Here is a 129,682-nt window from a genome sequence, read left to right as displayed (position 1 = left end):
AGTAAAATCTATTTTCTTCAGTAAATGGCTCCAATATGTAAATTCTGAGAACCACAGATACTGTTAGCATTCCATCTGGCTTCTGAATCTACAGAAGTTCTCCTTACTGACTTTTGGCCTTGGGCATAATATTCTTTCATTTCCACAGGAAATAGAATGTTACAGCTGGAAGAGACTTCAGTGAACACCATGATTTGGCCAATGAGAAAACTGAGAAACAGATTTACGCAGCTAGTTAGTGCCACAGCCAAGAGTAGATAGAGCCTGATGGTTTGTTGAGCGTATGTTGCCTGTCACCAAAAGCAGAAGTCTGAACACTTCTGCCCACTACATCTTGGTGTTATAGTCGCATTGGTCCCCCATGGCCAGCAGGTCCCCTCCCAGCTGCTAACACAGGGCAGTTGGCCTTCATGCACCCCTCTTGTGCTGCAGTAGAAGGACCCCGTCTCTTCCCTGCAGGGGACAGACACAGTAGTGGGGCTGGCCAGGTGCCATATGATGCGTACACTCAGAGCAAGGGAGCACACATTGAGTCTGAAACAGGGAAAGATATTTCCACACAAGGCGACAAGTCCAGCACAGGCTGTAGGACTCGCTTATCTTTTAGTAAGGAAGTGTTCCAGGCCCAAGGCCCATTCCTATGCAGCTGAGAGAGGACTGCCTGCATGACACTGCCTTTCCCAACACTCCCAGCCCTGCCCCCTCTTCACAGGAGTTATGTGAGTCAGTGGGTGATTTTAGGAGATGTAGTGATAAAGTAATGTGACTGGGTTTTCTTCATAAAGATATATTTTTTTGTTTTTAATCTGAATGAACCTTGTCTCCTTTGAAGAATTCCTTTTGGGAGACTGTCACATAACTCCCTACCTGTGGTGAAACCCTAACCCCCAGCCCAAAATAATAGGGCTTCCCTCATGTGCTAAAAAAGTGTTGTCTTAGGCCCACCTTGCTAGTGTTTGTGGCATTTATCATATGGTCTTTCTTACCTCATGTATTCAAGCTACCTGGGCCTCAGACATAGAAGCAGACAGCTGATTTCTTGTCCCTACCCCTCCTCCTCCTAGTCATCTTCCTTTCTCTGCTGGTATCTCTACTCCATGCCATCTTGTCCAGGGCACAGCCGGGAAAACTCATTTTCTATGATACCGCACAATCTCTTAAAACTGCAGTTATAAACTCAGGAATAAATACTAAGTTGGTATACATTTTTGTTCCCTACCTTTTTTTGGTGATTCTTTTGGATGACTTCATAAGAATCCAAAACTGGGATGGCATCAATGTTTTAGGCTAACATGTCTTGTCCTCACAGTTCTTTGTTAATAAAAATAAAACGAGTGGGAGATATAATAATAACTCATGTATAAGGGGACTTTCTCTCTTCTGAGGGATAATTTATGGGTGCGGGGAGCCGTCATATTTGGGCATAAGTAGTTAATTCATAGTTTCCCCTCTCTCCTCAGACCTCTATTTTTTTCAGCCTCTCTGCAACTTTTGACAGTTTTCCACTCCTCCTTGCTCCCCCTGAGCCACTCTTCCCCTGTCTTCTTTAATTTCTTCTCCTCCAACTGAGGTTTAGATGTTAGAGTCCCTCAATACTTGTTCTCTCCTTGGGTGACATAAGCGACTTCCAGGTCACATCCTTAAAAAATGAAATTGCTTGCCCTCCACTTGCTCTTTTTGCTTCTCACTGGCTGGAAATGGTGACAACTGGAGCAGCTACCTTGGGCCCAGAGACAGAAGCCAGACGTTAAGGCATAACTGCCTGCCAGACTTGACTCTCAGCTCTTGCTTGTTATGTGAAAGAAAGTACACTTCCACTATATTTTTGGGTCTCTTTCTTAAAACAGTTTAGCTTGTTCCCTAACCTATAATTTTTCCCTCCTAAGGAGGTTTCTTAAGCAGTGTTCCCTATATTGGAAATCTACCAGTTATTTAAGCTAAAAATCATAGTCATTCTTGATTCCTCTCTTTCCTTCATTCCTATATCCAGGTGACTAGCAAGTTCTGTTGATTGTATTACCCACAATTATCTTGAATTTCCTGTTTTCTGACCTCTGCACTATTATCACCTTATTCTAAGCCACAGTCATTTCTTACCTAGCTAACTCTTTTTTTTTTTTTTTTAAAGATTTTATTTATTTATTTTTCCCCCCAAAGCCCCAGTAGATAGTTGTGTGTCACAGCTGCACATCCTTCTAGTTGCTGCATGTGGGACGCGGCCTCAGCATGGCCGGAGAAGCAGCGCGTCGGTGCGAGCCCGGGATCCGAACCCGGGTCGCCAGCAGTGGAGCGCGCTCACCCAACCACCAAGCCACGGGGTCGGCCCCCTAGCTAACTCTTAACAGCCTTGGAGCTAGCCTCTCCACTTTCATTCTTCCCCTCACAATGCATTCTCCCATTGAGCTGGAAAAGTGATCTTGACATTGAAATGTAAGTCATGTCCTGTCACCGCCCTCATTAACACCTTTCAGTGGCTTTTCTTCACACTTAAAAACTAAATTTACTGTGGCCTACAGGGCCCCACCTTTCTCTCTGATCTCATCGTTCACCCCTCTCCTACACTCCCATCAGAATGGTCTTTCTGTCTTTGACTACTTAAAGTTCTTTCCCACCTCAGAATCTTTGCACATATTGTTGCCTTAAGACAAACTTGGATCTCTGAAGAATTTTTTTTCTTGAGTGTCTTTGTTACTACAGCCTCAGAAAAACAGATGAGGATGGGCATCCAATATGTGGATTATTGGCATGTCTGAAAGAAAATTCCAGAACAAATAGAAGAAAAGCATTATTTAGAGAATAGAACAAAGTGGTGTTGAGCTGAAGAAAAATGTTGATCTTCAGATAAAAAGGCCCTGTTGTGGTTAAAGCAAAATTAATAAAAATTGTTCAATTCCTGGATGACATTTTGAATTTCAAAGATAATGTATGCACAGGTTTTCAGGAAGAAAAAGAAAAGATTGCTCACAAAGATACAAAATCAGGTTTCTGACTGTCACAGAGTACTAGGATATACTGGACAGCGTATATAATATGTTGAAGAAAAAAGGCTATGTGTGCTCAATAATTTTATGTCAACCATGTGTGAAAGCCACAGATATAATTCTCATATATGGGCTCTGAAGATTCCACCCATTCTAAAAAAATTCACTTGCTAGAAATACTATAGATGACTGAAAGATTAATCAAAATAAAAACTTTTGAAGTAGAAGTGCATGGTAGAAGTCATGATGGTAATTGTGGAAATCAATTAAATATAGGAAGTAAATGTGAATAATATGGCTATAAAGCACCACAAACGTTAAAAATAATTCAAATTTTAACCTATTTTGTTAAAGCACCTTTTTCATAAAAATAATTTGGTTTAATAATATAATTATGGTATCATAAGCAGGAAGTGGCTATGGGAAGAATAAGAAAAAACATGAGAGGAAGGAATCAATAGCTGTAGTTTTGTGATAATAAATAGCTGTGTAAGTGTTTTTAAATGTAAAAGTAGCTAGTAGAATTAAAAATAGAATGGTCACTTTTCGTATTAGCCAAAAACAAAGCATGACCCCTAATGCAAAAGATAGAAAACAATGGAAATGGCAATGAAATAAAAGCCAAAAGTTTAGAATAAAACAATTCAGGTAGGAATAAATACCGACCATGACAATACACAAAAATGTGTTAAATTTATTAATAGATAAAGAATCTCAGATTAAATGTTTTAAAACCTAGTTATCTAAAGGAACTAGGAAAAGAATAATAAAATAAACCCAAAGTTTGAAGTAGGAAGGAAATAATAAAGATTAGAGCAGATATAAATGAAATAGAGTCAGGAAAACAATAGAAAAGATTAACAAAACTAAAAGTTGATTCTTTGAAGAGATAAACAAAACTGACAAATCCTTAGCTAGACCAGCAAAAAAAAAAAAAGAGGACCCAAATCAATTAAATTATAAATGAAAGGGGACATTACAATGGATACCACAGAAATAGGATCATGAGAAACTACTATGAACAACTATATGCCAACAAACTGAACAATCTAGAAAAACAGGATAAATCCCTAGAAACATACAACCTATAAAAACTGAATCAAGATGAAATAGAAAATCTGAACAGACCAATAACAAGTAAGGAGATTGATTCAGTAATCAAAAACCTCCCAAGAAAGAAAAGCCCATGACCAGATGGCTTCACTGGTGAATTTTATAAGACATCTAAAGAATTAATGCCACTACTTCTCAAACTCTTCCAAAAAAATCAAAGAGAGAAAACTCTTGAACCCATCTTATAAGGCTAGCATTATCTTGAAACCAAAGCTAGATAGGGACACTACAAGAAAAGAAAACTACAGGCCAATATCCCTGATGAATACAGATGCAAATTCTAAACAAAATACTAGCAAACTGAATTTAGCAGCCCATTAAAGAAATACACCATTATTAGGTGGGATTCATCCCTGGGATGCAAGGATGGTTCAACATATGCAAATCAATACATCTGATACATCACATTAATAGAATAAAGGATAAAAACCCATATGATCATCTAAATAGATGTAGTAAAAGCATTTGACAAAATTCAACATCCATTCATGATAAAAACTCTCAACAAATTAGGTATAGAAAGAATGTAACAACATAATAAAAACCATGGATGACAAGCCCACAGCCAACATCATACTCAATGGTAAAAAGTTGAAAGCTTTTCCTCTAAGATCAGGAACAAGACAAGGCTGTCCACTTTCACCATTCATATTCAACATAGGACTGGAAGTCCTAGCCAGAGCAATAAAGCAAGAAAAAGAAATAAAGGGCATCAGAATTGGAAAGGAAGAAGTAAAATTGTCTTTATTTGCAGATAACATGATCTTATACATAAAAAACCCTAAAGACTCCACCAAAAAACTGTTAGATCTAATGAACAAATTCAGTAAAGTTCAGGATAAAAAATCAACATACAAAAATCATTAGCGTTTCTCAAAGAATACTAACATTCATATGGGGCAACCAAAGACCCCGAATAGCTAAAGCAATCCTGAGAAAGAACAACGCTGGAGGCATCACAATCCCTGACTTCAAAACATACTACAAAGTGACAGTAATTAAAATAGCATGGTACTGGTACAAAAACAGACACAGATCAATGGAACAGATTGAAAGTCCAGAAATAAAACCTCACATCTATGGGCAGCTAATCTTTGACAAAGGAGCTAAGGACATACAGTGGAGAAAGGAAGGTCTCTTCAATAAATGGTGCTGGGAAAACTGGACAGCCACATGCAAAAGAATGAAAATAGACCATCTTTTTTCGCCATACACAAAAATTAACTCAAAATGGATCAAAGACCTGAAGGTGAGACCTGAAACTATAAAATTCCTGGAGGAAAATATAGGTAGTACACTACTCGTCATCAGCCATAAAGGGATCTTTTTGAATTCCATGTCTACTCAGACAAGGGAAACAAAAGAAAAGACAAACAAGTGGGACTTCATCAGATTAAAGAGCTTCTACAAGGCAAATGAAACCAGGATCAAAATGAATAGGGAACCCACCAGCTGGGGAAAAATATTTTCAAAACATATATCCAACAAGGGATTAATCTCCATAATATATAAAGAACTCAGACAACTGAACAACAGAAAAACAAACAACCTGATCAAAAAATGGGCAGAGGAAATGAACAGACACTTCTCCAAAGAAGATATACAGATGGCCAGTAGGCACATTATATGGTGACTAACAAAGAATAATGTACAACAAAAATTTCACAATTAAAAAAATAAAATACGAAAAAAAATCAGCGTTTCTATACACTAACAAATTACCTGAAAAAGAAATAAAGAAAATCTCATTTACAATAGCCTCAAAAACAATGAAATACTTAGGAATAAATTTAACCAAGGAGGTGAAAGATTTCTATAATGAAAACTATAACGCATCGATGAAGGAAATTGAAGACACAAAAAATGGAAAGATATCCTGTGTTGATGGATTGGAGAATTAATATTGTTAAACTGGTCACACTACTCAAAACCATCTGTAGATTGAATCCATCCTTATCAATTTTCCGATGGCACTTTTTTTTACAGAAATAGAAAAAAACAATCCTAAAATTTGTATGGAACCACAAAAGACCTTGAATAGCCAAAGCAATCCACAGACACATTGACCGATGGAATAGAATTGAGATCTCAGAGATAAACCCATGCATATGGTCAGCTAATATTTGACAAGGGAGCCAAGAATACTCACTGGAGAAAAGATAGTCTCTTCAATAAATGGTGCTGGGAAAACTGGATATTCACATGCAAAAGAATGAAACTAGACCCTTTATCTTACATCGCTCACAAAAATTAACTCAAAACGGATTAAAGACTTAAAGGTAACGTCTAAAACCATAAAACTCCTAGAAGAAAACACAGAGAAAAAGCTTACTGACGTGAGTCTTGGCAATAATTTTTTGGATATGACATCTAAAGCACAAGCAACAAAATAAAAAATAAGTGGTACTACGTCAAACTAAAAAGCTTCTGCACAGCAAAAGAAACAATCAACAAAATGAAAAGGCAATCTATGGAATGGGAGAAAATTTTGTAAAACACAGGTCTGACAAGAAGTTAATATCCAAAATATATAAGGAACTCATACAACTCAGTAGCAAAAAAGAAACTAAAACAAAAAAATCCAATTTAAAAATGGGCAAAGGACCCACACAGACATTTTTCTGAGGAAGATATTCAGATGGCCAACAGGCACATGAAAAAGTGCTCAACATCACTAATTATTAGGAAAATGCAAATTAAAACCACAATGAGCTATCACCTCATACCTGTTAGAATGGTTATCATCAAAACGACAAAGGAGAGCAAGTGTTGGCGAAGATGTGGAGAAGAGGGAACACTTACGCAATGTTGGTGGGAATGTAAATTGATACAGCACCATGGAAAACAGTATGGAGGTTCCTCAAAAAATTAAAAACAGAACTACTATATGATACAGCAATCCCATTTCTGGGTATATATCCAAAGGAAACAAAATCACTATCCCAAAGGGATGTCTGCACCCCCATATTCACTGAAGGATTATTTACAATAGCCAAGACATGGAAACAACCTAAGTGTCCATTGATGGATGAATGGATAAGGAAAATGTGACACATATATATGTGTATATACAATTATGCACCGCATAATAATGTTTCCATCAACGATGGACTGCAAATAACGACAGTGGTCCCATCCAATTAGTAGCATATAGCCTAGCTGTGTAGTGGGCTATACCATCTAGGTTTGTATAAGTACACTCCATGATGTTCACACAACTATGAAATCGCCTAATGATGCATTTTTCAGAATATATCCCTGTCATTAAGTGACACATGACTGTGTGTGTGTATGTGTATATGTATATGTATATGTATATATATATTATATATATACATATGTATATAATGAAATACTATTCGGCCATAAAAAAGAAAGGATTTCTGCGACTTTTGACAACATGGAGGGACCTTGAGAGCATTATGCTAAGTGAAATAAGTCAGACAGAGAAAGATAAATACTGTATGATCTCACTTATATGTGGAATCTAAGAAAACCAAACTCACAGAAACAGAGATCAGATTTGTGGCTGCCAGACACGGGTGGTGGGTGGTCAAAAGGTATAAACTTCCAGTTATGACATAAATAAGTGTAACTTATTTATATGTTATATGAGATAAATAAGTGTAACTTATTTATATGTTATATGAGATAAATAAGTGTAACTTATTTATATGTTATATGAGATAAATAAGTGTAACTTATTTATATGTTATATGAGATAAATAAGTGTAACTTATTTATATGTTATATGAGATAAATAAGTGTAACTTATTTATATGTTATATGAGATAAATAAGTGTAACTTATTTATATGTTATATGAGATAAATAAGTGTAGGGGTGTAACTACATCGTGATGACTATAGTTAACAATACTGTATTGTATATTTGAAAGTTGCTAAAAGAGTTGATCTTAAAAGTTCTCATCACGAGGAAAAAAATTTGTAGCTATATGAGATGATGGATGTTAACTTACTATGGTAATCATTTAGCGATATATGCATATATCAAATCATTATGTTATACACTTTAAACTTATACAGTGTTATACATCAATTATATCTCAATAAAACTGGAAAAAAATTAAACCTGACTACAAGTTGTTTAAAAACAATTCTGCAGGACGGCTAAAAATAAAAAGAGGGAAAGAGAAAGGAGGAGGAGATTAGAGAGTGTTAACCACATGAAGTAGAATTCAACATAGAAAGCAACAAATGGGACGAAGGTTAGGTTTAGTTTGATAATGTATAGTTCAAAATGAAGATATGAGACTCTTCTTGCAATGAATAACACAACCTTGAGCTGTGAAAAACACATCAGAAACAAAGATAATCTGACAGTTGTATAATATTGGTGGGAACCATGAGCAAGGCTTTTTCTGATGGACAGACCAAGTCCATGAAAGACATCTGAGGTGTCTGGGAAAAACCCAAAGGCAGGCACTTTTTGGTTGAATCCCATAATTGTATGTCCATTCTCTTTCAGTTGTTACAAAATGTATAAGAAACAAGACTAAAAAAGTTATTTTCTTAAACAAGCAGCTGACAAATGATCAAGCCAGCTTTTGGGCCAAACTGTTTTTTTTTTTTTTTTTGTAAAAACGATGAGAATATTTTAAAACTGAGGAAGTGCTGATGCCTTTTAGAATTGATGACTTCAAGGTAAGATGGGAGAGGAGGGATCTGGACGGAGGGAAGGGAGACTGTCCTCCTGGGCCCGTCCTTAAGAATTATGCCAGCTCTGGAAAACTTAGCTCAGCTCCTCTCTGCTACCTCCCACCCCCACCACAAGCACACTGATGGGAGAGACTGGTCTGACACAACTGGAGGTCTTGCTGTCTTAGACTCCCCCCTCCTGCCATTCCTAATGCTTTGTCTTCTCTCCCTTTCTCCCTTCTCTTGGGGGCTTGAAGGTCCTTTGGGGTGTGGAGCAAAAAAATAAAAAACAGATCACTCTCCACCCAGGCCCTTTGTAGAACTAGAATATCATTCCTGTGATGGGACAGACTTCAATAACGTAACATCACCTGCTTGTGCCTGCAAGAGCCAGTCTGCTCATGACGGCTTTGGGTTGCTTGTTGTGCCATGAGCTAGCCATGTTTGTGACTGACAGTATTAAACCTTCTTGCATTCCTGGAATAAGCCTTATAGCCTAACTTGGCCATGGCTTAATTTTTTTTTATTTGTCCTGGGTTTTACTTGGTAGCATTTTATTTGGGATTTCAGCACCTATGTTGATAAGTGAAATTAGTCTGTAGTTCTTTGTGTTATCTTTGTCAGGTTTTAGTATTAGGTTTTAACTGCCTTATAAAAATGCATTGGGAATCTTCATCTTTTTATGATGTGGAGTAATTTCTTTTTTATTGATGTATAATTGACATATAACATTATATTAGTCTCAGGTGTACAATATAGAGATTCAACATTTGTATATATTTTGAAATGATCACCACAATCACTCTAGTTAACATCCATCACCATACATAGTTACAAATTTTTTTTTCTTATGATGAGAACTTTTAAGATCTCTCATAGCAACTTTCAAATATGCAGTATGGTATTATTAACTATAGTCACCATGCTGTACATTACATTCCCATGACTTATTTATTTAGGAGTAATTTCTTAAAAAATGCTTCCCACTAGCTGGGGCGGGGAGGGAGGGAGACAGGTTACAGGTACAGATACTGATCCTTTCAGCCTCAAGGGGCCTACACGGCTAGAGCCCCAGGGGAGTGAGCTCCCATTACAGCAGTCTTGACTCTTCATCCCAGTGTGGTGTATAAATATTTCCATTTTCTATGATCCATGTAGTGAAAAAGTTAGGGCAACACTGTATTGTAGCATGGGTTCTAGTCAAAAGAAAAAATGTCGACCCCACACTAAGAATTGGGAGAAGGCTCTGTTCATCTTCTCTGGGGCTTGGGAATTTTCTCTGGCACTTCCCATTTAAATCAGATCTGGTCGTTTCCCATCTTTTTGACAAGGTCTGGAGTCTTCAGGGGAGATGGCCCTGCCAGGTACCTCCACTGGGGGTGAGACCAGGTTAGCCCAATTTAGCAACAGGTGAACATATACCCAGCAGCTGTGTTCGCCTGCCTGGAAGTCAGCACACTTCTCTCCAACTCTCCTGCCCGACACTTTAAGCACATGATGTTTGACCTTATTAAGTCAAACTCACTTTTAAAACTGGATGCTCATGTGAGCCTTGTTTCCCAAATGTATAACCCCATAATTGCCATGCTCTCTCTAAAATGTGGCAATCTTTTGCCATCTTGTTGGTTCCTTTATTACCAAGTGAACACATTTTGACATGGGCTTAAATTTTTTTGTCTCAATTGAAATATTAAAGAATTCATCTGTAAAACCACCTCAGCCCAGCATCTTCTTTTAGCTGTGGTTCCTGTGATTTTTAAGGAATATTCTTCTACTTTTTTCTTGTTTGTTGGCTTATTCGGCTGTTGGAGAGAGATTCCTGAGATGTAATAAAAGGTAGCCGGCCCTGAGTGGTTCTTGGGTGTCCTTTGTTTCACGTAGAGTAACCTCATCTAATTCTGAGAACCACTCAGTGAGTCCCAATTTCCAGGTGGGAAAACAGGCTTCCAAGTATTCGAAGAGAACCCTACGGTGCTGCAACAACAAAAAATACACGTCCGGGCCAGGACCTGGCCCCCGAGGCCGCAGTCTGCGAGCTTTTGTGGTGACAAGAATGCCCGTGACAGGGACCTAGAGGGCCCTGGCCTGCCAGTTGAGGGCCAGGTGGGAGGAGAGCCGAGACCGGAAGCCTTTACCGCAGGTGGAGGTCGGGGGAATGCTGCCAGGAGGCCACGGAGACCGGCATCAGTGGCTAGGGAGACCCTTCCTCACCCCCAAGGCCGCGAGGTGGAGGCCGGCTAAGCGGGAGAAAAGGGCAGGGGCCGGCACGCAGCCACTCTGCACCGCGGGACGAGTAAGACGGTGGACAGGCGCCTCCCTGGGCCCCCGGCGTCGCGTGAGCCGGGCGCAGAGCGCGCCCCGTGACGCCTGCGCCCGCAGCTCCTCCCCCGCGCCCCTGTCTGCCCCGCCCCCCGGCTCCCGGGCGCTCGGCGCGGGGCGGCCGGCCGTTGTCCGGGCCGTTGGCGCCCACGAGGTTTCTGGAAGCCTCGAGGCGGGCGCGGGCGGGGAGCGGGCGGCGGGGCGCCGTGCCGTCCAGGCTGGAGGACGGAGCGCGTCGCCTGGGGTGCGTGGCGGGCCGGGCCTGTCTGCGGCGCTGAACCGGGCAGGAGGCCCGCACTCTAGGAAACTCCGTTTTTGCGCCAAAAGTTTACTCTGAGTGAGTAGCGACGGGAAGAGCGGCGAGGGGCGCGGCCGCGACGGTGCGCGTCTCTCCAGGGCAGCGCGCCCGCCGGCGCTGAGGCGCCGGGAAGATGCTCGAGGTCCTGGTGCTGAAGGTGAGCCAGCGCGAAGCCCCCGGGCCGACGTGGACCTCTCCCCGTGCGCGCTCCGCCCCGGCTGGGGGCGCCGGATACGATCCCGACTCTTAATTTCAGATAACTACGTGAAATTTTAGCTCAGGTGTGGCAAGCCACTAATTGGGACGTACTTAGAGTAAAAAGTTATTCTTTCTTTCTCCGAAATTCAGATTTAACCGGGTGTCCTGTATCTAACCCACTCTGGAACCTTAGAGGAGGGCCGGACGGTAACCCCTTCTCCCACGCGCCCCGTCCCGGATAGGCTTTGGGTGAGGGCCCCCTCGTGCCCCTGGTCCGTGGGCACGGGGACCCTGACGTGTTCCTCCCCCCACGCTGGTCCTCTCCGGTGGGTCCCCACCCTGTGGCCCCTCGAGGCTCCGCCCGGGATAGGGGTAGGGGTGTCACACCCCCCGCGCCCCGGCTTCACTCGCGGGGAGCCCTGCCCACTCGCGCCGGGGGACTCCGGCGGACCCCCTCCCCACGCAGGCGCTCCGGGCTCTGATCCTCGGAGTGGGGGGTGGCGGCGGGGGTCGCCCCGTGGGCCTGGGAAGCGCGCCGCACAGCTGCAGTGTCGTCTTTGAGTCGGCTGAGTGCTTCTTGGTGATGCAGGAGACTCTGAAGGCCTGGTGTGTTCACTGTGTTACTCGGAGGAAGGAGCTTACGAAGCAGAGCAAAGGGGTGGGTTTCCGTTACTGGGAAAAGGAAATATAAATCACTTGAAAAAAATCATATTTTAGTGGACAGGGGAGAGGGACGTAGCAAATGATGGGGTTTTTAAAAACCATCAGCTTTCCTGTTTTACGATTTATGTAATTTATATGAACAGAGATTCACAGATGTTTGAAGTAGCTGACTCTTAGGATTAGCTCTGAGACCTTTAGGGATTTCAGATCCAACTGGCAAGCTCTTCTCCACCATCAGTCTTAAATATGCTAGTCCGATTTCTCCTTTAGGAAAAGACAGGGCATTCCGGGGATCCGGACCCTGCCACGTGCAAATCCACTGGGGCAGAACTTTGGCGGAAGGAGCTGGACTCGCACTTCCTGGAGCTTGGGAACCCCCCTCTTCCCAGGTGGACCGAAGAACCCTTTTCTCTGTCGGGTCAGCTCTGGCCTGCCCCTACTTCCGGTTCTTACTCTGCTCGCGCTGAGCACAGTTTCTATCCAATATAGGAGTATTTCCCCAGTTGTCGCACAGGCACTATTTGTAGTTCTCCGGCTTAATTTAACTTTTACATGGATAAAAAATTTGCCCCCAAGTGTCCATCAACAGATGAATGGATGAACAAAATGTAATATATGCTTGTGATGGGATATTATTCAGCCTTAAAAAGGAAGGAAATTCTGACACATGCTACATACAACGTGGGTGAACCTTGAGGACGCTGTGTTAAGTGAAATAAGCCAGATTCAAAAGGACAAATACTGTATGAGTCCACCTATATGAGGTGCCTAGAGTAGTCAGATTCATAGAGACAGACAGTAGAATGGTGTTTGCCAGGGCCTGAGGAGAGGGGCAAATGAATAGGGAGTTACTGTATAGTGGGTACAGTTTGTTTTGCAAGATGAAAAGAGTTCTGGAGATGGATGGTGATGAAGGTAGCACAACAATGTGAATGTAGCTAATGCCACTGCATATGGGGTTAAGATGGTAAATTTTGTGTGTAGTTTACAATTAAAAATAACCATTAAAAATTTTTTATGTATTTGTTGTAATATATTTAGAAGTAAAAACATAACTAGCATTACACATCTGTTAGGATGAGGCTAATGAAGACAAAAGTGTTGATTAAAAATGTATATTGAGAAAACAGCCCAGGCAACATGCAGTTGTGTCAGAAGTTAGTAAGGCAGAGTGCGGTGAGACTTGAGTGGGGGTGGTGGGCATGTGGGCTTGTTCTCCCAGAAGGGCTGCAAGAGAAAAGGATTAGCAGTGTTGTCCTTGATCAGAAAGGGGACAGCACCGGGAAGTCCCAGGGCCATTGGTCTTACAGTTGAGCTGTGTTAGTCGACAGGACCACTTAACATTTTAGGACAGCTAGGCATGCGCCCTTCAAGTGGACAGCTTGTGCTGGGAGGGAGCGAAACAAGCTCTTACAAACACGGGTGAAATTCTGAAAGCTGCAGGCTGTGACCTCCCTAATGTGCTCAGAACCAGCTATTCTGCTGGCTGCCATAAATGATGCACTACTGTCCATGAAATCTGCCAACAGTATTTCAGGAGTATTCCTGCTGGAGCTGCTTACCAGGTTGCTGGTTTGTGCAGAGGAGGCGGTGCTGAGACTGCAGCAGCAGCTGACCAAGGACCTCTCAGGACAGCAGGTCTATAAGTGGGCCAAGTGTTATTTAGTCTGGAATTTTCATGTGTTAAAATTAACATCTTAATTTTTACAATTGACGTTGGAAAGTGTAAGTTTAACTAAAATATCTGAAGTTACTATGGAAATACCATGTACTAAGGGGAATTTAACACGAATTGAAGATTAGATGATGTTATAAATCAGTTTATATATACATATGTCAGTTACTGATGTTATAAATTACACTTATACACACTCTTTACTGAATGTGGAAAAAGACACTCATTACATAGCTACTCAGATAAATAAAAGTAAAGGGAAATAACATGTAGGAAAGATGAGTTACTGTTCCTGGGAAATATTTTCAATTAAATCCAATTAATTTAATGATGTGAGGTATTTAGTTATCACGCCAGATATATGAATCTGCTTTTACTTGAGTAAAACTTAAGTATTCAAGTTTGAATGGTAGAGCTAAAGGAGAAGAAAGTGGACCAAAATGTTATATAGAGAATATTTTTTTAATGGAAATAAAATAGACATGCAGAAAAAAGAAAAGAAATGTGTGAGGCTAATGACTGCAATGTGAGCGGCATAGCTTTATAACACCCGTGGGGGCCACAGGCCGGTGCTTGGTGCAGGAGGTGGAGGCCGGAGGAGGTGTGAGCCCATCCCCTCCGGATAAAGCACGTGGAAGAAACTGCAACTGTGAACCATTTGTTCTCCTGGCTGGTAAAACTGAGCCCAGCCTGTCTGTGCTAGGTTTTAGAAGCAGATTTTTAAATAATGAAACATGCTAGCAACTTCAAAGGGTCTATGGTACCTTAAAAAAATTTTTTTTAAACATTTTTCCCCAACTCAATATTTTTGAAGATTTTCAAACATAAAAACAAGTTAAAAAACAATGTTGAGAATAATCATATACCCAACACCTAGACTCAACAATTGATAACATTTGGTCACATTTACGTATTTGTTTGTAAATGTACATATATAAAATTTTGTTTTTTGCTGAACCATCTGAGAACTAGTTGAGAACTCGAGTTACTCAGGTATTTCCCAAGAACAAAGACTTTTCTCATACATAACCACAATGTAATTATCACACTTGAGAAATTTGACAGTGATTCAGTACTATTGCCTCATATATAGTCCGTACACAAATTTATCCAGTTGTTCCAATTATGTCTTGTGCAACTTGTTGTCTCTGATCCAGGATCCAATTAAAGATTATGTGTTGTATTTAGTGGTCATGGCGTTTTTAGTCTCCTAAAATTTAAGTCAGTTGCCTGGCTTTCTTATATCTTTGTTGTCATTGACATTTATGTAGAGCAAGGGCAGTTGCTTTGCAAAATATCCCTCAATTTGGATTTGTCCGTCTGTTTCCTAATGATGTGTTTAGGTTTAGTAAAAATACTGCATAGATGATGTCACATCAGAGGACAAGCTTTTTTAAAATATCATTACTTTTGATTAAAGATAATTTAAAAATCTAACTTTTTATTAGGAAATATTCTCGACATACAAAAAAGTATAGAAAATATCATAAACACCTGGACATTCACCACCTAGCTTTGTTACATTTTAACATTTTGCCATATTTGCTTTACATCTTTTTTCTTTTACCTGTAAACTATTTTGTAAATTGAGGTATAATTTATATATAGTAAAATTCATTATTTTTAATGAGAATTCTGTGATATTTTGAAAAATGCATACAATCATGTAATCACCACCACAATTAAAATACAAAACAGTTCCATCATCCCCCCAAATTACCTTGTGCTCCTTTGTAGTCATTTCTTTCCCCCATCCCTAGTACTTGGCAACCACTGATCTCTTTTCTTCCCTATTAGTTTTGCCTTTTCCAGAGTGTCATAAAAATGGAATTGTGCATATGGAATCATTAAGTAGTATGTAGCCTTTGAGTCTGGCTTCTTTCACTTAATATAATGTATTTGAGACTAATTTATCTTGTTGTGTATATCAGTAGTGTCTTCCTTTTTATTGCTAAGTAGTATTCCATTGTATAGATATGTGACAATTTGTTTGTACAATCACCGGCTGAAGGCCATTTGAGTTGTTTCCAGTTCTGGGAGATTATAAATAAAGCTGCTGTAAACTTTGCATACAGGCTTTTGCATGAACACAAGTTTTCATTTCATGGGTAAATAACTAGGCTTGGGTTATCTGTGTATTTAACTTTATGAGAAACTTTTCCAAAGTAAGTGTCCCGTTTTGCATTCCCATCGGCAGTGTGTGAGAGTTCTAGTTGCTCTGCATCCTCACCAGCACTTGATATTGTCAGTGTTATATATATTAGCCATTCTAGTAGGTGTTTAATGGTGTCTCATTGTGGTTTTAATTGGCATTTCCCTAACGACAAATGGGGTGTTAATCATCTTTTCATGTACCTGTTTGCCATCCTTCCATCTTTTTTGGTCAAGTGTCTGTTTTGTTTTCTTATTATTTTTAGAATTCTTTATATATTCTGGTTAAAGTTCTTTGTTCGGTATGTGATTTGCAAATATTTTCTCCCAGTTTGTGGCTTATGTTTTCTTTCTCTTAACAATGTCTTTCAAAGAGCAGAAGTTTTTAATTTGGAATAAGTCTAATTTATCAATTTTTGCTTATACAAATTATACTTTTGGTGTTATATCTAATAAATCTTTGCCTAATCCACAGCCACAAGGATTTCTTTCTGTGTGTTCTTTTAGAAATTTTATAGTTTTTTAAAAACTTTTAAAAATTTTTCACTTTTTTTTCATTGATATCATAATAGTTTATAACATTGTGAACTTTTAGTTGTACGGTATTGTCAGTCACCATATAAATGCGTTCCTTCACCCCTTGTGCCCATCGCCCAACCTGCTTCCCCCTGGTAACCACCAAACTGTTCTCTTGGTCTGTGTGTTAGTTTATCATCCACATATGAGTGAAATCATTCAGTGTTCGTCTTTCTCTGTCTGGCTTATTTCACTTAACATAATACCCTCCAGGTCCATCCATGTTGTTGCAAATGGGATGATTTTGTCTTTTTTATGGCTGAGTAGTATTCCATTGTGTATCGGTATATCACATCTTCTTTATCCACTCACCAGTCAAGGGACACTTGGGTTGCTTCCACTTCCTGATTAGAGTAAAGAATGCTGCAATGAACATAGGGGTGCATAAGCCTCTGGATTGTTGATTTCAGGTTCATTGGATAAATACCCAGTAGTGGGATAGCTGGATCATAGGTATTTCTATTTTTATTTTTTTAGGAATCTCCATACTGTTTTCCACAGAGGCTGCACCAGTTTGCATCCCCACTAGCAGTGAATTAGGGTTCCCGTTTCTCTACAACCTCTCCAACATTTGTTATTTTTTGTCTTGGTGATTATAGCCGTTCTAATGGGTGTAAGGTGATATCCTAGAGTGGTTTTGATTTGCATTTCCCTGATGATTAGTGATGTTGAACATCTTTTCATGTGCCTGTTGGCCATTTGTATATCTTCCTTGGAAAAATGTCTGTTCATATCCTTGGCCCATTTTTTGATCGGGTTATTTGTTTTTTTGTTGTTCATTTGTGTGAGTTCTTTGTGTATTATGGAGATTAACCCCTTGTCGGATGTATGATTTTGCAAATATTTTCTCCGAGATGGTGGGTTGTCTTTTCATTTTGATCCTGGTTTCATTTGCCTTGCAGGAGCTCTTTAGTCTGATGAAGTCCCACTTGTTTATTTTTTTTGTTTGCCTTGTCCGAGTAGACATGGAATTTGAAAAGATCTCTTTATGACCGATGTCAAAGAGTGTACTGCCTATGTTTTCTTTCAGGAGTTTTATAGTTTCAGGTTTTACCTTCAAGTCTTTGATCCATTATGAGTTAATTTTTGTGTATGATGGAAGAAAATGGTCTACTTTCATTCTTTTGCACGTGGCTGTCCAGTTTTCTGAGCACCATTTATTGAAGAGCCTTTCCTTTCTCCATTGTATGTTCTTAGCTCCTTTGTTGAAGATTAGCTGTCCATAGATGTGTGGTTTTATTTCTGGCCTTTCAGTTCTGTTCCATTGGTCTGTGTGTCTGTTTTTGTACCAGTACCATGCTGTTTTAATTATTATAGCTTTGTAGTATATTTTGAAGTCAGGGATTGTGATGCCTCCAGTGTTGTTCTTTTTTCTCAGGATTCCTTTAACTATTCAGGGTCTTTTGTTGCCGTATATGAATTTTAGTATTCTTTGTTCTGTTTCCATGAAGAATGTCATTGGGATTCTGATTGAGATGGCGTTGCATCTGTAGATTGCTTTAGGTAGTATGGACATTTTAACTATGTTCTTACAATCCATGTGCATGGGATATCTTTCCATTTCTTTATGTCATCATCAATTTCTTTGAACAATGTCTTATAGTTTTCATTGTATAGGTCTTTCACCTCCTTGGTTAAATAAAATAAGAATCTTTTATTCTTTTTCTTGCAATTGTAAATGGGATTGTCTTCTTGAGTTCTCTTTCTGTTAGTTCGTTATTATTATTAGAGTATAGAAATGCAACTGATTTTTGTAAGTTGATTTTGTGCTCTGCAACTTTGCTGTAGTTGTTGATTATTTCTAATAGTTTTCCAATGGATTCTTTAGGGCTTTCTATATACAAAATCATGTGGTCTGCAAACAGCGAGGGTTTCATTTCTGCATTGCCTATTTGGATTCCTTTTATTCCTTTTTCTTGCCTAATTGCTCTGGCCAAAACCTCCAGTACCTTGTTGAATAGGAGTGGTGAGAGTGGACACCCTTGTCTTGTTCCTGTTTTCAGAGGAATGGCTTTCAGTTTTTCCCCAGTGAGTATGATTTTGGCTGTGGGTTTTTCATATATGGCCTTTATTATGTTGAGGTACTTTTCTTCTGTACCCATTTTGTTGAGAGTTTTTATCATAAATGGATGTTGAATCTTGTCACATGCTTTCTCTGCGTCTATTGGATGATCATGTCATTTTTATTCTTCATTTTGTTAATGTAGTGTATCACATTGATTTGCGGATGTTGAACCATCCCTGTGTCCCTGGTATAAATCCCACTTGATCATGGCACATGATCTTTTTAATGTATTGTTGTATTCGGTTTGCCAGTATTTTGTTGAGGATTCTTGCATCTATGTTCATCAGCAACATTGGCCTCTAATTTTCCTTCTTTGCATTGTCCTTGTCTGGCTTTGGTGTCAGGGTAATGTTGGTCTTGGAGAATGTGTTGGAAAGTATTCCATCTTCCTTTATTTTTTGGAATAGTTTGAGAAGGATAGGTATTAAATCTTCTTTGAATGTTTGGTAAAATTCTCCAGAGAAGCCATCTGGTCCTGGACTTTTGTTTTTTGGGAGGTTTTTGATTATTGTTTCAATCTCTTGACTTGTGATTGGTCTATTCAGATTCTCTATTTCTTCTTGATTCAGTTTTGGGAGGTTGTATGAGTCTAAGAATTTATCCATTTCTTCTAGATTGTCCAATTTGTTGGCATATAGTTTTTCATAGTATTCTTTTATAATCTCTTGTATTTCTGTGGTATCCGTTGTAAAGAAATTTTATAGTTTATGATCCGTCTGAGTTAATTTTTGTATAAGGTACGAGGAGTGGATCAAAGTTCATTTTTTTTGCATATGGATATCTAATTGTTATGGCATCATTTGTTGAAAAAACTAAGTTTTCTCCATTGAATTGCCTTGTGCCTTTATTGAAAATCAATTAACCATGTATGTGTGGGTCTGTTTCTGTTCTATTGATTTATGTATCTATGCTTTCTTCAGTTACCACAGTGTTCTGATTACTGTAGCTTTATAGTAAGTCTTGAAATCAGATAATGTGTGTCTTCCAACTATGTTGTTGTTCTTCAGGTTTATTTGAGCTATTCTAGTTCCTTTGCCTTTCTAATAAGAATTTCATAATTAGCTTGTTGATTTCTCAATTCCTGCTGGAATTGAATTGTATTTGTAGATCATTTGGGGAAAAATCAGCATCTTAACAATCCATAAACACAGTGTATCTACATTAAAGTTCTTCTTTGATTTCTTTCATCAGTGTTTTTGTAACCGAACTCAGTGGGTCCATCTCTTGGTGACTGCGGAGCTTAAAAGCACAACCAAGGCTGAAGTCGGTGAAGAAAAAAAGGTTTATTGCTTGCATAAGCAATGGAGAACACCAGGGATAGTTCCCAAAGCAGTGCCCACCTCACCCCCAGCTCAGTGCCAGAGGAGACTTTATACACCAGAGTGCAGAGGATATGTTACAACTGTGTAACAAGTGGGCCTAATCAGGGTGCATGTGCGGGCCATTGCATAATGAGTTCGGTGCAACATGCCATTACATAACAGGTCCCAGGTAACTTTTGGACTCTTAGAGCTGGAGCAGTTTGCAGGGGTCCTGCTGCAGCCGTGTAAGTTTCACTGTAGGATGGCAACCTCTGCAAAAATGGGGACATCGACTTCTGGAAAACAGCACATTTAGTTTTCTGCTTGTTTGGAAAACATTTGACAGACTATATTTAGTTATGGGTCAGATTTTCATTAACCCTTTCCTTGCCTGGTTTCTGGTCATATTTTGTACTTTTTGACATACAAATTTTGCACTTATTTTGTTAGATTTATTCCTAAGAAATGCCAGTTTTTTGGTGCTGTTGCAAATGGTACTGGTTTTTTAATTTAACTTTCGAATTTTCATTGCTGAAATATAGACATACAATTAAATTTATGTGACCTTCTACCCTGGAACCTTGCTAAAGTCACTTATTAGTGCTAGTCTATATTTTGTAGACTTTTTAGGATTTTCTGTGTAGATATTCTCATTTGTGAATAGAGACAGTTTTCTTTCTTCTTTTCCAATCTTCCTGACAGTCTTTTTCTTGTCTTATTGTACTGACTAGGACTTCCTATACGGTGCTGAATAGGAGTGGTCAGCATACCACTAGTAAAGTTTTTATTTTGTATGTTCCACTTTTTAGTTCTGTAATTAACTTTTTCCAAAGGTTATTTTTTTATAGTTTCTATTTCTTATGTGAGATTCTTTTTTTTAAAAAGACAAACTCATTGTAAGCATCTTATCCTTAATTTTTTGGATATATATGTAATAAAAGCTGCTTTTAAGTCCTTGCCTGTTCATTTCAATATCTGGGTAGTCTTGGGTTCACTTTCTATTGACTGTTTTTTTTCCTTGGCCATGTATCACATTTTCATTTCTTTACATGTCTGGTCACTGGTTATGTTACACTGGATACTGTGGTTATGGTGAATGGTGCTGACTTGCAGTTTAGTCCCTGACTCTCAGTCTGCGCTTAGGGAGGCATGTTCTATACTGTTCACTCACCTATTTGGTTTTGCCCTTATTGATAGAGCACATTCTCTTTGTCCTGCAACATGGCCTTTACTTCTCAGGTGTAGGGGAAGAAGACAATTCCTCTACCTTCTAGGGCCTTCTGGCTGGTCTAAGAATTAAATTGACATAAGACAGAATAACAGGAGAAAATCAAAGTTTAATAGCATGTATACAGGGGAGAAACCCAGGAAAACCGAGTAACTCACCGGAATGGCCGAAGTTACCACCTTAAATACCACCTTCAGCTAAAGACAAAGGAGGATGTTGGGGGTAGTGGTCTAGGTCTTCAAAGGGAGGAAGACAATTTACATGGAGGTGGAAAAACAAATGTCTGATGAACAAGTGTTTGCTGGGCCATCTACAGACAGTGGGACCTGAAAGAGATCTTTTGATAAAATGGCCCTTGCTGGATGCCTTCCTGTCTGCCACACCTGGAATTATCTATGGTGATAGCTCCTTCCTAGGATGGGCCTTCTATCTTAAATTCTTTTAGGCAGTTAGGAGGAAGTTCACAGTTTCTTCCAGAGCCTTTTGTCCTTAAAAATAATCAAGGCAAAGAGCCACATTTTGGGGGTGGCCAGTTCTGACCCCCACACAGGCGTGACACTTCAGGCGTTTCTGTGGAGCGCATGAAGTGCTTATTACTAAGATTCTTCAGCTCGGCGGGACTCCTGCCCCAAACTGCCTTTTCCTGTGATGGATGTCAGAGATAAACAGAGCCAGACGTGAGTTAAAGCAGTGAGGACACTTCATTCACTAACTGCTGGCAGTACGGAAGGAGCTGAGCCCTGTTCCGATTTGTGCAGAGGGGCCTGGCATTTTAAAGGGAGAATGGGGGGGTGGCGCTCCAGTGAAAAATGGCAAAGGGTTGGTCTGTGTCCGTGTGATTAGGCCAGCTGCCGTTGCTAGCTGTGGCAGTCAGGGTTCTGGCTTCCCCCGAGACTGGGAGATGGAGGCCCCAGCCTTCCTGATGATTCAGAGGAATGGCTTTCAGGTCTTTGAGAAAGACTCCTGAGGAGGAGGAGATACGTATACATCTCGGAGGGACAGGAAGCCTTCACCACTGTACATGTCCATTTTTAGTGAATGCTCTAAGAACGGGAGGTCAGGGGCCTGTGTCAGGTGTGGGTTAGAACAAACAGTAAATTCTCCTGGTAGCCTTGAGCTTTCTCAGGCAGGCGTTTTAGAGGGGCTGGGGCATCCCTGGGACTTATGCTGCTGGAAGCCATGCCCGAGTTGCATAGCCTCTTCCTGCAGAGGTCTGAGGTTCCATGCTAAGAGTTCTGCAGTTGTGGGCAGCAGCTAAAACTCTGTATGTCTGTCAGCCTTGCAGCTGTTGCTTTTCTCTGGCCTCCTTGGAGGCCATTCAGGGTCTGCCCAGGATTTGAGGGGGTTTGTATGCAGACTTCAGGGTTCTGCCCTCTGTGCTCTCTTTTAGAATTTCTCCCCTCAATTTACAGCAACTCTGGCAGCCCCAGCTCTGTTCTCTGGTTCCTCAAGCCACAAACACTGTGGCTTTCTGCTTAAGTTGTAGCCCCCTGCACCACCTGGACTGGGGTGTGTTCTCTGGGAAGCTGTGTGTAAACATGGGTCTCACCCAGAGACAGTCTTCCTTTCAAGAACTGAATCCTCTCCGGTTTCTGCCTGCTTTGGGCAGCTCTTCAAGCCCTTCAAGTCATTATTTTGTGTTTTCTCCGGGTTTATCATTGTTACTTGCAGGTGGGTTAGTCCATATAAACTAGTCTGCCAGCACTGGAACCAGAATGGCTAGCTGTTCATTTTTCCAACTGTTTATAATAAAAATGTTCAAATATTCAGAAAAATAGAATACTAATGCTAGAATACTAGCATCCAAATCTTGGGATGTCATTGCTTTTAGGCCCTTTCAGTAGGCAGCGTTAGGTAATAAATACATTTGAAAAATTGTGAGTTCCTATTAATATCTTCAATTCAGATTTAACTTGTCATTTTATATTCTTATCTTTTCTCTAACAGTGAAAATCTCGGTTTCTGATAGCATTAATAGATAACAAGATACATTCAGAGAAGTCTGACTTTATCCCTGTCCCCTCTGCCCCATTCCTGGCTTCCTCTGTAGGTAATAGTTTGTATTTGTTTTGGTTTATCTGCCATCATTTCTTTCTTTTACTATGAACAGAAAGACACAGAATACTAAACACATTGCTCTGAATGTTGCTTTTGTATTTTATTATGGATGTTTTCAAAATACAGGAGATCGAGGGCATTGATCTCTGTTTGCTTTTTGAGTCACAACACAGAATTAAAAATTACTTGCATATTATTGGTTATGTGTTTGAAATTTTACATTTGAGTCTTTCATTTTTGTCTAGCTTTATTGAAATATATTGACATATAACATTGTGTAAGTTGAAAGTGTACCATGTGATGATTTCATGTACATTGAGGGTCTTGTTTTTTTTTGGTGAGGGAGATCAGCCCTGAGCTAACATCCCTGCTAATCCTTCTCTTTTTGCTGAGGAAGACCGGCTCTGAGCTAACATCTATTGCCAATCCTCCTCCTTTTTTTTGTTTTCCCCGCAAAGCCCCAGTAGATAGTTGTACGTCGTAGTTGCACATCATTCTAGTTGCTGTATGTGGGACGCGGCCTCAGTATGGCCGGAGAAGCAGTGTGTCGGTGTGCGCCCAGGATCCGAACCCTGGGCCGCCAGTAGTGGAGCGTGCGCACTTAACCACTAAGCCACCAGGCTGGCCCCTATTGAGGGTCTTTTATCTGTGGTCTGACCATTTAAGATAGAGGTACTGGTCAAGAATTTGTTACATCACTTAAATTAGAAACAGTTATCGTGATTCTAAGGTTTATTATTTTATGATTCTACTTTTAAATTGTTTTGTTTGTCTTTTTAAAATTTTACAGGTTGAAGATCCAGGTTGCTTCTGGGTTATTATAAAAGGATGTAGTCCCTTTTTAGATCATGAAGTTGACTATCAAAAACTAAATAGTGCCATGAATGACTTCTATAATGGCATGTGTCAAAATATAGAAATAAAACCGTTAATGTTGGAAGAAGGGCAGGTATGTATCTGAATGTGCTTTAAGAACTGTCTTGAAATGCTACTCAAAATGTAGACTATTTTGGCAACTAATATGATACAAGCTTTTAGAGAATTTTAATTGCGTATAATCATTGCCTTGTGTTAGGTTCTTTGGGTTGCACAAGATTCAGACTAGTCATGGAAAGTGGTGGTGGTTGTATAAGTGTAACTGAACTCAGTGGGTCTGTCTCTTGGTGACTGCGGAGCCAAAAAGCACAACCAAGCTGAAGTGGGTGAAGAAGAAAGGTTTATTGCTTGCACAAGCAGTGGAGAACACTGGGAATAGCTCCCAAAGCAGTGCCCTACCCCTGTCCCCGCAGCTTAGTGCAGTTAGAACCTTTACAGACCAGAGTGCAGAGGATATGTTACAACTGTGTAACAACTGGGCCTAATCAGGGCACATGTGCAGGCCATTACATAACAAGTTCAATGCCATTATATAAGGCGCTCAGTGCAACATTCCATTATATAACAAGTCCAAGGTAACTTTTGGACACTTGGAGCCGCAGCACTTTGGAGGGGGGGAGTGTCTTGCTGCAGCCATAGAAGTTGCACTGTAGAATGGCAACATCTGCAAAAACAATGAGGTCAACTTCTGAAAAACAGCACATTTAGTTTTCTCCTTGTCTGGAAAACATTTGAGGGACTATGTTCAGTTATGGATCAGATTTCATTAACTCTTTCCTTGCCTGGTTTCTGGTCACATAAGGTTCCAGTGGGGCAGCAGGAGATGGAATGTCGTGTAAATTCAGGCATTGAGGCCATCCTCCTGGGGCTGGGAACCAGAGGATTATTCTAGATCATCACGGATTTAGGGACCTTGGCAAAGAGAACATGGGGCTTTTCCATCTAGGGCCGATGGCTCCCTTTTGGTTGCTCATGACCTTGGCCAACTCATGCTTCTTTACTTTCTTTACTCCACATCATGCTTCTCCTTCCTTTCTTATAGCCTCACCTCTCATGCCCATTGTCCGATTCTCTCCACAGGTCAGTCATTTCTCAGAAGAGTTTGAATTTTTATAATAGCGTGATAGGAGAAGATTTAGAAACTCTTTATGAGGAAAATTAGAAATAATTTTAATTCCTTCTTCTACCAAAAATCATCATTAATAACATTTATTATTTTTTTCTATACCATTGACTTGTTGAAGAAAGGAAACCAAGTCAATTTTCCTTTTGAAATATTCCACATTTTGGATAGCCTGATTGCTTCTTTATGGTGGTGGTGAACTTTCCCTCTATCCCCTGTATTTTCTGTGGACTGATAGTTAAATATAAAGCTTCCATTAGATTTAGGGCCACTTTTTTCTCCCCGAAGAATGATTGGTGCTGTGAGCTTCATCTTGTACTGAATTGGGAGATAATAGCACTTCTGGTGATGCTAAGATTGACCAGTGGACTCAGATGGAGGCAGCCTGAGCCCCGCCGTGTGCTGGTGCCCGTCAACTTGCCATGTGATGGTTGCACCTTCCAGTGACCTCCACTGCCCACATCAGTTCTTTCATTTAAGCTTGCAGAATGGTCATTTTCACATTCCTTTTGCATTCATGAGCTGGAATTTTTCTGCAGAGAACTTTCCCTCGTCTGTTAGGACCTTTTGGCTATCCTGAAATAACACAGTCCATACTGGGAAGGTAGAAAATTGCATGGTCCTTTCCCTTATCAATTTTCAGCATAGTGATTTGTGTCTGGTTATCTATCTTGGTGTCCAGAGGTTTGTTATGTTTTTCTCTCTCTTCATTTTTTAAGTACTATATTGAATATCAAGAACTATATTGAACTCATGGCTTTTAATATATTCATCAGTTAGTTCTTGATGCTTGAATCATCCCATTTTTGGCCAGTGGAATCCTGAGTATGCCACCATTTCAAAGTTGACTGGCTGTGTGAATTATTAACTATTCACACCATTCCAAAGTTGCTTTGATTTAAGTGTTAAACAGAAGTACCCTCCATTCTTTGGCAGAATTTCTCGAGTTTTTTGGGTTGAATTATGTGAGGCTTTCAAGAACCCATCCCTTGCAGAATGGCTGCACTGTATTTTCTGACTTCAGTTCCCGAGGGCAGGAATCCCCATTAGCCCACTTCTTCCCTGTTGGGCACAGCTCTCCCCCCTGGGCCACTTTATAAGCCTGTGGTCAGCATATGGTTGCCTGTCTGTGGATTGCGGTCGAGTTGGCTGTGGCTTGGCAGTCCTGTGGGACAGTCAGGATGCCACACGCTGTCACTTCAGCAGAGTAGTGTCCCTAAAAGGGGGCTGCAGGAATTTATTTATTCAGTCATTCAACAAATAGTTTTTGAAGACTTAGTACATGCCAAGCACTGTTCTAGGTGCTGGGAATATGGCAGTAAACAAAACAGATGAAAATCCGCATCGCTGCAGAGCTGACGTCCCGTTGAGGCAGATGGTCAACAAGTGTTAGAGGGCAGGAGAAGGCCCGGGAAGGAGAATGCGGAAGACAAGGCTGGGGTTACAATTTCATGTTGGTCTGTGAATGAATGATAGTCATTTGTAAGCTTTGTTTTCTGATTTAAGAGGGTAAAGAGATGCATGTTCCTTATTTTACTTTATAAAAATGTCCTTAAAGAGTCAAAACGATTGTAGTAAGAAAAACAATGCAGTAGAATTCAGGGGCTCTGTGTTCTTACTTACCAAGGCTCTTTTACGGACAAGCAGCATTTCCCTTGGGCAGGTCCAGCCTCCTCGCATCTCCTTCCTCTTCTGTAAGGTAGAATGTAGGCCAAGATGATTTGGGGAGTGCCCTTCAGTTCTCTCATTATATGACTAGAGATTTTAACACTCAAGTTTTCTTCTCATTTTGTAGGTTTGTGTGGTTTATTGTCAGGAACTAAAGTGCTGGTGCAGGGCTGTTATTAAGTCCATTGTGTCTTCAGCAGACCATTACCTGGCAGAATGTTTTCTCGTGGATTTTGCCAAGTACATTCCAGTGAAATCTAAAAAGTACGTACATATTTATTTTGCCTTATGCTCTTTAAGGAGATAAATGTCAGGTTTAAAGGAGAGTGTCAGTTATCTGAGTAAGGGGATAGAGGTCTTAAACGGGAATTTTTTTAGCTTCAAGGAGGGCAGACTTGCAGGTTCCAATTCTGCGTGCAGTGAATGTAAGAGCAAGTGGTCAGAATGGAGACTCGGCGGGTGGCTCCGGCCCTCCTTCCACCTTCTTGCCTGGAAAGGGCAGGTGCTCGCCCATCCTGGCCTCTCAGTATGTTCAGGTGATGGAGTAGGTCCTTTAGGGGGCTTGGCTGCAAGAGAGATGCTACCAGGAGGCAGAGAGAGACTCTTCTTGTCTCCACAGAAGGGACAGTTTGCTGGTACAACCTCAGGTTGCACTGAGCAGAGCGTGTATTCACGTGTGTGTTCCTGATTGTCCTACTTAACAAAGTGTGGACATGACCATCACATAAAGTGAGGAGACAGTTCAGAAGGAGCCTTCACTGATTCCAGGACCACACGTCACAGTTCGTTAGAAAACACTATCAACAAGTCAGTCTTAGTGTTTCTGATAATTTTTTCATAGTTTTCTGTCCCAGAGTAAGAAGATATCTGTTTAATAAATAAATTTGAGGACCCTTCTTCCAAAAGAGCAATAGCAAATAGACTTCAGTGGCAATAAGGTTTATCTTGAATAGAAGAATTTCATGGTAGATGGTTTATCAGACATTGGGAATTTGCAGATATTTAAGGAAAAATAGATGCCTTTCTAGCTTGTGATTTTGCACCTTTATATCCGTAATTGTTATATAAATAACTATTGTGTTTAACTCTTTGGGGAGATTTCCTTTTAATATTTGTGTTTTGAGTTTAGTTTGTTTTGGGCAAGAGAATTATATGACTAAGTAGAGTGCAAGGAGGCCTTGAGGGGCGGTGAGTGCAGCCCCCTTCTCCTGCACTGTCCGAGACGAGGATGGCTGGGCTGCCCACGTGGCGTCATGGCCACCACTTTATGTCCAAATCGTATGTTTAAAGGGTCTGTCATTTGAAGAAAAATGGAAATAAAATGCTGAACAACTTACTGTTCAAATCTCAGTCCTCTCAGCTCTTTTGTGCAAAGTTGACAAACACTTAATTATTAAAACACCTGCTCATTTACAGAAGCTTGAAGGTAATTCTGGTCATACGTTAAAATTGATATTTAAAAATTTTAAATAGAATTTGCTTCCCAGGCTTGTTCATTATTACGCAGTGTTTCTTGATCTAAGGAGCCTCATTGGACATTATTTTTCTAATACCTCCCACCCCCATGCCGTGAAATTTTAACACCAGAGATATACTGAATATCTATTTATGTACTATATGTGTTTCTGTGCTTTACATATAAAAAGAGTAAGATTTTTTTCACCCCCCAAGAACCAATTTTTGCACCCTTGGGCAAATGTCTCCAAGTCCTTCCTGCTGTTGATGGCTATATTAGAAACAGAAAGAATGAGTTTTTATGTGTCTGGTTTTATGTTAAGTATAATTATTATATTGGTGTACTTCAAAGAATATGTCATATGTAATTTTTCTTTATAATGGAACCATTTCTGTTTCACTGTTAAGCATCCGAGTAGCAGTAGAAACTTTTATGCAGCTTCCCTACAGAGCGAAAAAATTCAGACTGTACTGCACAAAACCTGTGACATTACACGTTGACCTCTGCGAAGACAGCACTGAAATCGTGTAAGTACAGCTTCTAGCGTGTGCTGTCATTGGTAAAAGTCTCAAACCGAGTGTGTGACGTTTATATGAAATCACTTCCTCTAGAGAAGTGCTAAGTGATAAGAAAGGGCTCTTGGTTCTTCAGGAGGTGTCTTCTGAGTCAGTGTGTGTCAAAGCCAGCCGCGCAGCAGAATTCCCCGGGCAGCGCCATCTCCAGAGGCTGCAGTTGAGGGGCTGTAGAGTGGAGCCCCAGCTCTGTGCTTTTCAGTGTTGTGTTGTGTTTTTTTTTTTAACTTACAAAAAGTAATAAATTAACTGTAAAGAGAAAGGATACGTAGAATCGTGGAGCATTAAAAAAAAAAGTCCATTGCATTCTTCTCCATCCCTGCTTCCTTCCTCCTGGGAGGCCTCTGTGACCTGTTCAGGCTCTGAACTTGCAGACCTTTTTCAGTGCTTTTATACATATTCACATGCATGGAGCTTTTATGAAAATTAGAACGTACTATCTTATTTGCAAATATAACTTAAGAATGTGTGTTGAAGCTCTTTGCCAATACGTGGACTCCCTTCTGCTGTCATCCTTTTCTCTGGGTGAATATAATTAGCATCCTTGCTGCACTTGACTATTCCTCTCTTGATATCCAGCGAGATTGTTTCCAAACCGTTTTGCACTGGACATTCCCATAAGAATCCAGATAAATCCACATAAAACATATAGATGTAGAGATGTATAGACACGCATGTGCATGCGCACACGTGCAGACACACGCACGCACGTCATACAGACACAACCTCCGTCTTTGCTGCTGCTTCCTAATATTTGGCCCCATTGCCAGTATTTGTCCAGGACGGGTCCCTGCACTGGGCAGCACTGTGTCAGGGGGTATGGCTGCGGTCTTTGCTGTCGTGAATGAGCACTACCTGGGCAGCCCCATCCTCCCACCTGCTACTCCTCCTTCCCTCCCCCTCCAGCAGCATGGCATTGTGGGGAAGATAGCTATAGGAAGCAGCACAGTTCTGACTTAGCTTGCTCAACTGGCACATCCTGGTGATGTTGCACTGTGTTCTCTGAGCTTGGAAGCTGCCTCTCTTGTGGATGCATTTGTGGGGTCTGTGGAGACCCTCCCCTCCCCACTTCCCTCAACCCCCATCACCTGCAGTTCCCTCGAGATGGTGAATGCATCGTTCTTGTGGCTGGCCTCAGAAACCACATTAATAAGATGCTAAGCCAGCTTCTCTCTGCCCAGGCCACTGTGCTCCACCAGGCTGCCCAGCAACCCCTGACGCCTCCCCTGCCCTCTTTCAGAGTAGCCAGCTGCGTACCCTCCTGGGGTGGCTTGGGTACCAGCCTGTCCACGCCCAGCTCTCTCTGAGAGGCAACCTGTTTCCCTGTCTTCCTCACTCCCCCCGTGCACGAGACCCTTCCCAGACCACCATGCTCCTCAGGGACGTTCCCACCTTTGGACACGCCCAAGCCTGGGAGACCCTCAGTGTAGGCCAAGGGCTTAAAGTAAGTGATCTGATTGGGTTTTGATCACAGTCTTTGACCTGGTGCCTTTGTGTTTGTACTTCTTCTAGAATGTCTGTCTCAGTATGTGTATTACAGTTTTTGTGGATTTTGTCAAGTTTCCCTCCAAAAGGACTAGCAATTTATAGTCCCTCATTGGGGTATACAAAGTACTGCTTTTCCCATATGGCATTGAATATCATCAGGCTTTTTAATTTTTGCTTGTTTGCCAGGTGAAAATGGTATTTTGTTTTAATTTGTATTTTTCTGACTTGTAAAAGTGGGTATCTTTCCATGTGGTTATTCTGTGTGTGTGTGTGCGCGCGTGTGTGTGAGAGAGAGACAGGCAGACGGACACACGGACTGATTGATTTTCCTGTGAGAGAGGTTGATCCATTTGCCTGTTCATGGTCTAGATTGATTTTCCTCTTGAGCCTTTTTCTTATTAGGATTCTACTACTTTTTTTTTTTAAAGCTCAGGTTTTTTTTGCAGGGGAGGATTCACCCTAAGCTGGCATCTGTTACCAATGTTTCTCTTCTCCTTTTAACCCCCCAAAGGCCTAGTACGTAGTTGTGTGTAGTAAGTTCTTCTGGTTCTTCTCTGTGAGCTGCCACCACAGCATGGCTACTGACAGATGAGTGGTGTGGTTCCTTGCATGGGAACGAACCAGGGCCACCAAAGCAGAGTGCACTGAACTTGAACCACTAGGCCATCAGGGCTGGCTCCATTTTGTTTTTTTAAAACAAGCTTGTTAGGTAATTTTTTGTGTGTAGCAAGGTTTTAGAATCACTGTCTTTATCTATTTTTTTATTGTAGAAACATTGGTTTATAACATTATATAAATTTCACGTGTACATCATTATATTTTGATTTCTGTGTAGATTACATCGTGTTCACCACCCAAAGACTAATTACCATCCATCACACACACACATGCCTAATCACCCATTTCACCCTCCTCCCTTCCCGTCTCCTCTGGTTACCACCAATCCAGTCTCTATCTCTGTGTGTTTGTTTGTTATTGTTTTTATCTTCTATTTATGAGTGAGATCATAGAACCACTATCCTTATTTTTTTTGCTGCCTTTTAGAAACCCTTTATAATTCTCTTGAAGTAATGTGTTTAATATCTTTCTTAGTAAAAATAAAAATAACTAATATTTCTGACCAGGCACTGGGACAAGTGCTTTATGTACATGACCTAATTTGATCTTTTTTTTTTTTTTTTCCCTGAGGAAGATTTGCCATGAGCTAACATCTGTGCCAGTCTTCCTCTGTTTTGTATGTGGGTTGCTGCCACAGCATGGTCGCTGACAAGTGGTGTAGGTCCACGCCCAGGAACCGAACCCAGGCCACCAAAGCAGAGTGTGCCAAACTTAACCACTAGGCCCTGGGGCTGGCCCCTCATTTGATCTTTAAAACAACCCTTGGAGTATGGTAGTGGATAAATAAAGCCAGTGGAGGTGCAGAAAACATTTTACTCTAACCTTTCTTATTTTATTTTTGTTCCTTGCTTCCAAATATTAGTTTCTCCTGATCTTCCACTGCCTACAGCTTTTCCTGCGATTTTCTTTCCAAAGCATAGGAAAGGGCAAGATGATACAGATGAAATGGAAGCCAGTAAAAAGGCATCAGCAGCATGAGGATTACCATGAGACAGTGGCTGCTCTCCCACAGCCATGCTGAGAATGTGGGTGTAACCAGCATGTACGGAGCCCTCGCTCTGTGCTAGCCCATGCTGAACACTGCGCACTCAGGATCCCTGCCCCACAGAGCTTCTGTTCTGGTTGGGGAGACAGATGTGTCCCAAGTACCTGGGGACGATGGTGTTGGGACAGATGATGCTGGGGTGGTGGGCATGGGCCACTCAGGAAACCCCCGGAAGGGGCCCGTTCAGCAAGTCTCTGCACTGGTGTGGGCAGCAGTAGTGAGAGGAGCCTGTTGCAGGTGCCACTGGGGTCATCACCCAGAGCAGAGCCGGAGTCAGTCTCCCTGGTACCTGCAGCATATGTTCAACACGTAATATCAGAAACATCCTGCATACGGTTTACAGAATGACATTAGTGTACTAGCCTCAGATTTTTATTTAATGAAGTTGCATCTGTTCACTGTTCCAGACCCGCCAGGAAGTGGGACAGTGCAGCTATTCAGTACTTTCAGAACATTCTAAAAGGTAAGGCAAGGCGTGATGATCACTGCAGCCTGCTTCAACCTTCTGGTGGTGAGGGGTTTGAGATTGAGTCCCTAGCTGTCAGACCCTCCTCGTGTGTTCATGAGTTACTGGAGCCTCTTCCATCCCAAGTGTGGCAGTGACTCTGGAATTGTGGGAGTGGATGTGGACGTCAGTAATTGCCAGGTGAAATTAGAAAGGGGATGTTTGGCAGAGGGACCCTTACATGATGCCTGTCTCTTAGTTTGCATAGAAGCTGCAGCACTGTAAAATACATGTATGTGCATTTTATTGAACCAATGATTGATGAAAAACCTAACTTTTTTTAGTGAGCAAGGGATAGTAGATGGACACCTACTGTGTAAATAATCATCGTTGCTAATTTAAGATGTATGGAATGTCTCAGAGCACCTGCCTAGTGTGCTCTCCTTATAATGTTGGCTGTGGAATAGAGTCTTATTTGTGGCGTCTGTCCTAACGCTGACAGTCAAGAGCAGGTAACTGTGTCTGCCTCTTAGGGCTGTTCTGAGGAGCAGAGGGTGTGAAGTGCCTGGGGTTCTGAGGAGCAGAGGGTGTGAAGTGCCTGGGGTTTTGAGGAGCAGAGATTGTGAAGTGCCTGGGGTTCTGAGGAGCAGTGGGTGTGAAGTGCCTGGGGTGCTGCCTGGTACCTTCTGGGGTCCTGGCCCCTCCCCTCCGCTGCCCACCACACTGTCTGGGTAAAGGAACAGCCAGATGCTTTGACCTGGGAGAAATGGAAGGTTGGGAGGGTCTCTGGTTTTGGAGCTTGGGCCCTTGTGAGCCCGTTGGGGGATGCTGGGAGATACAGATTTGCGGGAGGCAGAGTGTCTGGGTTTGAATACCGCCCTCCTGCCTCTGTGTAGCCCTCTCTGACCTGGTCTCCTCACCTGTAAAATGACAATAACAGTACTTACCTCAAGGGATTGTGGTAAGAGTAAATGAAATACGTTTATAAAGGACTTAGCGTACTGCCTGGTAGGTACCATACGTGGAGCTGCTGTTTTGGTGATGAAGTCCATGGGGCATTTGGGGCGGTAGAATGGACTCAGATGAAAGACTGTGACTGGACGTGTGGGTTTGCGAGTCACTGGAAGGGAAGAGAGGGCCAAGCACTGTCCTTGAGGAGGCGTCACAGGGTGGCAGGAGGAGGGAGCTCTGGGTGGGGACAGAGGATACATGACTGACCCCATGCCAGGAGAGCGTCCATCTTGACTTCAGCTCCTCCCCCCTGCCCCACCCCGACCTTTTCTGCTCTAAGGCTGGTCCTGCACGAGGAAGCCGCTGGACATTGTGGCGCTGGGTAATCGTAAGTGGTTAGCAGAAATTAATAGATGAGAAATGGTCATAATTGTCTCAAGTATACTTTTAATATCAGCTAACTTGTTTTCGTTTATGCTATTTAGCAACTACCCAGGTGGAAGCCAAGTTATGTGCTGTGGAAGAAGATACTTTTGAGGTTTACCTTTATGTAACTATAAAAAACGAAAAGGTAAGTGAAAGAATTGTATTTTTAAAAGACCTTATCATTACTTACAATTTTTATTTTAATAAAACAAAGAATAAACACCAAGGAAAGTAACGTTATTCACAGAGCATAGAAATTTTCTTAATCTTTCAAGGTCTGGCTTGATCAGAAGTTAAGCCAGGACTGTGTTTTCTTCTTTTATTTAGACAACATTTAGTTTTCTCTTTGTATGTGATATGTGCTCATTGTGAAGAATTCAGATAACGTAAGTAGAAAGAAAGAGGGCGTCACTAGCTGTTAACGTTTGGCCAGCCAGCCAGCCTTTATGAAGGGAGGCACGAGGGTATGGCTCTGCGCCTGTGTGGGGGTGGATGGAGGTGCAGATCTGGGGCTGCTCGGGCCCACAGAGGGTGTCCAAACCAGGGTTCATTTAAAAACTTTATTTTGAAATAATTTTCCCCTTCCAGAAGAGATGTCAAAATAGTACAGAGACTTTTGTGAGTGCTTCACCTGGGTTCCCCTCATGTTAACCATACAGACCAATAGCACAGTGATTAAGACCAGAAAATTAACACTGATAAAATACTGTTTAAAGAAACCTACAGACCTTATTTGAATTTTGCCAGTTTTCCCACTAATTTCCGTTCTCTGGTCTGGGATCTGATCCAGGACCCCACATTGCATCTGATTGTCATGTCTCCTTAGTCTCCTCCAATCTCTGAGTTCCTCAGTCTCCTCGTCTTTTAGGACCTTGATGCTTCTAAAAAGTACTGGCCAGTTATCTTGTAGACTTCGCTCAGGTTGGGTTTGTCTGATGTTTTCTCACGGTTAGACTGAAGTTGTACATTTCTGGCAAGAATGCTATAGGTGATATTGTGCCCTTCCCAGTGCGTCACAGTGGGGCTTCATGCTGTGGAGCTGTTTTATTGCTTGTCGTGTTCAGCTGGGTCACCTGCTTCAGGTGGTGCCTGCCAGGTGTTTCCTCTACAGAGTTACTATTTTCTCCTTTTGAAATTAAGTGTCTTATGGGAGATACTTTGAGATTGTGTAAATACCCATCAATGATTCTTGCCTGCACAACTTATTTCTGTGGTGCTTGCCCATTTCCATCATACCTTCTACATTCTTAGTTGAAATTCTACTATAAGGAAGAACTGCCCCTTTTCCCGCATTTATTAATTGATTCAGTAACTTACCTGAGTATGGACTCCTGGATATTTATTTCACTCTGGGGGATATAATCCATTACTATTATTATTTTTTCTTTTTGCTCAAATTGTCTCATATTTGGCCATTAGGAGCTTCTTCAGAGTGGCTTGTGTGTCCTTTCCATCATTGTTCCATCATTGTTGAAAACTCTCTACTTTCTGATACCACAAGATGTTCCTGGCTAATTTGGTCATTTTCCAGTCCAGCTCTAGAATCACCCACTTCTCCAAGTGTTGTATTGAAGAATGGTATTCATTTTTGAAGAGTGGTGTGCAGATAGCAAGATCAAGGTGCTAGGTGTTCTCGTGGCTGCTGGGGTGTCATTGATTGTGGGTCCTCTCAGCAGACAGTGAGGAATACATGTGTATGCTACCCCTGCACACACCCACACATGTGTTCCTAGGTCTGTCCCTCCGTACGTGTATTAGGAGCTCTGGTACCTCTGATTCCAGTCCAGCACCACAGGGTTGGTGCTTGCCCTCCCCTTTCCTTACCTCGACACTTGTCTCTGACAGCGAGAAACCTGCTCTTGTTAGCTGCAGTATACTTATTTGATCAGTCCTATAATTCATGTAATTTCAGGATTGCTAACCCACATTCCTGTGGAAAAGAAATTTGTCTTTAGCCTTAGAGCGTGCAGCCAAGACACTGTTTCCAAGTTACTAGGTTAGTTCTTTTCTTCCCTACCCTCTTCAGTGTGATTATGTTGTTCATTTGTAATAAGGGTCATTTGTCACTGATTGTGTAGCGTTTTGGGTTCCCCCATGTCCTTGTTGATTTTCCCTGTGACTTTTCATTCCTCATTTTACAACTTGTTAAAAATGCCAGGATGTTGGCTGTATGACTAGTCTTGTGAAACGTCTTTTAAGCAAGTTCTCTGCTGACTTGCTGCTTCTTGCTGCTCAAGAGTGAGTCTGTCTGTCTGTGCATGGTTGTTTGCGGATGGTAACATGCTCTTACTTCAGGTGGTGAAGTGCAGAAGGCATGCTTAGCAGAGAGAACTTATGGTGGGTGCATGAGATCATAATTGCCAGAAAAAGAAAAATAGGGCCAGCGGTCCTTTGTCAGCTCCCAAAGGAAGCACAAGGATGTGTCCCAGGGGTTCTCGTTTTTGGCTCGGCTTCTTTTACTCAGCAAAATTATTTTAAGGTACATCCACATTGTTCCTTTCATTATCAACTCTTTCGTTTACAACTCTTCCTTTGTCAGGGTATATACTACAGTGTGTTTATCCATTCACTTGTTGTAGGACATTTGAGTTGTGGCCATTTTGGGGGCTAATACAAATAAAACTGCTGTGAATATTCCTGTACAAATCTTCCTGTGAACCCGTGCTTTCATTTCTCTTGGGTAAATACCATTTCTCTTGGCCAAACTTGTGGATGGTATCGTAGGTGTTAAGAGACTGCCAAATTGTTTTCCAGAGTGGCTGACCATTTTGTGATCCCATTAGAATGTATGAGAGTTCCAGTTCCTCCGCGTCCTCCTCAACACTTGTATGGTCATTCTCATGGGTGTGTAGTGGTATCTCATTGTGGTTTAAATTTGCATTTCCCTAATGACTTACGAAGTTTAGTATCTTTTCATATGCTATTTGTATTCTGTATATCTTCTTTGATGAAGTATTCATTGAGATCTTTGCCTATTTTTAAATTGGGTTGTTTTGTTTTCTTTTTATTGAAGTTTTAGAGTTGTTTATATATTCTGGATACATGTCCATCCAGATATATGATTTAAAAAATATTTTCCAGGGCTGGCCCCGTGGCTTAGTGGTTAAGTGCGCGCGCTCCGCTGCTGGCGGCCCGGGTTTGGATCCCGGGTGTGCACCGACGCGCCGCTTCTCCGGCCATGCTGAGGCCGCGTCCCACATACAGCAACTAGAAGGCTGTGCGGCTATGACATACAACTATCTACTGGGGCTTTGGGGGAAAAAAATAAAGAAATAAAAATTAAAAAAAAATTTTTTTTTCTTCCTATCTGTGGATTGCCTTTCATCTCTTTTTTGTGTGTGTGTGAGGAAGATGAGCTCTGAGCTAACATCTGCCAATCTTCCTCTTTTTTTGCTGAGGAAGACTGGCCCTGGGCTAACGTCCGTGCCCATCTTCCTCCACTTTATATGTGACGCCGTCACAGCATGGCTTGCCAAGCGGTGCGTCTGTGTGTGCCCGGGATCCGAACTGGCGAACCCCGGGCTGCCACAGTGGAGCGCACGCACTTAACCGCCTGCGCCACCGGGCAGCCCCGCCTTTCATCTCTTAACAGTGTCTTTTGAAGAGCAAATTTTTAAATTTTGATAAGTTCTAATTTATCAGTTTTTCGTTTTATGATTTGTGTTTTGTCTTTAGACTCCCCCCAGATCTTTGCCTGGTGAAGTCGTGTTGCTCTCCTGTGCTTTCAAGAAGATGTTTCTTATATTTTGTATGGTTTATTCCCCATTTTCTTTTCAGGAGGGTTGGTCAGAAGTTTTTAGTTCAGCATTACCAGAGCAGAAGTCAATTTCTATCAAATTATGTTCTATAAAATAGTTTTTCTGAAGATTGAAATTTGGGGTTAAGTTTGGGATATTTTCTGAACAGTCACTTAACTATATTTGTCTTATTATTCTTGAAATGTTTAAAATTGTACAGGTTTGTGTTAATGATGATCTGGTTGCAAAGAACTTCGCTTGCTTTATATCACCCATGGAGAGTAAAAACCTTGATTCTTTAGAGAAACCAAGAGTGAATATGAAGTCAACGTCCTTTTCTAATAAACTCCATCCGGCACTTACTCTTTGGCCAATGTTTTTGCAAGGAAAAGATTCTCAAGAAATGAAAAGTGAGTGGATTCTTACCAATATATGTTTCCTTTAAACTGAAAGTCTTATTTGTAGGAGTCTTAGTGTATTGATGTAACTTGTCATACAAACTTTTCCCCACGTGGAGGCTTGGGGAGACAGATGTGGACTCTGAACTTGATATTTTAATTTTAATCTTAGTGTGGGACAGGTTTTGAGGTCCTAAAGCTGCTGCAGTTTGTTTTTATGAGACCAGGAAAAAACTGTTCTCAGTTTCTTATTAACATGAGAGAGTCAGTCAGGGACGATGGAAGCCACTTGAAGTGTTGCTGTCTGCACTCAGCTTGCTTTAGTCCCTCCACATTGCTCCCCTGCCCCGAGTTGCATCTCCCGTACCCTTACAGCAAAAGTCAGAGCAGGAGGAGTAGACCAAAGAATTCACATTTGTATTTCGGGTTTTATTTCATACTTTAATCCTGAAATATCTTCTTTCTATCAGATTCACATGGTTTAACTTTTCTGGCACAGTCTCACCAGCATCCGTGGCCCAAGGGTGTTGTTGGTGACCTGGCGCCAACCGCTGCAATCCTGGGTAAGTTCTGCTGGCTTGCTGTATCTCCTAGGCAGTGTAAAAGAACACTCTTAACTGTCTAAAGATCATAAGGGTTGTTTAGAAGGGCTGCGGTAATTCCGTCTCTTTTTTTTTTTTTTTTCCCCTTAATTGAATAGAACCAATTTATGACGTAGATGCTGACAGATAATTTGCCTTGCAGTCCATACTTAGAGGGTTTTACTATAATGTAAAGAACACGACAGGCACTTGTTCATGTGGAGGACTGATTTATTCCAGCCCAGCCAGAGACTGAGCTGTAATAATCCATAATGATTATCTGTCCTCAAAGTATTGTTGTTAATGCCGTCAAGTTGTTTCCGACTCCTAGCAACCCCGTGTACAAGCAGAGTGGAACCCTGCCCGGTCTTTTTTGTGCCATCCTCTCACCTTCTGGTGCTATAGCGGACAGTGCTCCACTGCTAGTCACAGGGTTTTCATGGCCAGTTTTTTTGGCAGTGGGTGGCCAGGTCTTTCTTCCTAGTCTGTCTTAGTCTGGAAGCTCTGCTGAAACTTGTGTGTTGGCATTTGAGATGCCAGTGGCATAGCTTTCAGCATCACAGCAACATTCAGCCACCACAGTACGACAACCAACAGACGGGTGGTGTGGTTCCCTGACTGGGAAACAAACGGGGGTTGCTGTGGTGAGAGCGCCGAATCTTAACCACTAGACCACTAGGGCTGGCTCCTCACAGTACACATATGGATTTATGATTGATTTTTATTTTAATCAGTAGGATGCATAAAAATAAGAGGCATTTATGAGGGTAGAAATACTTAGTCTTTAAATCTCTATCTCCAAGACACTTAATGAATTGACATTGTTGGATGAGGGTGAAATCTGCCGGCCTCTCTGATACTTGGCTTGCCCTCTGAGGTCATTCCTCCACGATTTCACTCTTATGCTGGGTGTATGTGTACCTATGGGTGTGATATTTTGTATGTATCCATAGTAAACCCCAACTAAACTAAAGCTTTAGTCAACTAAGTTATTCCCTACACTGAAAATTATTTTTAGTTACTTCGATGTTGTTTATCATAGAAAAATACAGATAATCAAAATTTTAAAGATATCATCTTTAATACCTACTTATTAAAATTTTAGAGTTTTTCTTTACAGAGTTTTCCAGATGTGAGAGTGTGTATAAAATTTTCATTTTACAGATACAGGGATCTTACTATACATATCTCTCTGTAGTGTTTTTCATTTAATATATGGGTGGACTTCTTTCTAGGTTGGATGTGTCCAGTGCACATGGATTTAAGGATGTGGGGTCTGGTGTGAGACTGTTGGGATGTCGGTCCCGCTCCTTCCTCTGTGAACTGGGGAGGCCTTGTTCCCGTGCCGTCGAGTTGGTTAGACGGGCCTTCCGTGTAGATTCTGCGTGGCACAGCGCCTGGTCCATGGCAGACTTTGGTGCATGTGGCCCTAACCCCATATTGTGATATGCCTCCTGCAGGGGTCCCAGATGAGAATTCCTGCTGAAAGCAGCCCCTGTTACTGATGGGAATGTATTATTTCTGTTAGCATTTCTTCTGTTTCCATTGTAGCAGGAAAAGTACCAGGCATTTGCGTTGTGTTTAATCATTACACAGCTTTCCATTGTATGAATATATCATTATTCTTTTAGGTAGCCCCATCATTGTTTCCTGCTTTTCCTTATTACAGTCAATGTTGGAATGAACTGTGTATCTTTTAAAAGGAAAAGGTTGATGGTAAACAAAAGATTGTCATATAAAAAACAAAATTATTAGATGTTACTTATCCAAGCAAAGATTTCCTTTTCCTGGTAATTATTGTGAGAAGTTGTTTCAACTATAGTCTAATTAATTTTTGCTACTTCTCTTTGAAATTGCCTTCTATTTTTTAAATCAAAGTATAATCCTTGGTTAAACAATCAGCTAGTCCAAAAGGGCTATAATGAGAAGTAATTTTCTGTTGTCCATCCTCTTCTTACCCCAGGCTGTTCCCTCTAGGGGACAGTAAATCTTTTTTTTTTTTCCCTTAGCTATTTATTTTGGCGGTTATCTCCAAATTTTAAAATAATGATTGTTTTACTATTTCTAGGCTTATCCATTCTAGACATTACCTTGACCCCTGTGACAGATTAGGTCTCATGCCCCTAATCCACATATATTTGTTGATTAGATATTCATGAAGTACCTACTATGTGTCAGACACTGTTCTAGGGATTCATAGGGAAGGAAATGGAGTCTCTGCTTTCATGGAGTTTACTTTCACTTTCTCAATAAGATTTTTTATTTTAGAATAATCACAAACTTCCAGAAAAGTTAGCATTACAAAGAACTTTTTTCCTAAACTGTTTGAGAATAAGTTACTGACTGGAATGCCCTATCTTTCCCCAGTACCTGAGTGTGTTTTTCCTATAAACAAGAATATTCTCAAGAATATTCACAATACAGCCATCAAAATCAGGAAATTAACATTGATACATTGTGATCATTTAACCCTCAGACACCATTCTGTTTTGCCGCTTGTCCCAACAATTCGTTTAGGGCAGAAAGATGCAGCTCGGCGTCCCGTGTTGCGTTTAGCGGTCATGTCTCTTTAGTTTCCCTTAGTCTGGAACGTTCCTCAGTCTTCCCTTGACTTGCATGACCTAGACACTTTTGAAGATTATAGACCAATTAGTTTGTAGAATGTCTCTCAGCTGTAGCAGATGTTTTTCTCATGATAAGATTCAGCTTATGCATCCTTGAAAGGGGTACCTTAAAAAGAGATGCTGTGTTCTCATTCCACCTTATCAGGTGACACAAAATTTCAGTTTGTCCCATTACTGATGAAATTCACTTTGGTCGCTTAATTAAGGTGGTGTTTACCAGGCTTCTCTGCTGAAAGTTACTCTTTTCCCCTTGTAAATATTTTGTAGGCTGCTACTATGAAATTTAAACATCTCATTCCTTTTTATTTGCTAATTAATTCTATTTGAAACCCTGAAATGACTGATTTCTCCAAGTTGCCCTGGCTCCCTTTAATGGAGAATGGCATTTTGAAGCCAAGATCTGGGAGCCAGGTGTGTTCATTTCTTTTGGGGTGTTGTTGCTCCCAAGCCCTTTGAGTGGACGTGTATGTGCACATGTCTATACGTAATTTACGTCTGTATCTATTTTACATCCATGATCTACGTATTGAGAAACCAGGAGTTCACACCTGTACTTCCAATTGCGCTCTTGCTGCTGGATTTACTCTAGTTTTCTACCTTTCCAAGTGTGTAACTCCCTTCTGTGACTGGGAGTCCTGCCTCCCATTATCCTTACTGGAATTACTATTGGGTTGGTCCCGCTATGTAAGTAACTACTCTTTTTGGCTTTGTAAGTAACCAGTCTTTCATGGCCATTCCTCTCCCTTCTGTGCGGATGCGCTCCTCACACCTCTCATGCTCTGACACCACCCCCACCCTGTCACGCCCCCAGTTCAGGCAGATACCTCCCCCCCACACACACAACCACCTTGTGGGGGCTTCCTCCTTTCAGTTAGGCTCAGACTTGCCCCCTCGTGGTCCTATAATCCCGTGTTGGGTAGCCTCCCACTGCAGCCCTCACAAAGGTGCCCTCTCGTCCTGCTTGGCTCTGCCATCTGCTGCAGGCCTCTCCCCTCCTCCTCTGCCATGTGCTCACCTCACTGCTTGGGCTGTCAGGCACCAGGGTTCCTTCCCCCACCAGAGCAGATCTGAGGCCCTTTGCTCTGCCCACCCAGCAGTGTTCGGGCGAGTTGTGGGGAAGGGGACGAGCTTCCACTATAATTTTATAACTCTTTAGTTCTACTGATCACCTTTAAAATGAGGGTATGAACAGCACAATTTTTCCTCTTCCTCCTCCCATCCTCTGTCATCAGTACCTTTATATTGTTTGCATTCTATTCTGCACCCATAATTAATATTCTCTGTTCTTGCCTATAGACTGAGTTTTTTTTTAAATAGACTTTATTTTTTAGAGCAGTTGTGGGTACATAGCAAAATTGAGCAGAAAGTACAGAGATTTCCCATATACCCCTTGCCCCCACACCTGCATGACCTCCCTTGTTATCAATATCTTCCACCAGGTGAAATGTTTGGAACAACTGATGAACCTACGTTGACACATGCTTATCACTGGGAGTCCATAGTTCACACTAGGGTTCACTCTTGGTGTTGTACATTCTATGGGTTGTGTAGTGACCTGTATCCACCATTACGGAATCATACAGAGTAGATTCTGTAAGCGCTCTAAAAATTCACTGCTCTAAAATTTTTCTGTGTTCTGCCTATTCATCCCTCCTTCACCCCTACTCCCTGACAAGCACTGATCTTTTTACTGTCTCCAAGTTGTACCTTTTCCAGAATGTCATATAGTTGGAATCATACAGTATGTAGCCTTTTCAGATTGGTTTCTTTCACTTAGTAGTATACATTTAAGATTCCTCCATGTCTTTTCATGGCTTGATAGCTCATTTCTTTTTAGCACTGAATAATGTTCCGTTGTTTGGATGTACCCCAGTTTGTTTATCCATTCTGAAGGATATCTTAGTTGCTTTCAAGTTTTGGCAACTATGAATGAAGCTGCTGTAAACATTCATGTGCAGGTTTTTGTGTGGACATATGTTTTCACCATATTTGGGTAAGTACCGAGGAGTGTAATTCCTGGATCATATGGTAAGAGTATGTTCACCAGCAGTAACTGAGAGCTGCTGTTGCTCCACATCCTCACTAGCATCTGGTGTTGTCAGTATTCTTTATTTTGACCATCCTAATAGGTGTGTAGTGGTATGTCATTGTTGTTTTAATTTGCATTGCCCTGGTGATATATGATGTAGGGCATCTTTTCATGTGCTTATTTGCCATCTGTATGTCTGTTTTGGTGAGGTGTCTGACTTTTTGCCTAATTTTTTAGTTGGGTTGTTTGTTTTCTTATTGTTGAGTTTTGAGTGTTCTTTGTATACTTTGGTTGACAGTTCTTTATCAGATACGAGTTTTGCAAAAATTTTCTCCCAGTCTTTGTCTCTCCATGGCTTGTCTTCTCATTCCCTTGACAGTGTCTTTCATAGAACAGTTTTTAATGTTAGTGAAGTCCATCTCATCAGTTTTTTCTTTCATGGATCATGCCTTTGGTGTTGTATCTAAAAAGTCATCACCACACCCAAGATAATCTATATCTTCTCCCATGTTATTCTCTAGGTGTTTTATAAATTTTTATTTTACATTTAGGTCTGTGATCCATTGTGAGTTAATTTTTCTGAAGAATCGAAGGTCTATGTCTAGATTGATTTTTTTTTTTTTTTGCATGTGGGTGTCTAGTTGTTCCAGCACCATTTGTTAAAAAGACTATGTTTTCTCCATTGTATTGCCTTTTAACCTTTGTCAAAGATCAGCTGACTATATTTATGTGGGTTTATTTCTGGACTTCGTTTTCTGTTTCATTGATCTATTTGTCTATTCTTTTGCCAAAACCACACTGTCTTGATTACTGGAGCTTTATACTAAGTCCTAAAGTTGGGTAGTATCAGTCCTCCAACTTTGTTCTTCTCTTTCAATATTGTGTTGGTTATTCTGGATCTTTTGCCTCTCCTTATAAACTTTAAAATCAGGTTGTCAGTACCCACAAAATAACGTGCTGGGATTTTGATTAGAATTGCATTGAATCTATAGATCAAATTGGGAAGAACTAACATGTTGACAATATTGAGTCTTCCTAACCATGAACATGGAATATCTCTCCATATATTTAGTTCTTCTTTGATTTTGTTCATCAGAGTTTTGTAGTTTTCTTCATATTTTGTTAAATTTATACTCCAGTATTTCATCTCGGAGAGTGCTAACGTAAATGACGTTGTGTTTTTCATTTCAAATTCCACTTGTTCATTGCTGTTGTCTAGGAAAGCAATTGATTTTGTATATTAACCTTGTATCCAGCTACCTTGATATAATTGCTTATTAGTTTCAGGAGTGTTTTGTCAGCTCTTTTCAGACTTTCTACTTCAATGATCATGTCATCTGCGAACAAAGACAGTTTTATTTCTTCCTTCCCAATCTGTACCTTTTCTTTCCTTTTCTTGTCTTATTGCATTCCTAGGATTTCCAGTACAGTGTTGAAAAGGAGTGATGAGAGGAGACATCTTTGCCTTGTACCTGATCTTAGCAGGAAAGCTTCCAGTTTCTCATCATTAAGTGTGATTTTAGCTGTAGATTTTTGTAGATATACTTTATCCATTTGAGGAAATTTTCCTGTGTTCCTAGCTGGTTGAGTGTTTTTATCATGAATGGTTGTTGGATTTTGTCAGATGCTTTTTTTATATCTATTGATATGATCATGTGATTTTTTTTTCTTTAAATTATTAATGTGATGAATTACATTTATTGACTTTCTAATGTTGAACCAGCCTTGCATACCTGGGATAAATCCCACTTGTTCATGATTTACAGTTCTTTTTATACATTTTTGGATTCAGTTTGCTAATATTTTGTTGAGGATTTCTGCATCTGTGTTCATGAGAGATATCGGTCGTAGTTTTCTTTTCTTGTAATGTTTTTCTCTTGTTTTGGTATTACAGTAATACTGGCCTCATAGAATGAGTTAGAAAGTATTTCTTCTACTTCCGTCTTCTGGAAGAGATTGTAGAGAATTGGTATGGTTTCTTCCTTAAATGTTTGGTAGAATTCACCAACAGGCTTGATGCTTTATGTTTTTGAAGATTATTATTGATTCAATTTCTTTAATAGATATAGGCCTATTCTGATTGTCTGTTTCTTCTTGTGTGAGTTTTGGCAGTTTGTGTCTTTCATAGAATTGGTCCATTTCATCTAGGTTGTAAAATTTGTGGGGATAGAGTTGTTCATAGTGTTCCTTTATTATCCTTTTAATGTTTATGTGATCTGTAGTTACGTCTCTCCTTTTATTTCTGTTATTAGTAATTTGTGTCACCTTTGTTTTTCTTAGTTAGCCTGGCTAGAGGCTTACTGCTTTTACTGATCTTTTCAAAGAACCATGCTATGTGTGCCCCCCAAATTCATATGTCGAAGCCCTAACCACCAGTGTGACTGTATTTGGAGATAGAGTCTTAAGAGCTAATTAGGTTAAATGAGGTCATAAATGAGGTCCACCATCCAATAGGGCTGGTGGAAAAGATACCAGAGCGCTCTCTCTGCCATGTGAGGATATGCAAGAAGGTAGCTATCTGCAGCCAGGGAGATAGCTCTCACCAGGAACTAAATAAGCTGGCACCTTGATCTGGGAGTTCCCAGCCTCCAGAACTGTGAGAAAATAAATTTCTGTTGTTTAAGCCACCAGGTTATAGTATTTTGTTATGGCAGCACGAGCAGACAACCAGCTTTTGCTTTTATTGATTTTCTTGATTGTTCTTCTGTTTTCAATTTCATTGATTTTTGCTCTAATTTTTATTGTTTCTTTTCTTCTGTTTGGTTTAGATTTAATTACTCTTCTTTTTCTAGTTTTCTAAGGTGGAAGCTATATTATTGATTTTAGATCTTTCTTTTCTAATTTGCCCATTTAATGGTATAAATTGCTCTATAAGCACTGCTTTCACTGCAGTCCACAAATTTTGATGTTTTATTTTTATTTTCGTTTAATTCAAAATACTTAAAAATTTCTCTTGAGATTTATTCTTGATCCATGTATTACTTAGAAGTGTGTTGTTTAGTCTCCAAGTATTTTGGGATTTTCCAGCTATCTTTTTGTTATTGACTTAGTTTAATTCCATTGCAGTCTGAGAGCATGCATTGTATAATTTCTGTTCTTTTAAATTTGTTAAGGTGTGTTTTATGGTCCAGAATGTGGTCTGTCTTTGAGTATGTTCCATTTGAGTTTGAGAACAAGGTGTATTCTGATGCTGGATGAAGTAATCTGTAGATATCAATCATATTCAGTTGGTTGATGGTGCTGTTGAATTCAGCTATATTCTTATTAATTTTCGGCCTGGTGCATCTGTTCCTTTGTTATGGAGGGAAGTTGAAGTCTCCAACTATAATAGAGGACTTAGCTATTTCTCCTTGCAGCTCTGTCACTTTTTGCCTCACATATTTTGATGCTCTCTTGTTAGGCATATGCACATTGAGAACTGTAATGTTTTCTTGGAGAGTTGACTCCTTTATCATTATGTAATGCCTCTATCCTTGTTCTGAATTTCCCTTGTTCTGGAGTCGGCTGTGTCTGAAATTAATATAGCTACTTCAGCTTTCTTTGATTAGTGTTAGCATGGTATATCTTGCTCCATTTTCTTTTAATCTATATGTGTCTTTATCTTTAAAGTGGGTTTCTTTTAGACAGTATATAGTTGGGTCTTGTTTTTTATCCACTCTGACGACCTCTGTCTTTTATTTGGCGTATTTAGACCATTGCCATTTAAAGTGATTATTGATATAGTTGGATTAATATTTGTCATATTTGTTACTGTCCTATTCATTGCTCTTGTTTTTTGTTCTCATTTTTGTCTTTCACTCTTTGTCTGTCATTTGTGGTTTTAGTTGAGCATGTTATATAATTCTGTTTTCTTTCCTTTCTTAACATATCAGTTATACTTTTTTCACTTTTTTAATAGTTGCCTTATAGTTTGCAATATGCATTTAAAACCAATCCAAGTCCACTTTCAAATAGCATTATACCACTTCACAGGTAGCGCAAATACCTTATAATAACAAAATATTCCTAATTCCTCCTTCCTGTCCCTTGTATCATTGTTGTCATTCATTTCACTTATACATGAGCATAGGTAGGCATATGTACGTACACACACATGCGCACACACACACATAAGGGTAAAAATCAAATATGTTGTTGCTATTATTTTGAACAGACTGTTACTGTTAGATCAGTTTAAAAAAAGAAAAAGTTTTAATTTACCTTCACATATTCCTTCTCTAATGCACGTATCCTCAAGCTCAGAGCCTCTTACCACAGCTGAGTGCAGTCTACTGCTAAGCCCATTAAGACATTCTTCATTTCTGTTATAGTGTTTTTGATCTCTAGCATTTCTTCTTGTTTCTTTCTTAGAATTTCCATCTCTCTGCTTATGTGACCCATCTGTTCTTGCATTTTGTTTACTTTTTCCATTAGAGCCGTTAGCATATTAATCGTAGTTGTTTTAAATTCCTGGTCTGGTAATTCCAGCATCCCTGCATATCTCAGACTGGTTCTGATGCTTCCCTTGTCTCTTCAAACTGTGTCTTTTCCCTTTACATATGCCTTGTAATTTTTTTCTTGAAAGCCCGGCATGAAATACTGAGTGAAAGGAACTCTGGTAAGTAGGCTTTTAGTGATATGGTGGTAAACTATAGGGGGAGCGGTGGGGTTCTACAGTGCTGTGATTAATCTCAGTCTTTTCCTGAGCCTGTGCCCCTGGGCTGTGACCTTCACGTGTGCTTTTCAGTCCTCCACTTCTCCTCCCTTAGGTGGGACAAGATGGCTAGAGGGAGTAGAGTTGGGTATTTCCCTTCCCCCAGGGTAGTTAGTTTTTGATAAAACCTCAGTAGTTTAGGCTCTGGTTTGTTTGTCCTGAAGGCAGGCCTTATGAAGAACAGATGTCCTGGCATATTTCAGATGGTTATTTTTCCTCTCCCCCTGCTAGAAGCCTAAGGGAATTTTTATATGATCTTCACTGTGAAACCCTGGTGGAGTTCCAGGAGGTAAAATTCACAAAAGTTGGGGGTGGGGGGGGCTGCAGTTTTTAACTCACTTTTCGGCACTGAGCCTCCAGCCATCTGTCAGTTACAGTTCAGATGCTCCTGCTCCAGTTCTGGTTCCCATGGAGCTTTCTGCTCAGGTCACTTGTGATTCTCTGTGTCTGCCTGTCTGTCTCTCCAATTCTGGGAGAAGTGGTTTGCCTTGTGACCTCATTTTTCTGTCAGATCTAAGAAAGGTTGTTGATTTTCCATTTGATTGGCTTTTTACTTGTTACAATAGAGTGGTGAATTCCAACCTCCTTACGTGCCAGAACCAAAACTGGAAGTTAAGTTGAGTTTTTAAATGTAAGATTGGAAATAGAAGATTACAGCATTTATTTCTTCTTGGAAAATTCCAGTTGCTTTTCTTTTTTCTACGTATGTTGTCTGTCTTGATTGACTCCTTTAATTGTTGCAGATTCTCAGTTTGGTATCCTATATCTGTATGATCTGACTCTTTTAAAATTTATTGAGACTTGTATTATGACCCAGAATATGGTCTCTCTTGGAAAATGTTCTGTGTGTACTTGGGAAGAATATGTGTTCTGCTGTTGTTGGGTAGAGTATCTTATAAATGTCATTTAGGTCACATTGGTTGATAGATTCATTCATGTCTTCTCTGTCTTTATTGGCTTTCTGTCAAGTGTTCTATCAACTATTGAGAGAGGTGTTAAAATCTCCAACCATGTAATTGTTTTATTTCTCCTTTCAGTTCTGTCAGTTTTTGCTTCATGTATTTTGAAGCTCTGTTATTTAGATACATAGTTACAATTTTTATATCCTCTTGATGAATTGATCTCTGTGTCATTAAGTGACCCGCTTTATCTCAGGTGTTATTCTTTGATCTAAAGTCTACTTTGTCTGATTTTAGTGTAGCCACTGCAGATTTCTTTTGATTAATGTTAGTATACTATGTCCTTTTCTGTCCTTTTACTTTTAACCTATTTGTCTCTTTATATTTCAAGGGGCTTTCTTGTAGGCAGTGTACATTGGGTCTTGCACTTTTAGTCTAGTCTGTCAATCTCTGCATTTTAATTGGATTGTTTAAGTAATTTATATTTAATGTAACTTATTGATGTTGTTGGGTTTAAAAATACCATCTTACTATTAGTTTTCTATTTGTCCCAACTGTTCTTTGTTCCCTTTTCCCTATTTTTCTGACTTCTTTTGGATTAAGTACCTTTTATGCTTCTATCTTATGTCCCTCGTTAGCTTATTAGCTATAACATTTTGTTTTGTACTCTTAGTGGTTGCTCTAGGGTTTATAGTATACATCTTTACTCATCATATTCGCCTTTAAGTAATGTCAGGCCACATCATGCATAATGTCAGAACTTTTACAACAGTGTCCTTCCATTTTCTCTCTCCCCACCTTTGTTCTCTTGTTGTCATATGTTTTAATTCTACATGTTATAAATCCCACAATATATCATCATTTTGGATTAAACAGTTAATTCTCTCTCTCTCTGTCTTTTCCTCTCTCCCTCCCCACTCCTCTTTTTGAAACAAGGAAGAAGTTTAATTCTCCAACATGTCCTAAAAGTGCAGGTAGGTCCTCAGGGGTCCAGGCCCTTTCTGTCTTGTTGGTACTGCCATCCTTACGGTTTTGCTGCCATACTCATGTTCCACAATGATTTATCACTTTGTCTCCAGTCTGTCCAGTGAGTTGAGGGAAAGAAAAAGGGGAGGCCTGATGCAGAGGTTACACACAATGCTTCTGCTCCCATTTCTTTGACCAGAACTTCCTCATGTACCCATGCTAGTGGGAGAGGAAGGTCTGGGAGATGTTGCCCTTGTTTTGGATTGCTAGATGCCCAGCTAATAATTAGGGGTTCTATTATCTGAGACTAGGAGTTAGTAAACTATAGCCTGTGGGCCAAATCTGACCTGTCACCTGTTTTTGTAGAACCCGTAAGCTAAAGATGTTTTTTCCATTTCTAAATGGTTAAAAAAAATCAAAAGAGTAATATTTTGTGACATATAAAAATTATATGAAATTCAAATTTCATTGTCCACAAAGGTTTATTGAACACACCCATGCTAATTTGTCTACATCTTGTCTGTGGCTGCTTTCATGCTACAATGACAGAGTGGAGTAGTTGCAACAGAGACCATCTGGCCCACAAAGCAAACAGGATTCTGTCTGACCCTGTGTAGAGGTAGTTTGCTGCCCGCTGCTGTAGAGGTTGGACTGAATGGACATTAGAACTGCACTGTAGATCTCCAGAACTCACTCGCCTTGCTGCTCTTTCCTCTTTTGGGTTCTAGCCACCTTGGCCTTTTTGGACTCCCATGTCTGTGTCCTTGATTCTGGGGGACTGCCGGGCTCTGTCTGGGTCCCCGCTCCCTGCATCCTGGAAGCTCTGTCCAGGTGGTAAGCTGGGGCAATCATAGTACTCATCTAAGTTCTTCCCCATTTCTTAGGGACCATTGTCCTGCACTGTCTGATAGCCAATATCTGAAACGCGTTGTTTCATGTATTTTGTCTGTTTTTCTACTTGTTTCAGTTTCAGAGGATGTTTTCAGTCCCTGTGACTTCATCTTGGCTGAGAGCAGAAGCATCTGTGGTACCATGTCTCTAACATTCCCCTTTATTCTTTTTTCTTGGTACGTCCTTCTGTCGGACGTATGTCCTTACAGACATGGTTTGTAAACTACACGATTCTGACTTCACGAGTCAGCGTGAGAAGCAGCAGGTCAGCAGTGTCCAGACGCCGTCCTCAGTGGGCCAGCTCTGTTTCTGATGCTCAATCCAGGGTCTTCCCCACCTTCCCCCAGCCCTTCCCCTCAAGTGCTTCTGCATCTAATGAGTGTTTACTTGCCTTGCATGTGCTCTTTTTCTCACTCTGCAGTGGGATGTTAACAGTTCAGCCCTGGTTGGAGTCTTTGCTCTCCTTGATTAAATGCTGGCTCTGCCTTGGCTGTCTTTACTTTGGTGGTGTTAAGGACAGAAACATTTTTCCCTACCCTTATTTCATTTATTTCTCCAAAAGTTATGGGTGACTTGGGTTCAATACTCAAGATTTTCTGAGCTTCACACAGTCTGGTGTGTGTGCCATCTAACCGTGATACTGTCCGATCTTCCTACAACAGAAGCTGCTTCTTGTCATTCTTTCCCTTTCTTTTTTTTTGTGAGGAGATCAGCCCTGGGCTAACATCTGCCAATCCTCCTCTTTTTTTGCTGAGGAAGACTGGCCCTGGGCTAACATCCGTGCCCATCTTCCTCTGCTTTATATGGGACGCCGCCACAGCATGGCTTGCCAAGCAGTGCATCGGTGCGCGCCCAGGATCCGAACCGGCGAACCCCGGGCCGCCGCAGCAGAGCATGCACACTTAACTGCTTGCGCCACCGGGCCAGCCCCATTCTTTCCCTTTCAACGCTGGGGTTTCTCTTCACTGCTCTATTGAGCTGCAGCCTGCGTGCTGGATCCCCTGATGGCATCTTCCTTGTTTACTTGTTTGGCTAGAGCACACCCTCAAGTTACTTCTCAAGGAAAGGGCATGTGGGAGGTAAATTTTCTCAGTGTGTATGCCTGAAAATGCCTCTGGAGTGTTCTACCCTGTGATACTCTCGGGGGCATTGGCAAGGATCGACTTCTGGATTGAAAATCTTTTTCCTAATTACTTATGATGTTTCACATGTTTTCCTGTGCTTATTGACAGTTTGTTTTCTTTCCTGTTCAGATATTTGCCATTTTTTAAAAATTGGATTTTGTTGTTATTATAAGCTTTGAGAGTTTTTAAATATGTCCTGGATACAAGTTATTTGTCACATATTTGTATCATGAATGACTTTTCTCCCAGTCTGTGGCTTGTCTTTCATTTTCTTAATGGTATATTTCTAAGAGCAAATGCTTTTAATTTTGATTAAATCCAGGTTATCAATTTTTTTCTTTTATGATTTTGTGTCCAGTCTAAGAAATGTTTGCTTTCCGTATGTTTTCTACTTTTGATTTTTACATTTTGTTCTATGATCCATTTCAAATTATTGATGTGAGGTAATAGTCAAGATTTCTTTTCTCTCATGTCAGTATATGTGGAAATATACAGTATATATTATTTTGTATTTGTGGTGATCCGTCTCCTAGATAGAGTCCTGGAAAAAGGATTTCTGGATCGAAGGCTGATTTTATTATACATTGCCAGGTTCCTGTCCGTAGGTGCCGTATCATTCTTAGTCCCACCAGAAATCTAGGAGACTGTGTTGATTTGCCCACAGCCTCACCAGCAGAGAGTATTCCAAGTTTTTAGATTTTTTTCAGTCTGCATGTGAGAAATAGTATCTTAGAGTAGTTTCCATTTCTCTTATTATAAGTGCCACCTCTGATTTGTTAACAAGTCACGCACATTTATTGTGATTAAATATGAGTTTGGACTTATTTTCATCATCTCATTTTGTGTTTCAGTTGACCATGATTTTTCTTTGCCTTTTTTGCTTGTTCTCTGCATCCTTTTGAATTGATCATATTTTCCTTTCTTCCCCCTTTACTATTTTATATATCATATTTCATTTCTCTTAGCCTTAAAATTTTTTTATATACTTTGGTTTTTCTAGCGAAGTTTAAAGATAATCAGTATTTATCCTTCTCACATCAAGAACCTTACCTTTTCTTTTCTAAACTCCCCTTCCATTTCGATTCTCAGTATTATCTAGAATTGTAGCTTTAACTTGTTATTGTTCATATGTATTTCACATTCAATTTTTAAGTTCTCTGGGGCTGAACTGCTTGGGTTTGAATTCCACATCTGCTCTTTATTAGCTGAATAAACGTAGGTAAGTCATTTCACCTCTCCGTCCCTCGTTTTCCTCATCTGAAAAGGGAGGAAGTAATTGTACCATATAGGATTCAATAAAGTAATTCCATGATACCTATCACACAGAATTCAATTAGTTAATTCATATAAAGCATTTAGAATAGTTCTTGATGCATAATAAGCAGTAAGTAAATGTTGGTTATTAATATTATTAGGATTATTATTGCACTACTGGTTTATTTTTCTTCTTCCTCAAGTGCATATTTTAGTAGTTCTTTCAGTAGGGGTTATGGGTAGTATATGTTAAAATATGGAAATAGTTAAACTGGATTCAGTATCTAGATTCTTAGTTATTTTCCTTCAGTGTTGAAAATTGTACTTCATTTTCTTCTAATCTGTCAATCTGTTGGTTATTCTTTTGTAAGTAATTGGTATGTTCTGTCAATTGACTTTTTAGATTTTCTCTTTATCCTTGATATTCTGCAGTTTCTTTACAATGTGTGTGGTTGGTTCAAAATTTATTCTATTAACACTTGGAATTTTTCACTTACAGAATTCATGTCTAACTTGAGTTTCTGAAAAGTACAGGCACAGCTCGGAGATATTGTAAGTTTGGTTCCAGACCACTACAATAAAACGAACATCACAATAAAGCGACTTACATGAATTTTTTTGGTTTCCCAGTAAACATAAAAAGTTATGTTTATACTTACTTTATATACTGTACTGTAGTCTTTTAAGTGTGCAATAGCCTGTCTAAAAAAAATTTACATACCTTAATTAAAAAATTCTTTTTTGCTTAAAAATGCTAACCATCATCTGAGCCTTCAGTGAGTTGTGTTCTTCTTGCTGGTGGAGGGTCTTGTAAAAGATGCAGTATCTGAGAAGTGCAATAAAATGAAGTGTGCCTGTATTAGATGGTAATGTTTTCAAAGATTTTTTTCCTCCCTCCTCCTGATCTGTTAGACATAGATTAGTGTTTCTTCGTCTATCATCCATTTGTCTTAGCTTTTTTTTTTGTATTTTTTTTATTTCTCTGAACTGATTTCTGAGAGGTTTTCTTAATTTAATTCTTTAAATTACCATCTTTCTCTTTGATTCTAGCCCAGTATTTACTCCATCTTTTGGGTTTTCAATTTAATGACTGTTTCTTGTTGCTTAGAGTTTTGACTGGTTCTTTTTTATGTCTGCCTATCTTTTCATATCCACCTGTTTTGTTTCGTGAATACTATTCGTTTTTTTATCTCTTGGATATTTTAAATAGATTTATTTTAGGTCCTTTTTAGACTGCTGTTTTATCTCCATTTTGTCAGGTGTGAATCTCCACCTCCTCACAAAACTTTGTGGTTTTTTTTTTTTTTTTTTTAACATTGATGGCATTGAACTACTTTGTGGACTTTGTGATTTTGTTTGAAAGCTCATACTGTATGAACATTTTCTTTTGGCACATTTCATCTGCCACCTGCACTCCTGGCTCCAGATCAGTGTGTAGTTTTGGCTGTCACACCGTGAAGAGAGAACGTAATTCCAGACCCCGACATCACATGACATGGACTCCAACTTACTTTAAAGAAGAATTAGACCAGTTTACAATATCATGTCACATTTCCAGTGTTAGCTATTTATTTCAGTGATTTGTGTTATTTAATAGGTGAAAAGTGTACCTCATCATTTCAGTTTGTGTTTCTCTTATTGATACTTAGGGTGAACACTTTTCCAGAATTGCCTCTGTAGTTCCTTAATAAATGATTGCTGGATTGAATTTCTTCTTCTTTTTTTAAAGTTTCTTCACTCAGTTTTTTTTTCTTTCTTTCTGTCTTTATTTTTTGTGAGGAAGATTAGCCCTGAGCTAACATCCAATGCCAGTCCTCCTCTTTTTTCTGAGGAAGATTGGCCCTGGGCTAACATCCGTGCCCATCTTCCTCCACTTTATATGGGACGCCGCCACAGCATGGCTTGACAAGCGGTGTGTCGATGTGCGCCTGGGATCCAAACCTGCGACCCCCAGGCTGCCAATGCGGGTTGTGCGCACTTAATCGCTAGGACACCGGGCCAGCCCCTGGATTGAATTTCTTTTGTTTTCTTTTCTTTGAAGTCACCCCTCAGTTTTCACCCAAGTGTAATTACCCAGCTTGATTATCGATATTATTCACTAAATAACTTCTGTCACTTTTCAGAAGTCTTATTTAGGCCTAGAGGATAAAGATATTTGGAAGACTCTGCTGTAGATTTTTCTTCCCTCTGGTGATTCAAATTCAGCTGTTTTCTAATATCTTCTATATCCACTGTGCTGTGAAGAAGTAAGATGCACAACTGTGATCCTGAACCGTTTCCTGAAACTGAGTTATAATTGGTATTCTGGTTATTACTGCTGTGTAACAAATATCTTATAGTATTTAGTGGTGTAAAACAACCATTTTGTAATGCTCACGGATTCTGTGGTCAGAATTCAGAATGGACACAGCAGGAAGGGGTTTGTCTCTGCTCCACAGACTCTGGGGCCTCAGCTGGGCAGACTTGAAGGCCTGTGGTGACTAAACAGTTGGATTCATTAGAAGACTTATTCAGTCACATGTCTGGCATGTCTCCCAGTTTGGGCTGGGACCTCAGCTGGCCCTGTCATCTGAAATGCCTCTCGTGGCCTTTCCGCGTGGTTGGTTGGGCTTCCTCACAGCATGGTGGCTGGGCTTCAGAACCGAGCGTCCAAGAGAGCAGGTCATAAGTACATGGCACTTCTGCAGTCTAGCTTTAGAAGTCACCTAACACCACTTCTGTGTTGTTTATAAGCCCACCCAGGCTCATGGAAAAGCCATATGGAGCTCCCCTCTCAATGGGAGAAGTGCCTGTCACATAGTGAGAAAAGCCCGTGTGTTGCCAGACATGTTGTGGCCCTCTGGAAAATATAGTCTGCCCAGTTGGGAAAGTAAATTATGTTTAATTCTTAGTAAGCCAGTAAAGGAATTTTTAAAACATATTTTAATGTATAATAAGAGTTGAAATAAGATTTTTAAATTTAATCCCCTCAAGTGAGGTTTAATACAAAGCTCTATTCCATAATGATTTTATGTATTAAGATTTTGTGATAATACTTTTTAAATTATAATCTTTTTATCCTATTTTCTATTAATAACACTTCCTAAGATAGCTTTTTATCACTGTTTTTATTTTGCAGGTAAAACTATAAGATGTAATATGGATTCACAGAGAGATTCACCTAAAAACAAATCTGAAAAGAAACAACAGTGCCTCCCTTTAAAAGATGTAAATAAGGTTGTATTTTTAAATGGTTATTAGATATAAAGTTTGTATAATGTTAATTTTAGAATATTCTCCTTTAAAATCTACCAGGAACAAAAAATATGTTTTCTATTAAAAAATCCTTGGCTATGATAGTTTCGTTCATGAAAAAATATAGTTTGCATGTTTGCTCTGTTTCAAAAGAACAAGATAACTCCAGCTCCCCTCTTGACGAGCCCTCGTTCTTGACGAGCCCTCGTTCTTGGCCTAGTGGCTTCTCTACACAATTGGGTATTTATTTTCATTTTAACCAGGGTGTGAAAATCTGGGATTAAGGGACACTCTAATAGATAAGATAAAGCCTAACCTGTCCCTCCAGTCCCTTTGACCTGACAGGTGAAAGTAATTACAGGACAGTTTAAATACTGGTTATCTGAAATTCCAGCTGCCTACAATTTAGACACTTCCATCTAGTGGTTATAGCAATGGCGTAGTCACCCAACTTTCCAGTTCTTTGTCTCTCCATATCTGTGTTGTCTGAAAATTATCTGAGATGGTTGTTTGTGAGAATAATTCCCATGGAAATTTGGTTCCTCAAGAATATATATCTTGCTGGCATACATATTCTTTCTGAAAAACATTTTTTTTTGCAGTGTGTTGAATCTTCAGTTTACTGGCCAACAAAAAGAGGTATAACCATATATGCTGACCCAGATATACCAGCAGCAAGGTATGATTTGAAAATTCAGTGTAATTGACTAGCACTTGAGTATAATACCATCTTATACTTTGTTCTATACCATTGATGATAGGAAAATATTTAATTAAAAAAATGAATGGCCCTGGAAATTTTAATTCAATATATATTAATTTAAAAGAAAAACGTTGTGACAACTGGTTAGCCACACGATTGACCAAAAACTGGTAGTGGCTATAGAGTTCCCTTGTTACCTTGTCAGGAAAGTTGTTTTGGTAAGGCAGGTTCAACAAAGTTGTCCTGATGTAAAGGATGGGTACATGTGGGCCAGATGGCAGTACAAGCTGGTAGAAAGCAAAGAATGGTTTGTTGAAGATGAGTATCAAAGGCTTTGACTGGCACTGTGTCCTTATCAAGATGCATATCAGGGATGTTAATGAAATCACAGAAAGGGTGGGATATTATACCACTTCACATATAGTGTAAGATCTTAAAATAGTATGTCTCCATTTCTCCCTGCTCCTGGACCTTGTGCTAGTGTGGTCATGCATTTTATTTGCACGTTTGTTATAAATGCTACAATCTATTATCATCTGTATTTAAACAGTCAGTTATCTTTTAGAGAGATTTAAATAAATAATAAGAAAAATATCTTATATATTTGCCTCTCTGTAGTTACCATCAGTGAAGAGCCATCCAGATTTCCATCTGGTATCACTTTCCTTCTACCTGAAGGACTTCCTTTACTATTGTGTTGTGGGTCTGCTGGTGATGAATTATTTCAGCTTTTGTATATATGAAAAATCATTTCAGCTTCATTTTTTTAAAAAAACATTTTTTCTAGGTACAGAATACTAGGTTGACAATTCTTTTTTCCCTATATTTTAAAGATACTGCTCCACTATCTGCTTACTTGCATTGTTCCCAATGTAAAATCTGCTGTCATCTTTTTCTTTGTGCCTCTGTTTGCAACATGTTTTTTTCCTCTGACTGCTTTTAAAATTTTCTGTTTATTACTGGTTTGAGCAGTTTAATTACTGCGTGCCTTACTGTAGTTTCTCTCATGTTTCTTATGCTTTGGGATTCATTAAGGTTCTTCATTTGTAGGTTTCTGTCTTTCATCAAATTTGGGATGTATTCAGCTGTTATTCTACAGATATTTTTTCTGCACTCATCTCTTTCTCCTCTCCTTTTGAGACTGATGAGACGAATGTCAAACCTTTTGATATTGTCCAAAAGGTCCAAGGCTCTGTTCATTTTTTCAACGTTTTTTCCTTGCTCTTCTTGAGATTAATAATTCTACTGATCTATCTTTAACTTAACTGACTATTCTGTCATCTCCATTTGCTATTGAATGGGTCCAGTGAATTGTTTATTTGATGTATTATATTTTTCAGTTTTAAAATTATTTGATTTTTTTAATAGTTTATATTTCTTTGAGAACTCTTTTTTCTTTATTGTGAAATTTATGTTGTACATTATTGTTTGTCAGTCACTGTATAAATGCATGCCTTCACCCCTTGTGGCTACCCCCTCACCCCCCTTGCCCCTGGTAAAATAGTTCTCTCTGTCCATGTGTTAGTTTATCTTCCACATATGAGTGAAATCATGTGGTGTTTGTCTTTCTCTTTCTGGCTTATTTCCCTTAACACTATTGTGTTAAGGTCCATCCGGGTCCATCCATGTTGTTGCAAATGGGACGATTTTGTGTTTTCTATGGCTGAGTAGTATTCCATTGTGTGTGTGTGTGTGTGTGTGTGTGTGTGTATATATATATACACACACACACGACATCTTCTTTATCCACTCATCAATCGAGGGATGCTTGGGTTGCTTCCACATCTTGGCCAAAGTGAATAATGCTGCAATGAGCATAGGGGTGCATAAGCCTCTTTGGATTGTTGATTTCAGGTTCATTGGGTAGATACCCAGTAGTGGGATAGCTGGATCATAAGGTATTTCTATTTTTAATTTTTTGAGGAATCTCCATACTGTTTTCCATAGAGGCTGCACCAGTTTGTATTCCCACTAACAGTGAATTAGGGTTCCCATTTCTCCACAACCTCTCCAACATTTGTTATTTTTTGTCTTGGTGATTATAGCCATTCTAATGGGTATAAGATGATATCTTAGTGGAGTTTTAATTTGCATTTTCCTGATGATTAGTGATGTTGCACATCTTTTGACGTGCCTATTGGCCATCTATATATCTTCTTTGAAGAAGTGTCTGTTCATTTCCTCTGTCCGTTTTTTGATCAACTTGTTTGTTTTTTTATTGTTCATTTGTGTGAGTTCTTTATATATTATGGAGATTAATCCCTTGTCAAATATATGGTTTCCAAATATTTTTTCCCAGCTGGTGGGTTGCCTGTTCATTTTGAACCTGGTGTCATTTGCCTTGTAGAAGCTCTTTAACCTCATGAAGTCCCACTTGTTTATTTTTTTTCTTTTGTTTCCCTTGTCTGAGTAGACGTGGAATTCGAAAAGATCCCTTTATGACTGGTGATGAATAGTGTGCTACCTATATTTTCCTCCAGGAGTTTTATAGTTTCAGGTCTCACCTTCACGTCTTTGATCCATTTTGAGTTAATTTTTGTGTATGGCGAAAGATGGTCTACTTTCATTCTTTTGCAAGTGGCTGTCCAGTTTTCCCAGCACCATTTGTTGAAGAGACTTTCCTTTCTCCATTGTATGTTCTTAACTCCTTTGTCGAAGATTGGCTGTCTTTAGATGTGTGGTTTTATTTCTGGGCTTTCAATTGTGTTCCATTGATCTGTGTGTCTGTTTTTGTACCAGTACCGTGCTGTTTTTATTATCATAGCTTTGTGTAGTATATTTTGAAGTAAGGGATTGTGATGCCTCCAACTTTGTTCTTTTTTCTCAGGATTCCTTTAGCTATTTGGGGTCTTTTTTTGCCCCATATGAATTTTAGTATTCTTTCTTCTATTTCCATGAAGAATGTCCTTGGGATTCTGATTAGGATTACATAGACTCCATAGATTGCTTTAGGTAATATGGACATTTTAACTATGTTTATTCTTCCAATCCACGTGGATGGAATATTTTTCCATTTGTTTATGTCATTATTGATTTCACTCAATAATGTCTTATAATTTTCATGGTATAGATCTTTCACCTCCTTGGTTGAATTTATTCTTAGATATTTTGTTCTTTTTGTTGTGATTGTAAATGCGATTGTCTTCTTGAGTTCTCTTTCTGTTAGTTCATTATTGGCATATAGAAATGCAACTGATTTCTGTAAGTTGATTTTGTACCCTGTAACTTTGCTGTAATTGTTGATTTTGTCTAATAGATTTCCAGTGGATTCTTTAAGGTTTCCTATATATAAGATCATGTCATCTGCAAACAGCGAGAATTTCACTTCTTCGTTGCCTATTTGGATTCCTTTTATTCCTTTTTCTTGCCTAATTGCTCTGGCCAGAACATCCAGTACTATGTTGAATAAGAGTGGTGAGAGTGGGCACCTTGGTCTTGTTCCTGTTTTCAGAGGAATGGCTTTCAGTTTTTCCTCATTGAGTATGACGTTTCTGTGGCTTTGTCATATATGGCCTTTATTATATTAAAGTACTTTCCTTCTGTAACCATTTTGTTGTGAGTTTTTTTCATAAATGGATGTTGGATCTTGTCAAATGCCTTCTCTGCATCTATTGAGATGATCATGTGGTTTTTATTCCTCATATTCTTAATGTAGTGTATTGCATTGATTGATGCAAATGTTGAACCGTCCCTGTGTCCCTGGTATAAATCCCACTTGATCATGGTGTATGATCTTTGTAATGTATTGCTGTATTTGGTTTGACAATATTTTGTTGAGGACTTTTGCATCTATATTCATCAAGAATATTGGTCTTTAGTTTTCCTTCTTAGTATTGTCCTTGTCTGGCTTTGGTATCAGGGTGATGTTGGCAGCATAGAATGTGTTGGGAAGTGTTCCCTCTTCCTCTATTTTTTGGAATAGTTTGAGAAGGATAGATATTAAATCTTCTTTGAATGTTTTGTAAAATTCTTCAGACAAGCCATCTGGTCCTGGACTTTATTTTTTGGGAGGTTTTTGATTACTGTTTTAGTCTCTTGTGACTGGTCTATTCAGATTCTCTATTTTTTCTTGATTCAGTTTTGGGAGGTTGTATGAGTCGAAGAATTTTTCCATTTCTTCTAGATTGTCCAATTTGTTGGCATATAGTTTTTCATAGTATTCTCTTATAATCCTTTGTATTTCTGTGGTATCGGTTGTAATTTCTCCTGTTTCATTTTTAATTTTATTTATTTGAGCCTTCTCTCTTTTTTTTCTTGGTGAGTCTGGCTAAGGGTTTGTCAATTTTGTGTATCTTCTCAAAGAACCAGCTCTTTGTTTCATTGATCCTTTCTACTGTTTTTTTTTCATTTTGATTTCATTTATTTCTGCTTTGATTTTTGGTATTTCCCTCCTTCTGCTGACTTTGGGCTTTGTTTGTTCTTTTTCTAATTCTGTTAGGTGTAGTTTGAGGTTGCTTATTTGGGCTTTTTCTTGTTTGTTAAGGTGGGCATGTATTGCTATGAGTTTCCCTCTTGGGACTACTTTTGCTGCACCCCATATGAGTTGGTATGGTATATTTTCATTTTCATTTGTCTCCAGATATGTTTTGATTTCTCCTTTAATTTCATCCATGATCCATTGCTTGTTAAGTAGCATGTTGTTGAGTCTCCACAGCTTTGTCACTTTCCCAGTTTTTTTCTTGTAGCTGATTTCTAGTTTCATGGCATTATGGTCTGAAAAGATGCTTGTTATGATTTCAATCTTCTTAAGTTTATAGAGACGTGCCTTGTTTCCCAGCATGCGGTCTGTCCTTGAGAATGTTCCATGCATGCTTGAGAAGAATGTGTAATCTGTTGTGTTTGTGTGGAGTGCTCTATGTATATCTATTAAGTCCATCTCATCAAGTTTTCCATTGTTTCCTTGTTGACTTTCTGTCTGGAGATCTATCCATTGAGGTAAGTGAGGTGTTAAGATCCCCTACTATTATTGTGTTGTTGTTAATATCTCCTTTTAGGTTTGTTAATAGTTGTTTTATGTACTTTGGTTCTCCTGTGTTGGGTGCATATATATTTATATGTGATACGTCTTCTTGATGGAGTGCCCTTTTTATCATTATATTTTGCCCCCCTCTTTGTCTCTCATTACCTGTTTTATCTTGGAGACAACTTTGTCTGATATAAGTATGGCAACACCTGCTTTCTTTTGTTTGCCGTTAGCTTGGAGTATTGTCTTCCATCCTTTCACTCTGAGCTTGTGTTTGTCTTTAGAGCTGAGATTTGTTTCCTGGAGGCAGCGTATTGTTGGGTCTTGTTTTTTAATCCATCCCACCACTCTGTGTCTTTTGGTTGGAGAGTTCAGTCCATTTACATTTAGGGTAATTATTGATATATGAGGGCTTAATGTTGCTATTTTTATCGCTCATTTTCCAGTTCTTTTGTTTCTTGTCCCATGTGTTTCAGACTACCAATTCAGTTTGGTAGTTCTGTATGGTGATTCTCTTAGTTTTCTCTTTATTTTTCGTGTGTGACTCTGTTCTGATTATTTGTTTAGTGGTTACCATGAGGTTTGTATAAAAAATCTCATGGGTGTGATAGTCCATTTTCTGATGGCCTCTTATTTCCTTAGACTAAGTTGATTCCCTCCCTCTCCTCTTCCCCTTCTAAGTTATTGTTGTCACTACTTAGTCCATCCTGTCTTGTGAGTTTTTGTTTAAAGTGCTGAAGTTATATTTATTTTTGGTGTTTTCCTTCCCTTGATCTTTTGTTTTATAATTAAGTGTTTGCTAATCTATTGTGATAGAGACCTGTAATTTTTCTGGTTTTGTCTACCTATTTTTCTCCTTGTACAAAACTTTGTATCCCCTTTCTCTTTTTTTTCCTCAGGCGTGAGGGCCTTCTTGAGAAATTCTTGTAGTGGGGATGTTGTGGCAATGAACTCCCTTAGCTTTTGTTCTTCAGGGATAGTTATGATTTCTCCATCATATCTGAAGGATATTTCTACTGAGTATTCTTGGCTGAAAGTATTTGTCATTCAGATTTTGAAAATATCGTTTTGCTCTCTCCTAGCCTATAAAGTTTCTGTCAAGAAATTCGCTGTGGGCCGGCCCTGAGGCTTAGTGGTTAAGTGCGCGTGCTCCGCTGCTGGCGGCCCGGGTTTGGATCCCGGGTGCACACCGATGCACTGCTTCTTCGGCCATGCTGAGGCTGCATCCCACATACAGCAACTAGAAGGATGTGCAGCTATGACGTACAACTATATACTGGGGCTTTGGGGGAAAAATAAATAAATAAATAAAATTATTAAAAAAAAAGAAATTGACTGAGAGCCTGATAGGAATTCTTTTGTACTTTTTTTTTTTTTTTTTTTTTTTTTGTCTAGCTGCCCTTGATATTTTTTCTTTGTCATTGACTTTTGTCAGATTTACTACTATATGCCTTGGAGAGGATCTTTTCATGTTGATATAGCTAGGAGATCTATTGATTTCATTCACTGATAGTTCCAGCTCCTTTCCCAGGTTTGGGCAGTTCTCAGCTATTATTTCTTTGAACAGTTTCTCTGCTCCTTTTTCCTTCTCTTCTTCCTCTAGAATACCTATAATCCTTATGTTGGATTTCCTAATTGAGTCGGATATTTCTCAGAGAGTTTCTTTATTTCTTTTTAGTCTTAGTTCTCTTTCCTCCTCCATCTGGAGCATTTCTGCATTGCTGTCCTCAATATTGCTAATTCTTTTCTCCATATTGTCAGCTCTAATGCTTAAGGCTTCCAGATTTGTCTTTATCTCCTCCATTATGTTTTTCATCTCTAAGATTTCTGATTGGTTTTTCTTTTTTTTTTTTTTTTGGTGAGGAGATCAGCCCTGTGCTAACATCTTTCAATCCTCCTCTTTTTTTGCTGAGGAAGATTGGCCCTGGGCTAACATCTGTGCCCATCTTCCTCCACGTTGTATGGGATGCTGCCACAGCGTGGCTTGCCAAGCAGTGCATTGGTGCGTGCCCGGGATCCAAACCAGCGAACCCCGGGCCACCACAGCGGAGTGGACACGCTTAACTGCTTGTGCCACCGGGCCGGCCTCTGGTTTTTCTTTATAGTTTCAATATCTTTTGTGAAGAAATTCTTGATTTCATTGAATTGTCTATCTATATTTTCTTGTATTTTGTTGAGCTTTTGATGATAGCTAATTTGAATTCTCCGTCATTAACGTTATACATTTCTGTGCTTTCAGGGTTGATTTCTGGGTGCTTGTCATTCTCCTTCTGGTCTGGAGATTTAGTGTATTTTTGCATAGTGCCTGTCAGCATTGGCTTATTTTTCCTCATACTGAGAATATCTGGTCGCAGTTTCCCCCTGCCACCTTTGGGTGGGGGTCAAGAGCTGTGTATTGTGTGCCTGCCTCGATCCACAGGCGCTCTGCCTGTCCCACAGCTGAGCTGAAGCGTGGCTGAGCTGAAGCATGGCTGAGCAGAGGCTGGCAGGGCTGGAGTGGGGGAACAGCTAGAGCTGGAGTGCAGGAACATCTGGGACTGGAATGCAGCTAGGATGAAGCAGCTGGAGCTCGGGCACTGGTGAGCCGAAGAAGCCAGAGCTGGAGTGTGGCCAAGCCTCAGTGTGGCTGAGTGGAAGCAGCTGGAGCTGGAGCGTGGGAACCGCTGGAGCTGGAGCGCAGCTGGGTTGAAGGAGCTGTAGTTGGAGCATGGCTGGGCCAAACAAGCTAGAGCTGAAGCTAGAGCACAGCTGGGCTGGAGAAGCTGGAGCTGGAGCGTGGCTGGGCTGAAGTAGCTGGTCCCAAAGCAGCTGGAGCCTGAGCTCAGTCGAGCTGATGCAGCTGGGGCTGGGCCACTGGGCCTGGGGCGTGGCACACGCTGCTGGGGCCGGGGTGCCAGGGAGCTGCAGCCGCTGGGGCCAGGGCACGGGCACGCCGCCGCCACTGGCACTGGGGCCAGCACTGAGCTGAAGCACCGCTGAGCTGAGGCTACAGGGCTGCTGTGCTAAAGTGCCGGGTGGGCGGATGGGGAGAGGCTCTTAACTTTTGCCTCCCCGATCCCAGGGGTTTCTCGCTTCACTCTTACTCTTTGGTCTCCTGAAGTGCTAGCTTGTCGAAGGTAACCCCCAAACAGTTCTGCTCCCTCTGTAGGGGAGTTTTCCCTGGGCTGTGAGGGATCTTGGAGAGTGCTGGTTTTCCTGCAAAGAGCCACCCCTCCCCCCGCCCGAGAGCCATGTGGTCTCAGTCTCAAGGTCGCAGTCCTTGGGGAAGGAAGGGATCTCCTCTTACCTCCTTCCACTTTCTCTGGGGATTCCAGCACCTCAGTCCTCAGGTGTATGGCTGCATGGGTCCCTCAGACATCCCTTGTGTTGTTTGATTAACTTCTCTTGGAATGTGAATGTCCTTTTTGTTGTGTCTTAGAGGGGGAGAATTCAGTGGGGGAAGCTCACTCTGCTGTGATGCTGACGTCACCCCCCTTTGCTGAGAACTTATATTGTTCCATTCAAGAGTGCTCACCTTTCCTTTCCCTATGGAACAGGGTTGTAATAGCTGCTTTAAAGTGTTTGACAATTCCCACGTCTGAGCCATCTTGGGGTTGGCATCTATGGATTATCTTTTCCCTGGACAATTGATCTGATTTTCCTGGTTCTTTGTATGTCGAGTAATTTTGGATCGTATTCTAGATATTTTGAACATTGTGGTGAGAGACTGGTTTCTGTTAAAATCCCCTGGAGAAAGTTGATTTTGTTGTTTTTGTTATTTGTTTCAGCAGACCTCAGATTCTGTCTCACTCTCTGCAAGTGTTGATTGCAGTGTGAGCTCAGTTTCCGGGTCTTTGGCGTGCTGCTGCTTTGGGTCTGTTCTGAATACACTCAACTTGGGGCGAGCCTGGGACTTGTGTTGTATCATAACAGAAATAAGGGGTCCTCTTCTCCTCCGGTCTTGCTCCCTTTTTTTTCCAGGATTTTCCTGACGTTCACTATTCTCTGATGCTCCCTCTCCTTGCTCCTCTGGCCAGGAAGATGGTTTATCTTGGAGAGACTGCCAGGCAGTTCTATGTGATTGGGGCTGTTTGTGGAGCAACACAACAATAGAAATAAGAGAGAAAAAAAGATGGAGGTTTTCCCCACACAGTGTTTAGACCACGGGGTCCCCATTTCCCAGTACCCCTCGAGGGAGGGAGCGGTTTTCTCTCAGGGTTTAGGTGACTGCGCTGCCGTTGCCGTTGCAGCATACAGCTTCGTGGTCAGAGCTGGCCTTGGGGCAGGGCCAGGACAGAAAAAGAGGAAAAAATCGTTTGGGATTCCCCGCACTCTCTGGTTTAAGGCTCGTCTTCTCGGTTCTCTGGCTTGAAATAGAGGGTTTCTTTCAGAGGTTTTGATGTCTACATCCGCTGTACACTTCAAGTCTCAGGCCACCTTTGGGTCAACACCAAGAGGTAGAGGAAGGTGAAAGCCTGGGAAATTCTCCCTGATTCTGGTTGTTTTTGACATTTTGGTTCCTCTCCCCTATATTTTTGTACTTTATTCAGAGTTTCTATTCAGTAGGAGAGAGAGGCTTTGGGGGCTTTCTCCCTCGTGGTGAGCACCAGAACTGTCACAACGGTTTTCACATTTAAAGGGCTCGGCTTCAGTTCTCACTGAACTTACTTATGTAGACCAGCTCATCCCTCAGTGGTACTTCTTAGTTTTACCCCAGAAAATAAAGATATTTTCAGGATTTGGGTGAATACGTTCAGAAATTTTAATAAATGTTTTTGATTTCTAGAGCTTCCTGTCAGAAATCAAATGAGAAATCACTTAGATTGGCTGAGAAGAAAGAATACAACGAGAAGAATGGTTGTGTGAAGTATGAACTTTTTCTTGGCCTAAATTTTTTATTGAAATAATTGTAATAAAATTATAAGCAGGAAGAATTTACATATGATTTTATTATTTTCAAACCTGCATTCCCATTAAAAAATAGATACACGTGGTGTCTTCTGTGGGCTCTCAAGTTCATTTTTTTCTTTTCCCTTTACTAGTGAAGATTTTTCTGTTTAAAGCTTCATTCCACTGTAAATAGTCATTTCCTACCTCCCCTTCCTGATTCTCTTGGTGAAGTGAACAATTCTATGAAACAAATAAGATATAGTTGATCTTTTGGGGCTGTTGATTTTATGTGGGTTGGTGTTTGCTTTCTTCCCAGTTTTCTGATGGTAGATAGGCCTACGACCTGCTGGAGAAACTTTAATTATTTGCAGCATTGAACTTGGGGATTTTTTTGTTCTGCCAGACTCACAGAGTATTCACTTACAAGTTGTTAACAATGGAGTAAAACACTCTTACATTCCAAGTAACTATGGCTGCTCTGAAGCCACCAGAGTGACAGAGTTTGACGGTTCAGAAGTGGGTAGGTCGTGCTGTATCCACTAATTGGCCTGGGATGATTCGGGGGAGGGTGCTGATGTGCAGCAGTTTGGGCTGCTCCCCTTCTCAGAGGCCACACTGTGGCCCTGTGATGTCCTCTCACCCAGCAGGAGCTCCTCACAGGGTTTCAGGGCCAGGGCTCTGCAGGCTGCTATGGAGCCCACAGATCTCGGGGTGGCAGTTAATGCACCTGAGTTGACATCCTACTCCCAGGACATCCCTCCACCCTGTCACCTGAAAGCTGTGACAAGTGAAAGGTGCTACAAGTGTTCATTTTCCTCCAAACAAAAGATTTTGCATTATCCGTGCAGCAAATTTTAACTTGATAAATTAACCCCAAGATATTCTCTTGCCTTTTATTTTTGTATTAAAAGGTGGTATCTTATCTCCTGTTCAGCTAAATGTCTTTTACATAGAGCTCACTGATTAAACTACGTCAGTTCTGTCAGTCCACTATGGGTCCAGGGAACCCGAAAGTGGTTCAAGATTAAACAGCAAAGAAGAAAGGAGGCAGTGGGTTTCTTAGAACCATGAGATGACCACATGACCAGGCAGTGTTCTCCTTGGTCGGAGCAGGTGCTCCTGGGATTGGCAGTGCCGAGTCCACGGCCTGGGGCCCGGGGTCGAGGTGGGGACACAGGAGACTGGCATGACCACCGTGACCCTTACATCGCAATGAACAAGGCAGAACAGAACCAGCAGTAATTTCATAGCTGTGCCCTGCAATATGTAGTTCATTTTACCTCTGTCAAAGAAGAATTCAAATAATAGCTCAATTGAAGAAATGGAAACATTCTTTTTTTCTTCAAATTGTCCTTTTAACTGTTTTACAGATTATTGCAGTTTTTAAATCCTGATCCTTTGAGAGCTGATGGACTCTCTGATCTGCAGCAGGTATTACAACCCTAAAAAAAAAGTAAAAAAAGAAACAAAACTGTTTACTCTTTAAATCCCTCTTCTTCCTTCCTCTGAACTTGAGATGAGAAAAGAAACCCCTTAGGTGGGGGACTTGACCCGAAGACATCCCTTTAGAAATTACCTAGTGAATTATTGCTTTAGAGAAATTGCTCTTTTTTAATTTGGGTAATAGATGATCTTCCTTTCATTTTGGTAGTTTTAGTGGTTTTTGCTAAGCATGTATACCTAGGTTTTTACATTGAAATCAAGCTCTTGTATTTTTTACATTTCCGTAAAGTGCCTGATGTTCTTTCTGTGCTGATGCCACAAGGCAGAGTCGTCTAAGCACGTGTTCTCTCAGTTGCAGAAGCTGCAGTCGGGCACGTGGCGGCCGCTTGTAGTGCTCCGGAACAAGATCGAGCCGTGCCTGTCCATTGACATGTCGCCACTCTCGGCAGACCTGAAAAGGGTAAAAGTGCCCCTAAAGCCAAACTCACAGAGGAATACTGAGCTGTTCTAATGTAGAAGGATTTTTTAATAAACAGTTCTAAGGTTGCATTTGTGTAATTTCTTTGCTTTTGAAATTCTCTTTTAAGCTTTTGTTATTAATTTCTCATTTATTCTTAAGTCCAGGTTAACTTCTTACAAGTGAGTAATTCTCTTGTGGAGAAACCATTGTATAGCTATAATGCTTTTCTGAGATAATTTTTCAAGCGTGCCTCTGGAAATGGACTTCCAAGTAGCAACAAGTTGCCAGAGCAATTATGATATACTTAGCATTCTTTTCAAAGCTGCTGTATAGACCTGTGGTTTCACCCAGTAAATTGATTATACATGTTTGTCTACTTCCTTCTTGATACAAAACAAAAAGTTTAAAGTATTAAAAAAAGAAAAAAGAAAGATGAAACCCCAAGGATGAGTCTAAAGAGAGTGAAGTCTTTGGTGGTCAGGAGATTTCCACTGGCTTTTAGAAGATGGAAACAGGCAACAGAGTCTGGCTGACTTACAGAGGAAGGAGTGGGGTGGGTGGGGTAGTGAACCTCCTACCCTGTTTCCTGAACATCCACAGCCAGTGTTGCAGGAAGGCGATTGGAGGCTTTTTGTGGAGAAACTGAATGGCCCTGGAGAATGACCTTTAGATGATGCTCTTTGGAATTCCCCCAGTAAGAACGCTTGCTTGCTGCCTTGTCTTCCCAAAGTGGTGTGACTCGCACGGTGACGAGCTTTGCCTGGCCCACACGTCTTCTAGTCAGCTCTTAGTGGCCTCCTCAGTGTTCACAGACCTCAGGGACCATCAGACATTTGAAGAAAGCCCTCATCTAAAAGAACAAACAAACTCTGAAGGAAACAAACGATGTAGGGAGTGGAGGAAAAGTGTTAGAAAATAAATATCCTCAGAGATGAGAGAAGACGTTGCATATAATTAACAGTAACGGTTGGTGAATAAAAAGTTTCTTGGAAATTCAAAATGTTATAGAAATAAAAGTCAATAGTAGATTTGAGAGAAAATGGGAACTAGCAGAAAGTAAAACAAAAACACAAAAGGATGGAAATGGGGGAGGGAAGACTTTGAGAGTCAATTCGAGGTCCAATATCTGGAAGGGATTTCTGGAAAGAATGAAGAGGGCAGAAAATTATGAGAAGAGTAACACAGGAATGATGTCTGGACTTAATGGACATGACTCTCCAAATTAAGAGAGTTTATCTACCACAGGCCCAGCACAGCCAAGAAACAGGGTGGTCGACATGTTGTGGAGCATCTTAACAAGAGATTCAGAGACCAGGAAAGCTTCCCAAGAGAAGAAACCGGTCCCACACGCACGATCAGGAATTAGAATGGCTTCTGACTTCTCCACAGTAACACTAGGAGCATTGACTCCAAAATTCTCATGGAATGTTATTTCCAACCTGGAGGTCTATACTCAAACTGTCGATGAAGTGTAGAGGTAGAATGAGGATGTTTTCAGACACACGAGTCTCAAATTTACTCCTCTGTACCGTTTGTCAAGAAGCTACTGAATTAAGTTCTCCACCAAAACAAGAAAGCAAACCAAGAAAGACGACGACAGGAGTTGCAGACAAGAGGGTGATGGTGCAGGAGGATCCCAGGATGACAGCTGCACACCGGGCGCAGAGAGTCGTCAGCCCCAACTACAGTGAGGGTGCGGGGCCTGGGGACGAGGAGTTCTTGGAGATAATGGTGCTGATGAGTTCAGCCCTTTGGAAGATGGGATCATTGTGGCTGGAGGACTCGCCTCGGTTGGAACCTGTGGGAGGTTTTAGTGACAGTTACGTACAAAAATAAGCAAAGGCGTGTTAGTGAAAGGCTTTACAAGTGAAGTTGATGCTCCGGCAGAGTGTTAGGAAGAAAAGGAGAAGTGACGTTCTTGTTCTGGTGAGCTTTAATGCCTGGTTGGTCAGTGGACCACCTATTGGGTTCTTTGAATTTGGACCCCGGAAAAGCAAGAGTCTTATAGCAGGAGTTTGGTGCTGGAAAAGATTCAGGGGGACTTACCAAGTTAGGTCTTGGAAAATACCAGATTGAGCAGTCTACTTTTTGTTGGGGTAAAGTGAGCAGTAAGATGGAGTTTTTATTGGTTTTCGATGCTTTATTGTGGTTTTTTGGTTGTTGTTGATGTTTTGTAGGCTCTTCAAAGAAATAAGTTTCCTGGACCTAGCCACACCGAATCGTACTCTTGGCCTCCCATAGCACGTGGCTGTGATGTGGTTGTCATTTCTCATTGTGGAAATGACCCTCTCTTGTACCTTCCACCAGTGCTTACAATTTTGCAAACAGGGGGCTGCTACAAGTCGTTACCAAGTAGAAATGGAGTAAGTTGAAGATAATTTTGTTTCACAACAAAATGGATTAAGTATTTGTTTCTAAATTTTGCACCTGACCTTTGGTAAAGCTTAGGTTACATTACTCATTTTGTTTCCAAACTGGCAGGACAGAAACTGTCCTCTGAGAAACTCCTTTCTCTTATCACATCATGGATTCTCACCATGAGCCCCCGGTTATGGGCCATCGGCCGAGTCAAGAGAGTCCTGGCATTTAGAGATGAATATATAGTTTGTAAAATTATTTCACTGATTTAATTCATCTGACTGTCGTGACGACCCTATGAAATGATCAAGCCATGTATTGTTTTCATCATTTTACAGATGAGACAGTTAAGCTCATGGAAAGTTACAGGTATAAATTCTTAACAGCTGACAAATGTGACAAGAAGTGGGATTAGAATTTAGGTTTTCTGTCATCTTGTCCCATATTCTTTAGATTATTTTCACAGCACCACACACCGTTTTATAATCCTACTTTATTTTTCCCACGGATAGGAATTGGAAAATAGCTGAGAAAGACGATAGAAAGGAGAGAAATGGGGTGTGAGGATCAAATGACAGTGGGGTGGTAACATCTGCTTGCTGGGTTCTGGCTGTGAGGTGACCTGATGTATATAAGACCTCTGTCTCAGATCTTGTCACAAAGGCTCCTTCACAGATGGTTCCATCACTCATTATAAGGGGGAAAATAGCAGTACAAAAAGACACTTAGAATTGCATCTTAGAAAAGATACTAGTTTTGTTTTTCTCATTATGCCATGTAGTTTAATGATTTCCCTTTGGAAGTCTGCATTGGCTAAGTTATTATGTATTGATTTAATGTTGGCTAAATTATTATGAGTTGATTTAACATCGGCTAAGTTATTATGAATTGATTTAATACTGGCTAAGTTACTATGTGTTGATTTAATAAAATCAAGTGGACAGGTTTGTGTCCCTCAGTTAGTCAGCAGCTGACCCCTGTTGATGAGATGCAGCTTGTGCTGAGAGGGAACCCTGGCTGGGCCAGAAAGGGGTGTCCAGGTCCTGCCTCTTGTGTCTGCTCTGCTTTCGCAGGTCAGCCTGCTCTTAGACCTGGCGCCTGGAAGCAGGTGCTCACCTGGATCTGCGTAGAGGAAAGAGGAGACTCATTCTCGTCTTCAGTTAATTGAGGGCACGTCTCCAGGAGGTGTTGGCAGGCAGTGCGCCTGCAGGAGACACCTGTGGGATCGTGGAGGCAGGGTGCAGATGGCGCTATAGGAAATTTAATCTCCTCGGGAAGAGATGTTAATCTTTTTTAAGGCCCCTTTCAGGAGGCAGGTAGTTCATCCTTGTGCTTAGGAGCAGGAGCTTTAGAGCCAAACTGCCTGGCTTCAAATCCTGTTGCTGCCGTGTATTAGCTGTGCAGCCTTGGGCAACTGACTTCACCTGTCTGTGCCTCAGAGTCCTCATCTATGAAATGAGATAGTTATAGGTCCTATCCTGTGAGAGTGTTTTAAGGACTAAAGTAATACTTGTGAAGTGCTTAGTTTAAGCCCTAGGAAAATGAGTCAATGTATTTGAATCCATTTTAATGAAATTATATTTTAACTTTTCTGACCTGTGTGATGATGATCATAGCAAAAACTTACATAGTGCTTGCTTACTCTCTACAAGGTGGCGTTCTGCATGCCTCACTTATGTTCGATTCCTAACTTTTATGCAAAATTATGTGAATTTGTTTGTCTTTGCAGCCTCTGGCAGTCATCGTGTGCCCTGGGTGGAAAAAGGCCCAGTTTGTCTTTGAATTATTGGGAGACGATAGCCTGTCCTCTAGGCCTCTTCATCCTGTGTTGTTAACCATTGGACTGCACAAAGATGAAGCCAAAAATCTGAAGCTTCCAAGGGGCTGTAAGCATCCTTTCCAAGCTGTTTGGTTTTCCCTACAGAACACGGTGGAACTCTGCCCAGGTGGGCCTGGGAGCCATGGCTGATGCAGGGCTCATGTGATGAGGTCACCAGTCTAGACCTCACTTGTCGATTACCAATGGATATGGCCAGTGAAGGTTTGATCCTGGCTTCTGTCTGTTTCACTGAGAATCTACGTGATTTCACTCATTTACCGACTGTTTACTGCCTCCTCCTGTTTGTTAGATGTTGACTAAAACTCTCCCTGCCTTTCAGGAGCGCCATCCCGGTGGGGGCCCAGGTATTTAATCACATAGTGACAGGGGTTAGCCTGAGCCACCTGAAGAAGAAAAACAGCCTTTTGTTTAATTAGAAGACATTTCTAGAAAGTATGTGGAATCTTAGCAAAGGAAATGTTAGGAAAACCTGTGGAAAACCTAAAATATTAATTGTTTTTTCTTTTAAAATGTAGGTGATGTAATTGTGACAACACCGTATAGCCTCCTGAGACTTCTCACATATCAAAGCTTGTTATTTCTTAGACTCTGTCACTTAATTTTGGATGAGGTGGAAGTATTATTCTCTGAAGCTAATGAACAAGTAAGTATGGCATCCATTTAGATGTCATTACTACTCAGAAAAAAAATACATATATATACACACAGACACAAAGTCTTCACTGCTTTTAGGAATAAGGAAGGATATTTAGCTGGAGAAGAAACCAGTTAATCTAAAAAAAATCTTTCCTTTAACTTCTGTAATTAATAAGAGAGAACATTTATCTGAAATTTCCTTCCCAATATTCAAGTTTTCTTTGAAGAGCAAAAATTCTTTCTCAGGGAGGTTTCTCTTAGCTGAGTCTGTATTTCCCTGATTCCTTGTGAAGTTGAGCCTTAATTCCTCCTGGCCGTTTGTACCTGTTCTTCTCTGAGCTGCCTGCTCGTTTCCTGTGCTTATTTTCTGTTGGTGAGATCACTTTTTTAAATCAGTTTGTATGAGTTTTTTTATAAGGAGCTTAATCCTTTATTACATGTTACTTGTTTACCCAGATCTTGTTTGTGTTTTGTTTATAGTAAACATTTTCTCCTTTTTAGTTTTTTCTTTTACTTTTTTATAAAGGCTTTCCCCACTCTGAGAAGAGAGAATATATAACCCTTTACCTTTTATATTCTGTCAGACTAAATATTATTCTCTTTTGAAATAAAAATGAAATTATACTAATTTTTTAGATGTTTGCTATATTAGATAACTTTAAAAAAAATGTTGAAGTTGGAGAAAGGGAATCTGCACCCCGTCAGATTGTTGCTGTTGGACTTCACTGGGACAGACACGTGGGACATTTGGTGAGAGAGTGCATGAATGACCCCTACGTGGTGATCACGGCCATGGAGGAGGCCGCTCTCTATGGCAGTGTCCAGCAGGTAATGAGTCCGGGGTGCGGTGGAGGCTGATGAATTCAAGCAAGTCACCTTTATTTCATGGCTTAATATTAAAAGATTATAGCTTTAGTTTCATACACAAATCTGTAACTGTGTATTTAAGTTTATATTGATTTCCTATGTATTCTTTTCTGTGAAAATCATACCTTACCTATGAAAAGTGAAATGGGACCACCTTGGACATTTTTTCCGTCACATTGTTTCTATATTTCATTACCAGGTAGTGCATCTTTGCCTAGAATGTGAAAAAACCTCTACTTTACTCCAAACTCTTGATTTCATTCCAAGTCAGGCACAAAAGACCTTGATCTTCACCTGTTCTGTAGCTGAAACAGAAATAGTGTGTAAGGTGAGCCCTTCCACACATAAAGTGTTCTTAACTGTTTAAACTATGATTGAGCCTCGAGTCCACAGAGAGTTATTGGGGTTGTTAAATATTTGACGGGGGATAAAAGTTTATTAGTTTAACATCGGTCAGAAGAGGAGGTGGGTTCTGCTGTAAGTGCTGGTAGCAGGAGGCCTGACATTGAGGGGGAGTCTCAAGGTGGGACCAGCCTTTCCGCTGACAGTGAGCGTTCCCTGAGGGAGCAGTGCTTTGTGTCTTGTCAGGGTGGGGCACTAAAAGGATCCGATTCACGAAGAAATGCCAGCATCTTCTGTACCCTTTATTTAAGAAAATAGAGAAGATGACACTGAAATATATTATCATGTAGCCAGAAAAGCCAAATAAATTAGCTAAAGAGTAATTTAATCTGATTTTGTATAAATTATGCTAAAATATAGAAACAAAGCCAAATACAAAATAAAATATAAGAATCAGGAGTACATCCACTTTTCAACAACAGTGAACTGGAAGGTGTAGTGAGAAAACCCCAGTTGACAATAGTACCGTAAATTTGGTGCGTACAGATATCTGTATATATATTTATATATATGTATGTACACACACACATATACACAGGCACGTACATATATATACACACACATATGTGTGTATGTATTATTTAAAAAAGAAAGCAGTTTTAGCAAAATAATGTTTGTTTCACTTGAGCAAGTTTTTAGATATAAACTATAGAATTTTGGAATTATATTTATTTAAATTTACTGTCATCTCATTCTTAGGATTAGTGGATCAGTGAGGTAATGCCCTCACAAATAATTTAAAGTGGTTCATATTCATAATTATCGATAGAACAATTGACTTCAGGCTTATGTTCCTGCCTGTGCACTGGCTTCTTTGGTTTCATCTTTAGGTAGTTGAAAGCAGTTCAATATTTTGCTTGAAAATGCATAAAGAAATGGTTTTTGATTTAAAAAGAGTTTTGGAACAGTGGAAGAAGAAGTTAAGTTCTGGCTCTCACATTGCATTAGGTAAGTGTTTTAATTCATACTTACGTTTAGAGAAGCTGAACTAATAGGAATCACGTCTTCAATTCATTTAAATATCTCGTCTCCAAATTTCTCAGCGTCCCCCAGATTTACTGAGAATTTATTAGTAACGTTAATTTAAAAACGAAGATTAACCTGCGCCAAGATTTTGATGTTGAGGTGGATCTAGGAGCCCCAGGGCTCTCAGGTCAGTAGGCAGCTACCCTTAGTCTGGACATTCTCCCTGGAGTTCCAGCTTTAAAGGATCGCTGTCTCATTATTATGTGTTAGATATATGTACGTGCCTATGGTCGTAAGTGATTGGTGAATTTAATATTAGAAATATAAAAGTAAAATGTATAAAATAAGCATAAAACATGTGGGCAGCCTGTATTTGTAATAAAAAGAGACATTTTTCAAGCTAAAAGGGAGAGCACTTTTCTCTGGAATTTAATTGCTGGGCTGTGACATTTTTGGAAAACAATGGGAAAGAGATTTCTTTGCATCTAAAAAGTAAAATGCAATGAAGAAATGTGTTGAAGTATGGTTACTGGAATTGCTCTGTAGAGAAAGTGTAGTACAACTCCAGCTTCATTTGAAATTGTTGGAATCTTCTCTCCAGCCTTAACTGATGATTGCATACCGCTCTTGGCCATCACTGATGCCACATGTGTGGTTCACTTCAGCTTTCCTTCCTCTCCAAAAATTTTTGGTGGACGCCTGTATTGCATGTCTGATCATTTTCAGAGTTTAGCCGAACAGGTTTGATTAATTTTTATTATCTTTTAATATTCCACTGGCATTTTCTGTGTAGTGACAAATTCAGAGTCCACAGAGTTTCATCGTTTACACTGGTATGGATGACCTGCTTTCCTTATTCACCCCCCATTTTAAGGGTTCTCCTGCAGAACAGGGAGATGAAAGGACCAAATCTGTCTTGCTGCTGACGGAGAGAAGTGCGTGCCATGCAGCTGGTGTCCTGCGCTACTTGGAGCGAGCAGAGGCCACGATTCCATTGGAGCTGTATGAATTCACTGCAGGGGTTCTGGAAGCCAAAGAAGATGAAAAAGCCACAAGGCCTCTTTGTCCGTATCTTAAGGCTTTTGGTTTTTGCAAGTAAGCCAGTCGTCTTTTTTTAAATTGAGATATAACAGACAGTAGGAGGCAGAGATGATCAATTTGCAGCTTGATGAACTGTCACGTACGTGTGCCCCCGTGTAAACACCACCCACTCTGAGGGAGCGCCCCGGAGATACCCTCCTGCCCCTTCCCCAGAAGTAACCACCCTCCTGGTAGCTGTCAACATTGATTAGTTTTGCTTGTTGTTGAACTTCATATAAATGCAATTATAGTACCTTCAACCTAAAATCTGTGACGTTCATCTATGTTGTTGTGTGTATCGGTATTTATTTTGTGGCTCAGTATTGTGTTGTATGAGTATGTATGAGTGTGTATATCCATTCTCCTGCTAGTGGGCCTGTGGCTTGTTTCCAGTGTTTGGCTATTATGTATGAAGCTGCCATGGACATTCTTGTACCTGTCTTTTTGTGGAAATATGCACCCATTTCTCTTGGGTATATACTTTGGAGTGGAATCACTGGGTCATGGGGTAGACTTACGTTTAACTTCTCCGAAGTGGTTGACCATCTCATGACCCCATCAGCAGTGCCTGAGAGAGTTTGAGTTGCTCCATGTCCTCACTAACACTAGTGTTCATGAGGGTGTAGTGGTGAAGCATGATTTTCGTTTGTGTTTCCCTGATAATAAATGATGTTGAACGTCTTTTCATATGCTTGTGGGACATTTGACCATCCCCTTTTTGTGAAGTGCCCCTTCAGGTCTTTTGTCCATTTTTTAAATGGGGTGTTTATCTTTTTCTTATGGGTTTTAGGAGTCATTTATTTATCCTAGATATAAGTACTCTATTGGATGTGGGCACTGAGAATATCTTCTCCTGGTCTGTGGCTTGCCTTTTCACTCTTTTTAATAGTCTTTTGATGAACAGACATTTTTAATTTTGATGAAGTATTTTATGGTTACTGTTTTTTGTGTCCTTATGTAAGAAATATTTGCCTATCTCTGGGTCATGAAGACATTCTTCTATATTTTATTCTAAAAGCTTTATAGGGCCGGCCCCGTGGCTTAGCGGTTAAGTGCACGCGCTCCGCTACTGGTGGCCCGGGTTCGGATCCCGGGCGCGCACTGATGCACTGCTTCTCCGGCCATGCTGAGGCCACGTCCCACATACAGCAACTAGAAGGATGTGCAACCATGACATACAACTATCTACTGGGGCTTTGGGGGAAAAAAGGAGGAAGATTGGCAATAGATGTTAGCTCAGAGCCGGTCTTCCTCAGCAATAAAAAGAGGAGGATTAGCATGGATGTTAGCTCAGGGCTGACCTTCCTCACAAAAAACAATAAAATAAAAAAAAATAAAAGCTTTATAGTTTCAGCTTTCACATTTAGGCATATAATCCATATTGAATTAATTTTTATATATGGTATGAGATATCCTTTTTCCCATATGGATAAGCACTTGCTCCAGCATCATATATCTAAAACCTCATTGTGTTCTCACCGAATTGGTTTCTTTGATGTAAACCTGATGATAGTCTGTGTGGTCCGTTTGTGGACTTGCTCTGTTACATTGGTCTGTACGTCCGTCCTTACACCAGTGCTACACTTTCGCAAGTACTGTAGCTTATATTCTTATGAGTCTTGGAATTTGGTATGTAAGTCCTCCACCTTAGCTCTTCTTCAAGGTTGTTTTAAGTCCCTTGCATCTCCGTATACGTTTTAGAATAGGCTCGTCAATTTCTTCAGAAATCCTGATGAAATTTTGATACAACTGCATTCGTTCTGTAAATCAACGTGGAGAGCATGGACATCTTAACAGTCGCAGGGGCCTCTCTCTGATGCAGACATGATGCCAATACTTGATAGATAGTGGCTGGGACTGGGTAGGAGGTGTCTGATATGTATCTACTGGATTGAATTTAATTTTAAGATCACTGTTGACATTAACTTTGTAAAATTATGCTACATTAAATAGATTATTAGCAGCAATTTCCATTATGCCTTTAAATAGAATATTGACTTTCGAAACTGAAGCTTCAGCTAGTTCTCAGTTTGGGTTAAGGAGTGGCTTCTGGTTTAGAGGTTAATTGGCCTTTGTTGTGGGTGGGTTACGGGGATGCATTTCTGGTTCAGAGTCTTTATTTTGGAAGTACGTTTTGTTCATTTACATATTGCATTTAAGAATGTCTAGAGAAATAAGTAACTCTTTCCTTTAAGTTTATTCAGTGTTAATTAAATTTTAGGATCTCTTTCCACTTATTTACCTATTGTTAGTGTCATCTAAAGTATTTAATATGGGTTACTTTTAAACTGGAATAAAAGTTTTCTGATTTTAATTATAGATTAATTTTCCTAAAGAATACTTTAAAATATATGTTAAAAGTTATTGTTTTTTCTGGTTTTAAAATCCAGTTACTTTTTTTCAGAGACAAAAGGCTCTGTCCTGATCGACACCATATTAATCCAGAAACAGACATGCCAAGAAAATTGTCCAACCAAGCCCCAATGTTTGGATATATTAAAGTAAGTTCTGTTAAAGATCCTTTTGTCGACTGATTAATGGTCAGTTTAATGAAGATACTTCATTTTTTAAGCAGCAGACTCTTCGTAGAGTGTAATTGTGACAGCGTTAATGCAGCACCATTAATCTGACAGTAGGCATGGGTCCTTATAAGGTGCCTTGTTTCAGGGCCCAGTTTATTTAGAAAACCAAGATCAAATTGGGAAAATGGATGAACCCCTTCAACAATTTAGGGATTTTTGAGTTATATTTTCAGAAAGTAAGTTGTGTCTGTTTGAGGGCTGTTAAAAATAATGCAATGATTATATGAATCTTTTCAGAACATCCATGATTATTCCTTTAAGGAAAATTCTGAGATGCAGATAGAATTGCTGAGTTAAGAGTTTGTCTCTTTCTTTTGAATCCTTTTTATTGCTTTCTTTTTGCGTTTGGTTGTTCTCCTGTCCGCCGTCGCGTTGCCTTGAGGCTTGTCTGTTGTGTCCTTCCTGCTTGTGCTCCCTCTTGGGTGGCTGAGCTACACTCGTTTCCTAGTGCTGCTGTGACCGGCACCACAACTGAGTGACTTAAAACAACACAAGTTTATCCTCTCACAGCTCTGGAAGCCAGAAGTCCAAAATCAAGGTGTCGGCGGGGCTGCGCTCCAACCCAAGACTCTGGAGGACTGTCCTGCCCTTGCCTCATCCGGCTTCTCTTGGCTCCAGGCATTCCTAGGTGTGCCTTAGCTTGTAGCTGCATCACTTCAGTCTCTGCCTCCACCCTCACTCAGCCTTCTCCTCTTCCGTGTCTCTTGTAAAGGACACTTGTCACTGGATGTAGGGCCCACCCGCATAATCCAGAACAGTCTCCTTGTCTGGAGATACTTAATGACATCGACAAAGACCTTTTTTACAAATAAGGTCACTGTCACAGGTTCTGGGAGTTAGCACATGGACATACTTTTTGGGAGGCTACCATTTTTACCGCCCAAGGTGGGGTCGTCTGCCCACTGCAATAGTCCAGAGGCAAGGAGGCAGGAGAGAAAGGACTTTTTATTACAACTTGCTAGCAAGGGGGAAGGTGGCTGACTAATGTCCGAAAGAACCATTTTAAGGGGGATACAGAATCTTGAAGCCATTATATAGGCCAGTGAATTATGGGCAAGGGATTAGGAAAGGGAGAGGGTTAGTCTGCAACACCAGACTGGGAGTTGCCACGTCAGGTCTTTCAGTTGTCGTGGATATCAGCATAGCATCTCTGTCCAGAGGCCACCACATTCCTAGGGAACTGGAAAGAACAAAGTTATCATCTTATTGCAGCTGGAAGGGGCCATAAAATCTGCAGAGCCTGCAAATCCCCCAGAGACAGACCCTTTCTTGTTTAGGCAAACTAAAGCAAAGATTCAGAGGGGCTGGTGAGTCGGGGTTATTCATAGTTCCAACATGGCTTTCTTCTATAAGATGGCTTCCCTTACGCCCACCTTGTGTTGAGCCGGTATCACCATTTCACCTGCTATAGTTTTCATTACTGAAATGATTTTTTTTTCTTTAATTTCTAATTCTTTCTTGAGTTCTGATGCCTCATTTTTAAGTTTTTCTAATTCTGATATGTTGTTTTTTTATATTGTATGTCATTTTCTTAACAAGCTAAAAGGCTGCTTATCTTGAAATTGAAGGTTGTAGTTTGATCTGCTTTATGGATACATCTTTCTAGTGGCTCTCATTGTCTGTAGGGACTGTTATTCTGCTCCTTATTCTCTTTTTTATTATTATGACAATATGAGATTTGACCTTGATACTTTGCTATTGCTCATTTTTAGATAAAATTCATTTTCCTTAAATTTTAGGAGTTGTGGGTCAGGATAACTTTTCTAATTTCATAGAGTTCTCATTTCTGTTGTTTTTGTGTCTTTTTACAAAAGATATGGAAAAACGTTTCTGAGATTTTTGAGATTTCCTGGTTCTGTTCTCTTCCCCCACTCGTATCTGGCCCTTCTCTTCCTTCATCCCTGTTGTCCCTGGATGGACAGTTTCGAGATTTCGCAGGGCCCCAGCCTTAGGTGAAAGCCCTCCCAGTTTCAGCTGCTCCCAGTCACACCGGCCCGCCATGTTCTCAGTGAAGACCTGCTGTCTCTTGTGGGGTTTTCTTGTTCTTAGGTCCATCACACACACTCTTGCCTCCCTCTGCTTCTTCCTACACAGACAGTGAAACCATGCAGGTCTTGTGATGTGGGTGAGTTTGGCTCATCTGCTTTTCTGTTTTGTTTAAATTAATATATTTTATTTTTCAGAGCAGTTTTAAGTTTGTAGAAAAATTGAGCAGAAAATGCAGAGATTTCCCATAAACCCCCTCCCCTAGTTCCCCCTATCATTAATGTCTCACGTTAGTGTGCTACATATGGGACAATTGATGAGGCAGTGTTGATGTGTTGTTATTAACTGAAGTGCACAGTTTACATCATGGTTCACTCTTGGTGTTGTACGTTCTGTAGGTTTATAATGACACATATCTACCATTAAAGTATCATATGGAATAGTTTCACTGCCCTAAAGATCCCCTGTGCTCCGTCTGTTCATCCCTTGCCCTCTTCCCCTCACAATCACCAGTCTTTTTATTGTCTCTATAGTTTTGCCTTTTCCAAAATATCCTGTAGTTGGAATCATACAGTATGTAGGCTTTTCAGACTGGCGTCTTTCATTTAGCAATATGCATTTAAGGTTCCTCCATGTCTTTGTGTGGCTTAATAGCTTGTTTCTTTTTATTGCTGAATATACCACAGGTTGTTTATCCGTTCATCTATTGGAGGACCTTCTGGTTGCTTCCAAGTTTTGGCACTTACGAATAAAGCTGCTATAAGTTTTCATGTTAAAGTTTTTATGTGGACAGAAGTTTTCAGCTCATTTGGGTAAATACCAAAGAGCGTGATGCTGGATTAGTAAGTAAGACTATGTTTGCTTTGTTAGAAATCGCCAGCTGTCTTCCAAAGTGGCTGTACCATTTTGCATTCCCACCAGCAAGGAATGAGAGTTGCTGTTGACCCATGTCCTTGCCAGCATTTGGTGTTGTCAGTGTTTTGGATATTAGCCATTCTAATAGGTATGTAGCGGCATCTCATTGTTTTAATTCGCAGTTCCCTGATGACATATGATGTTGACCGTCTTTTCATGTGCTTATTTGTCACCCATATGTCTTCTTTGGTGAGGTGTCTGTTCATGGTTTTTGCCCATTTATTCATCGGGTGGTTTGTTATTTTATTGTTGAGTTTTAGGAGTTCTTTTCATTCTCTTTACAATGGCATTTGCAGAGTAGACGTTTTTAATTTTAATAAAGTCCACTTTCTAATTTTTTCTTTCATGGATTATGGTTTTGGTGTTGTATCCAAAAAGTCATTGCCAAACCCAAGGGCACCTAGATTTTCTCCTGTGTTATCTTCCTCATCTGCTTTTATTTTGGAGTCCCTGGGAATATTTTGTCAATTACTTTTATTGCAAATTCTGTCCCTGGTTTTGGTTTTGCTATCTCATTGCTCTGTCTGCCTTTATGTGGGGATTCAGAGAGAGTCAAAAAATATGACACTTCCCCACTGCCACCTTCCCAGAACCCCTCTAACCAAGCCTCTTCTGTTTTATTTGCTGTATTGAGGTATAATTTACATATAATAAAAATCACTATTTTTAAGTGTATAGTTTTTTGAGTTTTGATAAATATGTACAGTCATGTAACTACTACCACAATCAAGATACAAACATTTCCATTACCCCAAAAAGGTCTCTTCTGTCCCTTTGCCCCACTTCTCCCTCCCCTGGTAATTACTGATCTGCTTTCTGTCACTATAGTTTTATCTTTACTAGAATTTTGTATTAATAGAATCATACAGTATGTAGTCTTTGAGTCTGATTTCTGTTACTCGCATTATGCTTTTGAGATTCATCTGTGTTGTTCTTTTTAATTGCTGAGTAGGACTCCATTATATGGATGTACCGTAATATGTTCACAAATTGATGGACATCTGGGTCTCTAGTTTCTGGCTGCTATGAATATTTGTGCCAGAAGTCTTTTTTGGACATACATTTTTATTTCTCTTGAGTGAGACCTAAGAGTGGAATTGCTGGGCTGTGTGATAAGAGTGTGTTTATAAGAAACTGTCAAACAGTTTTCTAAAGTAGTTGTACCATGTTACATTCTCAACAGCACTGCATGTGAGAATTCCGGTCGGTCCACTTTCTCATCAATACTTGGTATTCTCAGTCTTTAATTTTTGCCACTGTGTTGTATTTGCACCAATAGCTTATTTGCATTTCCGTCGTGATAAAGAATCTTGAACATCTTTTCCCTGCTTATTGGCCATTTGTATCTCTTCTTTTATGAACTCTGTTCAGAATTTTTGCCCGTTTTTTATTTGGGTTTTCTTCTTGTTGAGTTTTAAGAGTTCTTTATATATTCTGGATATCCTTTGTCAGATATATTGCAAATATTTTTTCCCAGTTGAAAAGCAAAAGTTTTTAATTTTGATGAAGTCTAGTTTATCACTTATTTATTTTATGTGTTGTGCTTTTCATTCCATAAAAAAATCTTTGTCTACCCTAAAGTCACAAAAATTTTTCCCTGTGTTTTTATTCTAGAAGCCTTACAGTTTTATATTTAGGTCTGTGATCCATCTCAAATTAATTTTTGTGTGTGGTGTGGATAGGGGACGAGTTTTTTCCTTATGGATCATCAGTTGCTGCAGCATCATTTATTATAAAGACCTTCTTTTCCCCCTAAATTGCATTGGCACCTTTGATATAAATTGAGACTATATCTGTGAATTCTGAATTCTCTATTTTATTCATTGGTTTGTCTATTTGTATACACTACCACACTGGCTTGATTACTGTAGCTTTGTAGTCTTGAAAACTGGTAGGTAAGTCCTCCAACTTTACCCATCTTCTTCAATACCCTTTTGACTTTTCCTTTGCAGATCTATATACAATTTTAAAATCAGCTTGCCAATTTCTACTTAGAAGCCTGCTGGGATTTTGATTGGCATTGCATTGAGTCTCTAGGTTAATATGGGAAGAATTGACGTCTTAACCATACCGAGTCTTCTAGTCCATTAATGGGGTATACCATTCCATTTGTCTTGGTCATCTTTAATTTCTCTAAGCAATGTGTTACAATTTTCAGTAGACAGATCTTGTACTTATTGTGTTAAATTTATCTCTACTATTTCATGGTTTTGGATGCTACTGTTAATGTTACTTTTCTTTAAACTTCATTTTCTAATTGTTTTAGAAATTCAGTTGATTTTTGTAGCCTTACCTTGTATCCTGCAAGCATAACAAACTGAATTAGTTACATGCGGGGGTCCTAGGGAGAGTGGAATCAAAACATGCACATGCAGGGGTAGGTGGCTAGAAGGGACCTTCCCTGGGGTGCCCAGGACTGAGGGGTTTCCTGGCACATGTAACGTTCAGTGCTGCAACTAGGAAAACCACAGACAAACCAGGACGAGCTGCCACCCTGTCTGGAGGTCTTATGCCCTCCTCCTCCCGTCAAAGGAGTCCAGTCCACAGGCTTCTTTTTGCTACCTCCCTTCTGCCAACTTAATATGTCTTTAGATATGCTAATGCCATGCAGAGGACACTGCCACAGATGACACAGCTTGGGCCTGGCTTTTGTTCACCCCTGTGTGCTGAGGCGCCTTAGGCTGAACACAGAGGCTTGGAACTTGGGAAATATGGAGGAAAAAAGAAACTCTCCTCCTTATTCCTATCATCCTAAAACAATTACCGATAGCATTTTAGTGTATTTTCTCTGTTGTTTTTCTTTGTGCATCTTTTTAAAGATGTGTTTGCTTATTGATGTATATATTATGTCTTGCTCATCTCTCGTAATGCTGTACTGTTTTTCTCATTCTCTGTACCCCCTCATGTTCATTGACTGCCATCACTGAGCGGGCTAATGTCTGGATTGCCAGATTGTTGGGGCCTCTAAACCATGGGGGAGAGAACTCCTCTGGGAGAGGACCATGTGCTGGGCAGGAAGGACACTGCACTCCCTGCCTGAGATGGGGGCGGGCTTGAGAAAGCACTGAGGGTTTGTTAAGGCAGCTTTCTCTACGGTGCTGGAGAGTGGCTGGCTCAGGAACTGTGACAGAGGCGACACCTGTCCTCTTTTGGCTGACAGTCCAGTGGGGATGGTCAGCAGTGGGCAGGGGAGTAAAAGAGATGCTTCTAATGGTGACTATCTAGGAAGAGGATGAAATGCCTCTAGTGAAGTACCAGAGGGTATGCTGGTGTAAGGGTGCCGGGTGGGCAGGGACCTTTGGAAATTATGGGCAGGGAGGGACTCTCCGAGGAGGGGTCAACTGCACAGAGTCCCAAATGATAAGAAGGATCCAGCCATGGGAAACAATATTCCAGGCAGAGGAACCAGCAAGTGCAAAGGCCCTGAGGTAGGAGTTAAAACAGAGTGTTTGTGGAACAGGACGAGGCTCATTGGCAATGAGAGTGGGAGAGAGGCAGGCAGTAAAGTTCAAGGGGGACACAGAGAAGGGCCAGTCCCACAGTCAGCCCTGTGAGATCTGACCCCCTTTTGATCACAAGGGGTGACCTTACCCATCTGCTCTGCCTCTCAGTCAGCACCGCCCTCTCCACCATCCCACCAAGTGGGTACCTCTCACTCCTGGCATCTGCTCTGGATAGCCAGGGCTCCCTGCCCTATGCAGATGGTTTGCTTCCTCTGTCTGGAATGCCTTCTCCAAACTCTTGCTAGCGCGTGTGCCTGCCGCCATCCCCCATCGCACACCAGTAGCCCTGCCTGCGCTCACCTATGGAGAGCTGTCTTCTTGGCCACACACCAGCTGTGGCGTGTCTGTCCACTCGTGGGTTGCCAAGGGGCCTCTGGGCCATGGCTTTGTCTCTATGTCCCTACGGCCTTCTGCACAGTAGGCTCTTCATAAAATACTTCTTGTTTCACAAACGAAGATCAGAAAGGGCTCAAGGGACAGAGTTGTTACTTTAAGAGAGATTTTTATAAAATGCAGTTAAAAAAGTAAACAAAGGGGGCCGGCCCTGTGGTATAGTGGTTAAGTTCAGCGCAGTCTGCTTTGGCAGCCTGGGTTTGTGGATTCAGATCCTGGCCATGGACCTACACCACTTGGTGGCCATACTGTGGTGGCGCCCACATACAAAATAGAGGAAGATGGGCACAGATGTAAGCACGTGGTGGATCTTCCTCAGCAAAAAAAAAAAAAAAAAATTAAACAAAGGAGCTCTTACAATTAACAATGAAGTTTTAAAATAATAATACTTACCAAAAAAAAAAAAACCCTTCCATTAGATTTAAAGTGAAAGTATAATTATTTGTGGGTATGGTAGGTTTTTGTTTTGTTTTGGTTTGGTTTTTGGCCAGTTTCTAGTTTATTTTTAAATAAGTCCCATTTTTGTGCTGTGGGCTCATAGGTCAGGTGCTGATTTCTGCAGATGCATCTTTGGTTTCGACTGAGTTTGTTCTCTGGCCGTGTTTGCTTTGTGTTTCAGATAATACCCTTTTATATTTCAAATGCAACAAATTACTTTGGCCGTATCGTTGATAAACATGTGGATCTTTATGCGGCTCTTAATGCTGAAATAAATGAGTATTTTGAGGATTCCAGTAATAAAACAGCTGTTGAAAAGGTGGAGAAATTTGGATTATATGGATTAGCAGAAAAAACACTTTTTCACAGGTAAAATCGTCTATTTCATCTCTAAAAGTTGTGAAGCGTGAGGGAGCCTGAAGTGGTATTGAGCCCCTCTCTTCACCTCTGTCCATTTGCCCAGTTGCTCTCACTGAGCCTGGCTCCTCCCGGGAGGGTGGTGGCGGTGTCGTGTCCCCCACACGCCGGGCACAGTTCTGCACGTGAAACTCGGCTGAGCCCGGTTCCTGAGCACAGAGCGTGCATGACGGGGTAACGTTTCTGTACGGACATTTATTGAGCTATCTCTGTGTGCCACATACACGTATATCTTTCACTCACTTCATTCCTACAGAATTCTTATAAAATGGGTCTTGTTCCCATTTTCCAGTTAAGAAAACTGAGCCTGGTGAGGTTGTGTGGCTGTGTAGAGGCAGCCCCGGCAGTCTCCCTCACGTGCCTGCTCACACCCCCTTCCCTCCAATGCCGCCCTGACTGCGTGTGGTGGCAGCCTAGGTTGGGAACCTGTGCAAGTTTAAGTTGCTGTGTTAATTTTGTTGTGTTGTCAGATAAGGGGATGTACCCTATTCAAAAGTACTACATGTTTTTCTACTTAGCCATACTTTTTAATTCAGTGATCCATTGCTAAGTGCTCTTGGCGGCTGCTCTTATTGTTTTCTAGTATGGAGTAAAACCATGCAGTTGAAGGGTCTTTTGATATGTTTTGCATTTAATGGGTAAGTTGAGGCAAAGATTATTTCCACTTCAGAATCTCTGTGTTAAACTGATGCCACTACTTTCTCCAGGGTTCAAGTGCTGGAGATGAGCCAAAAAGAAGACACCTGGGCCCCAGACAAAGTCCTTGTGAAGTTTATAGATGAAGGCAGGACTGGGCTCGTCCCGAGGGGCCAGCTGCTGCGTCTCCCAGAACGTTTCCACAGGATGCCCCCCCAGGCTGTGGAGTTTATTGTTTGTAGAGTGAAACCCGCTGACAACGAAATTGAATGGAATCCAAAGGTGAGTTATTTTGGCTTCTTATATTTTGTTGACTTTTAGAATATATTTAACCCAGAATATACGCAGAATTGAGGTTTATTTGAATTTAGAGTATTGAGTTTGGGTAAATGGTCCATGTCGCTGGGCAGTTAAAGTGCAGTCTGCTTGGGTCCCTGCTAGTGCAGGAATGCACTTACGGTGCATGCAGAGACCCCACAGGGAGCCGTCAGAGAGGCGCAGGGCCCCCCTGCCAGGTGCGGCTTGCCGTCATTGTCATTAGCGCCCACAGACTCAGGACTGGTGTAAAATACGCGTCATGATAAAGTAAATTGGCTGTCAGCTTCCGGAGGAGAAACAGGGTAAGCGCCTGCACAAGTGGATCCTCCCGTCAAAGGGGGCGTCAGTGATGGACACTCTGCAGAGGCCGGTCATTCCACTGGAGTGGGAAGGATGGGCAGGAAAGAGAGAGAGTCCAGAAAAGCTTCCAAAGGAAGGGACACTTCCTCTGGCCCTTCGGGATGGTAGCCAGGATGTCGTCGAGTACAGACGTACCTCGTCTTACTACACTTGGCTTTATTGCCCTTCGCAGATGTTTGTTTTTTTTGTTTTTTTGTTTTTTTTTTTTAAGATTTTATTTATTCATTTTTTTTCCCCCCAAAGCCCCAGTAGATAGTTGTATGTCATAGGTTCACATCCTTCTAGTTGCTGTACGTGGGACTCGGCCTCGCGCTGGACGGAGAAGTGGTGCCTCGGGGCGCGCCCGGGATCCTAACCCGGGCCGCCAGCATCAGAGCGCGCGCACTTAACCGCCAAGCCACGGAGCCGGCCCCGCAGATGTTTTGTTGTTTTACAAATTGAAGATTTGTGGCAACCCTACATTGAGCAAATCTATGACGCCATTTTTCCAGCAGCATTTGCTCATTTCATGCCTCTGTGTCACATTTTGGTAATTCTCGGAATATTTTTAACTTTTTCGTTATTATCATATTTGTTATGGTGATATGTGATGAGTGATCTTTGATGTTACTATTGTAATTGTTTTGGGGCACCATGAACCACGCCCATAAGATGGCAAACTTAATTGATAGATGTTGTGTGTGTTCTCACTGTTCCGCCAACTGGCCATACCCCTGTCTCTCTCCCTCCCCTCGGGCCTCCCTATTCCCTGAGAGACACCGATATTGAAGTTAGGCCATTTGATAACCCTACAATGGTCTCTTAGTGTTCAGGTGAAAGGAAGAGTTGAATGTCTCTCACTTTATGTCGAAAGCTAGAAATGATTAAGCCTGGTGAGGAAGGCATATCAAAAGCTAGGCCTCTAAGTGCTACTCCAGCGAGCGCACAAATGATGAGAAAGTGAAACAGCCTTACTGCTGAAACCGAGAAAGTTTTAGTGGTCTGGATAGAAGATCAAACCAGCCACAACATCCCCTTAAGCCAGAGCCTAATCCAGAGCAAGGCCCTCACTCTCTTCAATTCTGTGAAGGCTGAGAGGGGTGCAGAAGCTGCAGAAGAAAAGTGTGAAGCCAGCAGAGGTTGGTTCATGAGGTTTAAGGAAAGAAGCTGTCTCCATAACATAAAAGTGCAGGTGAAGCAGCAAGTGCTGATACAGAAACCACAGCAAGTCACTTAGAAGATCTAGCTGAGATAATTAATGAAGGTGTCTACACCAAACTATAGATTTGTAATGTAGGTGAAACAGCCATATACTGGAAGAAGATGCCATCTAGGACTTTCATAGCTAGAGAGGAGAAGTCAATGCCTGGTTCAAGCCTTCAGAGGACAGGCTGACTCTCTTGTTAGAAGCTCATTTAGCTGGTGACTTTGTTGAAGCCACTACTCATTTACCATTCCAAAAATCCTAGGGCCCTTAAGAATTATGCTAAATCTACTCTCCCTGTGCTCTAGAAATGGAGCAACAAAGCTTGGATGATAGCACATCTGTTTACAACATGGTTTACTGAATATTTTAAGCCCGCTGCTGAGACCAACTGCTCAGAAAGAAAGATCCTTTCAAAATATTACTGCTCATTGACAACGCACCTGGTTACCCAAGAGCTCTGATGGAGATGAACAGTGAGATTAATATTGTTTTCATGCCTGTTAACACAACATGCGTTCTGCAGCCCATGGATCAAGGAGTAATTTCGACTTTCACGTCTTATTATTTAAGAAATACATTCCGTAAAGCTATAGCTGCCCTATGGTGATTCTTCCCATGGATCTGGGAGAAGTCAATTGAAAACCTTCTGGGGCAGGCCCCGTGGCTTAGCGGTTAAGTGCACGCGCTCCGCTACTGGTGGCCCGGGTTCGGATCCCGGGCGCACACCGACGCACCGCTTCTCCGGCCGTGCTGAGGCCATGTCCCACATACAGCAACTAGAAGGATGTGCAACTATGACATACAACTATCTACTGGGGCTTTTGGGGGAAAAAAAAAAAGGAGGAGGAGGATTGGCAATAGATGTTAGCTCAGAGCCGGTCTTGAGTCCTCAGCAAAAAGAGAAGGATTAGCACAGATGTTAGCTCAGGGCTGATTTTCCTCACAAGAAAAAAAAGAAAGAAAAAAGAAAACCTTCTGGAAAGGATTCCCCATTCTAGATGCCATTAAGAACATTAGTGATTCATGGGACGAGGTCAAAATATCAACACTAATAGGAGTTTGGAAGAAGTTGATTCCAACTCTCGTTGGGTGACTTTGAGGGGTTCACGATTTCAGTGGAGGAAGTAAATGCAAATGTGGTGGAAACAGCAAGAGAATTAGAATTAGAAGTGGAGCCTGAAGTTGTGACTGAATTGCTGCAATCTCATGATGAAACTTTTAACTGATAAGGAGGAGTTGCTTCTTATAGATGAGCAAAGAAAGTGGTTTCTTGAGATGCAGTCTCCTCCTGGTGAAGATGCTGTGAAGATTACTGAAATGACAACAAAGGATTTAGCATATTACATAAGCTGAGTTGATAAAGCAGCAGCAGGGTTTGAGAGGACTGACTCCAGTTTTGTTTTGTTTTTTAAGATTTTATTTATTTATTTTTTCCCCCCAAAGCCACAGTTGATAGTTGTATGTCATAGTTGCACATCCTTCTAGTTGCTGTATGTGGGACGCGGCCTCAGCATGGCCAGAGAAGTGGTGCGTCGGTGTGCACCCGGGATCCGAACCCGGGCCACCAGTAGTGGAGTGCACGCACTTAACCGCTAAGCCACAGGGCCGGCCCAATTTTGAAAGAAGTTCTACTGTAGGTAAAAGGCTGTCAAACAGCATCACATGCTACAGAGAAACTGTTCGTGAAAGGAAGAGTCAATCAATATGACAGACTTCACTATTGTCTTATTTTAAGAAATTGCCACAGCCACCCCAGCCCTCATCAACTCCCACCCTGATCAGTCAGCAGCCACCAACGTCGAGGCAAGACCCTCCACCAGCAAAAAGATTCCAAACTTGCTGAAGGCTCAGATGATGGTTAGTGTTTTTTAGCAATAAAGTATTTTTTAATTAAGGTGTATACATTGTTTTTTAAGACATAATGCTATTGCACACTTACTAGACTAGAGTGTAAACATAACTTTTATATGTAGTGGGAAAGCAAGAAAATTCGTGTGACTTGCTTTATTGAGATACTCGCTTTTTTGCACTGGTCTGGAACCAAACCTGCAGCATCTCCGAGGTACCCTTGTAGACTGGGTAAGGCACTGAGTGAAGAAAATACCTATGCCAAGACATGGAGCACAGAAGAGTGGGCCCGTGTGGGCTTACGTGGCTGTCCGAGGTCAGGTGGAGAGGCCAGGGTAGAGGCCAGACAGGCTGTCCTGCTCATCACGACACTCCTGATCCTTCAAAGGAACGTTAAATTTTGTGTAATCTGGGTAATAGGATATGAAATAAGCCATTGTAGTGGGCAAAGTAAAATCAGTTTGGTTATAAACAAGGTTAAACATTACTCAGGAAATATACAGGTGACTGTTTCCATAATACAGGATGAATACAAAAGCCTTACTGTTGGGAGTTTAGTAAAAATAGCCTTTATTAAATAGTAATCCTTTTCCTTCGTGCAGAGCGTTTACCGAGTGTCCGCTTGTGTGCTGGTGCCATGTGGGTTCTGGGAATGCAGCTGTTAGCCAAAAGGTCATGGTCCTCGCCCTCCAGAAATATTTGGTCTGTCAAGATGATTGACCACAAGTATTTATTGAAGAGGAGCCTTCTGTAGAAGTGGAGGAAAGTTCTCCTGTGTGTATTCTTCCAAATTAATTTACAAATTTCAAGGGAGAGGGAAATAATCTAATTGTGATGAGCCAGCTCCCTCCTCTTCTGCTGTCTTGGAGTTAAAACATGCCTGAAAGAGTGCTTGGACAGGTCCAGCTGTTGTGGTCCTACTTGAGAGGGAAAGAGCCGTGCGCTCTGGAGAGGGTACCGGGAAGAGTACCAGGGCCCCTCGGTGCCCGTGTCACTGGCACAGAGCAGCTCCCTTGGTTGCTTCCATCGCTGTGACTTCCTCCTCTGGAACAGCAGGAACACGTTCACCTCACTCCCATTGAGCTTCCAAAGAAATAAACATCCATACTTTAAAGACAGGTTGACAGTTAACAGAGGAGTTGGGGGACACGTATCGACAGCGGGGAACACACAGTGTTAGGAGTCCAGAGGCACGGACCTGTTCTTGGAACTCGCCTCGTGCCTCCGTCCTTACTAAACTCCACTGTTAGTTACCCTCGTCGACCATGGTCACGATGGCCTCCATGACCTACCTCATGGCGTGGTTGTGAGGCTCAAATGAAATGCGTGGAAAAGTTTTTTGCAGAACTCTACAGCATATACCGAATAAGGTATTTTCTTACAGCTTCAGATAAGTTACTTAAGTGTTTTTTTCAGGTTACTAGGTATATTCATCATAAAATTATTGGAAAACTGCATGATGCAAAAGTGATGATGGCTTTGGGAAATACAGTTTGGATCGATCCAATGGTAAGTCTGTAGTTTTCTTAAAAAGAAATCGGTGTTTGAATGGGCCCCTAAAATTATCCAAATTATTCCAACCTGTTGCTTGAATAACTGCCTCACGTCATGGTGGCTTGTTTGGGGCTCTGCGTCAGGGAGAGTTTTTTTCATGTTACGTGGGTCATGAAGTTGGTTGTGGGTTTTTTTGACCAAGGGAATCTTTTACATCGTAACCCAGTGCTCACAGGCATGTGTGTGTAATCTCACACGTACAACCACAACAGAAGCTTCATGAAACTGTCCTTGCTACTGTGATAGTCCCTAGTATTTACATTTTACTCTTTCCACTTTTTCACGTGTTGGTTGTGCGCTGTTGAGTTGATCTCACGGTCCACCTGTTGGGGCGCTCTGGGCCAGTGACTGCCCTGCAGCAGCACCGCGGCCCATTTGTCTAGTTGTAAAGGATGGTAAAGTCCCAGCACATGATCGGTAACATGGAGGATCCCAGGCCTTGGGCTTCCAAAGATAGGTTTTATCCTGTCATGGTTTCTACCTTGTTCATTCACCAAATATTTATTGAGCACCTACTGTGTGCTGGGACCTGTACAGGGCACAGGGTTCCATCTGTGAACAGACTCCTCCCCTGTGGAGCTGACATGGGAGTGGGCGGGCTGAGTGTGAGACCAGGACGTGGAATTAAGGGCTCAGTGCATCCCGTCTGAGACTGGCGCCATCCCCTCTTTACTGGCACCCCAAGAACTACTTTTCAATTCAAAATTTTGCTCTGTTAGACTTAAATCTTAATTCTTAAGATTATTTATAAGATTTAAAGGAATTCAGTTCATAACTGTTTTGCTGAAAATTATTTTTATGAGATTGGAAAAGCCTTAACACTTAAAAAGAGGAGTTTGGGTATAAGATTTAAGAGTAAGAGGAGAGAATGATTTTTAGGAGAGAAGGGAGAGATCACCAGTGCAGGTAAATGAAGAGATTGGGGTCTTAGCTGATGTTGTAATAGTTAATACTATGGTTCTTCTTTATCGGAGAAAAAATGGAAACTTTGTTCAGCAGGAATTTTTGAAACTTTAGCTAAAAGAATGAAGCAAAAGAAGGGAACCCACCTGGCAAGTGTGCTTTCGCAGCTCCAAAGTGTGTGGCAGTGTCCATGGCTGGCCAGAGGGGAGACAGACCCCGCGCTTGCCACTTGCTGCACCCAGACCAGCCCCGTCCACAGTTTGAGTGGAGACAGGCTCTTCCGCCAATTCCAGATGGGAGCACATTCCCAGTGTTCACTTAGGAAGGTGCCCCAGCCGGTGCCAGCCTGGCCCACCCTCCCCTGCCATGGAAGGGACATGTAGGCCTGGGTCCGTGCCTCCTGTCCACAGGAATCAGACTGTTGTAGATTTCTATGTTTTACTTGATTTTGTGTGAATTGAAATGGATGAGAACGTTTTGGCTGCAGAAAAGAAAAGTGGAAGGAACTGTCTAGAACACAGCATTTAGGGCCTTGGCGTAGGCCCTTTCTGGGCACCTGAAGACTCTGAACCTTAGGGTCCTCTTTGTTGAGAGAGGTGAAAATACTCGAGTGAAAGTCAGAAAGATCTACAAATTTTGTCTGTGTTTACAGCATTACAGATTGGTCTCGCCTGGGGGTTTTATTCCAGGATTCGGTCTTGGCCCCACCCAGACCTGGTCATCTTTCTTCGTTGTGGGACTGGGCTCTGGAAGATTCTCACGTAACCTCGGTTATGAAATGGTGCAGATGCTGCAGCGGGAGGCCCTTGCACACTGTGGCAGGTGCCCAAGTGCATCAGACATTGCACAGTGAGATGGGGAGGCACGGGGGAGTGTCTGTGATCTTCTGCAAGTTATAAGTGTGGTTCCTGCAGTTGTATTTTTTCTTTGATTCAAGGTGCACATTACAAAACTTTCAAATTTGAAAACTTCTGTTGTTGATTATAACGTTCGAGCTGAAATTTTGTCAACGGGAATGGGAGTTGATAATTCAGAACATACAGAACAACTGAAAAAATTATACGAAGGAGTTAAAATGCCAACTTGTGAAGAAAGCCTAAGCCAGACCCTGTAAGTGGATTTTTATCTCCCTTTTGGAAGAGCTGTTTTGTGGAAATAGAACTCAGAAATGTTAATAGACATTTTTTTTGAAAGTATAATAGTTTAATGAGTCTCCATGTTCCCATCACTCGGCTTCACTAATTACCAAGATTTTGGCAATCTTATTTTATCCCTACCCCAACCCACACTTTTTATCGACAGCACACATCCAGAAAGATGCACACATCATAAGTATAGTTTGGTGGATGTTCTGAGCACAGAAACCAGCCCCAGTTCGGAAGCAGGGCGTGACGCAGAGCCGGTTCCTGCTCCCTCTCCAAGGGCCGCTGCTCTCCCGACACAGAAGAGCATAGCTGGTTCTTCTTCCTTGGTTTGTACTTTGGGTGGAATCATGCAATGTCTCTGTTTTGTATCTGGCTTCTTTAGTCCAGCGTTGTTTGTGAAATTCATCCATATTGTGCATGTAGCTGTAGATCATACATTCTCATTGCTGCGTAACATTCCGTTGTATGAATATGCCATAATTTATTTACCCATTCTCCTGTTGATGGGAGAAACTTCCAGTTCTGGGATACTTCAAGTGGTACTTGAAACATTCTCCTACCTGTGTTTTGGTGTACTTACAAATGTATTTCTGATGGAATGGAATTGCTGAGTCATAATTAGAGCTACTGCCCAACAGTGTTCCAAAATGGCTGTGCCAGTTTACCCTTCCACAAGCAGTAGATAGGGCTACGAAAGCCACTGAGAAAGTACCCTGGCATCCTCCACATGGGGAGGATGGACACAGCATGTGTGTCCACCAGAGGACTCATATCAAGAGCTCCTTGCAGTCAGGAAGGAAGCTGCAGACACCTGTTAAGAAACTGGGCAGAACACTCGAACTGACACTTCACAATGTCCGGTGAACTAATTGTCCAATAATTAATATATGAAAAGGTGCTTGAACTCATTAGTCATCAGGGAAATGGAGATTAAAACCACAATGCAGGCATACCATTTCATGCCCACTGAAATGAGAAAAAGAAATGAGAGAAATGAGAGAGAAAGAAAATACCAAGTGTTGGTGAGGAGGTGGAGCGACATAAGGCTTCTGTAAACTTGATTAGAGTGCTGTTATTACGTCTAACACAATTAACAGTAATTTCTTAAACTGCATGTGTTTTTTTATTGTGTTAAAATATACATAAAATTTCCCATTTTTGTTTTTTCAAATTGTGGTCAAGTACACATAAAATCTGTCATTATAACTGTTTTTAAGTATGTAATTCGGTGGCAGTAAGTACATTCACAATGTTGTGTAACCACCACCACTACCCATTTCCAGAACTTTTTCATCATCCCAAACAGAAATTCTGTACCCATTAAACAGTAACTCCCTTTCTCCCATCCTCCCAGCCCCTGGTAACCTCCATTCTACTTTCCGTCTCTATTAGTTTACCTATTCTGGGTACCTCATATAAATGGAATTATACAATATTTGTCCTTTTGTGTCTGGCTTATTTCACATGGCATAATATTTTCAGGGTACACCCATGTTGCAGCATGTATCAGAATTTCAGTCCTTTTAAGGTTGAAAATATTTTACTGTATGGCTATGCCACATTTTGTTTATCCATTAATCTGTCAGTGGACATGTGGCCATTGTGAACAGTGCTGCTGTGAACACAGGTGTACAAATATCTCTTCCAGTCCCTGCTTTAGGTTCTTTGGGGTGTATATCCAGAAGTGGAATTGCTGGGACATATGGTAATTCTGTTTAACCTTTTGAACTGCCAGACTGTTGACCACAGCACCATTTTACATTCCCACCAGCAGTGCACAAAGGGTCCCTTTTCTCTACGTCCTTGCCTAGAAATCAGCCTGAGGTGTGAGCTTCAGGTCTTCATAGGACTTTTCTGAGCGTGCGTCTTGCCGGGCATGCGTGTGGCTTTCTAAATCCCCCCTGAATGGTACTGCTTTCGAATGTCCTCACTTCCCAGGAGTCTCACCCCAGCGCCTTAGCAGGGCTGTTGTCTGTCTCCTCGCCTGATCCCTGGCCCCAGGCGTCTGCGGGTCTGTAGTTGCCTTTTCCGAGCAGTGCTCACGCTCTCCTGCCTGTGTTCCCAGTTTTGTGAAACAGAGACGAGCATCTTGCAGCGGTCCCTCAGCTGTTCCCCAGACAGGTTAGAACGGACGACACAGGGATTTGCCCACAAAGTCTGCTCTGCCCCCTCCGCTTTGCGGGGGGATCAGGAATCAGGCTGCTGCCTGCTCCAGACCAGGACCCCAAGCCGAGGGGGTGGGGCAAAGGTGAGTGAAAACCCCACAAAACCTTCCTCCAATTTGAAGCCGGCTTGTTCTTGACTGGGCATTTGCTTGGTTGCTGTAAACGCTTGACTGTTTCCGGAGCTCCTGCAAAGTTGGTTTAGATAGCTTCTGGTGGTTCTTTCGGTGTTTCTGTGGGGAACAGGAACTTGGAACTTCCTAGTCTGCCATTTTGCCCTACATGTGTTTTGGTAGCAAGGTGCTGGATATTTCTTCAGTTTAACTTTATTTTGGTTGATCCAATTAACAGATAAATACTTTTAATTAAAGTTGCCATTAGGTAAAATTGAAGTTTCAAAATTTATTCATTCAGTAAATATTTATTGAGTGTTTACTGGAGATACAGTAGTGGACAAAACAGATGAAGGGCCAGCTCACATTTTAATGGAGACAGACAGACAATAAACAAACAAGTTACAAAAATACATAGTGGGCCAGGTGGTGGTCTGTGAGATGGAGCAGAAAGGAAGATAGGGTGGCTTTGGAGCTGAGAAGGTGAACAATGAGCAAAGACACAAGAGGTGAGGCATGACCCAGGTAATATCTGGGAGAAGACTCCTGCAGGCAGAGGAAAGGCTTGGTTATTCCTTGGTTGCAGGAACAAGGAGGAAGGTACGGTGACTAGAGTAACAATGAGGGGAGAACTGTAGGTGCAGAGGTCGGAGCAGTCCTGGGGTCAGATCTTGTTGCACCCTGTGACCATTGCAAAGATTGGGCTCCCACTCTGAGGAGGTGGAGCCTTGGGAGGGTTTTGAGCAAAGGAATGACTTAATGAAAAGGTTCTTGGCTGCTGTGTTGAGAATAGGCTGGAATGGGGGACAAACGCTGTGCCAAGAGTTCAGGGCAGGATGGCAGCGGCTTGGACTAGTGTGGTTTTGTGGAGGTGGTGAGAAGTAGCTGGTTTCTGACTGTATTTGTAGTGAGTGTCTTGTCTTAGGGAGCCTTGTCAGAAGATCCTTGGCGTTGGAAGCTGAGATACTGGACGAGAGCCCCGAAGGAGTGAGTGTCAAAGGACTGAGCCCTGGGCCTCTAATGTTGAGAGGTGGGGGAGCCGTGGGGACATTGGAGAGCAGCCTGAAAAGGAGCAGCTACAGCGTAGAAGGAAGCATGGGAGGAGGGCTGTCCAGGACGGCCAGTGAGGAAAGTGATTCATGGAGAGGGAGCCATGAGCTGTGCGGATGCTGTTGAGAGGCCAAGTGAAGTGAGGACTGAGAACTGACCAGTGCATTTAGTGATGTGACGATTGGTGAACTTGAAAGATTCCTAAATTACTGCTGTGAAAGCAGGGGAATTTCAAAGAACATGGCAAAGATTAAAATATAGTCTGAGTTTTTTAGAGTTTTCTATCTTAATAAAATTGGGTACCTGTGGGGTTAGGATACATGTTGGTTTCTGCACACTTCCAGGAAACAAAAATTCTTCCATACTTACTTATAAGATATTCTTTTAAAAATAAGGATGTTACAGTCTAGTAGACTTAACCAAAATGAAGATTGATCACTTACGTAAAACACATCACTTATGTAAAACACAGCAACTACCATTGAGCCCCAGGTCTCTGCAAAGCACTCTGCTTGGTCCCTTTGCACACTTGGTGTTGTGGTTGTGCAGGAGTGTTGCACACCTGTGGTCATAAACACAAGGCAGAGAGAAGTGCAGAGGACCGCGAGATTCTACAGAGGGAGCCTGCCTAGAAGAAGAGATTCCACTTCAGGAGATGGATTGGGAAGCTGTGGTAGGACTCTGGATTAGAAGCGAGGAGAATGGCGCCATTCTTACAGCAGATCGGGAACACGGACAGATGCTGGGGACTTGAAAGACCTGGAAGCCGTTGGGCTTAGAGACTGACAGACGTCAGGGAGTGCGATTCTGTAAATCTGAGTCCCACGGTCTGGGAGGATGTTGGCGTGGTTGACAGTCACAGGATGTTTCCCAGAGAGCAGCCAGCTCATTGGAGAGGATTCTGAGTTGGTTTGGGACATGCTAAGGTTATTGAAAGTGTAAGCCTAGAGCCCGGGAGAGCAGTGAGGGAGGGCTCTGGTTTGCTGGTATTTGAGGAGAGTCAAAGCTTGGTATCTGTGTGAGGAGGAAGGAACAGAGCCCAGCAGATGAGGGTCTAGTGCCAGAAGTCAGAGCCATGGTGGAGGGAGAGGGTGGGTGGCCAGGGCGGGTGCTGCACAGGGTTGAGGAGGACCAGGCCTGAGGAGGGGTCCCTGCTGGATAGCTGGAGCATATGACATACCGCCCTCCACCATTTGAGGGTGCCGTGCCGCAGCAGGCTTCATGCGTGTCCATCGGAAGTCCCCTTGGAGACACATGTACACACCCTCTACCCCACAGGTGTGTGTATGTGTATAAGTTTGCTCCTTAGGCTTGAATTCTCTCTAAGAGGATGCACAAAAAATGAATTACATTGTCACCCAGGAGGAAGGAGATTGAGCAGCTGGGGAGCAGGAGTGAGAGGGAGATTTTTCACTCTGTGGACCTTTTTATTTACTTTAAAATATTGAACCACAAGAACGTGGTTACCTGCTCAGAAAACACACACAATTTAAAATTTTTAAAAGAACAAGGCAGCCCCCAATGTGCTGATTTGGAGTAATCTCTAATTGTTAGGTTCAATAAAATAAGGAGCAAAAAGGTGAATTTGGTATGTTCCCATGTGTTTAAATGTGTGTCTGCGTGTGAGTTTTAGATAGAATGATACAGACGGCAGTATTTGCTTTTTTGTGCAACAGTGTTTCTAGAAGTAGACCGAGACTGGTAAGAGGCGTGTCTCTGGGAAGAGGGCCTGGGGGGATGGCTTTTGCTTTCTGCCCGTTTATCTTCTTTGCAGTGGGTAGCAGTGTATGTTATTCTCCAAGTTAAGGGATTTAAAGGAAACTTACTTTGGTCAAGGGGTGACCACATTTCTCTGATAATGCGTTTCGGTACTCTACTCTGTGTCTGACGCCCAGGGCACAGCAGTGAGCAGAGCGGGCTGCCCTGCCCGTCGTCTGCACAGGAGCCAGAAGCTCTGTGCAGGTCTGACTCATGGTGATAAGCACGTCACGGTCGTTTGTTGCCTGCCTTCCGTTCTAGCTGGGAAGTCCTGTAGAGAGCCAGGTTTTGCTGTCTCCTCGTCTTGGAGTTAACCTCCGCCTGTTCTATCCAGGGTGCCTTCTTCAGCAGAAGATCCCGCTTCTCAGCAGAGCGCACGGCAAGAGGACAGGGGCTCAGAAAGAGGGGCCGATTCCGAGACAAACTCAGAACACCAAAAGCATGGTCGGTTATTTAAAAGATGGTTAACTTAAAATCATTAATGCTTGGAAATTTTCTAATCTTTAGGCTTTCCACTTTTAGATGAATTGTAGAGATGATGTAAACTGATATTACCTAACTTCCTGTTTTTGACAATTCGCTTCCAATGGATTTTTTTGTAACTTTTTTCCTTTTTGTTATTTGAGATATAATGTTCATCCAGTAAAGTGCACAGATCTTAAGTGTACAGCTCATCAGAATTTTTACAAATGTATATGTCCATTAACCACACCAGGTCAAGCTATCGAACATTTCCAGAGCCCCAGTGGTCTCCTTCATGTACCTTCCACTGGAACCCTTCTCAGTGACCACTATTCTGACTTCTATCACCATCAGTTTTGCTGAATTAGAAGTACATAGTATACACTCTGGTGGCTTCCTTCACTCAATATTGTGTCTGTGAAATTCATCTAGATCATTGCAAGTAGTGGTGGTACTTTTTTATTGCTGACTTGTGTTGTATGCTGTGAATATGTCACAATTTATTTATACGTTCCCCTATTGATAGATGTTGAGGTTTTCAGTTTTTGACTATTGGTGTTAAAGCTGCTATCAACATTCTTGCTCAGGTCTTGAGATGGAAACTTCAAATGTTTTAGATTGAGAAGTTTAAATTGTGTTGTTTTAGAAAACGTTATGTTCAGCATTGGTTCCTTGTGTATGTTACTACCGTTCTGGAATTTGTCTTTAGCGGGGTGTTAGCAGATTAAGATAGCCACAGAGAAGCCTGAACATTTGTATCCTTTGGCCACTGATTGTAATGTGGTTCCTTTTCAGAGAGTAGCTTTACTTTTCTGATTGTTGAACTGTAATATTTGTCAAAGCCTGTTTTTATTAGTTTTACTAAGTAATGTGCATTTTAATTTTTTCTAATTACTCTTTGCAATTGGATACTTGGGTTACTGTGAAATTTATACTCTTAGTGTGTAGTTCCTCAGCTAAAAGGTGCATAAAGTGCAAAAAAGTATATACATGTACATACATTATGGAGTTACATATAAATAACCTATAGGAAAATTTGACTTTTTGTGCAGAAACTTTACCTGAAACCACTGGCGATGCTTCCATTAACAAAACTACAGAGCCTCTTAAAAGGTACGTCCATCCTTGATTGGAGTCTGTTTTCCTTCCTTAGCTGGTGCATAAATAGTGACAAGTGTGTGTAAGCCTTTTTCTTTTCTTCTAGCTTCCACCCACAAATAAAATGGTTCCAGAAAGATGATGTGGTCATATTAAAGATAAGAATAAGGAATGTAAAAGATTACAAATGCAAATATTTTAGAAATAGAGTTGTTTTCAGGTAGGTTTATGTATATCTTAAATAAAATAAATTATAAATAATTTCTAACATTTAAAAGGCTGACTTTATTTCTTTTTGTAAACCTAGTGCCTGGGTAGGAGAGAAATTTTACTTGGCTGATATGGAGCTGCAGGCCAACATAATAAAGGACGATTGCAAATGCACAATTAAAAACGATGAACCTCTCATCACTCTTGCAAAAGAGAGAAGGGAATCCTGGTTTCGCTTACTCAAACGGCGGGTGAGTGGAAATGAACTGGTGCTGGGTTTATAATAACCCTGGGTCTGTTTTGTTCTCTCACCTAATGTAAACCGTTGTGTTGAACAGAATCCTAATGTGGCTTTTGATTTTGATCACTGGGAAGACTGTGAAGAGGATAGCCCCTTCTCCAGGGGTAAGATGGGGGCGCCGGCCCCCCGAGAGCTGTAGGTCCTGAGTGCTGTGGGGTGGACGTAGGAAGGTGGCCTCTGTGGACATGGGTTGTTCTGTAAAGCCCTTAGGAATTAGTTCTTTCCTTGTGGTTGATCTTGGTGCTAGATGTTCTGGTTTGAGGATGTATCAACTCTTGGTTATAAACATATTTTCTTACAACACTTTTACAGATATTTTTCCTGGGAGAATAATGTATTTACAAGCAGGCAGATTTTGCCTGCTCATTTCTCACCTCAAATAATGAAAATATAAAATAGGCTGTAAAATGGATAGAGCTGGACCCCAAGGGACTTTTTCTGCGTTGGCCAAAATAATGGGAGGATAAACATTTGCTAATTAGTCTTTAGTTAACATATTTTTTTTTTATAATTTCTAACTCCTTTAGTTGTAAATTATAAAAACCCACCCTGCAAAGTGCCACAGGTGGTTGAGAACAGTGACCAGTCTTCAGAAGATGACGAGAGTGAGAGTGGATGAGAATGTGGACTGAATCCTGAGGAGCGGCCAGAAGACTGAACAGAAATGGATATTGCTGTGACTAAAAGTTAGGAAAACAAGCAGTTGTATTCGACCCTTTCCTTACCTCAAGGATAAATGATTACTGATGTCATCTTGTAGGCACTGGGATTTGTAATGTTGAGAAATTCTTAGTTGATTTAAAAACGGGCTGCTGATGAGACTGGCAGAGGAGGGCGGAAGCAGGGCAGAGCAGCGGCGCGGAGAGCGCTGGTGCAGCGCGAGCCCGGCTTACGCACGCGGTCTGTCCTGCTCGCTGCCCCCACACGAGCCCAGCCCGACACTCTGAAGCTGAGCCACAGAGGGCAGACCATGGCGTTGGGGTCATGAATTGTACTATCTGGAGTTAGTTATTCGTTTTTTTTTGTAGGCCCACGTTTGGTACACGTCTAAGAACCTGGTCTTGTGCATATAAATTGAGGTTTCTGTCTTGCAAATTTATACTCAGCACTGCTTAACAGACCCTTTCAACCGTGAGTTAGTGGGATTCAGCGTGACTGGCTGTGTGCTAGTACTTGTAGTATTCTGAAGATAGCTACTCAGAGTAAGTTTACTTTTTATGAAGAGAGAGTCCAAGGATAAAAATGGGGTTGCCTCAGCAATACCAGCCAGACCAGGGAGTTCTGGAGGGAAAGCTACTGCATCTGAAGAACCCCCAAACCTGCAGAGTCCTAGGCAAACAGGACAAAGGGTTTTTTTCAGTGGAAACTGAAAAGGACCAGTGGGGTGCCTGGATGTAACCCTCCGAACACTTGGATGTGATGGCCCTAAGAACATTCATGACCCCATCCTGGGGTGAGGCTGTGGCTCCCAGGGTCACAAGGTTATTGGGAGGAACGTGCGTTGTCATTACCGCTTAAATGTGGGAATGCCGAGAACCTGACTTTTCCTGTTAATTGAAAAAGTCAGAAAGGTGAGCTACTGCGGAATTGAAGCCCTCTGCACTTGTTCAGTGTGAGTCTGGCAGCTTTACCGAGAAGTGGAAGAGAACACTGATAGAACAGGACCATTGTGACTGCCCCAGGATCCTTATTCCCTTTACACATCAGAAAGCACAGATGCTCAAGTCCATGTACGTCCCAGGTAGAAGCCCCTGCTTGAATGAGAGGTCAGCTCTGTCATCAGGCTGTCCTGTGAGCGGGTTTGGATCACACTCGAGCTCTCAGTTTCCTCATCTGTAAAATAAGACATTCTGCTCTTTGCACAGCCTCGTGTCACCTCAGGGAGCATCCCAGAATGCTGCTGGGTCAGTATCTTTGTGCAGAGGCTCCGTGATGGGCTCAGTCAGACCAGTGCTCTCTGGAGGGAGGACGCGGCATCCAGCCTGGACAGCTGCCAGCAGCAAGTCCTTACTGCTGCCATGACTCCCGTGAGCTGACTGGCAGCTGTCAAATTGGCACATGAAGTACAGTGGTGACTTGCCTTTTTCTTGGTTAAATTGAGCAGGCTTCTCAGGAAGTGTGAAGTTCTGGTGGCTTTGCTGGCAAAGGTTTTAACTCTGCAGAGCTCTCCGAACGTCCTCCTCAGGTGTTGGTTTCCGTAGACACAGCTCTCGCTCCTGCTGGGGGAGGCCCTTGGGTGGGTGGCCGGACCTCCTGAGCTGCACGGCCTTCCCTGGGATTGTTGGCCCCCGGCAGTTGCTGCTTGGTTGTATGCAGTCTCTTTTGTAAAACATAGCAAATAATAATGGCAGTAGAGTTGCACAAATGCGTGTTTCCCGTGTACACATGGTGGGGCTCTGCTCTCAGAGAAGACATAGTGCGCATTCTTATATGTCGTTCACAGCCAGCTCAACGAAAATATTGGGGGAGGAGGGCTAGACGTTTCAGTCTTGATTTCTTTTTTCAGACATTTAAATTTCCTACTATTTGAAGTTCTGAATCACATATTGTAGGGCACAGGATGCTGACTTGTGAAATGTAAACATTACTAACTGTTATTTTGTTCTGCTATAATATGTACTGATTTCATGTTTGGGGAAAATTTCTGAAATGCAAGGTAAAAGTACTTTTGTCTCTCAGCTTCTAAAATTGTTCCCATAGTCAGTTGTGGTGTGAATGCCTTTTGCAGTATGTCAATAAAATTTCAGTGTTTCCACAGAAATGTTGTACTTTACATTTTTTAGATAGTATTTTCCCTGCATGCCAAATGCAGAAAAGAATTTTAGTCACAGCACTTTCTGGTTTGACCAAAATGCCAGTGAAGGCTGTTGGGGAGCCTGTGTGGTGACCACCAATTACGGGCCCCTGGTGGACACACAGGCGCGTGTGAATGGTTCTGGACAGTTAGCCGTGTAGTGGGGGCCTCGACATCCGGCCTGGGTAGACCCGCCACATCCGTCCCGGGTTAAATATGGGGCTGGCAATGCTTTTAGGAGGGGGCAAGTAGGTAGTAAAACATTTGTACTTTAGTGTTTAAAAAATTGATTTCAATCAAAGCGAAAGTTTCACCAATTTTATATTTAAAAATATATACCTTATTGATCACTGAGTTGAAAGAATACCATTTATTGAAGTAGGTGTGATGAGCCCCTTGTTAAAGAGTTGCTGCATAATGGTGGTAATTTTTTTGTGTGAGGAAGATTAGCCCTGAGCTAACATCTGTTGCCAATCCTCCTCTTTTTGCTGAGGAAGATTGGCCCTGGGCTAACATCTATGCCCATTTTCCTCTACCTTATATGGGACGCTGCCATAGCATGGCTTGATGAGTGGTATGTAGGTCCGAGCTTGGGATCCGAACCCGCGAACCCCGGGCTGCTGAAGCGGAACACGCGAACTTTACCACTGTGCCACTGGGCCGGCCCCAATGGTGGTAATTGTTATTCAGCCCCTCCCCAGCCATCAGCCTTCTGCTGGGTTACATCTTGACCAGCTAACTTTAGCAGACACTGTCACTGCTCCTGTGTAGAACCCCACCCAGAGAATTATGGATATCTAAAAATAACATCATTATTAACATCTGAATTTTTTAAGAAAAACATCAGCAAGAAATAGCTGCAAATATTGCTTACAAAAATAAATTCATCAGAGCTTGGTCTTGGCTACAGGAAACCGGGCTTGTTACTCCGGAGCTTCCTCTGGTGGGACAACTTCCATCAGCATCTGAAGGTGCATGGTGATGGGCTCTGGGGTGAAAACCAATCAGAATGTGCCGTTAGAAAACCGTAGTTAAAAACGAGCTTCCCCGTGCTCGTGGGTGAGCAGTGACGCTGTTGCTACGCTTGGTGGTGTGTCCCGTCAGAGCCCGAGCTCCAGGGACCCGGCGCTCAGAGGTAGGCAGAGCCATCCTGGCGGCTACCGTGGTTCTCTGGAGATAAGTTATTTCCATTAAAGCATTAGGAACCTGCTAAATATTTTACTGCCGCCAAACAGTTTGTAGGGAAAATATGAAGGACTCAATGATATGTATGTATAACTGCCACTGACGGAGTTGAGTAGTCTGAAGTCACTAAGACTGCTGCTTGTTTAAAACAAATTGTTGATTCTTTTCCTTAATTCCAGCTGCTGCTTGGTTCTTGTGGGGAGCAGCTTGGCTAAATAGTCTAAAGCTGAGAAGTAAGACGTGTTTTGTACCTTGAGGTTGTAAGTCATCCTGGGTAGATGCCTGCCACCCTTCTCTCAGCTCAGGGTTTAGATCAGAGTAAAGAACTTGGGGGTCGGGGGAGCTGTTTCAGGAAAGGAAACAAGTCCTTGTGGAAATCATAAAGCCATATTTTGCTTTTGTTTTCACTTTGTTCATCAACATGAAACAGCTTCTCTCTTGCTTAAAATGCCACAGTCAAGTAAGTGGTGGGACAGATTCCACAGTGGGCCTTGGAGGCTAAGGGGACCTGAAGCTGCCCATCCTGGAGAAGGGCATTCTCAGTCCCTGCGGGCTCAGTCTAAAGCCTCAGGGCCAACTTTCCCACCTTCCAGTTGGGTTTTGCCCTTTCGTACCTTGCCGTCTCCCTAACTTGCCTGTACACACATGAAAACCGCACAGGAGTGCCTGAGGGGATGGCTGTACTTCCCAGTTCAGACAAGCTGAAGGAGAAGGGAAGAGGCACACTTTTCATCACATTTACTCAATAAATATTAAGCAGCTGTTGTATGGATCCAGGATCAAATTGTGCACAGGTCCAATTCCTGCCTTCTGGGAACTCCTAGCACAGGGAGGGGGAGACCAGGAAACAGGCCATGGGTCAGCTGTTGGCCTGGTGAGGGTGTTCAGGAGCCTGGAAGGCTTCTGTAAGCAGAGTTTCTTGCAGTTAATCTGCAGTACAGGGTGACGCATTGTGAGTATAGTGCAGACACAGGGGTACTTCAGTGTCCCTTAGATGCACTTTGGCACCACTGCTTTCTTTTTCAAAGTGAAATTGGCTAATGTAGCTAAACTTTTAAGCAGCAATTGTCCTAAAATAGATGAGGAACCAGAATTGCTGAGTGGAAAGCAAGAGCTGTGGCCTTGGCATTGGAAGACTCAGGCCTCGTCTCAACTCAGTCAGTTTTGGGTGCCTCTGGGATGCTCCTGAGCCTCCCAGATGATGTCTGTGTATCGGGGAAAAGAAAGTGGTGCTCTGAAAATCGGATGCACGGTGCTGTGAATATGCTTATCAATGCTGGACTGTATGCTTCAAAATGTTTCAGATGGTAAATTTTATGTGTATTTTACGATGAAAAAAAAGAAAACAGTGCTTTGCCTTCCTATTTCTGACAGTAATTGATGGGAACAGAGGATGAGGCCACATGTGGACCCCAGAGGCGTCACACTGGGGGGAGTGGGTCATCTGTCCTCCCAAAGAGAAGGTGAAATTGGCTAGCTGCATGAGATGCTGTGATAAAGTCTCAGCAGAATCAGGACAGATGAGGCTGCCGAGTGCTGTGCCTGGCTGTGCTCCACAAACAGCAGAGCAGTCCCTCTGTTGATACTTACTTGAGATTTTCTGAGCCCAGCCAAACTTATAGTGGACAAAAAGGAAGTAAAATATAAGGCCGCTCAGCATAAATAACACACAGTAGAGGTACTCCCATGCGGGTTCTGTGACGATTGGGGCCAACACCAAAAACACAGCCACGAGAGTCACGAAGATGGGGATGACAATGGGCACCTGTGGGCAGAACAGCACGGTGTCATGATTGGCCATGTGCGTTTTGTTTCTGAACATTTTCATTCAAAATCCAACACTGAGATGAAAGAAAAATATAATGAACTCCATGTACCCCTCCTCCAGCTTCCATAGTTTTTAAATAATTTTACCAACCTTATTTCATCTACTCTTTTTTTCCTTTTCCCTAGAATATAAAGAAAATGCCAGACATCGTGGCATTTTTCCTGTAAAATATTCAGGATACATCTCTAACTGATGAAGACATGGTGTTTTTAACATGTTTATCCCCTCCTGTCTTTTTTTATCTTGTCATTGATTTGTTGTAGCAATTGGATGATTTATCCTATACAGTCACGCATGGCATAACGACATCTTGGTCAAGGATGGACTGCATGTACGATGGTGGTCCTGTAAGATTAGTACCATACAGCCTAGGTGTGTAGTGGGCTAGACCATCTAGGCTTGTGTAAGCACACTCTGTGATGTTAGCATGACGATGAAATCGCCTAAGCATGCATTTCTCAGAAGGTATCCCGTTGTTAAGCAGCGCGTGGCTGTCCCATGTCTTAGTTCTAGCTTTGCCTGATAACTTGTTCCTCTCCTTCCTATTTCCTGTAAATGAGTGGTTAGATCTGAGGGCAGGAATGCGTCCTAGTTAGAGCCCTGTGCTTCCTTCTGTAACACGTCAAGAGGCACTTCATGTCTGACTGTCACTGGGTTCAGGGGCAGGAGAGGAATCCATCTCCACCAGATCTGGATTCTTCATCTCTGCAGAGAGCTGTTTCCCTTTAGTCAGAAATGGCATTCAGACACCACAGTCTGGCTGATTGGAGGACTCCTTGTTCTTTTACAAGGACAGAGATGAAATGAGTTTTTTCAAGAAGGGAAAAAAATTTACAAATTCATGCTGATATTCCGATTTGAATGTAAGATTGCATTTTTTTCCTTTCTTTACTTTAGACTTAGGTCGTTTTCCTTATGCTTCTGAAAATCTTACTTCTTAGTGGCTTTAACATAATTACTTATTTGCTTTATCCTACGATGTGCCTATAATAAATGACAAAGTAACTCTACCAATACTACTCCTACAGGTAGTAATATGAAGTTTCAGATTTTTAACCACAGAATGTGATCCACAAGGGAGATTCATTCAAAATACTGCACTCTAGGGCTGGCCCCGTGGCTTAGCGGTTCAGTGCGCGTGCTCTGCTGCTGGCGGCCCGGGTTCGGATCCCGGGTGCGCACCGACGCACCGCTTCTCCGGCCATGCTGAGGCCGCGTCCCACATGCAGCAACTAGAAGGATGTGCAGCTATGACAGACAACTATCTACTGGGGCTTCGGGGGAAAAAAACAAAACAAAACAAAATACTGCACTCTAATTAGTAATTAGTTCTGGTAATTATTTTCTCTGTGTGGTTATGTCATGTACTTGTTATAGAGTAAGGTTTCTTTATCTGCATTTGTTTTCAGTTTTTAGGGCTTCATTTTTTCCCTTTTATATTTTAACTTTTTTAATATAATTTTAACCATTTTTTCTGGATTTTGCTTTATTCTTCCATTATTTCTTTTTGAGGACAAACACACGTATATGCACTAACATGTGCATGTTCACTTCCACTACCCTTAGAGATGACAAATACACAAAAGATAGTGTTGCACCTTGCTCTGTTCCTTTAACGTATTCAAGATGATGCCATACTAGTATATAAAATTCTTGCTCATCCATTTCTGCATACCACTCTACTTGTGCATATACCAAAATTTATTCAACCAGTCTCCCATTAATTGATATTTGGGTTGAGTTAAATCTTTTGCTATTATACTTAATGCTGCAATGAATAACCTTGTATGTATTTCATATTTTTGCCAACTTCACTTTGGGATAGATTACCTAAAAGTGGCATGACTGGGTCAAAAGGTAAATGCACAGATAATTTTGCTAGATATTGCCAACTTTCCCTCCGTAGTGGTGATACCATCCGTATTCCACTAGCAGTGTATGAGAGGGCTTGGAGTGTGGCCAAACTTCGGGATCTCTGCTCATCTGATACGCAAGAAATGGTATCGTATTAGCATTTTGGTATGCATTCTCTTATTAGGAGCAAAATGGAGCTTGTGGGGTTCATTTGTTTCATTTTTAGGTGTCATTGCATTTTTTCTTTTTATTTCTTTGTCCATTTTGGGTGTTGGTAAGTCCCATCTCAATTTTTAGGAACTGTTAAGAATATTAGCCCTTTTTTTGTGATGTTATTGCAGATATTTTCCTCATTATGTTATGTATGTGTTTTTAACTTCTCTTTTTTTCAGCACATAAATTTTTATTTTATTGGGGTTATGTTTGTCCATTTTTTTCCTTATTACTTCTGGATTTTGAGTCATAGGAAAGGTTTTCTTCATTCTTGGACTACAAAACAATTTATGTTTTCTAAAAATCAGATAAGCCACTTAAGAACCTTAAGTTCTTTCTTCTACGTATACTAAATTCCTTCTCCGCTCTTGGTTTTCTTTGTTCTTTATCTTGCTTTTTGAGTTGCCTATTTAATGTCTTCACTTTTATTCATATACGTATTTAATGCAGTGAAACTTCTTCCAAGCACTGATCATAGATTATATGTCTTGTTTTCATTATTGTTATGTTTAGGAATTTATGTACTTTCATTTCCGATTTCCTCTTGGACAGAAAAGTTTAATTTTTAAATTAATTTCCTGTTTTATTGCATTATAGACAGAGAATGCAGTTTGTATTATTCCTAATTTTTTTTATCAAGGTTTTTCTTGTGGCATTAAATATTGTCAATTTTCACACATGTCCCATATGCACTTGAAAAGGTGTGTTTGCTATTTTGGGGGTCAGAGTTTGGTATAAATCTCTAAGATCTACCTTTTTTATAATTTTTAGATCTCCTTTCACTTTTGCTAGTGACACGGCTGGATCTGTGTTGGACTGAGGGAGGTGTTTTCAAGTCTCCTATTAGCCTGTGTGTCTGTTTCTCCTTGGATTTCCTGTAGTTTCTGCTTCATAAAGATATAATGACTGTGGTTTGGTGAAAAGTTTCCATAACTGTTATCTCTTTGTTGTGAGGTTTAGCTGTTAACATATCTAAATGGTCCTTGTCTGTGCTTTGGGCCTGAGTGCTTATCTGATAAAATCACAACCTGTTTTTTGTGTATTTTCATTTGCCTGCTATTTCTTTGACTATCCTTTTATTTTTAATTTTTCACAGCTTTGTAAACCTGCCTGAGAAATCTTTTTCTTTTAATGACTGATTTAAGCTCATTTAAACTGAATAAGCCAGGTTATTCATACAGCTGGTAAGTTTGATCTCCATTCTCTCAGGTTGCTTTGTATTTCTGTATACAAGCATCTTCTACTCGCTGTCAATCTTCTGCCCTTAAGAGTGATGTTCTACGGGAAAACTCGCACCAGGGGCCAATTTCCCTTATTATTATTTTTTTTTTGGTGAGGAAGACGGGCCCTGAGCTAATATTCTTTGCCAATCTTCCTCTTTTTGGCTTGAGGAAGATTGTCCCTGAGCTAACATCTGTGCCAGTCTTCCTCTACTTTGTATATTGGACGACGCCACAGCATGGCTTGATGAGCAGTACGAAATTTTATCAGAATATATTTCTTTATTGCCCATTCTAGCTCAGATTTCCCAGTTGCCTTGTATGCCTTTCAGTATGTTGGCTCAAGTCCCCCCTCCTTTCGTGGTCCCCCCTCCCACTTTCCCTCCTTCCCCAGGAAATGTTTCTTGAATTATAGTTTCTAAGAACTCTGTTACTTTCATTTTCTTCTTCAGGGACTCCATTTATACATGTGTTAGATTCCTTTTTTACTCCTGTCTCCTTAGTTATTTTCTCTCAAATCCTTTTTATTTCTGTTTGAGGGATTTTGTGCAGATCAAAAATCTATACTCCTGTCACAATTTTGCCTGCTGACAACCTGACTCAGGTGGAACTGCCTGATGCCAGGCAGGCTGCTTCATGTGTCAGCTGACTCCGGAGACTTGGTGACGGTCAAGATACAGTGCCAGCAGGCCCACGAGGCAGATTTCTGATACGAAATCCTAAAGCTACAAATGTTATCCTTGTTCTTGTCCTAGTTACTTAAGCCCTCAGCTTGCCTCCCTTTTTCTTATATCTACGCTTGGTTTTTTCACTTTTGTTTTGGTGAGGAAGATTGGCCCTGAGCTAACATCTGTTGCCAATCTTCCTCTTTTTGCTGAGAGGACCTACCTACCTCGCTGTATAGGTCCACGCCTAGGATCTGAACCTGCGAACCCCAGACCACCAAAGCAGAGTGTGCACACTTAACTACTACACCACTGGGCCAGCCTCTACACTTGTTTTTATCATAAGAATTAAATAGCACAGTTGTTTTATAAACAAAAAACTAAAAAAACCCATAACGTAAGCAAAACAAAATCAGTTCTTCTTCTTCCTCATTGGTATATAGACCCACACCAGTCATGCAGGGAGGTGGGAGGGGGCCCCAAACATTGCAAATGTGGACTATTAGTGGCTGCATGCACAGGAATGGGTCTGGGCCAGAAATCAGAAGTCTCCATCAGTCTATGAAAAGTGTACGCACGAGAGATACTAGAACTGTCAGAACTGGACACCTTGCTTTGGTTAGATAGGTCACAGGTATTCTCGAAAACTTAATAAATTAATAATTAGATGGCTAATTGGATCATGAACTATAATATGAAATGAATTAAAGAGCAAACTCCACTCCAAAATATGATATTCAAGAGAAGAGTAGAGGCAGGTTGGAAATAGAAAGCACGCCCTAGAATTTAAAATAGTGACCTCTGTCTAATTCATTTCAAGAAAGCAGGGCCACTTGTGGCGTTCAGGGCCCTAAACCTACCTTGATAGGCCTTTCCAGTTCTTTCCTCGTAAACCTCATCACAATCAGTCCTAGAGTCGTCAGGCCATAAAACAGCCACGCTGCGAAGCTGAAGTAATTGACTAAAGAGTTTATGTCACCAGGGATGATATAAATAGTCGCTACGATACCCTGGTAGAAAGAAGAAGCAAGTCTCAGGTCATTAGTACCTAGAAACATTATCCTTATCACGTCACAGAAGACTGAAGAAGCGGTTCTTTCTGTGGATAAACACTTTCTCATGAAAGAAACCCCCATGTATTCCATCATCGTGGGGGTTAAACCAGACTTTGGCTGTGGTGGGTGTTCTCTTGAGGCCTGATGGAACCCCTTGGAAAGTTTGTGACTCTTTGAAGCAGCAGGAGGAGAACAAAACGTGTGTATATTGCACCAGCTTCCTCAGTATGCATTTCCCTTCCAGAGAGTCTTCATCACAGGTAAGGGCCCTGGACCCTGAAACGCAGGCTGTCTAGGTCTGGTCTCGACCTGCGTTAGCTGCATGGCCTTGGACTCGTAACTTCAAGGGCCTTGTAAGTCTGCGTCTGTTTTCTTATCTTCAAAGGGAGTAGGTTGATAGAGTAGTGATTCTCCTCTGGGGGTGGGAGGAGGAGTCTGGCCCCGAGGCTAGGGTGGGGATGGACCATAGGTGCCCAAGACAGTCGCACACAACCAAGGACTCCCCACTGAGAAACTCCAATTAGAAGATGTCCGAGGGCCTTTACTGCACAAGGATCCAGTGACTTCTAAATTATCAGGCCATCATGAGAAGCTGTTGTCAGCAGCCACCTTGTAAAATGCCTTTTCTCCTGCCCATAAGCTAGCAGGTTTTTGTATAGTTTGTTACCAGGGACCAGAACATACAAATGTACATGTAAAAAGTGTAGAGGGTGCAAGCTTGGAAGACTCAAAACGGTGTCTTTCAATGGATACATTAGAACAAGGAGCAGAGGTGGGTAAATTGTTTGAATTGTCCTGGCTTCTTTATATACCTGTGTCATGTCGAGGACTAAAGGAACCTGGGTCACTTGAAAACCCCTGGGCTTAGCAATACAGGTTTACTTCCCCATCCAAACTGAGGGACCCTCTGCTTACGGGGGTGTTTTCCTGGCGGAATACATACTTACATAAAAGATGATGGCAGGGGCCGGCGTCAGGCGCTTGACGCTGATGTAAGACAGCACTTTCAGCATGTGGCCTTCCCGGCCCGCAACATACACAAGCCTGGAAAAGCAGTAACGTGGAAGTCAGCGGATGAGAGAGCAGGCTGCTGTACGTCACTGAGCAAGTGTGTCCTGAGCTTCACAACCGGGGCCGCAGAGAAAGGGACCGAGTTGGGACCCTGGCATCTTCGGGTAGCAGTCCGGCCTCTGGAGGTGACTTTTGGAGAAGTAAGTGAGGTGGTTAAATGCATCCGAGAGAAATACATCCTGGTGCTGTGGAGTCACCTAAGGTGGGGAAAGTGTGGGTTTGGTTTGGGGAGGCCCTTTCCAGGAGGAGATACCTCTGAGTCCTACAAGTTATGCAAGAAACAGATGTGAAGACTAGGCAGGGGCCAGTGGACCCCAGTGCCTGGGGCACCTGACAGAAGCAAACACAGGAGGGCCAGCACTTCTAAATCCAGGCTGTGCAGAACTTCCATATTTTTAAAAAATCAGACAAATTAGGAGTGAGCAGATGCAAGCAAACAGCTTAGTTCCCCCGAGAACTCCTGACGATTCTGTCATCCCAAAGACTTCAAAATGTTAGAGAGAAAAAGGGAAGAGGAGCAAAGTAATTTATAAAAAAGAAAAAGCTACTGTAGTTAAAAATGTAATCAACAATAGATAAATGAAAAAATAAATTAGAAGCTAGATCTAAGTATGAAGCATAGAGAAATGGAAAATGTAGACAGGAAATTAAGAAACAGGAAGAAGCTCGAACACCTTGAATGGGGGTAAAGCAAACTCAGAGAAGAGCAGAGAGCTTTTACAGAATCAGAGAACACTGAGCCTTCCACTGAACCCAGTTCTAGACAAATAAAAACATACCCTGAAATAAATATTATAGTGGAAGGAAAAAAAAAATTTTAAAGCTACTGAATTTAAAAGATTGACTACAAAATAAGGACAATCAGAACAATAGCAAACATCTCATGAGAAATAATATTTTCAAAGTGATGAGGGAAATTGATTTTCAGATTAGAATTCTGCATAGCTAAACTATCATTCAAGACTACTGGCAAAATAAATACATTTTTAGATAAACAATGACTATGAGACATTTACTATTCTCCAATCCTCCTTGGAAACTATTAAAAAGTCTACCCCAGCAAAACAGACAAGAAGTCTTCGGGACAGACAAAAAGTCTACCCCCACACCCAAAAACAAGTCTACTCCCCCAGAAAAACAGTGAACTCAGAAGGAGTTGATCGAAGAAGCAACATTAGGGAATCAGCAGTAAAACATGTTGGCGCGTAAATATGTATTGGATTTTTTATTTTTGTCATGAGGAACAGTTTTTCACAGGAGTGGGTTTATAAACAAGGTATAGCTGATATGCTAGACGATGTGGAAGGGAGAGTCCTTCTAAGAGATGGAAGAGAACTGGGATACTGATAGACTCTATTAGTTATTTGTTTTAAATGTTAAGGGTAATTGCTAAGGTAATAGAAATGTACCACGTTGGCAGAAGAAAGAAAGGAATAAAGGAAATTTGATGGATAATAAATCAGGATAAGATTTTTTTATAAACCAAGAAAACAAAGGAATATGTTAGAAATTAATCCAGCTGTAGCAGTAAGCACGTTAAATGTGATCAGATTCAGGGGCCGTCCCGGTGGCGTAGCACTTAAGTTCGTGCACGCTGCTTCGGCACCCTGGAGTTCTCGGGTTCAGATCCTGGACGTGGACCTATGCGCCACTCGTCAAGCCATGCTGAGGCAGCGTTGCACATAGGGCAACTAGAAGGATGTACAGCTATGACATACAGCTATCTACTGGGGCTTTGGGGAGAAAAAGTTAAAAACGAGGAAGATTGGCAACAGATGTTAGCTCAGGGCCAGTCTTCCTCAAAAAAAAAACGAAACAAAACCTGAAACCCCCCAAAAGATGTGATCAGATTCAGCTTGCCCAGCTGGAGACTTGCAAGTTGGGTTGTTGAAAGAGACACAAGCCCAGGCCAGACGACACTGAGAGGTTAAAGATAAAAGGGATGGGACGTGTTGCCAAAAAGAGCGGCCTAAAGACAGCTGACTCAGCAATATCAATATCAGACAAAACAGAATTTAAGGCAAAAAGAGGGGGAGTCCCTACTGAAAAGGAGAACAATCTACCAAGAAGATACAAAAAACGGGGGCCCTTGAAACATAGAAGGCAAAAAAGGACAAATCCACCGAGGGCGGAAGATTTGAACAGTCAAGGTACAAGCCTGACGATGATAGAAAAATCTAGAATACATTAAGACACGTTATTTCAAGACCACAGGAAACATAAAAATTGCAGTAAGCCACAAGGGAAGTCTTAAAACTTCCGAAGAAGTGATATCATAAAGACACACACTCTGGCTACAGTACAATAAAATTAGAAGTCAGGGACACAAAGACCGAAAAGGTCCATCTATTTAAAACTATGTATTTGAACTTTGAAAAGACATAAACATGGTATTAATTTGCAGAACAAGGCAGTGAAACTAGGAGGAAAGGAGTTGCTAGATGGAGGGGAGACAGACTCAAGATGGTGCTGTGAATTCACTCTTTAAATTCCACCAGTTCTCCACAAACTAATAATATAAAGTCCATGCAATCAAAATGCACGCAGGACTTTTGGAACTGGACAAAATTATGTAAATGCACGTGGAATGCTAAACAGGGAGGAGAAGTCTGATGGGGGAGCACTAGTTCTGCCAGGTGTTCCATTGCTGGAGCTGTAAACTGTTTTAATGAATATGATAATAGCACAGGAAACATCTCTCAGTGAAACAAAGGGAACCAAGTACATTGGGAGTGATAATGGTGGCATTTCAAACCAGTAGGGGAAAGGATGGATTATTTAGTACATAATATTGAGACAACATGGTTAAGGTTTGGGGAAAAACAGTGAGGTTTCTGCCTCATATCAAAATACATTCCAGATTGATCAAAGAGCTAAAGTAAAACGCTAGAAGAAAACATAGGTGGATATTCTTGAAAGGAAAGAGGAAGGTTTGTCTATGGGAGATAGAAAACTCAGAAACCAGCAAGGAAAAATCTTCGATTTGACCCCATAAAAAGTTGTATCCAACGTAACTCAGTATAGCGCCAGCCCCTGGCCCAGCCACAAGCTGCGCGGGTGCAGAACCATACAAACTTAACTCCCAGTGGACCGTGGACCCAAACAGAGGAGCTAAACCCTTAAAACTAGGGTACAGCAGAAGAGAAAATCCTTGTGGCCTTGGGTTGGGCAAAGGTTCTTAGATACGACAATAAAAGCATGACACGTGAAAAAAAATTGATAAACTGGACTTTGTCACAGTTAAAAACATTAGTGTTTCAGAAACACCATTAAGAAAATGGGAAGACAAACCACAGACTGGGAGAAAATATGTGCAAATCAGATACCTGGTAAAGGGCTTGTGTCCAGAATATATGAAGAACTCTTACAACTCAATGACAAACAGCCCAGTTTTAAAAATGGGCAAAAGATTTGAATAGAGATTTCACCAGAAGATATATGAATGGCTAATAAGCACATGAAAAGATGCTCAGTATCATTAGTGATTAGGGAAATGCAAATTAAAACCACAGCGAGTGCTGGCCCAGTGGTGTAGTGGTTAAGTTTGCGCGCTCCGCTTTGGCAGCCCAGGGTTCGTGGGTTCAGATCCTGGCGTGGACTTACACGCTGCTCGTCAAGCCATGCTGTGGCAGCGTCCCACATACAAAATAGAGGAAGACTGACACGGATATTAGCTCAGGGCCAATATTCCTCACCAAAAAAAAAAAAAAAAGACCACAGTGACATACTCACTAGAAGGACAATAATCAAAAAGACACTACCAAGTGTTGGTGAGGATATGGAGAAACTGGAACTCTCATGCATTGCTTATAGAAATTAAAATGGAACAACCACTTGGAAAACAGTTAAGCAGTTTCTTTAAAAGTTAATCATAAATTTACTATATGACTCAGCAGTTCTATTCCTAGGAATCTATCCAAGAGAAATAAAAACGTACATCCATAAAAAGACATATGAGTGAATACTCATAGCAGCAGTATTCATAACAGCCTAAACTGGAAACAATCGAAAAGCCTGTCAGCTGGTGAATGGCTAAACAAAATGTGGTATATCCAAATAATGGAGTACTATCCAGCAATTAAAAGGAATGAACCTCAAAAATAATATGCTAAGTGAGAGAAGCCAGATGCAAATGACAAGTTGTAGCCCATTTAGATGAAATGTCCAGAAAAGGCAAAGTTGCAGATACAGAAGCAGGTCAATGGTTGCCTAGGGCTGGAGGTGGGAGCAGGGAATAACTATCGTTAGGCTATGGGAACTTGTTGGGATGATGGAAATATTCTCAAGTTGGATTGTGATGCTACTTGCACAGCTTTATAAGTTCACTAAAATCACTAAATTATACAATGACAAAGTGAGTTTTATGGTATTTATACCTCAGTAAAGCTGTTGAAATTGTTTCTGTATATTAGCAAAAGCTATCAGAAACTGAAAACTTTTACATTTAAAAAAATACCATTTATGATAGCATGAAAAAACATGAAATATTCCAGGATAAATCTGACAAAATATGTGCAAGAACTGTATACTGAAAACTACTCAAAAAAAAATTTTTTTTTAAATTAAAGAAGATCTAAATAAACGGAGAGACAATCCATGCCCCTAGATTGGAAGAATCAATACTTTTAAGATGGCGGTCCTCTCCAGCTGATCTGTAGGTTCAACGCAGTCCTGATCAAAATCCCAGAAGGCTTTTTTGTAGAAATTGGCAAGCTGGTTCTAAAGTTCGTATAGAAATGCAAAGAATCTAGAATAGCCAAAACGCTTTAGACGATGTAAAGCTGCAAGACTGGCACTACCTATATACAGCTTTGGAAGAAGGATTTTTTGGTATACATTTCATTTTTTAAGTGTATAAGTGTATAACCTTCAGCAGTTTCACTCTTAGAAATGTATCCGTCCAGAACACTGGACAACTGGGCAAAGACGTGTTCAAGGAGGTTCCCTGCAGCAGTGTTTACGAAAGCAACCCCCACCCAGCCCTCGAGCAGAGGCTGTGTTAAATTAGGCTACATCGTAGAGTGGAAGACAACACAGCGGCTACCGGCTACCGTCTCTAGGCCAGTAGGGTCCAAGGGTGGGCAGGGACTGGCAGACCGTCCTGTTTACGTAGATAAAGTGTGAGTGGAACATAACCACAGCTGTTTGCTTTCGTGCCACAAAGACAGAGTTGGGTGGTTGTGACAGACTCACATGGCCTGCAAGCCCAAAATATTTACTGTCTGGCGCTTAAGGAAAAGTTGGCCAGTCCCTGATCTAGAGTGTGTATCTATTAGCATGAGAAGATGTTCAAGAAATATTAGGTGAGCAAAAGTTCCAGCATGAACCAACGCTTCTGTCACCAAACTCTGCCTCGTGCTGTCCCCTGATGGGGACTCAGGGCCTCGCTTCAGTGGGGCCAGCCATGTCCAGCGCAAGCCTGTCTGAGCTTTCCCCTCCCTTCTCCAGACTCCTCCAGGCTTCCTTCTTGTGCCGTGAGGCAGGGCCCTAGAGATTTCCGCCCTGACGCTTGTCTTCTTCGAGTGTGGGATCGGCTCTGCGCCCTCTGCCCGGGCTGGCTGTGGGGGTCCCCTACCTGCCCGACGTGAAGCAGGTCCCGTTGGCAGCACCGATGGTTGAAAAGGCCACGAAGAGCGGGACGACCCAGGAGGCTGGATAGAGAACGCGGTCACCAAAGGTCTGGGGAGAGAGGTGAGAAGAGTCCTGAGGGGCGTGCACGGCCCCCAAGAGCCACGTGTCCCAAGAAGACTGCTGCGCCCTCACTGAGGGCCTGGCCCCTCCCCCTGGGTGGGCACAGCCTCTGCCTCCCCCGGGAGAGGAAAAGTAGAGCACCACCAGGGAGGCAAACAGCGGGGCCTCTTTTCTCCTCCGCAGAGTATCTCAGCATCTTTTGCTGGTCACAGACATCTCTTCTCCACGGCCCCCTGTCATGATTCTTCCTTGTTGCAGTGTCACTTCCCTGACCTCCCCACTCAGAATGACCTCGTGCTCCCTTCCACCTCAGCCTCCTATTCTCGTGGTCAGTGACCTCTTCCTGACCAGGACTGCATCTCTCCATGTGCCCCGTCCTTGTCACCTCAGGGTCTGTTCCCCGTTCATCTCCTGTCCTCCCCCACTCGACGAGGCCTCCAGCACGTTGACCCCACCCAGCCTCTCTGCTGTCCCTCAGGTGCATCCATCTTGTCCTCACTGCCCTCCTTACCCAGCTTAAACTCACAATCATTGTTGTAACTCCCTCCTTCACTCACTTCCTTGCACTTTCTCTCCCTTGTACCTGCCTATCACACCCCCGCCCCCGGTTAGATCCAGCCCTGCTCCACCTGCGTGCTGTGCCTGCACCCAGCTGGTGGCCGTGCTGGGAAAGCAGAACCTGCCACCCGGCTGGCGGCCTGTCACCTCAGACCGTTAGCCTGGGTCTTTGGTGCTGCCTTAACCCATTCCCTCCCCATCATCTCCTAGATGACTGCTTCCCTCCTCTCCTGTGAGGGTACTTCAACTTGAGCATTTACACTTGCCGGCCCCCTCCCGAGGACTGCGGCACCTCCCGCAGAGACCCTGGGCACTCACCACGGCCACAGCCTGGGACTGCAGGAGCTCGGTCGCGGTCATCACAGTGAAGTAGGAAATGTTCGTGAGGATGTAGCACCCTGTCACCAGCAGGATCCCGATGATGATGGCCAGGGGCAGGTTTCTGGGAGGGGTGGGGACCCAGGGACCCAGGGTCAGACCAGAGCGTCCCGTTAGAGACTCATGAGATGGTTGTTTTTGTTCCAGTCCTTTCTTCCCACCAGCCCTGGCCAGCCCTCCACCTGCTCCCTGTGGTGGGCTAGGGGCACAGCTGCCCTTCCTGAGGCCCACCCAGATGCAGGGGGCTTGTGGAACAGCAGAGACCCAGCAGGGACATGTGACATTTTCAAATGAGAAAGAACTCTCCATCTCTCAGACTCCAGGGCAGTAAAATCGAATTGTTTATAAAGCAAAATAAGCCAGAGATACTCTCAACAAAACAGGTATAGAAGGAAATTACCTTAATATAATAAAGGCCATGTATGAAAAACCCATAGCCAACGTTATACTCAAGTGGGAAAAACTGAAAGCCATTCCTCTGAGAACAGGAACAAGACAAGGGTGCCCACTCTCACCACTCTTATTCAACATAGTACTGGAGGTTTTAGCCAGAGCAATTAGGCAAGAAAAAGGAATAAAAGGAATCCAAATAGGCAACGAAGAAGTGAAACTATCACTATTTGCAGATGACATGATTTTATATATAGAAAACCCTAAAGAATCCATTGGAAAACTAGTAGAAATAATCAACAACTACATCAAAGTTGCAGGGTACAAAATCAACCTACAAAAATCAGTTGCATTTATGTATGCTAATAATGAACTAACAGAAAGAGAACTCAAAAAGATAATCCCATTTACAATTGCAACAAAAAGAATAAAATATCTAGGAATAAATTTAACCAAGGAGGTGAAAGACCTATACAATGAAAACTATAAGACATTATTGAAAGAAATCGATGATGACATAAAGAAATGGAAAGATATTCCATGCACATGGATTGGAAGAATAAACATAGTTAAAATGTCCATATTAGCTAAAGCAATCTACAGGTTCAATGCAATCCCAATCAGAATCCCAATGACATTCTTCACGGAAATAGAACAAAGAATACTAAAATTCTTATGGGGCAACAAAAGACCCCAAATAGCTAAAGCAATCCTGAGAAAAAAGAACAAAGCTGGAGGCATCACAATCCCTGACTTCAAAATATGCTACAAAGTGACAGTAATCAAAACAGCATGGTACTGGTACAAAAACAGACACACAGATCAATGGAACAGAATTGAAAGGCCAGAAATAAAACCACGGACAGCTAATCTTCGACAAAGGAGCTAAGAACATTCAATGGAGAAAGGAAAGTCTCTTCAATAAATGGTGCTGGGAAAACTGGACAGCCACGTGCAAAAGAATGAAAGTAGACCACCTGCTTTCATCATACACAAAAATTAACTCAAAATGGATCAAAGACCTGAAGATGAGACCTGAAACTATAAAACTCCTAGAAGAAAATATAGGCAGTACACTGTTTGACATTGGTCATAAAGGAATCTTTTCGGATCCCATGTCTACTCGGACAAGGGAAACTAAAAAAAAAAATAAACAAGTGGGACTTCATCAGATTAAAGAGCTTCTACAAGGCAAATGAAACCAAGATCAAAATGAATAGACAACCCACCAACTAGGAGAAAATATTTGCAAATCACATATCTGACAAGGGGTTAATCTCCATAATATTTAAAGAACTCAGACAACTGAACAACAAAAAAACAAACAACCCGATCAAAAAATGGGCCGAGGATATGAACAGGTACTTTCCCAAGGAAGATATACAGATGGCCAATAGGCACATGAAAAGATGTTCAACATCACTAATCATCAGGGAAATGCAAATCAAAACTACACTAAGATATCACCTTACACCCGTGAGAATGGCTATAATCACCACGACAAAAAATAACAAATGTTGGAGAGGTTGTGGAGAAACGGGAACCCTCATTCACTGCTGGTGGGAATGCAAACTGGTGCAGCCTCTATGGAAAACAGCATGGAGATTCCTCAAAAAATTAAAAATAGAAGTACCCTATGATCCAGCTATCCCACTACTGGGTATTTATCCAATGAACCTGAAATCAACAATCCAAAGAGGTTTATGTACCCCTATGTTCATTGCAGCATTATTCACTATAGCCAAGAAGTGGAAACAACCCAAGTGTCCCTCGACTGATGACTGGATAAAGAAGATGTGGTATATATATATACCATGGAATACTACTCAGCCATAAAAAAAGACAAAATCATCCCATTTGCAGCAACATGGATAAACGTGGAGGGTATTATGTTAAGCGAAATAAGCCAGGGAGAGAAAGACAAACATCGCATAATTTCACTCATATGTGGAAGATAAACTAACACACGGACAGATAGAACTGTATGGTGGTTACCAGGGGGCAGGGGGCTGGGAGTTGGGCACAAGGGGTGAAGGGAGGCATTTATATGGTGACTAACAAACAATAATGTACAACTAAAATTTCACAATGGTATAAACTATTAAGACATCTATACAAAAAAAAGACTGTTTCCTTAATTACTTAAAGAAAGTAATAAGCCAGAGATAAAGTTAGAATTCTTCCTTCCTCCAGCAACCATTCCACTACCCAAAATAAAACCAAACTCTAATGAGTGTAAATGAGCTTCAAGAAACCCTGTACTGTCTGGAGGGGCTCATGGAATAATGGGAGGAAGCAGTTCCACTTTGCTCGGGAGGAGAGAAAAATGCTTGCCTGCCCGTTGTCTCCCGGCCTGACTCAGCTTTCTTACCTGAAAGGGTTTCTAAGTTCTTCTGTAATATAATTGAGCTGATTCCTAGAGAAAGAAAAGTAACATGAGTAACATAACTTTGACTTCCTTTGCTAAGATTGTGAAACACAAAATAATACATGTTGGCCCCATTTAAGATTCTCCACCACAGAGAAAATTATCCTGCAGGAGTTCCAGGGTAATTTCTTTCAGAGAAAGCCCTGGAGATGATGGGGCTACCGAGATCTGCGCCTCTGTCAGACGGTAAGTCTCTGCCCTCCATAGAATCGTGTGAAGTGTCAACAGTTATCGGGAGGAGTGAGATCTCAAGGTGCTTTGAAGGAAATGGACAATTCTCTGTCTGCAAAGAGAAGGAAGCCTACAGATGCTTTGCTTGAGGGAAAGCCTAGCGTCACGGATGGCCACACTTCTTCCTTAAGGGACACAACACAATCTCACCGACTGAACCAGGTGTTTTCAAGGTTGAAACAGAAGTGCTACGAATATTCTTGCCTTGTCAAGTGCCTGGGTAGCCCTGACTGCCTCCAATTCAGCTGAGTCTGTTTGTGTCTGGTCAAGCTTCTGGCACAGGGCCCCGCACTGCCTGCTCACAGGCTACTGTGTCAAGGGCTGGTGCCACGTGAGGGGCTGGGAAAGGGGCAGGTGTCTCGGTGTCTCTGGGGTCCGAGGAGAACAGAAGGGTGGAGGTGGTGCTTAACAAAAGGGAGATGCAAAAGTGAATTTTAAGGTCCCACCAAACCCCCACAAGGAGACGTCATGGCTTCCCACAGGGTTTCAGTTCAGGTAGGCTAAAGAACCCCACAACCAGATGTGACATCCTTACCAGCCGTCGTACGCCCAGAGTCCATTATAAAATGCCAGACTGATGGCTCCCACAGACAGTTTTGTGCCCTCAAAAGAATTTTCAAAATTCCTTGTATTCCCTGTAATTAAGCCAGACAGTGAATAGTGTGTGTCAGCTGACCAGATTGGGACTTTGCATCATCTCCACGTGAAAGAAGGGCATGACTTATGACCTCAGGTTATTAAACGAACTGAAAAGTCAGGAAACTAAACTCTTTCGATTGAATTCCTGCCTTCGAGATATGCTTAGGAGCAAGAGCTCCAGATGAAAAGGTCTGTGCTGTAGCCCACCACCCCCTCCAGCCCAAGGTCACCTTGGGCCAGGAGGACAAGTCCACTGATGATGATGATGGCCACGATCACCAGCTTGGCCGCTGTGAACACGTTCTGGACGTAGCTGCCCAGCCGCACGCTCAGCGAGTTCACCGTGGTGATGAGCACTGGGAGAGTCGGGGGGCAACATTCTGTGTCGATGGGCTCAACGTCTCCCTCCTTTCTTAAGGCTCTGGAAAGAGTCTCCTTTCTATTGCCAGGCCCACCCCCAACCTCCGCTCTCCACCACCACATTCATCAAATGCACCTGATGAGGACATTGAACTCAGGCCAGGGCTGCCTTCCTCCGAGGGCGACGGAGAAGCAGCCAGGCCCCAGCCAAGCACTGCCCTGCGGGACAGCGTGACCACCCTTCCCTGACAGCTCCGATGGGTTGCAGAGCAGGGACGCCGAAGGGTGATGGGCTTTGGGGCCCTGCTTCTCCCCAGTGCCTCCAGGCCCACTCGGCCTCTTTCTGGCCGTGGAGAGGCGAAGGCCAGCGTCCCCCCATGTCATCTGTGCCAGGTCTTTTTTCTGACTCCTGCCCAGGGTTTCACACTCGGGTACTCACAGATGGCAGCAGCGGCCAGGAACTTCACGACAACCTGAGGAGGCTCGCAGCCTGAGTAGAAAGGCGCAGCAACGTACTCAGAAAAGCTGAGACAGATGATGGCAAAGGACGAGGGCTTTATGACGAACAGGCTGGTCCAGGAAAAGAGATAGGCAGGAATGGGCCCGAAGGCTTCCATCAGGTAAGGGTACTCGGCCCCCGACTTCGTGATCATCGTACCGAGCTCCGCAAAGCACAGGGCGCCTGGAACACAGAGAGGAGGGTCCCCGGGCCCTGGTGAGATGTTGCTGCCCAAGGGAGCCCTCCTTCCCTTGGGGGGCCGTGCTCACAGGGCCCCTCCATGGTGTCCTCTCATCTGACTGCCTGGAGTCCTGGCCGTTGGACATGTGGATGTTCAGTGCACCGATTTACGCCTGTTTGCACGCCAGCACTGAGAGGGACCCCAGCAGCAGCAAGACCAGGGCACAGACGGTGCTCGGATGGCCTGTCCCCACATTTCAACAGGGAGAGTTCACCAGGGAGCAGCGTCTTTGTTACCCAGTGTTGCAAGGATCCCACAAGCCGTCCATATGATGAGACAGGGCCCCACGGCTTCCGTGTTGCGGAGCACAGACTTGGGGGAAATGAAGATCCCCGAGCCGATGATGGTGCCCACGATGATGCAGATGCCACTGATCAGGCCCACCTGGGACAGAGAGGAAGGAAGAGGAGAGTTCATGCTGCCGCCCGGCTCCTGCTCGGATGGCCCCATCAGCCGTCTCCCTCCCGCGGCCGGTGCGGCCCCAGGCAGGCCCGTGTGCCGGGGGATTTGCCCCGGGCCATTGCCGGGATGACACCAGGGCCCGCTTCTGGGGCTTTGCTTGTAGTAGGCAAAACTAGTCCACGGGGAGAGACACTCAGGGTTGGGGGCCCTCCTGAGGGAACTAAAGATCTGCACATTTCACTGCATGTAAATTAGACACGAATCAAGGGAAAAAAACTTCTTTAAAGGAAGAAAATGCCTGATTCAGGCCCCTCCGTGTAACGTCAGCCCTCGGAAGCCACCGGCCTGCTTTCTGGAGCCCGAGGTGAACGTGCAGGCGCTCGCCTGTCTGGGCAGAGGCTGCGGTCAGGGTTGGAGCCCAGAGAACAAGGAATGGGGTCGCCAGGGGACACACACGATTGGAGGAGTGGTGCCAGGAGCAGCCTCCGCTTCAGTCCGGCCTCAGGGAGGGGGAGCTCCCAGGCAGTCTCAGCTTTCCTCCTCTGACGCCCGGGTTGGCCCACCGACACCCCGGGACCCTCCAGAATCCTTCCTCCTGCTGAGGTCTGCACTCACCCCGAAGCTGGCTGTCTAGGGTTAGCTCAGCCGTGCTCCTTTCATGGCCAAAAGGGAGAGTGTTGCTGCCCATGAGCTGACTCCTGGGGACCCAAGATCCTAGGCCAACCCACAGTCAAGCCATGCCACTGCCTTTTGTCAACCCCCAGATCCTTCCTCCATCCCCTCTGCTGCCAGGCACGGAGCTCCCGGAGGCTCTGCCCACAGCTCAGCCCACCCGTCCTGCCCTCCTAATCTTGCTCTGGGGGCCTCGCTCCGCATTTTAGGAGCCTGGAGCTTGTCCCTCCACGCCCACCCCCTGCTGCTGCCATCCCCTGGGACTCACTCTCCACCGTGTGGAGCGTCAAGCACCTTCTGCCTCCACTCCCCGCCCTCCACAGCTCCCGCTCCTTGCAGGCCCAGTGCCAGCCCACCTACCACACGCTCTGGCCCCTCTAGGCCGCAGGCACCTCCAAGTCCAGCCCTTACTGCATTCCAACTCAGAGGGGTCACCTATGTCACACCCGCGTCAGACACGCCACCCCAGCTAGACTCGCTGAGACGCAAGTGGAGCTTCCCATCACTGGAGGTATTCAAACATGAGAGGAACGGACATTTGGTGAAAATGCTATAGAGGAGACTCGCACATCAGAAGGTCCTCTCTGACCATCCCTGAGCAGCTACTGGACCCCTCCGGACGCTTGCCCAGCACACAGAAGCACACATGTATTAACGTCACAAGAAAATGTTGAGTTTGGGCCGGCACAGTGGCTTAGTGGTTAAGTGTGTGCGCTCTGCTGCTGGGGGCCCGGGTTCGGATCCCCGGGCGTGCACCGACACACCGCTTCTCCGGCCAAGCTGAGGCCGCGTCCCACATACAGCAACTAGAAGGATGTGCAACTATGACATACAACTATCTACTGGGGCTTTGGGGGAAAAAAAAGGAGGAGGAGGATTGGCAATAGATGTTAGCTCAGAGCCGGTCTTCCTCAGCAAAAAGAGGAAGATTAGCATGGATGTTAGCTCAGGGCTGATCTTCCTCACAAAAAAAAAATGTTGAGTTTGCTGGTGAGAGGGAAAGAGGTAAGTCCAAAGAATTGTTCAGTTAGAAACGTACTTTACAAATCAGAGACCATTGGGACTTCTCTGCCTGCCGCTGCTCATTAACATTAACACACCCTGCTTGCCCTGGGCAGGGCCCGCGCGGAGGACAGCCTTACCTCCTTCTGGAGAGTTGTGCTCTTGGGTTCATTACTCTGGACAGACTTCTCATCCTCTCTCCTTTTTCTCAAGCTGGTCTCCTCCATTTTTCCCTCCTGCCGGTTCTACGAGGGCGCGGGCCTTGATTCGGCAAATGCTCTGGCAGACAAGACACAATTGCAGGTCAGCGAGGGCTCTGCTCAGCTAACGCATCTGCGTCGTGGAACTGACTCCCAAAGCAGGTTGTTAGCTACTGTTTCAGGAAAGTACACTTGTCGATCCCTTAGGGATAATCTGCTCCATCCCAGGAATAACAATTCACCCTGACTGCTGTTCAGGCCTCTGACTGCAAAGGAGGCTCTGTGCTCGTCTCCAGACTTCCCAGTCAGAGCCCCAAGCCTCCAGGCTCACCGCCTGTGCTGTCTCCTAATTTTCAGCAGTGACACGCTTCAAAATCATTCTGCCTCCACAGTCCACAGAGTTTCTCATGATTACTCCCAAGATTAGGGCACCTCATGCGTAATAGACCCACAGTGTAGATGTTTTTCCATTGACTGATGCAAGGAATGAAAAAAGTTGCTGCGGAAAATAAGCTCAAGTCTGAACTAGCTGATGGTCATTTCCTGTCCCCTTTCTCTAATAAAGTCCCCTCCAGGCCCTGGCCAGGCGAGCGGGGAGCCCACCCATCACCCTTACCTTCTTCCTGACCTTGCAGAGCCGGGGAGCTGCCCGTGGCGGCCGACCGTCTGCGTCTGCACGGTCGCGCCCTGGGAATGGCCATGTCTTGTGCCCAGGAGCAGAGGAAGCCAGAAGGTACAGAGGTCAACAAAGGTAATTATTAAACACCTTTTTTTAGCAATGAAGCTTGGATACATCACACAAAAAGGGGAGGGGCGGGCAAACCTGTTTCCTCCAAAAATGTTTTTCATTTTGTTCGTGTCTAGATTAATTTTTTTCCTTAACCAGATTCCCCCAAATCAGCTGCATCATGTAAGGAGAAATCTCTCCAAAGACTGGAACCAGCGGAGATAAACTTTGGAACTCACTCTTTATGACCTTAATGGGCTCTACTTACAGCTCCAGTGAGGCAGCGCCAGCAGCCACGCCGCGCAGGTCAGCCCAGACGTTTTCCTCCCCGAGTCCCCGTCTGCCTTCCACCCGGTGCTGAGCAGGCCAGCAGGACGGTGCGCGAGTCTTTTCCGCTCACTTCGGCAGTGACAGGGTTTGGGCACCAGCTGGAACGGCAGGAGAGCTTGGCAGAATTCAGACACAGCAGTGAGGCCTCCGGCAGGGCCTGCCCCGTCTGTGCGTACGGCTCGGGCCAGGCGCTCCTTCAGTTTGGTGGTGCTGCTGTTCAGTAGCCCAGGCTCACGTTGGCCCAACTGTAGAGTGGAAAAGGGGCACAAATTGTCATCAGTTCCACTCTCACACACCCAATGGGGAAACTGAGGCCCCAGAGGGAACAAAGTCCATCAAGGCCACAGAGATCTGGCCTTCTCAGAGAGGCAGCAGAGGGGCTCCAGCTGCACTCAGAGGGGCTGGGGGCAGACCTGCCCCTCCCCACAAAGGCGGCTCAGGTGGCAGCTCTAATCCCTTATCTCAGATAAGGCCTTCCTCTGGGCGGAAGAGCCCAGCCTGAAGTATTGTTGCTCTTATCGCCACCAGTTTTGCACTGGCGTAAATTGAACAGCATCCCAGATCTCCAGAGGAGACCAAAGGTCACAGGACTGAGCTGGGTGGGTCACTGGGGGTCACTTTGGGAGCACTTTGGGGCAGGCGGTCTTGAGAGAAGGGCAGCTTTCTCGGGGTCGTCTCTTAAAGCCATCTGGAGGATGTCGGGACCCCTGCTGTCCCAGAGTCAGGGTCCTGATTTAGAAGTT

At 42.1% G+C, this 129,682-nt stretch overlaps 2 protein-coding genes across 9 annotated transcripts; one reads left to right on the top strand and one right to left on the bottom strand.

Annotated features, from left to right (window-relative positions):
- Nucleotides 1-11,397: 11,397 nt before the first annotated feature.
- Nucleotides 11,398-105,067, top strand: TDRD12 (tudor domain containing 12). 6 transcript variants are annotated; one of them, XM_087421848.1, is made up of 33 exons: nucleotides 11,400-11,525; nucleotides 24,074-24,232; nucleotides 27,078-27,214; nucleotides 28,814-28,933; nucleotides 32,537-32,592; nucleotides 33,866-33,913; nucleotides 34,011-34,096; nucleotides 37,909-38,098; nucleotides 38,557-38,649; nucleotides 56,266-56,363; nucleotides 56,984-57,060; nucleotides 66,813-66,893; nucleotides 68,287-68,347; nucleotides 68,712-68,819; nucleotides 70,997-71,182; nucleotides 72,907-73,063; nucleotides 73,533-73,660; nucleotides 74,290-74,481; nucleotides 74,720-74,848; nucleotides 75,753-75,870; nucleotides 76,490-76,629; nucleotides 76,763-76,983; nucleotides 79,373-79,469; nucleotides 86,967-87,154; nucleotides 87,910-88,120; nucleotides 92,967-93,059; nucleotides 94,945-95,117; nucleotides 100,570-100,679; nucleotides 101,750-101,810; nucleotides 101,902-102,015; nucleotides 102,103-102,256; nucleotides 102,344-102,410; nucleotides 102,834-105,067. In XM_087421848.1, exons 1-33 carry the CDS (start codon nucleotides 11,502-11,504, stop codon nucleotides 102,923-102,925), a joined length of 3,969 nt encoding a protein of 1,322 aa, XP_087277974.1. In that variant the 5' UTR covers nucleotides 11,400-11,501; the 3' UTR covers nucleotides 102,926-105,067. The 6 variants fall into 6 exon arrangements, with proteins under 6 accessions (XP_087277976.1, XP_087277979.1, XP_087277978.1 ...); XM_087421851.1 differs by lacking the exon at nucleotides 102,344-102,410 and having other exon boundaries at nucleotides 102,834-102,922; XM_087421849.1 differs by lacking the exon at nucleotides 33,866-33,913 and having other exon boundaries at nucleotides 11,401-11,525.
- A 350-nt stretch (nucleotides 105,068-105,417) lies between these two features.
- SLC7A9 (solute carrier family 7 member 9) lies at nucleotides 105,418-129,384 on the bottom strand. Of its 3 annotated transcripts, none has more exons than XM_004439785.3 (13): nucleotides 128,878-129,384; nucleotides 127,823-127,961; nucleotides 125,843-125,990; nucleotides 125,306-125,548; nucleotides 124,737-124,862; nucleotides 124,403-124,502; nucleotides 123,580-123,624; nucleotides 120,759-120,882; nucleotides 119,767-119,870; nucleotides 114,068-114,164; nucleotides 112,926-113,075; nucleotides 107,876-108,050; nucleotides 105,418-106,088 (listed from the first exon to the last, which is right to left on the bottom strand). In XM_004439785.3, the coding sequence occupies exons 2-13, from the start codon at nucleotides 127,907-127,909 to the stop codon at nucleotides 106,024-106,026; spliced, it is 1,464 nt and encodes a 487-aa protein (XP_004439842.1). In that variant the 5' UTR covers nucleotides 127,910-127,961; nucleotides 128,878-129,384; the 3' UTR covers nucleotides 105,418-106,023. The 3 variants fall into 3 exon arrangements, with proteins under 3 accessions (XP_004439842.1, XP_087277971.1, XP_087277973.1); XM_087421845.1 differs by lacking the exon at nucleotides 128,878-129,384 and adding an exon at nucleotides 128,499-128,580; XM_087421847.1 differs by lacking the exon at nucleotides 112,926-113,075.
- Nucleotides 129,385-129,682: the final 298 nt, after the last annotated feature.

The sequence above is a fragment of the Ceratotherium simum genome, chromosome 33, assembly GCF_057802395.1.
Source record: "Ceratotherium simum simum isolate JZ-2026a chromosome 33, ASM5780239v1, whole genome shotgun sequence".
In the NCBI taxonomy this organism is placed as follows: domain Eukaryota; kingdom Metazoa; phylum Chordata; class Mammalia; order Perissodactyla; family Rhinocerotidae; genus Ceratotherium; species Ceratotherium simum.
This window is presented reverse-complemented; position numbering and strand designations above follow the sequence as displayed.

Bases quoted from the DNA above. Each gene is read 5' to 3' on its own strand.
- SLC7A9 (XM_004439785.3), bottom strand. From the start codon at position 127,909: ATGGAGGAGACCAGCTTGAGAAAAAGGAGAGAGGATGAGAAGTCTGTC. The intron at 123,625-124,402 runs GTAAGGATGTCA...TTCTTTCTCTAG, and splicing joins CTCTGGGCGTACGACGGCTG to GAATCAGCTCAATTATATTA. The intron at 120,883-123,579 runs GTAAGAAAGCTG...CACCCCTCCCAG, and splicing joins GAACTTAGAAACCCTTTCAG to AAACCTGCCCCTGGCCATCA.
- TDRD12 (XM_087421848.1), top strand. From the start codon at position 11,502: ATGCTCGAGGTCCTGGTGCTGAAG. The intron at 73,661-74,289 runs GTAAGTATGGCA...CTAATTTTTTAG, and splicing joins TCTCTGAAGCTAATGAACAA to ATGTTTGCTATATTAGATAA. The intron at 102,411-102,833 runs GTAAGATGGGGG...TAACTCCTTTAG, and splicing joins GGATAGCCCCTTCTCCAGGG to TTGTAAATTATAAAAACCCA.